Source organism: Rhinichthys klamathensis, unplaced genomic scaffold (genome assembly GCF_029890125.1).
Source record: "Rhinichthys klamathensis goyatoka isolate OS25496 unplaced genomic scaffold, OSU_Roscu_1.1 h1tg000133l_1, whole genome shotgun sequence".
Lineage (NCBI taxonomy): Eukaryota > Metazoa > Chordata > Actinopteri > Cypriniformes > Leuciscidae > Rhinichthys > Rhinichthys klamathensis.
In genome coordinates this window covers 4,256,935-4,401,113 of record NW_026606668.1, presented here as the reverse complement: position 1 = coordinate 4,401,113, position 144,179 = coordinate 4,256,935, and the positions used below count along the sequence as shown (strand labels likewise).

The following is a 144,179-nucleotide window of genomic DNA, read 5'->3' as shown; positions in this document are numbered from 1 at the left end:
GGTGACCATTCACTTTCATTGTATAGAAAAAAACTTTAAAACATTTTGTGATCAAAGGAATAAAAATGGTTTCAAAAGACATTTGCCCTGTTTACACGTGGTGTCAAGATACGTTTTGTACGGTGGCCGAGAGAGCTCAACGTGCTGCAACTGAAGAGAACACATGCAAATAGGAAAAAACGCGTGCAAATAGAAAAAAAACACATGCAAATAAAATAAAACGCATGCAAATAAAAAAAACACCCGCAAATTAAGAAAACATCTTCATCAGTTTCACAACACACGTGTGCTCCAAATACTCACAACACCACCAAATACAGAAACGCGCTGCAAATAACAGACCACAACGGAAATGTTTCAAGGGGAACCAAATAAGTGATGAACCCGGCTGGGACGTGCTGGCATAGATATCCATAAATCTATGCGTGCTGGTGCTTACAGCTTAAAATTAGGCCTATACTTTTTATTTATTTATTTATTTGTGCAAAACATACAGAGATTAAATTTTTTTATGATATACAACTTGTATACAATGTACAAAATGTATTAACAATATGTTCAATGTCATCAGAATACCAATGAGAAAAGAACAATGAGCTGGAAACTAAAATAAATAAATAAAAAAGATAAAGAAGAAAAACATGAAGGAAAGATATTTATCTGTACATCAGTTACACTGTACAAATTGTTTCATGTTATTACATTTTCATAAAGAAAAGTTTCGTAAGAAATGTTAGGTAATGTAGGGTCCAAAATTTTAAAGTTGAGACACAGATATATAACGCATATTTTAAAAGCTTTTTTGTAAACTAAAAATAAAAATGTATTTGCATCCGTTATGTTAACAGCATTATATTTCTGTCGTAAGACCAGCTGATGGACACCGTGCTGCGTTGTCATGGGAACATCCCAGGTGAAAATAATGAGGAAATTACGTTGTCTTTCGTTGCTCCTTCATCAAGTGCGTTCCACACGGCTGCCTAACAGCACACTAGAGCCCTGCTCACTCCAAAGTCCCACTTTAAGGGCTCTGCCGTCTGCCCTTCGAAGGGAGTAGGGCATAGGGAAGCTCACGAGCAATAAGCACGTCCCAGCCGGGTTCGTCACTTATTTGGTTCCCCTGGAAACATTTCCGTTGTGGTCTGTGTTATTTGCAGCGCATTTCTGTATTTGGTTGTGTTGTGAACTTTTGCAGCGCGTTTCTGTTTTTGGAGCACACGTGTGTTGTGAAACTGATGATGTTTTTTTTAATTTGGAGGTGTGTTTTTTTTCTATTTGCATGTGTTTGCTTCAGTTGCAGCGTGTTGAGCTGTCTCGGCCACCGTAGTTTTGGTTGATCAGATCACAAGTGGACGATGCTAAATACAGGTGTAAAACGGGGATAAAATGTTTTGAGCTTGTCCACTGTCGACCACTTCCAGGTAGTCGAAAATGCAATGCATTGCTTTCGTAGTGTAAACGCTCATGTGGTCGGATGTGTTCAAAGTAACAGCCACAAAAGACCACCTACTGTCCTAATGTGTAAACATCATGGGAAGTACGCTAGCTTGATGGGATTTACACTTTGCTGGCTGGAGACCAAAGTTTGGTTTGAAGACTAAAAATGTCCCAAGCACAATGTTCTCTCACCATTCCTGATTTCTAACACACACTCACAGCGATTGGCATGGTCTTGTGGCTATCAGAGCAGAAACGAAAGCTGCTGCTCTCCAAATGTTTTTCCGTCGTCTCTGGGCATTTTCATTTGTAAATTGTGTGAGGTTATTTTGTCCATTAGGTCGAAAGATCTGGAAAAAAAACATACATTTACCCGCCCACAGACCCTCCCCTCGAAGAAATCCGAACAGGAGTGGTTGAAAGTGGCCAAAAGAGACAGATTAAAATACCAGCTGTAAACGGGAATGTGTCTCCCTCGTCTACTTGTCATCCGATCGACCAAAACGCTTCTTAATACCAGGTGTAAACAGGGCCCTTGATAAATGATGAGAAAAGTTGTTGAACTGTCACTTTAACATTTGCTTTAAGTCCACACCTTTTTTTCATGTGTTTGTTGCAGGAAGTCTCTCCATAATGCAGATGTAGATGTATGCCAGTGACTATAAACTCTGTAGCTACATGTACATCTGATTTCATAACTGTTCATGTTTTCCAGGCTCAATACAATGTGACATTCACCAGTCAAACTAATGCTGACCAAGTGCTCAATCAGATTCTCAGCATTTTACCAGAGAAGAATGTGGACTTTGTTCAAAAAGGGTAAGTTCAGCTCTTACATCAAGTGTTTCCTAAAATGGCAATTCAAATTTGTTTTTCCTTTAAACCAGTGGCTTTTTAAAGCAAACTTCAGAATAAAATAAAAGTATTTAAATTAGGGATGGCCCGATACCATTTTTTTTCAAACCGATACGAGTACGAGTATTTACATTTGTGTACTTGCCGATACCGAGTACCGATACCGATATTTCTACCGCAAAAGTAATAGGCTCCCAGAAAAGAAGACGACTATTTTAGAACACAGGTCAGAAGACTGTTTTTATTTTCTTCTCTGCTTGTTTTAACAAGTCAAAAAAAAAAAAAATTTGTAAAATAATAAATGTATTAACACACAAACCACTGTTAATTTAACATAAAAGCAAGCAGGCTACTGCGTGCATGGGCACGACTGAATGCACGCAAAGTGCGCTCCCTTAATAAATCCTAAAAGCTGACAGTTCATCGCGATCTCACACATCTGTTATTATCAATGAAGCTGACTGCACAATCAATCTTTCATAATATCCACACTTTGTTTGTTATAATTAGAGGATTTGCCAGCATACAGAATTCAGCACTGAACAAAAAAGTCCGTTTTGAGCAGTGAGGGGAGTCTATCTTAAATGCTTCTGATTGGCCATTGCGTTCAAGAAATCAACACATGTCTGTGATTGGCTACATCGCTCAACGCTGTAACCATGTTATGAATAGAAACTCTGGCCTGTAAATCGTTTCTATTTTGTTGTAGTTGTTCTTGTTGCTTTTCTGCAAGAGATGAATAAAAATCTATTAGTTTTTATGTTTTATTCATAGATTTTTCTAGTTTGCGGGAGTCCCGCGAATCGTTTTATTCTCCCGCACCCGCACACACAGAGTGAGTGCATTACCGCCCGCGCGCGCGCTCGGCCATCAGATCTATGATGCGTCTTCAGATGTTTAATTAGATTGCTGGTGTTAAACGATGTACTTTCTTTCCCTCCTCTCGACACCTTAGCTGAACATAACTCACAGTCTGCCTTGCTGTTGCCATCATCCCTTATCTTGAAATGAGCCCTAACCGCCGACATTATAGGCTACTTTCCTATGCCTCAGTTCACCTCGACAAAGCTCTCGCGGCGGCCAGTTTCGTTTTGCAAAATGTACGTGGTATCGGTGCGTGGTATCGGCGAATTTTTATGAGTACGAGTATATGAGGACAGTATCGGCCCGATCCCCGATGCCAGTATCGGTATCGGGCCATCCCTAATTTAAATTAATAAATTGATATTATATTTAAAAAAATCTAATTCTAATCTAAACTAAAATGGTTAAAAAACAAACATGAAATCAACTAAAATCCAATTTATTTGATTTTCCCCTCAATAACTCTTATTTTAATTGATGAACATTATAGTTCTATAATACAGAACATAATTGCATGTTAAAATACAGAACATAATTGCATGTTAATTATATATATATCTATAACAAGTTTGTAAATGTGCAGCTTTGTCATAATTACAGCTAGGGATGTCAATTTTCACAAATTCCCATGAACGATCGTCGTTTAAATTAACGATCAATTAATCGATTAATCGTTAGCCTTAATACTGCAATATGCGTCTGCTGCAGTGGCATGTGTCCAACAGCATGACAGGGTATGCAAATGCTGCTGAAAAGGCTACCTCACCAAATGAATGAGAAGGGTTTTAATCTAAATAAAGGGCTAGTAGGATTGTAAAATGTTTCGATGTGATTGATAATTTAATTACATTACTTAGAAAATATAACGACTTAAAAAACGAGTCACCAACGCCGTCTCAGATGCGTGCTTGTCAGAATGTGTACGCTCTTCCTGGAACAACGCGCTGAAAACGCGATTATTTTATAATAGTTCAATAATATTTAAACTGTGTTCTCATGTTATGTGACAGTCCCAATTATAGTTATTATTAGCCGTGCATTGCTGAATGAACACTAGTAAACTGGAGCACTTTGCTACCGCGTTATTTAACTCAAAGAAATGCATCCTATATGAGATTAATCAGGTTCAAAATAAACATAATATTGCAAATTATATCTGCACAAAATGATGCGAATGCTCAAGTGAACTTGAACTAAGTTACAAGCCATACAGAATGACTCATGTTGTGGAGGCACTCTTCCTGGAGCAACGCGATGAAACACGGCAACTGAACCCAAATAAATTTACAATGTTTTATTACAATATTGTTCTCTTTATAATGTTATGTAATATGATATGACAGTCCCAATCAGTCGCTGAAGATGATCACCGCACGCTTTACTAATTCTTAACCAAATGCATCCTTTCAGCATTCTGTCGTGTTTCTAAATTGAATTACTTCTAAAATACACCACCACTTACAGTCTACCGCCAAAACTACTACTACGCTGCTACAACTACGTTTCTCCCGTAACTTCCGTGTCCTAAAATCCCACAATGCCTTGCGTTACTAGGATCAGCTGACGTCACGATCCTTTTCTCCATATAAGATTAATCCGATATAGATAGGCCTACACAAAATAAACACAATATTAAAACTTACATTTGCACAAAACAAAAGGCTGTGGAATTGCGAATGCACATGCAAACTTAGTCAAGATGAAGGTGTAAAATGGTCCCAAACATAACTCCGGCGCGCTCGCTTTACATGTTTCGCGGTTGAGCAGCATGCATGCACATTAACCTGCTTAATCGACGATCGATAAGTTTTATCGATTAAATGTATTATCGACAATTAATCGATCGTCGATTAATCGTTAACATCCCTAATTACAGCAGATATATTGTAGCGTATACGTAGGAGCGTCCTTCAGAAATTGTGTTGGACAACAGGAGGTCTTTGTGTCAAAAAGGTTGAGAACCGCTGCTCTAATTAACTTAGTATAGTTGTTATATGCTATCATGTCCTCTTTTTCTGTTAGGTTTACACTAAAGTGCCACACACAGTCAGACTTTGGGAAGGTGACCATGCAGTTCGAGCTGGAGGTTTGTATGCTGCAGAAGCCTGAGGTGGTCGGGATCCGTCGACAACGTCTCAAAGGTGACGCATGGGTGTATAAACACTTGGTAGAGGACATCCTGTCCTCCACTAACATCTGATGTCACTGTGACGTCACCTTGGGCCCACCCTGAGTTAAATCAGAGGATTTGGACAGAGTATTTTTGATGTACATTATAGATGACCCTCCAGTTGATGAACATGTCCATCATTTGTCATCATTTATGTGTGGGAGGCAGTGCAGTATTATTTGATGTTCTTCTCTTGACAGAAATGCAAAAAAAAGAAAAGTTGTCTCTTTATACATCCTTCTAATTTAGCAATAAGCAATACTCCATAAAGCATTATGGCAGCACATGTCTGTCTTGTCTTTTATTTGTTTGTGTTCGTCTCCATGATATAGTGTTAGTGTCATGTTTTATTTGTTTTAACATGTAAAGCTTCTAATCTATTTCCCCTTTCAAGATGTCTGTCATTTTGTTCATGTTTGCTTTGTAATAATGAAAATCTGACTTGTGATTGATTAAATAAATCTTTTTAATATCGGTTTCACTGTATCCGATGTATTTTAAATTATTTGTCATCAGACATTTTCTTCAGTTCAGCTTTATTAACATTTACAATATCCCAGCAGAAATTTTTAAAAAAAATCTATTTTCATCTTTAAGTGAAATGAAAAGTTTGTTGATATTCAAATTCATGCTAATAGTGTCTTGCAAAAGACATATTTTCCTAAACGAAAATATTTTGAACATTTTTTTTTTTAATTGATTGAGTTTACTACACTATAATATATTGACTGAAAGCGAAATGGAATATTTGTAGTTAAATGTAAAATGTATTTGCCATATTACAGTACTATTTATAAGAAGGCTGCTAAAAAGAACCTAAATCACACTAGACAAAAAAAACTACACTTCCCTTGCATATATGTAGCGACAGATCTTTTCTTCAGTATTGTGACTTACATGTACATGGATTGGATTATGAAAAGACTAAATATAGGGTGGGGGACTTTTTCTTTTATCCATCGGTTGTTGATCTGAATGAGAGCTTTCGGTGGATTGTATGAAAGGGGTGGGATTTAAGGGACTAAATGATTTAAGCAGTCTACATCATCAAAGAGAAGTCTGTTGTTTCACTAGAAGATAGGGTTGTTTTAATAAATTACAAGGTCAAAAAAATAAAACATGCATGGATGAATCGTTCTCAACAAGATCACTAACATGGACTTCGAAAATAGATGGGGTGAAGTTTCATTTTCTAACTTTAAAGTCAAGTTCAATTCCATGCTTATCTTATACCCAAGACATATTTACTCGACAAAATTAATATGTGAATAAGAAAAAAAAAACGGTCAATCAAACGGCTTGTTTAATATTAATTCAATAAAGCTGAATAGCTGAAACCCCTCCCATCATTTTATGTTATGTCTGTACAACCAATATGTCACATGCTGGTAAGATCATGTATTATCTTGCTTTAACTGTTCTATTATGATTGAAGTGGGAGCAACCTGTGTGTCAGTCCTACTGTGCATATCAGCATAACAATAGCTATTAGTGTGACAGATATGAGTGCTTACATAGTTAACATCAGATGAAGTGTGTGAGCTGCTGGGGAGGTGGATGGTTAATGGGGGGGTAAGGTGGTAATATGGGGATGAACTAACCCCCCCACTGATAATGACTCCTGCTGTGCATTTCATAGAGGCGGGGCAAGGGCCAGCTGCGGGAACAGACGCTCGCTGTCATCTCTCACATCTCCTTAAGCCGTCTCTTTCTGTTTTTCTGTTTCTCCTTACACTCTGCTCTTCCTCATATGAATGTTCTTTGGTAGCCTATACAGACAAAAATCTTTTTATTAATTACTTCATAACCCAAAGTAATCTTGGACTGTGTAGTGTCTTAAATAGGCTTAAAATGAGAAAAGGTGAATTTGATTTCATGTAAGTGTATGTACCCTAAAGTGTCTGCTAACACATGACCCCAGGTCTTTTCCTTCATTACTCTCACTTATACACCATTGAGGAGCTAAACGTAATGAGGTGAACATGTGTTTACCCCTTCCTCTGCTTGTCTTTGTGTGTTTTCTTGGGTCAACGAAGGCAGTGATGTTTCTCTTCATTACGAATCTGACAGATTCAGAAGGCGCCTGCACTGTGACGGCTCACTTTCCAATTACCTCCTTCAGTTTTAACGAATTTTGCTTTCCATTGATGGTGCCTGTTCATTAGGGGACTTCATATTCCAGAGATGTGGGTTTCCATCACACACACACACAGACCCAGAGCTAATGGGCATGTACAGTAGATGGCGGCGTGTGATGTCTCCAATGGGAAAAATGATTCGCTGTGTTGTTTTGTTAACGGACAACTGGTTCCAGTGGTTGAGGAACAAATGAAGAGTTTGATTCTCATGCCGAAATGTCTTTTCAGCCTGAGAAAACTATTGGCAAATATGCCAGCAGTGCAGGACAATGACATGATATTTGTACATGTAAAAAACTGCTGTTAGAGCAAGGTTTAAAATTATAGTTAAAGATACAAGACAGAATGACATCTTTACTGCTTTTTAAAGGGATGTCGAACCTTTTTTAGACATACAAAGACTACAGGTCAGCTTACTTGTACTAGAATTAAAAGGGTTATCATGAACATAACATTTATATCAAATGCAGTTTAATAATCTTTAGAGGAATTTTTTTACCCACTTAAGTTGGACTTCAGTACATCTAGTCAAGTCACCTTTATTTATATAACCTAGCGCTTTATACAATAGATTGTTTTAAAGCTTTACAGTGATAACAGGAAAATGATTCAATGATGCAAACAGCGTTCAATTCGGTTTTACAGCAGCTCTAAAAGAAAACAGCCATTGTTTAGCTGAAGTCAGTTCAGTATTTAATCTGTTCTGTAAAGATCATCAATTATTACATTAGTTAATTTAATATATAAAGCAGTTCTGCAGAAAACAGGGATGTTGACGTCCAGCTCAGTTCAGTTCTCATCCAATAGTGTCAGTGCAGTCAAATCAATTATATCGATATCTTTATATTTAATTTCATATTTACTTCTTGTCTTTGAAATATATTTACTGACAAGCATTTATGGTAATCTAAAATATACAGTAATGTCAGCTTGTATGTCATGTTGAAATATATTTGTAAATAATAATGATGTTGCAATTAGTATATTTAAAACATTAACTTTAAATGCAATATTTAGTAACATACTTTAGCTAAATTATAATTATACATACTTTACATGTGCTTTAATATGTTAGCCAACACATCAAGATAAGTGTAGCCTACTTTTAAAATTATGACAAGGGATTATTACAACAAAAATATTTTAAATGTAGGCTACTTGTAAGTGTGTTAATAAACAGTCATGAAATTCTGTGAAACCCAACAAGTAACTCAAACCATTTGAGGAAAACAATTGCCATAAACCATTTAATTACATTTAAATGAAACTATAGTAGGCCTATATTCCACTTAATACGTTGCGTAATTGAAAAGGTGCATTTTGTAACTTTTTATTTTTTGTTTAAAATGAACCAAATTTAAATTGTGAGTCAATGCATCATCACTCATTCTTCCAAAACATGTTTGGGCTTAGCCCAATTCACTGTGGTAAGCATATTGTGTTTATATTTTAGACCTGGGGATGTTTTCACTCGCTGCTGTTGTCATCATATCCATAAATAGAGAACCGTTGCTCCAGCCATAGATATCCATATGTATGTCTATGGCTCCAGCTACTTTGAGGCATGAATGGCAAATTCCAATCGGAAGTGAGCATGGTGCTATCACTGCGAAGGGCAGGGCCCTTGACGTGGGGACTTTGGAGGGAGCAGTGTCATAATAAAGCCATTTGGAACGCAATGCAGGCAAAGGGAGCAATGAAAGACCACATAATGCCATAGCTTCACATGGAAAGTTACCACAACAAAGCTAAGCAGGAATATCTTATTGTTGGTGTACATACAAATGAATGTAGGCCTACATAAGGAAGTAAAATATGCTGTGTGAGTGTGTGTTCCGATCTGTTCTTAAGTTAAGCATTAACACATTTCTTACCTATGAAACTTTTAAAAACTTAATATGAAATGCATGGCGAAAATGTGTGTAATAAATCACAACAAAACAACTTGAATTATTCTGTTTATAATACGTTATCTCCCGCCATATCTAGATTTAGATTTAAAATGAATGGACTTGTCACCCTGGGTCACATGACCATGAATTGCTTCCTTGAAGTGACCACCATCGCATGTTCCTTTCGCTAACGGACTTGTGAAGGGGCCCCCGGCCCATCCTGAAGGGATTCAGTTCACTTTTCGTTTGGAACTCCCCTACAAATGGTGTCATCTTCCCGAAGTGTCCTTCAAGGGTACAAAAACGACGTTTGACATTCGTCCATGGTGTGGAGTGGGAGTAGCATCTAGGTATGTCACGACCATAGACTGTAAAAAAATAGGTCACGAGTCGACGAGCAAGAAATGTTGACATAAAGCGCGCTAAATCTCCAAACCCGGGGAGTCACCCGTTAAAAAAAAACGCCGAACAGAGTAGGCCTATATTCCACTTATATTCCATATTCCACTTGTTGGCACGAAGAGAACACGACTGAGCTCATATTAAAACGACAATCAACATTGGGTTGGTTTTTCGGAGATGCCACCAGGATTTGAAATGTTGAAAAAGCAACACTTAGACGGTGTTTTTATTACTCCTCAACAGGTGAGCAAGATATTTTATGAAACATATAAATTGCCATATGTAGGCTAAGGGTCATATTCATCCGCACAGTCATTTGGTGTCGGAGCTGAAGCACAACCAAAACAATGTTCTTCCGCAAAATGCATGCAGTTTTGTTTTTAACCGCTAGAGTTAAACCATAGACATAATAAATACATGTCTATGAGTTAAACCGCTTTCGGCGGAAGTTCCCGGATTTTGGCGTGTTCGCACTGCAGGAACTAGGAACGAATTTAGTTCTAGGAACTCCTTTTGGAGGAACTAATTTAGCTCCTACTTCAGACTCAGACAGTAGGGTCTGTGACGTTTAGTGTACGCTGATTGGTTGAACGCACACAAAACACCGGCACCGGCCATTTTAAAAAAGGCTGTGTAAACCATGGTGTAAAACACCACTGATCTATATAATGACATTATATGGATCAGTGGTAAACACACAGATTATAGCCTATATTTACTCCAGAAACTAACTCTACGAACATGGAAAACAGTGATAGATGGGCCTCTTAACCTTTACGCTGAGGAGATAATCCAACGCAACTTTGAGGAGCAGTAATACGGCAATAACTTTCATTACTGTCTACTTTCTATGTATAACAGTTCTATCTAATGACGAATTAGACAGGACTGTGAAACAGATCGTAAACTAATGAACACGGAGAATGCGAGCACTGTGAGTGAGCTCAGGCTCTGGCGTTCTCAGCGCCGTTAAAATAAAAGTCACAACAACAAGCGCGGCTTACGTCACTTCAGAGTTACTACCACTACGGGCGGTGCGAATGCAACCAGGAAAACGTTCCTAGGAGAACTTTGCAGTGTGCACAGCCATTGCTTTTAAATAAAGCAAGTAAAAAAAAAAAAAACTAATTTCATTTGTAAATTGGACTCTGTTTTACTGTAGTGGTCTCTTGTCTAGGTACATTTAAGTTGCATTTCATTTTATTATTGTTATATTATCTGCAAGTTTTTTACAGTATTTTAAATAGAAGTGCACATTCAATATAATTAAGCACACATATTTTTCACAATACATTTATTCACAAATGATGTGAGAGTAATTACCGGGAAAGTGTGTCAAATGTTGTGCTGCTCCTGACAATACTGAGCATTTCAGGCTAACCTCCATCGAAACTAAAAACTCAACACTTCATGTTGTTCCGAAAACCAATATGACTTTCTTTCTTATGCACAACATAAATGGAGATCATTTAATGAATAGCTGGTTGGGTGAATGCAGTAAAATGACAAAACAGAGTATTAATTTTTAGAGTATTAAAGTAATTAATGACAGAAATTAAATTTTTGGGTGAACTATCCCTTTAATGCTAAATAAAACACCCAGTAATGTAAGCAATAATGTACATGCAGGTTGCACATTGTTTTCCAATTTACTTGAATGTTTTGGTAAAAAAAATAAAAAAAATATGTTGATGTGGTGGCCTCCTTACTTCTGGTGAAATGGGGGAAATGCTCTTATTAAATTGGTGCAATTAAAAAAAATTGGTGAACATTTCTGCCACCTACTGGACTGGAGTGTGAAGAACTGGTTATTATAGTGCTCTGTTCTGAAGAAAGAAAGTCATACAAGTTGGAACAACATGAGGGTGACTGAATGATGACTGAATATTCTATTTTAGGGTGAACTATCCCTTTAAGGGCTCCAGAACAGATCATTTCTGAAACTTCCAACAAGTTTTAACTAGGCTAGGCCTAGTCTTTTTACTTTGTATAAAAATGTGCCGAATATTTGTGAAAAGAGAAACGATCAACGTAAACCTGGTTGATGCCATGCAGAGAGAGAGAGAGTGTGTGTGTGTGTCAGTGTATCATAAAGATTTATTACATTGAAACTGCTCATTATCATGTAGACTGGACTTACTCAGTCATGCAGAGAATTAAAATCCCTAATTGTGCTGTCATCCTCTCTTTATCCTCTCTCTCTTTTTCTCTCCCTCCTTGTATCTGACCCCCTCCAACTCTCATTCTTACCCTCTCGTCCTGTCTGTTTCTCCTCTCTTCTGTGTCTGATCACTTTCTCTGGACTGTCTTTAAATTTAACTTCCACATCCATCTCCTCCATCTCTTCTTGGTCTGTTTTCTATTCCTCTCATCTTTCTCTCTCTCTCTTTTCACCTCCTCTCTATATCTGTATAATTCTCTCTATCCGTTGAATGACTTTTGTCTTACTTTTCACCTTCAGTATCTCAGCCATTTTCACTTTTTCATTATCGGTCTGGCCCTCTCCCTAATCTTCACTTTTCTCTCTCCATCTGTCCTTGTATACTATCCAGGTCTTTATCGCACTCTAACTGGATGTATTTGTTTAGTGGCTGCACTCCGAAGGTGATTAGAAGTTCTCACACATGCCCGTAAAATGTTCATTAGTTTAATGGAAAAACAATTTTACAGTAAAACCTATTTTTTATACACCAATATGCCATCCCATAATCCCTAGATTCTTTTTTCACCTTTATTTTTTCTGTGAATTTGTGGTATCCAGAGTTTTTTTTTTTTTTTTACCATTAATGTAACAACACTATTAATGGATTTTCCAAATGTATGCATCCCTGTGTTTTATAACAGGGGAATCTTTTTAAATCTGTTAAAATTAAGGACTTAACTTTCAATCCCCTCCAAGTCTTTGAGTAATTTTCTCTCAGTTTCCCTCCTCTCTCTCTCTCTCTCTCTCTCTCTCTCACGCACGTGCAACACACACACACACACACACACATACATACTTCCTGCTGTCTTCTTGTCAGTTACATTACAGCTTAAACCGACAAGGTTAAAGTCCTAAGACCTCTTTCAAGAGAGAGAGAGAGAGTGTGTGTGTGTGTGTGTTTGTGTGTGTGTGTGTGTGTGTGTGTGCGCGCGCCTTTGAGCTACAGACCACTAATACTCACATACACTCTCCACTTGTAAGCAGGAAACAAACACACCAAAACAACAAAAGCCCAGAGGAAATTGAGAAGCATTAAGGAAAAGCCCTCTATTCACTGCTGTACAAAATTCTCCCAGTGGGTCTTTCAGGTGGGTGTCTGATCTTCCTGTGTGTGTGTGTGGGCGGGTGGCCTGGTAAAACCTACATTATGGGGATAAAATGTCCCCACAAAGATGGCAGTATCCGAAATCCTTGTCCTTGTGGGGAGAATGTTTGGTCCCCATAAAGAAAACGGCTTATAAATCAAACTGTGATGTTGTTTGAAAATGAAAAAATGCAGAAAGTTTTCTGTGATGGGAAGGTTTAGGGATATGGTTAGTGTATGGGATTATATAGTTGGTACAGTATAAAAGTCAGTATGTCTATGGAAAGCCCCCATAAAACATGAAAACACAACGCGCGTGTGTGTGTGTGTGTGTGTGTGTGTGATTTAGCTATACTTTGGGGAAATTGTTCTCATAAGTTAGCTCTACTTGGCATAAACTCCCTCTTGGGACATTTAAAGGTAAAAGTAAAATGATTCCTAAATATAGTAAATGTTTTATTTAATTTTCTCAAGTTGCTAATAATGCAATATAATATATATATATATATATATATTACACACACACATATACTACTTAAACTTGAGAAAAAATAGAACGGTTTTACAATATGTATTTTTGAGACTGTCAAAGTTAAAGTTTTAGCTTAAAATGTTAATTTAATTATTTTTAAAGCAGTATTTTTTAACACATTTCCAGAATTTGATAGTTTAGTTCTTGTTTTATACTACCTTCTAAGGTCTGGTAACAATAATAAAATACTGATTATGACATTTTCAAATAAATTTAAATTTAAAAATATATATTTATTTATTTTTACAAATTTATAACTCCATCAATACACAAACAATGTGCAGAAAGATGCACTGTCAACTTAATGTGGTGATAATGATTTGATTTACCTTCAGTGCAGTGTACATAAACAATATAAACTCCCAAAATCTGATGGTCTTTTTGTGATCCCCCTCCTAAAATATGAAACGTTATATATTTTCATTGTCAAACAATGCACAAAGAAGTTTAAAACCCCTGCTGTAGTAACTGTAACTATAGTATTTTTTCAGAAACTGTGGTTACTGTTACATTGTTGTGTGGGATATTTTTTTGTCTGTACATGTGTGTTTAAATGAATTTAAACAATGAAAACTGACCAGCAGTCTAGTACAGTGTATGAAACACTATAAACCCTGTTTTGAAAGTGAGTATAGACTAAAATAATACAGTTCTTTCCTGAATAGCTTACTTGTTTTTGGGAATCTTTCTCTCTCTCGCAGTCTCGCTGTCACTCTTTCTTACTCTCACTCATCCCCTCTCTCTCTCCCTGTCTCTCTTCCTCTCTCTGTCTCTAATTGGGTCTAGGATGAGTTTCTTTAGACAGGTCCATTCATCATGGACGAGACCAGAAGGACAAACCCTCTGGGAGAGACGGAGAGAGAGAGAGCAAGGAGGGGGGTCAGACAGCTGGATGAGAGGGTATTTTGCCTGTCAGCTCACTTCTCTCCTCTTTTTTCCTCCTTTCTTTTTTCCAACTCGTCATGAGTGTCAGTTTTACAGGCGTAGGAAAAGACAAGGAAATTGTACAGCTCACTGGAGCATTGGTTAGACGATTAGATCAACATTTGTTTTAACCCTTTAATGCGCACACAAATGTTCACATACTTGAACTAAACTTTTACTCTGTTGTGCATTTAAGAAATGAGAATGGAGAAGTAGGTTAAAGAAGAGTGAACGGTTGTGTGTGTGAAAGCAGGACGATAGTAAGAACTCAATGGCTACTCATGTGAGTAATGTAGTATTAAATCACAGTGCACACTGTAAGACAGTCCGTGTCCCCTGACATCCTATCTGCAAATGACTGATGTTTGAAACAATCTACATTTTCCATGTCTTAGAGACACATGAAAAGTGCAGAAATGCTTGTGTTTTATATCTGTTTTATGCATGCTTTTGCATCATGTGATTCACTGTAAATGAAAATTGGGTTGATGTCAAAACCCAACGTTGGCCTGACGTCTGCTTCCAACACTGGACAGATGTTGAATTTTGGTTGAAAATTCAAATCAGGTTGATCTTAAAACCAAATGTTGGCATTTTCACAGACTGTGATGATGCATTTCCACAGTTATTAACATTGTAAATTAGCAATTTTTTATATATATATATTTTTTGAATTATGTACATTTATAATACTTTGCAATATATTGCCTTGCCATTATATTTCAGAAAACTAGTTAACGCTGCTGAGTGAGTGTTTCAAATATAACGGCTGAGGGAGTGACGGCGTATTTGACAACTTTTCTTTCTTCTGACTACCTTAATAAAGCGCTCGATATTTTTATCCTCTTTTTGAAAGTCATAGAAATTGTGGATTTTATCTTTTGCTATTGGATCAAATAGAAAATTCAGTTTGTTCCAACTCAGAGTTAATAAAAAGTTAATTGTGATTTTATTTCTCCCAATTGTGCCTTTATAGCACATAATTTATAGTATTGTGACTTTATTTCTTATTTATTTCTCTTAGAGGAATACCAGCGGTCTTCAAAACATCTTTTGTGTTCCGCAGAAAAAGGAAAGTCATACAGGTTTGGAACGACATGAGGGTGAGTAAATAATGACAGAATTTTCTTTTTTGGGTGAACTATCTCTTCAAATGAGGCTATATCTCACAATGTGACTTTATTTCTTATTTAAACCTTTATCTCATTTACTTTTTTATAGTTTTTTCTCTCTCTCTGAGGTAGAAATAGGCTTCCATAACTTCCATTGGGTTCATACATTTTCATCAACATTTGCTCCCTGGGATTTAAACCCACAACCTTGGTGTTGCAAACATGCTACATGCCCTCAACACAAATCCTTTGTAATTCACTAGAAAATGTCCTTCTCTTACAAATGCAGAACATATGAACAGACCTTGTGATAACAACTAACTTCTTTGAACATTTAAAAGTTTTAAATAAGAGCTAGTACTTCTCTAAACTTATGGTGGGGAGTTCACTTTCCTGAAAAGGACTGTTCACCTCTTGGCCTCCCTAAGGCCCACTCAAGACCATCATGTGTGAATGTGAGAGAAAAAAGAAACTGCGACTCTTAGTAATCAAGTTATTCAAGTTGCTTGTGTATGAGGGGAAGAGCACATGTGCGTCCTCGTGTAAGCATGTGTGTACGTCGATGTGTGTGCCTGCAAGTGTCTTCACCTGCACATCAGCTTTACACTCCTGTCTTAATAAGACTCTTGCAATTACCTTACCAGCACCCTCCATTTCCACTCACACACACGCAGAAGTAGCTGCTCTGTGAGTGACGTTAATTTGCATGGCTTCTTGGCCCTCTAATGGCTATCTCTCCCACTTGCGCTCTTCTCGCAGAGCAAGAGCAAATAAAATAGACAGGAAAAATAAAAATGTCATGATTATTTATTTAATCAGGCTTGAAGAAGCCAGTCTAATGAAGAGAAAGAAAATGTGTCCAACACGGATGATTCATTTTAGTTTGTAGACTAAAATTCAGTTCTGAATTATATTTATCTTCATATTGGTGTATGCACTCAATTATAGCTCCCTGTGTCTTATTAAGGCTAGTGTGGCTGTGGTGTGGATGTAATTAACAAATGTGGATATAACATTCACATGTTTTCCCCCTCCATATTTACTAAAGTATGCCGAGCACTTTAAATGCACGTCATTTGTGTAACTGTGATATAATTATCAACTGCATAATGAAAAGTTTTGGATGGCCAAGCGTCGTTCCAAAAGTCCTTGCATACAGTCCAACATCACTTGGACTTTTCACTGTTTGTGTTTGTGCAAATGACTGTCAGTTGGTGCATTTGGGGATCTTTCTGCATGTTACATCATTACACCAGTAGGTGGCAATGAGTGAGTCATTGAATAATTTACTCAACCACTTCACTCAAAACACAAGGCAATATCACACTCCTAATCATGCTGGTGGTCTAAATATTATCTTATAATTTTTGTCCATCCATTGAAAGTCCATGCAACCCAAAATTTTCAAGCACCAAAAAGTACATAAAGACATTTTATTCACATATAAACACTAATCAACGCATATACATAGAGCACATCAAATATGGTAAACAAGCTCAATCGTGTATGCTTGAGGCACTAGAACAAATCTCTTGCATTCCAGCTTATGTTTACTGTACTTGATGTGCTCCGCTATATAAAGCAATAGTGTATTTACGATCGAGTTTTGACCAAATTATGTTAATGTGATACTCACATTAATAAAATAGCTATCAAATGAATGTGCATAGCTCATTTGTGACTATTTTGGATTCTTAAATGGAATTTAATGAGGCCAGCACATCAGGATTCCATGTTGTCATGCTGGTCTTTTCATCAGGGATGTTCAGCTGGTGGTACTACATTGCTTAGTAATTATGCCCATTATATTTTAAGTAACCCCTGAGTAAATATCTGTAAGAAATCAGAAAAGGTGTATTGGCTTGGTTTTGAGAATCAATTTACGAGTTACGTATAAGGTTTTGTGGGACACAACTGCACATTTAGCTAAGTAACTTCTGGATGCTTTAATGAGCTTTAGAAAGGGCTGCTAGAGAGAATGATCCACTATCCAGAATATCCAGAGTCACAAAAGTACACACCTGAGGAACTCCTCTGCTTTGAAGTGCTCATTCATCGTGTTATCTGGCTGGGACTCAAGCTCTGCAGAAATCACAATTTGCCACTGTGCTTCTAATCTGGGAATGCACCCAAGCACCGAAATGCCAACCTGGCAAACTAGGTATTCGGGCAGTGACCCAAAACTGTTACTGAATGTGTGTGAGAGACATGGTAACCTGGCACGCGACCAAATCCCAGCTGGTGCTGAGTGTGTATCCAGCTGGGCTGAAGCTGTTTTTCATGTGTGTGTGGCGTGTTGTTGTTGTATTGCAGTTTGTGGTCCATTATCACCCCGTTAAGACCTCCTGTGGACCAGGCCACCAGCCAAAATTGAAGCGCTGGTAAGCTCCATTCGCACAAAGTGGGGAGGTTGTTTTTATGCAGCTCTATGAGGGAAGTAGATTCATTTCAACTTTTGTGTAGAAACACTGCAGTTGTTTTTCTTTAATTAGGTTTATGAAACCTGTATCATATAGTTCTACTTAGCCTATGTCTGTAGCAATATAATTTCATTGCTTGTTGAAAGAAAGAAGAACAATTGTAAATAGTTGCTAGAGTGCTTTTCTGTTTACCCATATATATATATACATTTTTTTTTTTTTGGCTAAAATTGTTCATTTCTACACACATCATTAAGAAGATATGCTTGCATCCTTGAAAATAAACTCCGTATTAATGGCATTGTATTATTCGCAAGTCATTCACTTTACCACCCCAATTCCATATCTTATATCTGATAAATTTCAACTTCCCTCTATGTGTGAACTACTACATAACTTGGGGAAAGACCCATATCATGAAAGCCAAGCTTTTTTGATTAATACTAATACAACCTGTGAACTTAAAAAATTACTTTTATTCTGATGAACCAATAAAATTATGGCCAATATTTACAAATAATTACTTCTTAGTTTCACATTACAATATACGTAAATTGATAATTCACAAACAACATTCACTCATATGCACATACACAGAGTAGCCTATGACCCTGTATCAGGGATTAGGAGGAATGCCAGACAATTGAATAACCCTGAACAACAGTAAAACAAACAAATAAAATCATAATAATACAAATAATAATATAACTATAACAATATAATTCCATTAGAAAATCAATATCAAATCACATTTATTTCCAGCTTGTGGACAGACTTTAATTAAATGAAGAAATAAGCTAAGTCATGAAGAACCAAAAAGATTGAAATCAAGTGGCATGATATCTTTGGCAAATTTTGTTCCGCAGTAAATACATTCAAATATTAAGACAACACACGACACGCAGAGAAAAACACCAAGAGTTTTTTACTACTAGAAAATTCAATAAAAAACATATACATTTCTTAAAGAAGTTCATTCATTTACTCATTGCAAATATCTGTTGCCTTCATCTTTCTGTCATGTTGTTTATTTCATAATTTGACATTTTTTGCACCAGAGAATACTTTTAAACCGGGCATCTCTAACTTTGGTGGATGCTACAGATATGTTATTGGTCTGAATTTTTTTTTCTTTCTTTTTCTTTTTCTTTTTCTTTTGAATTGAACTGATTGCTGTTATCAAATTCGTCAAAACGTTTCAAACTTTCTTAAAATCTTTTATCTTTACTTCAAAAACCGAGTAAAAAATACTTATGAACCCATTGGGAAAGAAACTATTAGCAAGTAATTACAGAAGGAGCTTCCGATTGTACACAGAAGGCCACAATAAGGTGATAACCAAGTCCTCTGTTTTGAAAAGTCTGCCTTTTTTTTTAATCAGGGAAACCTTTAATGTTGATCTGGACGTACCGCTTGTAGAATCAATTACCAAATATATTACAGTTTTAGGATTGTTAACCATTTTTGTTTATTTCAGAAATAGCTTTTGACTCCTGAACTGAGGAAAACTGGGAGACGCTAACTAATTGAGGGCTGTTCCCACAAGGCAGGTTCACTGGATGAATGTGTATCATTCCTGATGCTCAGCCTCTACTTTGGAAACATTTTCAATTTGGAATCATATTTAGACAGTAAACTACTTTGTTTTAAGGTATATTTGAAAGCCTGTTATATATTTAGCCACATTTTTGGGAATGAGAAAAATAAGACTACTTAAATGAACGTGCATGCCAATAATCTAAAACCAAGATAATTTATGAATGCTATTTATAACTTAAATGCATGTGATTAAACTGAAATGTGCAATGGGAAACCTGTAATACAAGGCTAAAATAAATTAACTGCTAATATTGTGAGGTGCTTTTGAAAGATATTGATAAGTTGGGATATTTCCTTGCCACCAAAATTACAATTACAATATAATCTTCTCAGAGAAAATGGGGGATTTTTTATAAAGGTGATCAACGGCTAACTTGTAGAATTTCTAATCCTGATGGCATTGGAGGAAGGGGTTAGGAAGATCTAATGAGATTAAAGGTGCACCGGAGAGGAAACGGGAGTAAAATGGGGGTGGGGTGCAAATAAGAAATTGAAATAAGAGGGGATGAGAAAAGAGAAAGAAGTGTTCTTCGATTTTGCTGGTGCAGCAGGTTTTGATCATGTCGATGGAGAGGTGTGGCGTGTTCGTGACCTGACGAAGGACAAAAGGACTGCATGTGTGTATTTAATTTTGTATCTCTCTACTTTAAGCCAACAGAAATACACATAGCCACTACATAAACAAAAATTGTCAGATAAATGGCACGGCAATCCCTTCATAATTAATCTAACATTCATTCTCAGTGCTTAAAGGGATAGTTCACCCTCACATCATTCTAAACCTGTATGCATATATTTCAAAAGATATTTTGAAAAATTCGTCAGTGTTTTTATTGTCCATACAATGAAAGTCAAAGTGGTCCAATGTTATCTTGGAACGACATGAGGGTGAGTAAATGATGACAGAAGTTTCATTTTTTTGTGAACTTTCACTTTAAGACAAAGGAATTCATGTTGCCATCAGGAGTCTCTTGTACACTCCTAGAAAAAAGGTTCAGTGGGGTTCTTTTATGCCAAAAAAGTTTTATATAAGGAGAAATGTCTTTAATGGTTGCATAATATTTTAATGTTTAACAGGTTATTTTTTAAAAAAATCTAGTGATAAAGGATGTTAATAAGCTGTTTAATTCATACAATTTATAAAAAAAAAATAAAAAAAAAAAAAAATCCATAAAATGATCCCATAATGGGAACCCCTAAAAGGTCATATATATGGTGTGCTTGATAGAACCCTTTAAAGTTCTATATAGAACCTTTTCTTCTAAGAGTGTACCCTGTTATATCATCCGAAAATAAAACAGCTTTTCGGTCTCAGAATATGTGGATTATGCTAATAATTTTGCTATTAGTTTACTAAAACATTTTAGTCTCATTTAATCTGTTTTTAGTGTAAATTACTTGTCAGCACAATATTGTATATAATAGAACAATGGTTTTTTAATGGATAATGATATCTTACTTGCTGTTAGAATATTTAATAGATCTTATGAGTATCATCTTTCCCTCTAGTTTGTTTGCTGGGTTTTAATTACTTTGTTAAATTGGCATGTAAAAAAAACGCTGTTAAAAATTGTGGGCAGTGGCATCGGTTGATTGATTGGTTGGTCAAGCTCTGATCTCATTATGTCATGCAGACAGCTTCGCAATTTAGTGACGTATGGTCATTCTTGGATGACTCAGTAGAAAAATAAAGGCACTGTCCTTGATTTCAGCTGGTGTACTTCAGGTTCATAATGCCTCAGACTAAAAGTTTAAAAGGTCAAAGTTCACCAGTAGTCATTAGTGGTGAACGGCATCAAGGGTTTCTTTAGAGTTGCATAACTTGCAACTTATGGTCTACAAACAAATCCTATTACTACTTTACAGTCCAGAGCAACAACATAAAAACAAAAACTATCAACTTCTATATATATATTCATAGGTTTGTCTTTTTTTTAATTATTATTATTTCACATCAAAATTTTGGTGCTTGCGACTCACTACTACAACTACAGTGTTCTCCTTTTTCGAAAGCTACTCAGCAATGCACAGTGTATTGAAGAAAAAAAAAAATAAAACAAGGAAATCAAGAACTGGGAACACTCATCACAGACAATAGCTAAATAAAGCACACTTTTTGTCTTTGCTCGTCTACTAGAATCTAAAGTTAGATATCAATATATTAGTCAATAATGATATCAAAAGCTCTTGTCATTGTAAATGATAGATGTACAGGATATCTCAGACAGACAAATAGGGATGAATGTACAGCATTAATGTTGCTACATAGAGAGTTTGGTAAGGCCTCCACCTTGGTCTCATGCATTGTCTTGGCGCAGTATGGATGAAGGGAATATTCAAAAACAAATGCACTCATAGAGCATGAACAAAAAAGGTCATTTCCGGATAACAGATTTGCCACTTTGTGCTTTTAAGAGTGTCTATTTGCACTACTAAAGAGTATCTTTGGGGAGGCTAAGGAGACGTTTTGAATGGACAGACAGTATGACATCACTTCCTGTAAGGGACATTAGCATCGGTGTTCCCCTTCTAAAATGTAGCGACTTCACAAAAGTTTGTCAGCACTTCAATACCAGCAAGCTGTTAATTACAACTGATTTACGTTTGGAATGAAACATCAGGGGTTTGAAAAGAGAACCAGCTACGTATTCCACGGCAACATCTTTAGCTAGCAGTAGCATTGTAGCATTTGTCTGCAGTAAACTTTTACACACAATTATATATATTACTCTCCATCATAAATAGCTATAAATCTTACCAATGTACAGTTGAATAAGGGTATTCTGTACATACGTAAATAGTATTTATCTACACTGAGGAAGGAGAGGAGTCTTTAAAATACAGTGCTCTCATTCATGACAACAGTGCTTTAATGCTGCTATTTTCCAACTTAATGACTGAAATCACAAAACAGTCCCATTTATATGCGTCGCGTCGCACTAATGCTAAACCTCCATCTTATTCAAGAAGTCCATTATGCTTGAATGGTACCTAGATTAGAACTTAGGGCTCAAATATTCTTGTGCTTACGCATCAGGGCTAATTTCAGAATCTTTCAGTAATCTCTCTCCTAACTCTACTGTAATTACACTCCTATTTCAAATGGAAGCATCCCATGATCAATGGTGAAATGGGTCTGTCCTTCACGCTGGCTAATTTTAAAGTAAATAATGCCAATATTCCGACCTGAGTTATCTGTCCAACTCCATTGAATCTCCGTTCACTTGATACTTAAGGTTCTCTCCAAAACAATTCATGGTTTTAGCGGACTAGTGAAACCGTCTAGTCAAGTTTAATAAGACAGATTACGATGCCACGTTCACACAGTTGATGAAATGACTCAAAAATGAACTCAAATCACATAGGTCATCTCAAGCTGCCACTAGTAGATTGTCTGGTACCAACTCCCAACACCTGATCATCTCTATAAGAACAGACTGCATAGAGATGCAAAGACGATAGGATAAGCAAGGCTTTAATGACAGAAGATAAATTAAAAGCAATAACAGATTTAGGGTACTATGTTTACACGACAACAATGTACTAAAAACGGAAGCGTTTTTATGCGTACAGGCAACAATGTTGTCAAAACAATCCCCGTTCACACGGATCCGCGAAAATTACTAAAAAGCTGTATTATGCAGTAACTACGCGTAAACACTACGCGCATAGTCTGAACATGTAATATGCATGCGCCTGACGTCACCATTTTCACAAATTCACGTTTTTGTAATTTACATGGAGACGATAACGGTATCGTTTTCAAAAGCTTGCGTTTTCAGGCCCCCAGAACGCTGTTGCCGTGTAAATGAATGGTCAAAATGCATTCAAATGTTTCCGTTTTTAGTTGAAAACGGTGTCATGTAAACAGCCCCTTAGTGTGAGGAGAGACCACAGGAATACAGGTGAATGGGTGTATACTTTCCACTAATGGACAGAAATTAGACACATCAGCTGAAGCTACTGATTGGACCATTGATTGTAATTGGCAGGAAAACATTGTCACCTCTTCTTTCTTTCTTTTTTTCTTTCTCCATTCTCCTTCCTGCTTCTCCTCCACTTCTTTTCTTCCATATGTAGGCAGTCTCATGTGGGCGTTATCAATCCAATCTCACTCCTCTTTTTTTGTTTTTGTTTCTCCCACTCCTTCACCATTCCTCTTCTCCTCTGCTCGGCTGGTCAGTGACGGTCATAGGGAGTGGCAGTTGCTGTTGCTGCCGTTCCTGGTCCCCGTGTGGCTGCGCTATAGTAGTATGGAGATCCTACAAGGGATATGAAAAACAACGGTCAGTCATCTGATATACAAAAGAACCCCCCCCCCCCCATCTAATAATTAAATTTAGTCCAGAAGTCCACCTCACTTTAGATATTTCTGTACACTACCAAAAGTTCCAAAGTTTTGGGTAGGTAAGATTTATAAATGTTTTTGAAAGTATCTTGTGCTCATTAAAGCTGCATTTGTTTGATGGAAAATACAGTAAAAAAATACAGTAATTTAAAATAGCTGTTTTCAATTTTAATTTATTTTAAAATGTGATGTATTCCCACGATGGCAAAGCTGAAGCAGCTATTACTCCAGTTTTCAGTGTCACACGATCCATCAGAAATCATTGTAATATGCTGATTCTTTACTCGAGGAACATTTCTTATTATTATCATTGATGAAAACAGCTTTTTCCAGGATTCTTTTATGAATGGAAAGAACAACATTTATTTGAACTAGAAATCTTTTGTAGCATTATACACATCTTTACTTTAACTTTTGATCAATTGAATGCATCTTTGCTGAATAAATAATAATACAAATAAAACATAATGGCCCCAATAAATAAAACAATTTAACTAAATTGTGTGGCGCTGCATTTATTTTTAACCATGCAATCCTGTTAAAATAATCTGAAATCAACGGCAGTTAAAGATTACATTAAAATAAATGCTAAATAAGAAGCAATGCATTCAATACAAAGAATATATGATTACAGGAAGATGGATTTACAGCCCAGCGTACTTTTGATTTATCAGTCCCCCACAGTCATGACACCCTTCCACTTATTTTAAATGACACCATCAGCATCAGCTCAGTTTCTGCTGGGAAAAGACCATTTCTGCTCTATAAGACACATGATCCTTCTTGATCAGTCTGTGTTGGCATTAAGTGCTGATGGACCCCTTAGATCCAGAAATGTCTTTAGTATCATATTTAGTTTTAGCAGGAATTATTTTTCTTTATTCCACACAGAGACAGCGGGCATGAGTGAAGGGTATAACAGAGTGCAGGGACAGCGACGCTGCTTAGTCTTTATTGCCGGAGGTAAAGAGTTTGAAATTGGGAGAAATATGTTGGAGAAATATGGCGGATGTGTGTGTTTGTCTTCCCTGGAAATGAAGATTATACGAGTGTGATTAAGTAGCTTTTGTGTTGTGGTTTGAGAGCGTGAGGTATATCACAATGTCATAGATACTATAGGGATATATTTCAAATATTGTTTTAAACTATATTCACAATTATTTTGCTGACAACAATATTATGCAACATTGTGATTATTGCAATGATTAACAGTACTTTTTTGTGCCCAGTAAGTTTAAGTAGACTAGTTTCACAATTCTTCCTTGTCTCACTACTAAGATGAGAGCATTAAAACAGAGATTTCAATAAAACGATATATCCCGGCCAGCCCTAAAAGACACTGAACTTTGCCTTGGAGCACTTCACACAAACACTGTCAAACTTCTGTCAAATCAGGGTCTCTTTCTTGACACACAAAGCAAAAAATCATGAAATCTCCAAGGAGCCCCTTGTCCATTGGGAACGTTAAGGTCAGCTCTGTGGCTCTCTCTTACACACATATTACTGTTTTTAAGCCTATGCTCCTTCACCTTGCTCTTGACAGATGTGTCAGTCTGAGGTTTTGCTGATCGGGGCAGGTTCTTCTAAAACACTTATTCTGTGCACCATACATACAAAAACACGTGACATACCCAGCAATGTTTTAAACATCACATCCCCCTCTGATGGCATGGGTGTTTTGGTACCTGTGGGTTGTGGGGTTTGGCCGGAGAATAGACCCGATGAAGCTGCTCTCTCCGAGCCCAGTAAAGAACCATACTCCTGCTGGAACACTGAGAAGAAAGTGCACACACATACAACAATAAGTTTATAGTTCACAGAAAATGCAGTTATTTTAGAAACATAACTATGAATGAATCCTTTATAAAGCACTCTTAAGCCAATGCATTTTATGTTCCATTTAAAAGAATAGTTCACCCAAAAATGAAAATTCTGTCTCCCACATGTCCATCCAAACTGGTATTTTGTTATTTATAGAATCTTTTCCATATACAACCACTGGGTCATGCTGTTTGGTGCTCAAGAAAAATCTCTTATTATTATCAATGTTGCAAACAGTTGCGCTACTTTTTTGTGAAAACCGTTATATATATATTATTTTTTTTTAACATTATACATGTCTTTACGGTCACTTTTTGTATCCTTGGTGAAAACAATATAATAAAAACAAAACAAGGCCTATTAGGGTTTTTTTTTTTTTTTTAAAAGAATAAAAAAAATCATACTGACCACAACATTTTAAATGGTAATGTATAAGTTATACATAACCTTTCTGTGTGGAACAGACTGAAGTTGTTAAATTTTCCGATAATCTTCCCTTTCACTGAAACCCTGAAATCGAATTCATGTCCATTGGTTCTAGCGTGAGTCCTATCTAGTGATGGCAGCAGTTCAAATATGCAGAATGGAGGATGAATTTGCAGATGAGGGCAAATTATTTGAATTGCATTCAAAGTTTAACTGTGAGATATAAAGTAGGAAGTGTTACATATAAAGTCTCATAGTGATATATAAAGTTGCAATTATGAGAAAGTCGTAATTTGAAATATAAAGTTATATTGGTAGATATAGTCACAATTATCTTTTAATTTATTTTCTTATTCTGAGGCAGAAACCGGCTTCCATATGATGGTGAGTTTCATTTTGGGTGAACTATTCCTTTAAAGCACATTCTTACAAAAGCATGGGCTGAGAAAGTTTGCTCCATCACTGTCCAGACGGTTGTGCTTTCAGCAGCTTTTACCTAGTAGACTGGGGTTTGCAAATCTCCAAGAATCATTGTATGTCGAATACTGCGGATGGGAGTATGGACTGCCAGAGAAATCTCCTCCTGAAATGTAAGTAAAAACAATAAAAATATTAGATATGCATGTAAAATTGTTCAGTCTGCAGCTTGAATTTACATCCTATACAGTGTATGTAGTGTGTAGGAGCCTAAAAGTTCCAATTGGCTAGGTGAAAGTGTCGATTTGTGACAGTTTTTCTCCTCCATTGCTTCAGTGTAGTTTTCCCTTTATCTCCATGTCTCTTTCTCTCCCTCTTTTCCCATCTCCCTCGTTCTCCCTTTCCCTGGGGAACACTTTCCCTTTGCTGGCTGTCACAAAATCAGAGGCCCCAACTCTCTCGCTCTCTCTTTCCCTCCATCTCTCGCTCTGTCGGTTCTGCCTGGCTGGTTTTGTGCCCCCCTCCCCTGTGTGTCAGCCCCCCTGCTGAAAGAGAGGAAGCAACAGAACGAAAGAGAAGGAGAGGAGAAATAAGCGATACACTCTGAGAGAAAGTGGAGGAAGAGGATCCAGCAGATATAGGGAGAGAAGAAAAGGCACTACTAATCCATTTTTCACAAAAAATGGCAGTGAAATATATAAATCTATCATATATGAGAGCTGTAAATAAGCATTTAAGCATTTAATTTTTTTTAGCTTGGGAGTTTTACCAATAATTATCATCTTTCTTTTTTTCAGATTATTTCATTTTAATGATATCAATGTACTCAAAATAACTGATTAAATACAACCTGTGCAAAAGGCTAACTGGGGTTTTTTAAGCAAGCTAACAAGACACTCTTAAAAATAAAGGTACTTATGGTTCCATGGAGAACCTTTAACATCCATGGGAACTTTTCAATGTAAAAAAGGTTCTTTAGGTTATGAAATGTTCTTCAAACTAAGAAGCAGGTAGAAATTAGCTTCCATTTGATGGAGAGTAAATAATGACATTTTCATTTTGTTTATTATAAATTTTAATTGAGTGAGCAAGTTTTCATAATTTCTATTTATTACAACTAACCACAACTAAAGTGAACTTTAAAAACTTTTTATTTAAAGCAACATCACAATTTATATTGTTTCTGTATTATATAAAAGAATAGGGATAGGCCTACGTGAACATGAAATTATTTATGAGAATGTTGCCTTCAAAGTAATTAAAATGTGACATCATAAAGACAGAAAAAAACACCACAATAGTTGAAGGTAAATGAAATGGGATTATCTAAAGTGCATGTCTGGAGCTTTGTTCCTACTCTTAACCTTCAGCATGCTCTTAGATGGGATCGTTGGCATGGTTACCTCTTCTCTGTCAACTCTGCGCTACAGCGTATACACCGTGTCAGGTTGTTTAGGGAAGATGCTCGTGAAAGCGAGGGGGATGACTTATGGACGGAGAAGAAAATAGGGATGGGGTCTCCCCAGCGAGAGAGATGGGTTGCAAGGTCATAAATGCTTGTCAGAAGTGGGGGAAACATGGGGGATTCAGTCGGAGGGAAATACGAGACAAGGTTACGGATCTTGCTCTGAAGAGAGGGGACCCGACAAGACCCTACGAGTCACTGTGGCAACCGGGGAGAGCTTCGACAGAGACACCCGTGTGACAGACTGGAGACACGACAACAGACATGTTGTTGTTTTGGCTTGGGTTTGTTTTGTTGTGTTCAGGGAGTTGATACAAGGGTTGGCGAACAATCCTTCATCGTAGACCTTTTGTTTTTTTATACCAGTCTATTTGTCTTTTTGCACAAGAGATTTTCCACTATATCTCTTGTTACCTTGCACTTGATATTGAAGCTAAACAAGCACACGTTACCTTCACTTTGATGAGACATTGAGAGAGAAAATGAATTACTGATTAGCTTTATTAGAACTGAAATCCCTTCTTGCAATTGTTTCCCACATCACAGTTACAATTTAGCTTGGTAAGTCACATTTGGGAAGAGAACAGTAGTTGATTAAACTTTTTCATTCTTTTACATAAGAAAAGCCTGTGTTTCTTGTTTTTCCTTTCAGTTTAGTCTTGTTAATTCCCTTGTTCGTTTCATTGGTTGCTAATTACTGTAGTTACAAGTCTCATTAGTTGCCTTGTGTATATACTCCCTGTTTGGTTCAGTTCTTTGTCGGTCATCGTCGGTTTAGGCTATGTCTACATTAATCGGGATACATTTGAAAACGGCGTTTTCATTTCAAAATGCTCTCTGTTCACACTAGCGTTTTCACGCATTTTATAAAAGTTTCTCATCCACACTGAAACAAAAATTCACCTTGCTGCGCATGAGTAAAACCTCTTAAAGCTCACTAAGATGATACAGATGGAACAGACTTAATAAAGTTCTCGTGCTATTCTTCTGGCAGGATCATTTTATTGAGCAAAACATCTCACCAGTCACCATTATGTTTGGTCTAAAACGCTACCGCTCTCATGTTTTGCCCCAGGACAGCAATTGTGAGTAAATTTTCTGTCATCTTTGCAGGACTGTGATATGAAGAGTGTACAAAGTAGCAAATCTTTAGCAACTGTGTGAAATTGAATTGCACATAACAGGCACGATAGAGGTATAAACATGCATATCCATCGGTTCAATATGCGTCACATGAACATGCGTAATCGTTTTCAAATACCTCCGTTTTCACAGTCCACAAAACAATGCAGAAACATTGTTTTCAAATTTATCCACTTGGGAAAGCTTAGGCTAGTTTTCGGAGGACAAAAACGCCATCTCAGTGTGGTCGGAAGGCCAAAACACAGAGAAAAAGATGTTTTTTTTCCAACAAAAACGTAGTGTGGACAAGGCCTTAGTATATTATATGTGTGTTTAAGTCGTTACTCTCCTGAGATTCTCCAGTGTGTTCTGTTAGCTTAACAAAGACTGTTTGTTAATTTACCCGAGTCATTCGTGTTGGATTGCCACACGGCTGTGACAGAATGACCGACCCTCAATACTGGTATTAAAATACGGATTCCCCATTGCAAAACGGTGGTTCTTTTGAAGGAGTTCGCAGAGGAGATCCTGGATTTGTACCATAAGGCATGGTGGGATGATGAGGCTCTGAAGTTCATAATTTGGAGTGGGTTGGATGACGTGGGTGTGTGGATCCTCCTTCACAGTGTAAGTTGTTGAAGACATCATCAACTTAGACTCCCAAGAGCCTGTACCATCGCCAGCAGCCATCTCCTGCCTGGTCCAGATAGGAAGCCTCATCTTCCCAGCCGGAGAGCCTTGGAACTCAAGGACGACCTTCTGCCCTGGACTCAGCGACAATGCTTGAACCCGCCATGGAACCGGAGCCCGAGCCAGTGCTCGCCATGGACCATGAGCTTGAGCCACCTACATCCATGGAGCCAGAGTCAGCCATCTTGTTCATTCCAAAGCCAGAGCTGGATGCAATGTCCATCTCGAGGCCGGAGCCCATCGACAGATCTACCCCAGAGTCAGCGGTGTTGAGACAATCCACACCTGAGCCAGTGGAGGAGCACTGGCTCATTGATTGCAATCCTCAGTCTGCTCCAAATAAACTGTTTGATGACCCGGTCCCACCCTGTAATCTCACCACCCCGGCTGGTGGTGAGATTACAGACCCAGCCTCGCAGACCCACGCCGCTGACTCCTTTCAGCTCTCCGGCTCCGCCTCGGGCCTCTTTACCACTAGCACGGCTCTGTGAGGTCTCCACCTCGGCCCGTCAGCACTTCGGCTCCGCCTTGGCTCTGTGCTCCCTCATCTCCGCCGTGGTCCGCAGTGTACAGTAGTGAATTTGCATTATTTGTAAGGATGGAAGTTATCTTAAAGATAGGGATGCACAGATTAATTCTAGCTAATATGATAAGGCAATATTATTTTTTACTACTTTTCTTTAAAAAAATAAAACTCTTAAACAAATTAAACAGTTTATGTTAGTATGTAAGTTAATTTCGATACCAATAACATTTATAAAGTAACATTACTAAAGGTTGCAGAACTTTTAGCAAGAAATGATCATCTATCATATTTTTTATGAAAAAAGCATACTCTAAAATGCTCTGATACTGTCACATGTGCACAACAACTATGTGCTCTTAAAGAAGGCACTCTTCAAGAGATAGTTCTTTTAACTCTTTCCCCGCCATTGACGGAAATTTACGCCTTTCCGTGTTTTCACTGTTATATGGTAGGGGGCGTTATTACGCTTCTTCTGAATCTCCTAATCAAAACACAGGCAAAGAAGAAGGAGATGGAAACGATATAATATGTAAGCATATGCTTATGTAAAATAACGCGATCATCAACATTAAACGGCATATAAATCAAAACTGCCTAATGTTACTGAATGAAATGTCGACCCAGGACACGCTATAGGACTGTGCAAGCTTTGGGGGTGTTGATGGACTCGATCTACTTCATCTATGTTTTGATCATCGGTCTGAATTCCATCCAAACATAATCTTTGACAAAAACTTTTCTTTTTCTTTTTTTTTTTGCTCAAAATGTTTTTTATTGAACTTACCCACATTCAAGAGTTGATAAAAAAGTAATGCAAGAAGCTAGAATAAAACAGTTTTTTTGTTTAAAAGCAGAGGGTATGTTCTTTCTTTTGATTTTGCATATTTAGATATTCATACAACAAAATATTCTGGGGGCCATGAAACTTTTGTGAAAATGACCAAAAATGCTGGTGGTGGCTGGCAAATTTTTTTTTCTTTTTTTTTCTTTTTTTTTTACGCTGGTGGCGAAATAATTAATAGGTTAAATTTAGCTATAAAACAATGTCCCTTTAAGATAAAAATGTTCAATATATTTAATTATTTCTACCTGTTTTAAAAACGATAATAATAATTTAGCAGCCAATACTGCAACTTTACTGCAATACTGCATCTGTCTGTGCATACGTCATCGAGGATGTTTCATTTCAGGAAAGTAGCCATTATAAAATTGATTGTCATTCCTAATGAGCCGCAAATTGCAGTAATTTATTTCGTACTTTAGAATGTAATGGTTATTTTTCTGAAATGAGGCAGCCTCAATGACGCATGCAAAAACTTGTGACCTCCAGAGGGTGCAGCCTTCAACAGGAGACACAACAACTGAAATACTGCAGGGTGTCAAGCAATTTCGACTACAATTCTCCTACTTTTTTTCAAGTCTCTAGTACTATTCAGCAATGACTAAACGATATATATAACATCAACCCAAAAATATGATTCAAAACTGTTAAATGTGTTCCAATGACAACACAAAAACCATTTACCTTTAACCATTAAAAAAAAGAAAAAAAGAAAAGAAGATTATTTTAATAAGAAATAGATCCGTATTTTTCAGTTAATTTCAAATTATATCGGATGAAGAAAACATTTGTTCAAGTTAGTATTATTTAAAGCCACATGCATCTATGTAAACGGTATTCAAAGCCATTTGTGTTTGTGAATATGAATATCCTATATATAGTGAGAAAATCCGTGTGTATTTCTGTGATTCTGAAGTGGCCTGTGGATTAAAAAAATAGCTAAAAGAAAGGAGGCCGAGGGAGTCTCCAGGAGAATGAATGAATTAGTCAAGGGTCAGCGATGATTCTCATTAAAAACAAATTACTGATGTTGAGAAGGGACAGCTGTGTGACTGGGGTCTAATAGTCCAGCCACTCCTGCTGAAGACTCAAAGCCAGTCCACCCGCCCCACACTCTGCCAACCACCCAACAACCCCCCCACCCTTCTCCATCCCATAACCCCCTGGGAGTGCTGTCAACCTGGCAGATGGGGGGAGACAGGAAGTGGCAAAGACAAGACCCCCTCCCACTGGGACCTCAACTGAAATAAAGCAGAGGTGAAAAGGGGGTATTGGGAGAGTGACTACAGCAGGAAGAGCGAGAGAGGGTGAGAGAGAAAGAATGAGGGTGGCACATGTATGAAAATTAGCCTATCTATTAGTTTTGTCATCAATCCCTTCTTCAGCAATATGCCTAAAGAAATCAATCCACTATGATGTGAAAAACTTCTCTGTCTGTACTCTACAATCAGAAGTTTGGAATAATTAAGATTTGTTAATGTTGTTAAGAGTCTCTTATGCTCTCCAAGGCTACATTTATTTGATCAAAATACAATAAAAAAGTATTATTGTGAAATATTATTACAATTTAAAAGAATTGTTTTCTATTTGAATATGTTTTGAAATGCATCATTACTTCAGTCTTCAGTGTCACATGATCCTTAAGAAATCATTCTAATATGCTGATTTGGTGCTCACAAAACATTTATTATTATTATCATTCAATAACTAACAGTTCAATAATTAACAAACTTAAGTTTTTGTTGCTTAATATATTTTTGTGGAAATCGTGATTTGCACTACCTTTCAAAAGTTTGCGGTAAGTAAAATTCAAATTTCATATAAATGCTGTTCTTTTCAATTTTCTTTCATCAAAAATTCCTAAAAAAATGTATCATGATTTCCACAAAAAACGATTAAACTGTTTTCAACATCGGCCATTTTCGTCATGATTAATAACTGAGTGCTGATCATTTCTGAGCACCAAATCAGCATTGATTTCTGAAGGATCATGTGACACTGAAGACTAGAGTAATGATGCTGAAAATTCACAGGAATAACTTGCATTTTAAAATATATTAAAATAGAAAACTGTTATTTAAAATTGTAATAATATTTCACAATAATACTGTTTTAAGCAAACCGTAAATAGTTTATGTGGTTAAAAATTGGTTGAGACTCACCAGGTACCATCCCTGTGAGGGAGGGTGTGGAGTAACTACCCTGCCCAGTTGGAGGAACATGAGGAGGGTAACCAGGGAGCGTGGTGCTGGCCAGGTCACGACCTGTAAAGATAGAAAAAAGAGCATTTCTAGCATGATTAGCATCAACTCCATAGGGAAGACTTTATTGATCTAACTTGTCAGTGAGTCATTCCAATCACCACAACCATTTATGAAGCAATTTCTCCTATAATTGTTCAGTTAACTAGTCTTTAACCTTTTTATCCGCTTGTTAGTTGTGACGCAAAGGAATACTTTTTCCGGGTCCAAGCCTCTACTCCGTTTCAAGTGAAAATACTATATCAACAGACATTTATTAGCACTATTCATTTATAGCACAGCTTTAAAAAAAAAAAAAAAAAAAAACGTGTACAGGCTCAAAATTTTACCAGCACACGTGAGTGTATATTAGCACTGTTTGTGAGCATTTGGCAACGAAACCGATGACGTGTGAGGTCAGACTTAACAAACAGATTCTGATAAATATCCTACAATGAGTTTCTATGTGGAATCAACATAAAATAAATGAAATATTTTTTTGTAAATAAATACATAAAACATTTGAAAACAACAAAGGTCTGTCTTCACGGAACAAAGGTATTCTTGTTTTGATTCTAGTGTTACCACTCAGCATGGTTGGTAATCAGACCAACAGTATGAGTATGATATTGCTTTTATGCAACAGTGCAAAAAACGTTAATACTGAAATACTTTGTTACTTTGTGCATTTTTGTTCCACAAATGAAAAATTTCCAAATGAAGCCTAAACCGAATTGACAGTTGTTAGTCTCTGACACAGTAATGATGTTCCTAAATGAATCTGGCTTTTTGAACGAATCTGTTGAATAAATTATATTTAATGGCTCACTCATAAAGACAGTGCACTTTTCGCCACAAATTGGCGTATTAATATAACCTGCAGAACACTCAGGTTGGACTGTTACATCAGCACTCTTTGGAGCATTTTTATAATTGTGCATACATTTACGACCATTTTTCTTATTAATAAAGTTTCAATTAAAGACTAGTGTAATTTAAAAGCTGATATAGAAAGCGTTCACATTTCAAAGCCAATGAAACTTGGATCTATGCTGTAGCTTATTAAATCTGATAAGTGACATCTCATGAGCTTGGTAAACTAGCAACATCCTGTATAACCATTCTGATTAATACAGCCATCTTACTTTATGTCATATCACAAATCTGCCTTTGCCCCAGTAATAGGGTCTCTGGTATAATTATGCACTGATGTATGACAGGGTCTGGTTGTCTCTACTGTTAGTGTAAAAAAATACATGTCCCGTGTCACCCTCAGGCCTGAGAGGAACTAAAGAGAGAATCACGTCAGTGAAATTGAAAGGTAAAAAATGAAGCTCTTTAGGCACAGGTAACTGACTCACATGTGGCAACAGTCAATACCCTATATAGACTTAGACTATTAACTCAATTGACTATTGAGTTAATTAAAAAACAAACAAGGATGTATTACTGAAAATATTAACAAGAGATTTAACTTGTCCATTTCACAATGATCACTGGGCAGTTTCTAAATTTAATTCTCTCTCTCTCTCTCTCTCTCTCTCTCTCTCTTTCTGTTGTATGGATGTATAACTGTATTAGGCTACATGACATGGCTGTCAGAGTGAATCATCTCTCAGTCTGCACATGGTGCTGATCTGTAGACTGCAGCCCATTCATCATAATAAACACCATCACCCTCAGTTCATCCATCCTCTTCAACACAGCCACCATTTAAGCCGCTGTAGGGCCTGTGAGGTGGAGGGAGGCGAGAACAGAGTCAGAGGAGGGAAACCGAATACTTTATCAGAGCTTAAAAAACATGATAGAGAAGATGAGAGAATGAATAAGAGAGATTGAGGCAAGGTGGAGAATAACTCAGGGATGGAGGAAAAGGAGCATTAGGATGGGAAGAGGTGAAAAGTGTGGACAGGGAAATATTTCAAATACCCATTTTTGCGCAACATGAGTGTGTGACCTTTGGATAAAATAAACTCATTGTTCAGTTACTGTTTCTATGTTTGCAGTTATAAAGCGAATGAAATGTGTTGAAAATGCCATTATCACAGTTCACATAACAGTCAAGAAAACACATAAATTTTTAAAATATATTAAAGGTGCTAAATGTAACTTTTCTTCTAAAATGAATCCTTTTTTATTGCCTGTGTGTGAAGGGGTTGTAATCACACATTACAATGATCCACTTGTCGGGTTCTGCTATTACCTCTGAAAGCCAGTATTCCTATTTCTATGTGAAGTCTCCGGGTCTGCGAAATTCATCGGATGTGACTCTCTCCTTTTATATACAGTCTATGCGACGGCACTGCAGCTGACGACATGGAGTCTGATAACACCAAACAACGACCTGCCTCCAGCACAACACACACTCCAACACAAACTCCACATAAATATAAAAAACAAAACAAAAATGTATCTGCTGAAGCTCGTCAGGCCAAACGTGAATCGGATCGACTTAGGATGAAAACACGGATCAACATCGGCAGAGCGTTTGAATTATGGAGAGACCTTCGCTATTTTTATTGTGATAAATTACAAGTTTTCAGATATGCTGAAATAATGGTAAACTGTAATGAAATAGCAAGGTAAACAACAACATACATGAGACTTGAAATGAATACAAAAGACTGTTCCAGGATAACAAAAAGTAGGTGCTTTAGGAGGATGTAACTTTTATTTTATGTACTAGATCTACTGTCTAACGTCACTCATCCCACTACTATCATATTGTTTATAATACACATTTCCAGACACGTTCAGTACAGTAATGTTACTTCCTACGATCTTACTGTTACACTGACATTGTTCAGTCTAGTTCACCGTTTTCGTTATCATATTATACATTCACCTATGTTGACATTACTGATTGTGAAAGATACACGAATAGTTAGTGAAATGCCTTATTATGCTAACACCACATGTCGGCTAAATGCAGTCAATGTAACGTTATCATGGTACGAGCATGGAGCATTAGTTCAACGTCAAGCTGATAAAAGTAGCCTATTATTGTAACGTTGCAGTGGGAGTTTACATGAGTTTCCAGCATGTTGTGTGATGCTTTCTCCGGTTTGTTGACAGTCTCAGTGTGGCCGGTACCATGAGTGCTCGCTCTTGTGTTCTAGCATGCGCAAGAGCACAAGCGCTCTTGTAAAAATTGGTTGCAATCTGAAACATCACCGATAGAGGCCGCTAAAAATACATATAGCACCTTTAAAAAAGACAATAGATAGTTCCGGTCCTCGAATCTGATTGCTCTGATTGAGTTCCAACAGCACTGAAATAACAGTTTTTCTGCATGTTAGTAGCTCTTTCTGCTGGTTACATCATTACGTCGGTGGGTGGATGCAAGTGACTGTCTTTATGAGTGAGTCTACTGATTGTTCAAAAGCGCTAATTAATTCAAGAATGACACAAGGGAACTGTCTTTATGAATAAGTCATTGAATCATTCACTCAACAGGGGCTGGATTCACAAAACATTTTTCAAATTCTTCTTAACAGCCATTTTCCTTATATTTTCTAACTTAAGAATAGTTATAAAATAATATTTTGTTTTCTCAAAAAACATTTCTTTTTCTGAAAGAAGACTCTTTAAATCAATTATTGTAAATAACCTCTTAAAGTTAGAATATTATTGTCTTAATTGCTTAAATGAAAGATGTTTACTGAATTTATTGGGCTGTTTCGAATATCAAGGATTTTTTTTAAATAACACATATAAGAGGTACATAACACCAAAGTTATTTTCTTGTTAAGATTAAAATAAAATCAGGAACATTCTGACAAACTTCGTAGAATTTCTTAACTTCTCTCTTAAAAAGATTTGCATGAATCCAGCCCGATTCGTTTACAAACGGGAACGAAAACGAAACACCACCTACTGTGTTGCTCAGAGTTGCACAGTGGTTAGTTCTTCTGCTTTAACGTCATTTGAAACTATTTTAATTTACCGAACCAAAATAGACAAAGTAACTTGCAATATTGTTTCTAAAATGCAAGTTGCTAAATATTAACTGTTGTATAAAAGCAATATCACACTCAAAAATTATCCTGTTTTTCTGAATATCATGCCTTCGGCTGAATTGCAGTGATATTGCTTATTAGGGGTGTAATGGTACACGTATTCTTACCGAACATTTTTGTTATGTTCGGGTCGTATGTGTATCGAACGAATACAGTGTGTACTAAACTGTAAATGTTTAAAATTCATGCAAGTATTTCCATTTCGCATAAAGGATTATCATGACAGCAAGCGAGTCTACTGTATGTTTAACTTCGCAGAAACTGACAGACTACCATGGATACTGACGGACTTTAAACTGACAGACTTTTTTATTAAAAGACATAGTTTGTACGGTAAACCACTGTTTAATAAAAATAAAAAATTCTCCCACTGTACTGAAAATATAACGAGCAGCAAAACTGTAAAAGTTTCTAACATTTAAAATGTATATGTGACCACTTGCCCCAGTGAAAATGTACCTTGCCCAGACCTTACACAGTTACAGAGAGTCACACTCTCTCTCTGTTCTGCTGGTTGCCATGTTAGGGAGTTGTCCATGTTAGGTGACAGGAAGACATTAGTGAAGACTGGATACTAATCCACTCTGGGTCAGTGGACAGGGCAACAGCGAGGGACAGAGAGAGAGATGGACTCTTCAGAGGTAGAACAGACAAGGCCTCGTCCTCTGAGAGACATTGTCAGAAGAGAGAAGAATGAAAGAGGGTAGACAGGAAAAAAATGTTCTTGTCCAAAAGAGATCAAATCTGGGTCTGGTGGGTAGTTCACATGCTGTGACACATTGAGCAGTGGTGCTAATGTGGTCAATGCTAGTTTGAGTCCGGCTTGTGTCACCCAGAAAAAAACAACAACCATTCATTCATGTCTAATTGTATTTGCATGACTGTATCATTTGTAAATTGATTGAAAAAAGGATAGTCATCATAAATGTAAAGTATAATTTCATTTGTGACCTGCCAATAGGGGGCGCCATTATGCAAACATGAGGAACTCAATCCAGTCTTTTCACATGGTCCATTATGAGACAAGCTCTGCTTGTAATCCATTCTGGCTCTCTGTCCTTCTACACACACGCTCATACACACACACACACCGTGTAGATGTACAGGTTTCGCTCTACCTTGTCAGATGGTGCACAAATCCCAATTCCATGATTCCCTCGTTAGGGCTCCTGTCCAAGCAGCTCTTAATTAGCGCTCCCTTACTCCCAAATGGAGTGAGCTAGTAAGGGAGAGGAGGAGATGTGTATATAGTAATTACAGGTCTCCATCCACTCCCTCTGTCCCTTAGGAAATAGAGTCTGAATCTGAATCACTGAGCACTGTTTAACAGGTCTGATAACACTCATCTCACCCCTGGGCTGCCCACAGCAAGCTGAACCACAATCAGGTGGTTCTACTTCATGTTTGACACAGCTATTATAACAGGAAAGCCTTGCGGATCTCAGATCAGCACTTCAGCTGTTAGCAGACTGGAAGGAATGTAGTACATATCTGGCTTTTATTTATTTCCCAGAGGTTGATTTTTATTTTACTTTTCTTTTTGCTATAAAAAAAGGTCGCATTAACACTGCTTTAGAGAAATGCCGTACCATACCTTTGACAAGTTCCTTTTATATATAGATTTTAATGTTGTACCCTTATCCTAGACTTCCAAACTTAAACTCAAACTCAAAAGTCAAATTATGCAAATTGTGTGAAAATATTATTTAATTGTGGAAATTGGTCTTAGAACGACAAAGGTGTTGGCCATTTAATTTTAAAATGCAAAAAAAAAAAGTAACTTCCATCACAGAAAGCTATTAATTTGCTCATAATTTGAGATGTGGTGAAAATGACACTATAGTGGGAATTTTCATTACTCAGTAAAAAAAGAAACAATTCTTCCATGATGCATGTAAGTATACTGGTGGATGTTATTGGACAAATCAAATAAATAAATAAATAAATAAATTAAATAAATAAACTAATCTCACTTGTTTAATTAATTGTTTAGTATAAAACATGTTTTGACTAATTTAAGCCTTACCTGTTTTGCTTGTTGTCTGCATTCAAATGGCATTTATTTTTATTTATCCTCTAAACACAGCTATAGATGTACATAAACATTAATTACTTGTAGTTACTACTACTAGTTATAGAAATGATCAAATGTGATGTATGCCCTTTCTGAAAGTGTAACTTCCCAGATTTTCAACCCGCTTTGTATTGTTACAATGTCGGTAGTATGTGTAAATGAACAATATTTACTTGTTTACTGGGAACCAAAAGTAAACATTTACTCTTTGAATTCTTGGACCTGGGAACAATACAAGTTGGCACCATTATTACTAAAAGTTTGCTAAGAAGTATTTCCTACTAAAGCAAGGTGGTATTTGACTATGGTAAGTGTATCCATAGCAGACTGGTGGGAGTGGCCTTGGATGGCAACATGCCCAGTGAATTATGAGCATTGTTTTTCTACCTATTTGAGCCTATTTTTCAGGTAGCACCGATTTCAAAAAAGTTTCCGCCTTTCTATTGTATACGCAGCCAAGTTTTATTGAAAGCCCATTTTGCCAGCAGTCAAGTAACCCAGCTGGCATTTCAACATTTATTCACATGTAAATCAACATCATGGATCAAGGTTGAACCACTGTTTGTTTCGATTTTACAAATCAAATTAACATATCGCGATGATGTTTCAACATTAGATGTTTCAACATTAGTTAGAGTTTTGCACATGTAGTTTCAGTTGTGCTCACTGTCATTTAGCAATCGGAAAAAAAAAAACTGTAAAGGTTGGTCACATGCTGCTGACCGGGATGGGTTGCTTTGATAAGCAAACATCTGGAAAGAAGACAGAAGTGAAAACGACATGTTTTTTTTTTTTACATAGTTTGCTTACCGGACACTAGTGGATACGATTGAGGTCCCGCAACAGTGGAACCCAACTCTGCTCCTGTCTGATTGGACAAGCTGTTCTTCATCTCATCCAATCCACCAGCCAGAGATGCCATAGCCGAGTAATCAGACGTCTATGGAAACAGATTTCATTAGATGGCTATAATGGAAGAAAATCAACTTCATGCAATTGCTTTGTATGTTAACCCTTATCTGTGTGCGTGTGTGTGTGTGTGTGTGTGTGTGTTCTGCTCGCTGTTTGCATGTGTATCCAAAATATGATTCACAATTTGTGAATGACACACAGGTACATAGTCAACACTAATGAGTAGAGGTGGCACAGATTCAGGTGATGTATGTGGCCGACCTCAGACTGACCCCGCTTGTGTGCTTTCATGACCAATTACTTACAATGATCTCTGTCCCACCCCACACCCACAGTGATTTATCTCCATTGGTGGTAATGGGGTTTGTCACTCAGGTGTGGATGTGGTTTGATGGCAGAGTTTGGGAAGTGGATGTCGCTTCTGTTTTAGTGCAGGAGGAGGTTATTAATAACCCTGATTAGGTGTGAATTAAACTTCAACAAAATCCTGATGATACACCTGCCCCTGCTGTTACCGTACAGTCTGTGCTCTTATACTAGGGTTTGGAAATAATCTTTTTCAGAACTGATTCCATTTGGGATAAAAAGACAAAATACTTGAACCACATAATTTGATTTCAAGGTTGTGGCTTTAAACACATTTAAAATTTGCAGTCTTTCTCTTCAGGAAAAAAGTCAAAGAGATTCTTCACTAAAACACAATTCTTTGCTTTCATCAATTGTGATGTAACAAATATTCCTGTTTTTCTTTTCAATATATAGTTAGCTCAGATTATTAGGGGGAGGGAGTTTCCTCTAAATGACCTAAGAGAATTGTTAATGGAACCATAATTCTTTACTAGAATTACAACCGAAAACCACAGCTGTTAAATTCCTATCTAATACACAGGGTAAGCAGGATGTTTGTTTGTGTTTGTGTATGAATGTATGTGTGTATCCCAGTGACCCCTTAAACACCTCAGTGCTCATCACCACGGCGAGGGCAGTAGACTGTGACCTTACCAATCACAGCTCACGCCGTCCACTTCCTCTCTCTCTCTCTCTCTCTCTCTCTCTCTCTCTCTCTCTCTCTCTCTCTCTCTCTCTCTCTCTCTCTCTCTCTCTCTCTCTCTCTCTCTCTCTCTCTCTCTCTCTCTTTCTCTCTTTTCATCCCTGACTCCTTCCCACTGTCTATTTCTCTCTGTTTCAGTCATTCAGTCTGAGATAGGCATTTCCTCTCTATTTATGCAGCTCGCACCCACCCCCTCATCATGTGTGTATGTAGATGGGAAGGTTAGCGCTAGTAATTGGGGATTATGAAGTTTGGCCCTACCTCTGACAGCAGCCTAGTGAAGATGGATGATTCTCATTTTAGCCTGTAAATGTTGTCAATTCTGAAGCTACGCAACCCATCAGCGACCATGATGCACACACACACACACATTTCACATATAGACGTGGCACACACACACCACAGCTGGGGCAAAGATTGGAGCGAGGCCAGACGTAGAGAGAGGATAAGGTTGGGAAAAAATGGCTGTTAACAAGGAATGGAGTTTGTAAAATAAATTGAGATGAAAAGAAGAAAAAAAGGGTAAAAGAGAAATACCAACAATTTTTTTTTTTTTTTTATTGATTTTGACTAAATAACAAGCACACAGCCTTTCTGAAACTTCCATTTTAACTGTATTCCTTGTTCTCACGATTTCTCTCTGGGGTCACAGTTTTCTCGGGGGTCGTTTTTGACACAGGCCCTCTGTAATGGCTCTCCTCTTCGCGCACATCAATAACAGATGAGGCCCCTAATCGCGCGACACCAAAATAATTTCACCCCAACCCGCAGCCACATTTACATAATAGTATTTCCTCTCAGATGCTCTTTCTCTCTTCCATTCCCTCTATCTCCCTTCCTCTATTTTTCCCTCAGCTTGTACGCATTGTCTCCTAGAAGTGCCTGTAAACTGCACTATGTGTGTGTGGGACTGAGACAGAGTGATGGGGGAGGTATTTAGCAGTGCATGCAGTATTAAATGAGCCTGACTGGCAGGGAGGCATTTATTGGTGAGCTCCTCTGGAGCAAAGAGTCGCGGCTCTCAGCATGTATAACACACACACACACACACGATTTTAAATGCTTTATTTGAGACAACGTTGTTTCCATACCTTTTTGGATAAATATTATATTTAAAGGCACAATTACTCCAAAAATGAAAATTCTGTCATCATTTACTCACCCTCATTCCAAACCTGTATGAATTTATTTCTTTTGAGAAACACAAAAGAAGATATTTTGAAGAACGTTTTAGCAGTTTTTGTCCATAAAATGAAAGTGGGGTCCAAAACTACATTGGACAACAGTGTATTGCACAGTATCTTCTTTTTTGTTTTGCAGAAGAAAGTAAGTCATACAGGTTTAAAAAGACTTGAGTAAATGACGACAGAAAGTTTATTTTTGGGTGAACCTTCCCTTGCCAGCGCTGTTATACAAATGTTATGCAAGTTATACAAACTGTTACTAAGTGTTGACGGTGTGTAATTTTAAGTAACAATTTTTACATGAGCACACTTAAGTTTTCTTTTTTTATTATTACAGTAGAAAGAGTATGGGAAATGATAGAGAGAATAGGATCAGGACACAGTGCAAACAAGACTCAAACTCATGTCCTCCAAATGAAGGGCTTTCGCGCCGAAGGAACCTTCTCATAGTTCCTAACTATTGGCGGAAGTGCCTGCTTTTTGGCGTGTTCACACCACAGGATCTGGGGACGATTTTAGTTCCAGGAACACCTTTTGGGGAACTAAATTAGCAATAGCTCCTACTTCAGAGTAGGGTCTAACCCACCACAGAAGGAACTACCTGTGACGTAAGTGTGCGCTGAATGGCCAAACACATGCGAAACACCAGCACCCGCCATTAAAAAAAAAAAAAAAGCTGTGTACACACACAGATCATAACCTATATATTTACTCCACAAACTAACTCTACGAACATGGAAAACGGCGATAGATGGACCTCTCAACCTTTACACTAAAAAGAAAATCCAACGCGACTTTTAGGGGACCAAGCAAAACATGATTATGTGTTTGTGCTCAGCTAGCAACATTGGGCATCAACCACACTGCAAACGCTAATACTTTTTCATATACTGTCTACTTTCTTTGTATAACACAATTCTATCTAATAACATATTAGACAGGACTGTTAAACAGATTGTAAACTAATGAAGATGGAGAATGGGAGCACTGTGAGCTCAGGCTCTGGCGTTCTCAGCGCCGTCAAAATAAAAGTCCTCTGCACTATCAAAATGAAAGTCACAACAACAAGCACGGCTTACGTCACTTCAGAGTTACTACTGGCGGTGCGAATGCAACCAGGAAAATGGTTCTAGGGGAACATTTAGTTCTCGGGGAACTACCTTGGTGGCTAGTGCCTAGAACTAAGTTTCTAGAACTACCTGGTGCGAAAGGCCCTATACACTCATGGCTCAGTAACTGCTATGGTGCACAGGACTGAGCACCTGCTTGTGACATGTGCAACACAGGTTCAACGTGCCTATGGCTAAATTTCTGCAAAATTATATCATTATATCACGACACTCTCAAAGTGAAATGTCCTATGAGTGGTGCTAAAAGCATGTTCAGTTTTATCGGTAACAGATGTGAACACATTTCTTTAGTTGTTAGTTTTGTTACTTGTTTTACATACTGTATCACAGCAGTTAGGAAATGAAATGTCCGGTGAGTGGCGCTAAAATATTAATGCTCGATTGCATTTGAAACTAACATGCCACCTACGCTAAACCCTACTCTATACCTAAACCGATAGCGTTAACAAAAATGTAAAATAAAAATGCATTTGCTGAAGCAACCATGCCAATTCAGCTTGCTTCTACAAGCTCTTTCATCATGACTTGTGTTACACAGGACACGAGTGCAATGCTGTACCAGGTGAGCTACCAAGCAAGTTTACTACATCAAAAAATCTATACATATGGAGCTGAATATGTGAGGCAAATGTATTAGTTTACAAATCATGCACTATGGGTAATTGTGTTTTGAGGTCATAACATAGTAATGTCATAACATAGTAAAGTAAGTTTTTATTAATTGATAATCTGCCCCTTGTAATCATAATTTTGCGAAAAGGAATAAAAGTTGTTGTTTTTTTACTGCCACTATGTTGATTTAAGATGGAAACTGCAGTAAATTGTATTTATAGTTACATTTTTGGAGTTTTGCAAAAATGGAGGCACATAACATTGGACATGTATGTATTGGTTTGAGTCTGACCTGCGTCATGTCCCATCCCCCATATATTATCCTTAATCTTGTACTTTTGCTATACTTTCATAATATAAAAGCAAAAGCCCCCAAAATGAAAATGCTTTGGCCTGCGAGTCAAACACAACTGCATGCATTTTTGCTCTGATCTCTTAATATTTTCTATTTACCTCTAAAGTTTGTTTTTATGAATGAATATTTTCCAGTGCCTTTATCTCTCTAGTCTCTTGGTCTAGCTGAGTAATTAGTTCAGTGTAAGGGTTGTTGGACTGTTGATGTATCTTTGGCATAATATAAAGAGAAGGAAAGAGGAAATTCAAATGAAAAGACTCTCACGAGCGTGCAGTTTTATATGCTCCCCCTTGAAGTGCAGGACACTAATTAATAGATCTGCCCATGCTTAATGGTCCTTCTAGCACCACAAACTGAGAGATGGAGAGAGGGTGCGGGAGGGGAGGATGAAAGATGAAAAAATACATTTCATCACTATAGATATAGCTTGAGGGTAAATTTATGGGTGGAGAGAAAAGAGAAACATTACGTTATGTTTACCATCACAGCAGATGCTTTCATACCACATCGACTTTACAAAGTATATAACAAGCAGATTGCTAAGGATATTAGATTCATATTAAAGGGGGGGTTGGGGTCATATCGTACATTTTTCCACTTTTAATTAATAATAGTAAAATTAAAAATAGTCAAGTATTTTGCTTCATATATTTTGCTGAAGAACTCATTCTAATTAAATAGGTATTTAATATTTTTTTATTTATTAATTTATTTACTTTTTCCTTGCTGTGTATATAAGACTTCTGTTTGATCCAAGGAGGTATATAATACATGGAGCTTTTTTATCTTGGTGTAACTTGCTCAGCCATCATATCATCCTCACCTGTCCACAGCACAGTCACACAGGATTTGTGAATGGACACTCACATATACAGATTTTTGAGCCAATCATCTGAGCCATAAATATCATGTGACCAATTACTAATTGGCAATAGGAATTATGCTGCCTTTACGTGGTATCGGAATTATTGTAAATATGAATTTCCTAGTCGGAAATTGGACATGAATGGACTCGCACGTCGTATAAACTTTGGCACAGTTGAGAACTATTGCTGTAGTGACTGTTAAGTTATATTCTTTTTTTTACACATCTACATTGCTTTATCTTGCCATTATTACAGTCATGTATATTTACATATATAAATAACCATTTGATGCATGTTGTATGCATTTTATACAGCAGAAACATTTATTTGATCTTAGAAACGCTCTTAGAAACTATTCCAACTTGCAGATTTTACATTAGATTGAAAGATTTTTCAGAAGCTTAGTGGTGGTGACGTTGAAGTCATGTGACCATGGTGTAGTTCATCAATAGACTAAATGTAGCTTTTTACCTCTGGCGATTGTATTAGGCTTCATAAAAACTTTGTTCATTTGCAAGGATTATATGAACGACCTGTGTAAGATGAACTTGTTGGTCACAAAGTTATTTTCTGCAATAATCCAAAAGCCAGTGGGAAAATCCTATTTGCTTTTTGTCGAAGGAAACAGAGTGATGCTATTTCCGGGTTGGTCTAAAAAATATATGTCATCCTGCAGAATGGATGGATGGGTGGATGGATGGATGAATATTACTACTTCTAAATGGCTGAAAGACAGACTGTGCCACCATGAGGTTTAGTTACAACATCTAAAAGAAAGGTTTAACATGTTGGATTTCTGACATCAGAAAGTTGCAGAAGTTTGGAATAAGACTAGTTTTTCCTTGAAGACTTGAAGTTTGAATTCTGAAAGTTGCAGTTCGTTTTCATAGTACTCTTATTTTAAGGGAAATTCAAATATCATGATTTGACTTAAAATCCGGTTGATTTTGGTCATATTAAATCAAATTCATTCATTTTGATGTCACTACATGAAGCACACTTTTACCTTATCTAAGAAAAATATGAATGGTGTAATCACACCATTGTTTTTATAATTGAGCCCTTATGTAACCGAATCAAAACAGCAGCTACAGGGGAAAGGACTAAATCAAGTCTCAAGTTCATTTCCTGCCTCTGGTAGACACAAACACACTTAACAGATTCGAGCTCTCTATCATTTCTCTCTCCTTCAGCAACATTTACAGGTTAGACTGTCAGCGGAGGGAAAACAACCTGCCAGTCAATCACCTAAGACCGCTTAGCATATACCTCTCTCTTACAATCTAATTTCTAAAAAAAGAGACAGCTCCAAATTCCCAGTTCTCAGTTTGTCTGATCGTTTGTGCCACAACAAACCTGACTCACACACACACACCCAGGGGATGTGGATTGACCCTAGGGTTAATGCCCTGCTCAGTAGCCTTTGACCCTGCCAGCCTCAGCGCTCAGTGGTGAAATGGACAGAGGAATTATGGGGTCTTTCAGACAAGTCTATAGAACTCTGACACTGGCCTTGTGTGTGTGTGCCTGAATGAATGTGGGGGTGATAGCATTTGACTTTTGAGTGACATCTTTGACTGACTATTCTTGTGGACAATTTTTAAGCAATGTGATCGTTTGTTTGTGCATGCAGCTGTACTTTTGCATCTTATCTGCTATGTGTTAGCATTTACACAAACCCAGCACTGACCAGAATGGAGACGACAGGCCCATATTGATCCAAAGGGATTCCCCTCTCCAAAAATGGTAAAAAAGTGTTTGTCTAAAACGCTGTGGCAGAAATATTCTATTCACAATTTGGCCAGTCCAGTGAAGTCACACTATTCTCAGATCATTTGCTTTAAACTGCAACTATTGTCATCATGTACCCTCCCTCATGTCGCTCTAAACTTAGGTCACTCTTTTCAGAATGTCAAAGCTGCTATTTTTCATTCAATGAATGTGCAGTAGCTATCCAGTTTATTTGCAATTAAACACTACCGGTCAAAAGAAAAAAATATTTTAAAGCTGCATTTATTTGACCAAATATACAGTAAAACCAGAAAAACACACAGATTTTTCAAATCTATTTGAATATACTTTTAAAATGTCATTTATTCCTGTAATGGCAAAGTTGAAAATTCAGCAGCCATTACTTCAGTCTTCAGTCACATGATCCTTCAGAAATTATTCTGATATTGCGATTTGGTGCTTGGGTGATGATTTATGTTATGTTTTATCTCAAATATGTGAGTGACCCAGGACTGCCACTAGTGCCTGTTTAAAAATGACGTGGACAGCAGTTAAAAAAAATAAGCCTAAAAGCTCACTATAATATACACTAAATAAAAACTGAACATTTATGACACCCTCATCTTACAGTATGAAATATTTTTTGATGATAATAATTGCAGAATGTATCTGATGTGTGGACATAGAAACATAATTCCATGTGTGTGAGTAACTTTTGCAAGCTAATAAACAAGTGTTTGCTACTTAACCCTAAACCTCTACACATTGCTGGGACTTAACCTCACCCTAAAACTCGATAGAGGACAGATCAGCACCAGCAGGGTCAAGGCCCCAGAATTAGTTTAAAGAGGTGAAAGGTCAGCATTAGCTTCAGTGTGCGGGCGCATAGGTCAACAGCAGGGTTGGGACAGGGTCAAGCAATATTGGCAGCCAGGCAAGGGCAAGCGTGAGTTTTCAGAGGAGGTGCACACAACCACCGTGGCAGGATACACGCCCCTACCCCCCAGCCCTTACCTGGGCGGGCTTGTAGCTGATGCTGTCAGGGACGGGGTAAATGTCGGGATAGGGCTGTCGATCAAAGACATGGTCCAATACCTCGAGCTGCTGCGGCGTAAAGAGCTCTCCTCGCATCTGCTTCCGCAGGAAGTCCCGCCCTGAATGGACGTGGCCATTCGCCAAAGGAGAATCCTGTAGAGCTGGAGAGAGATTCACACAGATTTCATGAAGTAGTAATAATATACAAAGTAAAATTTACAAAAGTAGGACATTTAAGAATAAGAGTGCATATTAAGCACAAGCCCGTGTTTTGGAAGTAATAATAATAATAAACCAACTTACAATAAGGTTCTATACATGAATTGACCATTATTTTGTTTATTGTTAATTCATAATGTTAACATATGGGTGCTTCAACTTCAGGCACTTTTATGTGCCAGGGTTTGATTTTTATTTAAACCAATAGATTTCAACTTTTCTTTAAGTTTAAAGGATCCTTTTATTATTTATTTTAGCTAATTTTCAAATGGCTTTTAAGTTTAGATTTTATTGTTGGAGTCTTGTCCCCAGCCTTTTAATAATATAATAAAAATTCAAATTCATCATAAAAAATATTATTACATTTTTAGAACTATGATAATCTAAACAAAAGTTGAATAATTTCTGTAAATATTTCAAATATTACAGCTGTCCATTAGTTTTGACGTCATTTCCACCACACCGAACAATTCTGCTCCTATAAAAAAAAATTAAAGTACTTGTATGCCAAGGAAACAACAGTCAATAAAAAATATGCTTGAGATGAAAAATGAGACGCCTAATAATGAAAGTAAGCACATACCTTGAGCAGAATATTTGGTTTCACTTTATTTTGATGGTCCCTTTAACACATTCTGTTGTCTATAAGTAACGTTACACCTATATGTCTACTAACTCTCATTAGAGTGTTAGTAGAGTATTAGTAGACTGGTAGGGTTAGAATAAGTTGGCATGTGCTTGCAAAGTTACTTACAGTCAGTAGAATGTCTTTTGATGGAGCATCATAAAGAGTTAGCAGATATTAAGCAGACAGCCTACTAATACTCTAATGAGAGTTAGCTGACATGTAGTTGCAAAGTTACTTTAGTCAACAGAATGTTTAAAAGGGACCATCAAAATAAAGTGTTACACAATATTTTTATTGACACCGTATCCAAGCAAAATGTCATTTTGTCAAATTATGCAAAAAGTGTGACAATATTATTTGATTTTGTGTAAATAGTTGAAACAATATTTTCCATAGGAGAAAGACAGTCATAAAGGTTTAGAATGGCATCAGGGTGAGTAAATGGGTGAACTATCCCTTTAACTGTTGACTTAAATAATGGTACCAAACTGTCTTACAAGTCAACCACTTTAATCTCATTTGTTTTAACATAATCGTGAGGATCTGAAACTCTATAGCTGCATCCTAAATTGTATAGGCTACTCTCTATGTAGTATGTACTACATGTACCTATATAAACTTACTTTTCAACCATTAAAAACTGTGCCTATACTACATTCGCCAATTGTCATGTTACCATTGTCATGTGACCTATGGCATAATTTGCTTTGCCATTCATGACTTCTCTCCCATGGCCTCATGGGATAGTAAAGTGTCCATTGGATGCACACATCAGAATCTCACCATAGTAAGTCATTCGGGTACTTTGCCCTACTATTTTATGATCACTGCGAATTTGGACATACTTCTCATTTCACTTCAGTTTTTTGCCTGCTATATAGTAGGGAAGGGGAGATACGGGGCCTGACTTATGTTCCTTATTACATGCTGGGGGGGAAATTATAATAGTGATTTATTTCTCTTTCTCATCATGATCATAAAGGTACTTGAACTTTTTTCAAAACCAACAGACAGAGACTCAAGCACACGTACAGGCACACAAACAGATTCCTGGACTTGCGTCCTCCTCTCTGAGCGAGTGTTAAGGCAGCGTGTGAGTCAGTTATTACTGGGCTGTTGAGTTTCTGAAGAGACAATTATAAGAGCTGAGAAAGCTACAGCCCTCAAATGATTACAAGGTGAGAAAAGAGAGAGAGAGAGAGGGGGATGAAAAAGAAGAATAGAAACGAAAATCCCTGATATAGAGCCAATTCATTTCTTCAAAATGCCTCTGAGAGGTTATTCTAGGGAGTTTGAGTCAGAGGCCAGAGCAATCCCCACAAAACGAGAAAGAGAGAGATGGAGGGATAGAAGGATAAAATTACAGGCAGACAAAGCCGCTATCCTAACATTCCTTTTTCCTCCTTCATTTGAACACAGAAATCGATCCATTTGAATGTGAATTCAGATCCAGTTTACTGCCGCCTGCGGTTATTTAAAAGAAAGATCTGCTAGTCACTGACTCGCTGATGGCGTGAAGGTCCCATGTGTCTCTAATACACCTCAACGCCAGGACTTACTTAAATGCTCTCTCTCTCTCTCTCACACACACACACAGAACGCACAGAGAGTGTATGATCTCCAGTGTTTTGACCCTCTTAATCCCAGCGGTCAGTGTGTCTGATAGAATTCAATTGATCAATCATGTCTGTGAGATGGCACCATTTCAGCAGGTTTATTGCTTTCCACTCTTCTCAAAGACTGTCCACTGACGGCACACACACACACACAAAAGATGGCTGAAAGGTTGGATCTTGGGTTTTTTAAAAAGGGCTGTTTGTAAACCGCAGCTCTCTGGCGTGTTTGTGTGCTTTGCTTATATTTGTGCACATGGTTGTTTATTTATGCATCAGTAGGGATTAAAACATCTGAGACCACTAGTGAAAATGCATTTATTTAGCATTCTAATTTCATACAACATTTGCCTTATTACAAATTGTACTATCAGATAAATATTGAATTTACATGAAATTCAGAATTTCTTTGTAATTGGGTTATCCCCTTTTCCTTCAGAGACAGCAGCACTCAGGCTTGCATAAATTCCACAAATCCACAAGTGATTAATTATATTATATATTATATTATATATTCTTCTTTTTTTTTCATCATAACTTTCTGTTGTGTTTCAAAATCCTAATCAAAACCCTTACAGGTTTCAATAAACCAAGTCTTAGATTTCAATCCCACTGAAACATCTATAAAGATGCAGTCATATTAGCGAAATTTCACAAAGCAAAAAAATGCCTATTGTCAAAAGTGTAGCGATGTATGAAGCACAGCTCACACAGAAGTCATATTCAAACCAAGCAGCTCTCTATTGGTCAACGTGGCCGACTTGAACCCATTACAAAATCTGTGTGGGGAAATCTTTTGCCCTCATGCGAAATCCCCAATCGCATGGATTCCTAATTGAAGTTACTGGATTTCACCAGCAAAAATGTGAAGAACAACAGCAAATGTGACTGCACCTTAGACGTAAGAACGTATGCCTATTGTTTCTTCCAGAGCTTCAGGCGTCCACAAACATATCTTAAAACATAGCCATTGAGTGTCAAAACATTGTTATGGACTTTTTTTTAGTTGTTATTATTACACAGATACGTGTTTATCTGTGACTGTTTGCGTGTATGTTATGCGTGTAACTCTTTCACAGTGTCAACCACCATGTGTGAAATGCAATTTCAGACACATCTGGAAGCCCACTCAGCCATATCAGAGCAAAAGAGAGACAGAAAGAAGAGAGGTCGCCAATATAGCTATTTTTCACCAAATTTAAACAAACACACCATCCCAGCATCACGGTTAACCAACCTTCCTCGTGTTAAGTTTCAAACCCCACAAACCCACACGCACACAAACAGTATCATTGGTCTTAGGTATTCAGATGTTCTCTGGCCTTTTGTCTTTCAGCCTCTGAACCTGCTATAGGGAACCACTCTCTGTAACCAGACACAATACAGCCCAGCTGCATTCAGGGTTAACCCCACTATTCACACACACACAGAAGGAGAACGGAGGAGAGGCATCTTCCTTGCTTCAAAAGCAGAGACAATAGCAACAATGAGATCACCGTTGTGCCCCCTCAGTCTTTTTCTGTCTTCCTCTCTCTTTCTCTCAGGGGTGAGGTTGAAGGTTTTTGGGGCAGAAAAAACTGTTTGGCTGATTTCTTATGCAATTGATACACTTTGTGTGTGTGTGTGTGTGTGTGTGTGTGTGTGTGTGTGTGTGTGTGTGTGTGTGTGTGTGTGTGTGTGTGTGTGTGTGTGTGTGTGTGTGTGTGTGTGTGTGTGTGTGTTCGTGTGTGTGTGTGTGTGTGTGTGTGTGTGTGTGTGTGTGTGTGTGTGTGTGTGTGTGTGTGTGTGTGTGCGCGTGTGCCAACCTTGACAGATCAAAGTATAAGTCTCTGAAAGGAGGATACCAACCTTTAACAAATCCCACTGTTATCATCTATCCCCTATCCTCCCTCTCTCTCTCTCTCTCTCTCTCTCTCACTCCCCCTCTCTTTCAGAATCCCCCCACCTTATTAAAAATTTCCCCTATCTTCCATTCAGAATATTCCACAGAATGAACGAGATAAAAATGACTGAAATGAAACTGGACAAGAAGTGAACATATTAAACGGCAGAGGAAATCAAGTCTGTCCTGATGATGTCCACTGCCGATGCAAACATCCCGGTTTGGTTTGTTAAATTGAACAGAATAACAACCATCAATTTGCATAATTTTTCTATTTTACTTTTTTTTTCCCCTTCACTTTTTGAAGTTTTTACATTAAAGGAAGGTTTCTTTATTGTTTCAGGGGGCAAAGAACATTGTCCGACCCCTCTGCCCCGTACCACAGGCCTCCTGTCTTTCTTTATTCTATTTCTCCTTTCCTCCACTCCTCCCCTCGTCCATTCCTCCTCCGTTCTTAGAGAATGGGCAGACACAATGCTTCTGTTCTAGAGGCCCCACGAGTCAAGTTCTCTCTTTCAGATCACTTCCCTTGGGTCAAAGGGCATCAGTGGGCTTTCCCCAAACACACACACACACACACACACACACACACACACTAAGCCATCCAAACCCTCTGCCACTTCCTTTCCTGCTTGTGTGCAGCTGGAAATCATAGTGTCTTGCTTCACTAAACATGTATTTTGTCTCCCTCTCCCTTTTTGAAAGCATTACCACTCAGCATAGAAATTCCTAGTATTACATAGATGCAATTTACCGAAGTGCATGAAAAACGTCTTTATTTAATTTCTCGCTTTTGCGGCCTGGGTATCGATAGAGATTTCCCAATTCATGTTTTTCTGAAAGTTGAATAAAAGAAAGAAAGAAAGAAATTTCCCAATTCAACACTGAAGCTCTAAGTTTGACTGAAATTCATTTGGGTATATTTCAGTTATAATGTCCGTTTTGCAAACATATATAAGAAATTATCTCTCTGCTAATGCTGTATATTATACAGGACAGTGATTCAGACTGATTGAAATGAGTAACTGGTCTTTTATTTAATTAAAACAACCGGCTAACAAAAGTCAATCATTTTCGGAATTGAGCTACTCTGGTTGCGCTGTGTTTTTGATTCACTAAAAAGAACTGGTTCATATGACTCATTCGTTTTAGGAATCGGTTTACACTTTTGAGTCATTTGTATGTAAGCATGTGCAAATTGGCCTGTTTGTTATACAGAGTTTTGGCGGTGTTTGTGTCTGTGTGAGAAATGTAGTCATTTGAAAAATGTAGTCATTGAATGCATTTTGTGCCAAACCAAATCCACAATTTAGCCCACATAGACTGCTGTTGTGCTGAGTTTGTGAAGAGGTTTGAAAAAGTGACCAAAATATTGAGAAATGGGTCCTATCTATTTGTAATAGAACTGAAAATCACAATCTGTAAATAGTCCATCCTACTCTTTCTCAATTTTACAAAATCATGACCACGCTCCTTAACATGTGTCTTATACTTCTTAAAATTTGCAAGCAGTGTAGGTTACTAGCTGCCAAAACTATCGCTCATGTTATAACAGACATAACAGACATTTATGCCTTTAGCAAACCCATGAGAACGTCCCTCGCAGCGAGCGTGCAGACATACTCACACACACACTGCAAAACATCACAGCACTGACCACCCGCAGTTTCACCACGTCAATTAAACACACAAATTCATTTAGTCGCCCCTCCCTCCCTGCTGGATGTGATGTGTTGCATTAATTAAAGTGGCAGACGTCAGCCTAATTGGAGCTTGGATGAACGTTGGTGTGTGTGTGTGTGTGTGTGTGTGTGTGTGTGTGTGTGTGTGTGTGTGTGTGTGTGTGTGTGTGTGTTCAGCTAAGCCAGTAGTCAGCTTACAAAGTTGCATTGCATCTATAGTTTATGCAGTTGCCTTATGCAGTTTATGCAATTTTAACTTGAGTATTATTGTATTATATATGTATATGTGTATGTATGTATATATATAGATATAGATATATCGTCTGTCAAAACATTTATTCTACATATTTACATATATATTATTGCTAAACTGCAAAATGAAAGTGTACTAAAATAGAAACGAATCTTCTATTGTTGATGTCTGGTATTTCATAAGTCATATCGTGTGTGAGAGTATGTGGGTGACATCTGGAGTTCCCTCATGTACTGCAGGGGTCTGCCAAGCAATGGCTTTTTAATAGACATGTGTGCAAACACACACATACACATGCACATCCACATGCACACACTGTGCCTCCCCTGGATAGAGATGTTTATCTAAGACGTGCCAGCGGTGTCCAATCCCCCACCTACTCTGATGCATCTGTCAATGTTCAGCAACTTCCATCTGTGCTCTGTGTGTGCTTGTGTGTGTGTGTGTGTGTGTGTGTGTGTGTGTGTGTGTGTGTGTGTGTGTGTGTGTGTGTGTGTGTGTGTGTGTGTGTGTGTGTGTGTGTGTGTGTGTGTGTGTGTTTATTAATATGACATTGTGCATAAGAAAGAAAGAAAGAAAGAAAGAAAGAATGAACGAACGAACGAACGAACGAAAGAAAGAAAGAAAGAAAGAAAGAAAGAAAGAAAGAAAGAAAGAAAGAAAGAAAGAAAGAAAGAAAGAAAGAAAGAAAGAAAGAAAGAAAGAAAGAAAGAAAGAAAGAAAGAAAGAAAGAAAGAAAGAAAGAAAGAAAGAAAGAAAGAATACATGGTGTAATTGAATTTTTGTTCTGTAATTGCTGGTATAAATAATGTCTCATTAGTGTCCTGCGTGAAATAAACTCCCTCAGTGCAACAGCATGAATAACACTTTAAGCTAAGTTTAGAGTAGATTTTCTGTTCCCGAAAACAAAGCGCACACATCGACTTACTTTCATCTCTCTTCCGCTTGCTTGCATCGGCAGGTGAGCTAATTCCCAGAATTCCACTGATAGAGTAGGAGGAGCCTGCAGTGTCACTGGTTACTGAGGATACCTGGGTCACTGCCACTGTAGAGGCTAGAAAGTTACAGAGAGGTTATGAAGACCACAAATGTCCCAAAACAAAGTGCTGCTCATTGCGCTGACAGGACATTCACATTGGAAAGAATATACTGTGATAAAGAAAAATCTTTCAAAAATCTAGTTTAAAATGATTACACATTGAATATTTGTACACATATAAATCATTATTTTCATTATACTAACAATTATTTTTTTATTAGCATTTTACAATTATAACCAAACTAATCTTGCTTTGTCATAAAAAAGTAAAATTAACTGACATTTGAAAGGATTTATTAAACTGCAGGTGTCCTCTATGTAATTTATTTTCTTTTTACTCTGTATCTTGGTTGTACCACATGAATTGTTTGGTTGCACAACATGACTTCAGACAAAAAGTTTTTCAAATATTAAAAACCTGAGTCCATTTCTTTTTTTATACAACATTCTTCAAAATATATTTCTTGTTTTCCACAGAAGAAAGAAATGCATACAGGTTTGGAACGACATGAGGGTGAATAAATAATGACAGTTTTTTTGGGTGAACTATTCCTTAAATAAAGCTTTCTTTTCAAGAATATTATTTGAATAATTGTTTTTTTCTTTGTTATAATAGCAGGACAGTACCTCTCTAACATTTTTACTTTATGCCCCAAAAATATATCCAAATTTTAAATTAAAATATATTATTAGTTCAAAAAGACAATTAGCATCATGTCATCAACCCTTATACATAAATCGCTCAGAATTTGTAATATGAACTATTATCCATTAATATGTTGTATTGAACTGGTGTAACCTGCAGTATCATCTTCCATTTTTAGGATTTCCAGGTAATGCATGGAATGGGAAAGTGTGTATCTGTGTAAATATCTCCGGACAGAATTGGGTTTTATGTGATTCTAGCCTCTGCCTAGTTAAAGCTTCCAGCCCAATGTTTTTTTTGTTGATGTGTGTAGTGTTTTTGAGTTTTGTTTTTCCTTTCGTGGTTCTTGGCCCAGCGTTTTCCCTGTTAAAGACCTTTCACCAAAAACCGCTGTCACTCTATTCTAGCAGTGTGCTGCCGCCCAAGGATAAGATGCTAACAAGCTAACAGCTTTTCGACATGTCTGGCTGTCTGTGAGGTCTTGGCAGTAAGGGACGAGGACACAAAGTCTTCTCTCTGTCAACCCTTCATTCTCTCTCTCTCTCTCTCCTCTTTATCTCACTTCCTGTCAGCTGACGTACAGCCTGAGTGACAGTACAGTGGCCCCAAGGGGACACTAAGGTGTAGAGATGAGGCTAATCCCACATCCCAACAGACTGTGCTAAAATGGAGAAGGTGGGAAAAAAGAAAAACAAATCGCTCGGAGAAAAGATAAACGCCTTTGCTCGCCCGCCGCTCTCGTTTGCTAACCAGGTGGAAAATGTAATGAATGCATATCCATCCATTTTTTACCCCTGATTTATCGTTTCAATTATCTGATTCTCTTATTCTTTTGCACTTTTTTTCCCCTCACGTCAAGGAATGGAAACCCGAAGCGTGCGCTTTATATTCAAAATCCCTAAATTTCAATTTTCCGCCTGAGTATGAGAACTATTTATCATCATAATCTGAAGGAGACAGAGAACTGGCAAGCGTTGTGCGTGTGAAATTAATTTAGATTAAGCGGAGGTGTGCGATTATGAAGATTACTGACAGTGAGACAAACACAGTTCAATAGTTTATTAACTGCCGACGGGAGTTTTCCTCTTTAACTGGTCTCAGACCATTTTTAGAGAATTCCCCTTTGGTTTTTGGAGGCGGCATTTTGAGTGTCAGGGATTCAAGGATGTAATCAAACGTTGAAGATTAAGTATATCTAAATGTAAATGTTTCAAAATCTCAAATCTCAGTCCCCCTCAATGCCTATGGCATTGGTATACGACACTGCCTAGATAAGTTTCATAGGGTGACTGACTGGTATGGTGAAACCTTCAGGGAATAAATGAAATTAAATAGAGAGTAAATTGATACGTTTGCTAATAGGTTGTTTGATTCTCAGATTTCTTCTCACATGATCTCACATGCATCTCCTTTCAACAATGTCTCAAATTGTGCTCAGATTTGCCAAGATAAGTCTGCTATGTAACAAATTTCACTTTATTTTACCATATTGTCTATGCTATCCAAATTCATTTTATTGCTTTCTAACTGCAAACTACTGTTCAAAGGTTTGGGGATTTTTAATGCTTAATTATTATGATCATTTATTTGATCAAAAGTACAGGAATATTGTGAAATATTATTACAATTTTAAAAAACTCTTTTCTATTTTAATATATTTTAAAATGTAATTTATTCCAGTGATGGTAAAGCTGAATTTTTTTAGCGGCCATTATTCCAGTCTTCAGTCACTTGATCCTTCAGAAATCATTCTAATAAAGTGTTGAAAATGTTGAAAACAGTTGCGCTGCTTAATTTTTTTTTTGCGGAAACTGTGATACTTTTTTTCACGGATTATTTTATAACATTTTAAATGCATTTACTGTCGCTTTTAATCAAGGTTTAATCAATCCCTGCAGAATAAAAGTATTAGTCAAAATTTTGAATCAAAATATGTTTCAATCCTACCAAGGACTAAAGTTATCCATTGTGAGGAATTTGAAATATGACAAAAGTAAATGTGACGTTGACTCTTACCTAAGTTATGGGCAGAGATAGCTCCTGATTGGCCAGGTGGTTGCTGGACTTTAGTGCGAATTATCCTGCGGCAAAGAGTAAACAGGAATTAGACATTATGGTGTGTTTGAGGTTTACCATGCAAGGTGCTATGTGTAGGGGTGTGTGGGTACTGTATATGCTTTAATATAAGTATGCAAGCACGTGATGTGTGTGTGTGTGTGTGTGTGTGTGTGTGTGTGTGAAGTGGCTCATGCAGGCTGACATGGCAGCAGAGTCTCACACTTCCTGCATGGCTGCTCAAGCAAAGCACCTTTCCCCTCTCCTCTGCCTCCCCCTCTCTCTCTCTCTCTCTTTCTCGTACTCTCTCTCTCTCTCTCTCTCTCTCTCTCTCTCTCTCTCTCTCAGAGAAAGATTGTCATTGTACACATGCTGTTGAACCAGTGAGCTGGACACTGCTCATGAATATGTGTCTTTTTACTTCACTAACTCAGTCAGTCCTGTTGTTTTTCTCTATCCTCCTCCATTCTTTCTATCTTTTCTCCATGCATTTCTCTATCCCTTTTCTAAAGTGATCAACTATTTCACAACAATGTAATGGTTTGTACACATACATCGGGGTCAGTAAGAAATTATTAAATGTTTTTGAAATAAGTCTTATGCTCAACAAGGCTGCATTTATTTGATCAAAAACACAGTAATATTGTAAACAATAACCAGTAATATTGTAAAATATTTTTACAATTTAAAATAATTGTTTTCTATTTGGTTATACTGTATTTTAAAATGTAATTTGTTCCTGTGATGCAAAGCTGAATGATCCCTCAGAAATCATTTTAATATGCTAAATTGGTGCTTTAAAGGTGCATTGCGCAAGTCTCTGAGTTTTTGCAGAACTATGCCCCCTCTGGCGACAAGCGAAACTGCAACCAGAGGTGTGCGCGCTCATGGACCACACGCACGCTTGCACGAGCACAAGCTGTTGTTCATAACCAAAGGAGCATCAGCCGCACAAATCTTTTGTTTACAGTCATAATGTCTTCAGAGGTAATAAAGTTATAAATCTGCAAGTCATTTTAAATATATGAAAGGAAAGGCATTTGAGTAAATTACACACTTATGTGTGAGGGGAAAACGGGGGTAGTAGAAAACTTCGGTTTTTGTTTCCATCTATCTCCATGTTGAACTGTTTTATGTGTTTATTGTATCCACTTATGATTGTATTATTATGGAAACACGTTCATGAACAATATAAGTTATTACTTTGTAAAAGCCAACTGAGGATCCCGTTTGAGCCCTAGAGCAGACCGGAGATCTCTCCATTTGTTGAAAGCCTTCCCGATGTTGACTCTCGTCTTATTCCGACGCCTGTCTGACTCCAATTTGGCCCTTTTGGTGGCACTAGACAAAAGTTTTCTTTTCTTTGTCTTACGTGGAGTTTGCGTTGGGGTTTGAAATGAACTACAAGCCAGTCTCTTAGAATCCATCTTCTACTTTTGTCAAAAGTTGACTAAAGTTTTTTCGCTCGAGTTGTCTTCGCTGATACGGAGAATGGCGGCGAATACACAAACCTGCCAGACATAGCCAGCTGAGCGTGAACGCGCATGACGTCACGCCCAGTCTCAAATTCCGTCCCGAATCCCTCTTATTTATTTTACTGTACAGGATTATAGAGGCAATCGCAGTGATCAGAGAGGGGCTCATTCAGCCCATCAGGCAATTGTTTAAGCATGTATGGGTTAGAAAAACGGGTATTTTTAACATGAAATGTTGCGCAATGCACCTTTAAGAAACATTTCTTATTATAATCCATGTTGAAAACAGTTGTGCTGCTTAATATTTTTGTGGAAACTGTGATCATTTTTTTTTCAGGGTTCTTTGATGAATATAAAGTTCAAAAGAACAGCATTTATTTGAAATAGAACATTTTTGTGACATTATAAATGGATTTACTGTTAATTTTGTTCAATTTAATGCATCCTTGCTCAATAAAAGTATTAATTTCCTCAAAAAAAGCTAATTTTACTGACCCCAAAGTTTTGAACAGTGATATATGTACACAAACATGCTTTATGCATGTTTGGAAAGTGAAGCAATGGCAAAAACAAATTCGGAAAAACACACTTTAAACAATTTCAACCCAATCAAATCTTAAAAGGTTCAATCTTAAGTCACTCCCTTATATTTTAAGGAAATCAAAGTTTGAAGAAATTCAAATTGACACTTAAACAGACATTTTTGTGTCAAGTTGAATGGATAATAATGAAAATATTTTAACAGTGCACACACACACACACCTGTTGATTGAGCTGACACTGGGCACGCTGTCATTATCACACACTCTCTCTGCCAGCAGTCTGTCTCGGATCTCCCAGGCAAACATGGTGGGGTTTTGGCGTTTGTAATCAGCGATTTTGTCGACGACTTTGGGTGTAGCAACCTTTGGTTTGGAGCCTCCGATCACCCCTGGTCTGATGCTGCCTGTCTCATAGTACCTGTGGAGCAAATAGATAGAGAGTTGTATTTCACCAGGCAAGATAAACAGAGAGTTAGAGCATATGCTAATCTGGCATTGTAGGTCTATAATGCCTTGCGGTCAGCGCACAGTAGGTTACTAGTAACACAGACACCAAGAACAACACCTTTCACAAACCTGAAATAAATGATCAATCTGTTCAGCCTATAAAAAATAAAGAAAATCTTATTTAAGCCATACACGCATGAATTCTGAAATACACCCTGGTCTAAATTCTGATTGGATGAGACACTTCAAAGCCATGCAGATAAATGCACACCTGTGTCCGCACATTCTATATTAATGCATCTATGGTAAGCGTAAACAGCCTATATTTAAAGGGATAGTTCACCCAAAAAAAATTAATTTTTTTAAACACAAATGAAGATCTTTTTGATGAAATCTATGAGCTTTCTGCCCCTCCATTGACAGCTAAGCAACTACCACTTTCCGCAAAGTTCATAAAGAGATCGTAAAAGTAATCCGTGTGAATTGAGCGGTTTAGTCCAAGAGCGGTTTAGAGTGGTTTCGTTTTCTGGAGAGATACGATCGGTTTATATGATGACCAGATTGAATTTAGGCTTTTATTGACATATATGACTAATATATGTCAATAAAAGTTTTGATATATTTAATATATGTTTTGATCATATTGATCAGCGGACATAAACAGAAGCTCAACTGAACCTGCTTGACGTGCGAGAACAAACCTCTTGCGGAAGCTCGAACCTGCTGCGTAACACACGAGAATCAACAACATTGGTTCTTGCACGTCAAGCGACCATGCTTGAGCTTCTGTTTACCACAACTGATGTGTGAGTTGATTCATGTTTATATGTAAATAAAACTAAAGCCTAAGGCCGTGTGTCCACCAAAGCGTTTTTAGTCAGCTGAAAACGCTTGACGCTCTGCTGAAAACGCCTAGCTGTGAGCGCATGAGAGCGTTTTGGAAGCGCAGCGTTTTTTCCGTTGAGACGTTTCGTTGCTATGATACAAAATATCCGCAGCACAGTTTACTTGTAACTGATTTCGCAGGTAATTTGTTTCATACTAAAAAAATATTTTTCATCCATTTTGTTCGGTTTGCTCTGCTGGTTGATGTCGTTGTACAGAAAGAATGTTGTGACAGTTGGTCGGTGTGATATTAGTCCCGCCCCTCCTCCACTGTGATTGGACGGTTGGTGAAAAGTGACAGTGATGAGCGCTGCGTTTTATCCAAAAGTTGAACATTTTTCAACTCTCGGCGACCAGAAAAACGCCGGGCGCTCAGCGCTTCAGCGTTAAATGCACGCTCAGCGCCTCGTTGCGCTCATGGCGTTTAAAAAACGCGGCGCTCCCATTGAAAACAATTGAAAACGTACGCCAGGCGCGAGTAAAAACGCTTTGGTGGACACACGGCCTTAGTGATCGAGTCTCATCAGAAATTTTGGACTAAACAGCTCAATTTTTATGGATTAGTTTTACGAACTCTTTAATAACTTTTTGAAGCATCAAAGTGGTAGTTGTGTAGACTGTCAACGGAGGGACAAAAAGCTCTCAGATTTCATTAAAAAAGATCTTCATTTGTGTTCCGAAGATGAACGAAAGTCTTACGGGTTTGGAACGACATGAGGTTGAGTAATTAATGACAGAATTTTAACTATCCCTTTAAGCAAATCATGGTGGAATAATCATTGGTTTAAATTAGTAATATTAAATTATTATATATTTTTAGTATGAATACATTTATTGAAAATATTAAAGTATATATTGAAAATGAGATCATTTGGTGAATAATCATTATTTAAATGATTCATATTAATGCATTATTATTATGATATTCTAATATGCTTAGGTTAACATTTCTTATTATTATAAATGCTGAAAACAGTTGCGATGCCTAATATTTTTGTGGGAACTACAGCAAAACAACAGCATTTATTTGAAATAAAAATATTTTGTAACATTGTAAATGATTTAACTCTCTTTTGGTCAATCCTTGCTCAATAAAAGTATTAATTTATTACAAATAAAAAAAAGTCTTATCTCAAACTTTTGAACTGTAGTGTATATTATGATATTAGTGATATATGATATTATTAATTATTTATTAATAATTATATTAAATGCATTTATTCATTGAAAATCTGATGATTAATATTAATAAATGAATGTGATCTTAGATTATTAACATTAATACAATTATTGAACATTGGTGTCTCATATATTGCTCTTTCTAGTGTTTTATGAAGCATCCAGCCCGGCTATGCTTTACAGTAATTTTACCACGGTAAAGGGGGTTTTAGGTGCTCTGCTTCGTCTTGCATGGCTAGATTTAGTTAATGCCCTACACACAAACATAAAGCATACAGCACAGCCATGAAAAGTTCACCAAAATTAGCGTGCAGAAAATTCCCTCATTACAAGAGAGCCGAGTTAGTCATACGCCTTATTTACTCAAACCTCACTTGCAGCCCACATATTAGTGTGTTTTCTGCCTGAGCAGTAAGAGGGAAGGAAGATATTACCACACACACGCACACACACACACAGAGAGAGAGCGCTGCAGTAACGGTTGAGTGAGTTGGACCGGGGCTGGGGGAAGAGGGCTGAGGCAAAGGAGAACAATGCGAAACACATTTTTTTGATATAGCTAAAGGCTCTAGCACTAATCCACACCTTTATCCATTCAAATTCTGTCCTCCCCCTTAACCCCTTCCTCCCTCTCCTTCTCTCTTTCCTCCTCTCTCTCTCCCTTTCTCTGTCCTTCCAGCCATCCCTCCCTCCTCGGGAGACGTATGGTGCCCAGTGTCATTTTGATGCAAATGTAAAATGTGATGAATCTTTTCTTTTTTGTCCCAGAAAGACAGAAAGAAAAGACGGCGCTTTGACTTTGGCTTCGGTGCGAGATTTCAGAATTACTGAATTTCAACGTGTCTCCTTTGAAAGGAAGCGCTGAGTCAGCCTCAAGTTGAACCAACGGCAGAGGGAATATCAGCCGTACGGCCGGCATTCATCAGTGTATGGATATTTCAGAAATTGATATTTATTATGGATAACGTGTAAGTTGACTTGATGAAAGAATGGAAGGAGGGTTGGAAAGCATTTAAAGGCAAGACTACAAACAGACACTGGCTCCACTGTTTGAATGCAATAGAGGACATTAAGCTGGTTTCCCAGGCAATGATTAAGCCTAGTTCTGGATAAAATAACACAGGCGATGGAGATTCTCCATTCAAAATCCTCTTCGGTCTGGGACTAGGCAAACTCTGTCTGTGGGAACTAATCCATATTATTCACCAATACATTGTTATATGATATAATCATATAATATCTCAAGAAACTGTCTTTATACTGACACAGAGCTCTATGGCATGTCTAGTCACATGGTCGCCTATAGTTGCATCCACTCTGTTATATAATATTGTACAGCTCAAATGCTAATATGTTTACAGTTTGAGAAATGAGTTTCATAAAGTGCTACATACTCTTATGCTCATCAAGGCTGCATTTATTTGATCAAAAATAGAGTAAAACAGTATAATAATAGATTCTTTTCCATTTTAATATATCTTGTTGATGCTCAAGAACCATTTCTTATTATTATCAATGTTGAAAACGGTTGTGCTGCTTAATATTTTTCTAGAAAGAGTGATTATTTCAAGATTGTTTGAGGAATAGACAGTTCAACAGAACAGCGTTTATGTGAAAGAAATATTTTGCATTATTATAAATGTCTTTACTGTCACAATTGATCAATCGAATGTGTCCTTGCTGAATAAAAGAATTAACTTCTTATAAAAACAAATCATACTGACCCCAAACTTTTTAATGGTAGCGAATTTGTCAATGTTTAAATGTGATTTAGAAACAGTGTGAATATATAGGACCAACAGAAATCACACACTGTGGTGCTATGATACTGAATGATGGCTATATGCATTTTTCTTTTATAAAATGTTACATGCAAAGTGCTATAAAAGAATCTCTAGGAAAATATGTATGTACCATGGTATTTTTGGTATTATTTTTCTAGTGATATGAGTTTATATATATATATACATGCTTCTGTTTGACATTTTCTTATGATAAGCAGAACTCACCTGCCCAGTATCTTGCTGACGCAGCCGTGGCTGACCCGGAGCTGGCGGGAGATGTCACATGGACGTACGCCCTGATGGGCCAACTCCACTATCCTCTGCCTCACCACGTCAGGCAAGGGCCGCCCGTTGACAAACACCCCGCCCAGCTGATTCACCCCTCCATGCCCTGCGGACACAGACAGCAATAAAAGGACACTGAGCAAATCACATCTTCCTTAAATACAGAAGCTGTCACATAGCAGGCAAAAGGTGTTGCTGTCCCACCCTGGTGTGTGCGCGCGTGTCTTTGACCTGAAGGTTACGATTCATTATGCAGTCTCTTCCTCTCCTCTTTATCATATCTGCCCCTGGTGGTCACCTAGAGAATTGCACATGACCTCCTCACTCAAGTTTGTTTTTGTATATTGTCTATAATTGTAGTGGAGTCTTTTTTTTTTGCACAGTGGGTGGTGGGCTGGACCTCCATGATGGGCTTAGACTTTTGGATACCAATTTTCTTTCATTCTTGTACTGTATATATATATATTCATTAGAATTCAGTATCTTATCATCATTTCAGTGCAGAAGTCTTTGTGGTAATCCAGCCAATCTGTCATATTAACATACTGATTGCTTCAGAAGGGGAACACACAAACACACATTTACACACACAAAGGGACTGGGGGATCTGTTAATCCAAGCTACAGGGTAATGGATCTTAAATACATCCGGGCAGGCAATATCAAAAAGACCTAACTGGCCTGTGTCCTCATAACTATATATAAGTTCAGCTAAAAGAAAATTAATACCCAGCTATGTGTCATTTTCATTCTCTCAAGGCAGCGAGCTGCTTTTTAATGAAGTTCCTTTACTGAGTGATTTGACCTCTGAGAGGTCTGCATAAGTCTGATTTCAGTTTCATTTGACCTCTTTTCTATTTCGTTTCTAGTTTGCTTCAGTTTCCTTATTATTTAAAAACTTACTGACAAAGTCATGTAGTCAACTAGCTCGGTTGATTTTAAAGATGTACATTAAAAATTAGGTGTGCAAACTTTTTTATGATCATGTATATATATTTTTTTTTTTTTAAACATGTTTTGCTTAATCCCCTGTTTTAATGTGATAAACAGCATCAAATCTGCGTCCTTCTACAAAAGAAACACACACAGTGAAATACATCAGACAAGCACATTTGAAAGTCGAGTATAAAATGATTCTTCCTGTGGAAGGCCTTAAGTTTTTAAATATGCATAACTTAGAGAGTTTTTAGATCAGTTTATGTTGAATTTCTAATACTTTAGTTAGAAAAGGTGGAAACTTTTTCAGCTGCAACCAGTCACCAGTTAAGCACTGATTTACAGTAGGCTATAGTTATGCCAATACATATTATTAATATATGCATTGAGCAAGCATGTGTTGAAGTGTGTATGAGATATGTGTTTGTTTGAATATAAGAGCGTAGAAATAAGGCTGCAGTAAGGATTAAACGAAACAAGCTATTCAGATGTGATCTGACCCAGACTTTTCTTCAGCAAATACTGCAGGCTTATAAATCGAAGTGTTCCTAGAGCTTTGATTGATTTCGAGGCAGGTTCCGTTTAGAAATGGCGAGAGCGGCTGAAAGACATTCATGCTCCCCCATCCAGAAAATAAACCCGATTAGAGACGCTGCTCCATTACGATCCGCTATCGGCCGCTTCGGTTAAACCAAACGCCAGCAAAGCGACGTGACATCAGGCGTGCATTAACAAACACACTCAAGAAGAGAAAAAAAAACGAAAGAAAGAAAGAAACAAGTAAGGGACTACCTTCATTCATGCAGGGTAAATGCATTGTTTTCGAGAATGAATGCATGCAGCATTTGGAAATAAAATCACAGATATATACATTTTAAAAATAAAAAAAGAATTTATCTAGTAGCCTATAGTAGAAAATACGTTTAAACAGGCTATAAAGTGCAGTAGCCAATAAGCGTTTAGGTTTCCTGCATTAAAAAAGTTTTAAAGAGATTTTTTTTATTTCTTCAAATGTTCATAAACTAGTCACTATGTACATCATATTATTAGTAACAGGTTGATTATTAATATTTTGTCATAGTTTACTCAAATTTATCACGTAGCATATCATAACCTAGTAATTAATGCCTCACTGCCTGATTAGCCTATTATTTTATTTTCTAATAAGGAATTTTTGCATAATTTACGTAAAATGTAAAATTGTAAAAAGAAAAGAATACTGTTTTTTTTATTTAAATAAGCGACACCAAACAACCAAGGGAAACTCAGAGCACAGAAACAAAACAAGATGACACTTCAGAAATTTCAGCAAAGAAATAAAAAATCTAAGCAAAAATCAATGCTTCACTCCTAAATAAGACTGAATTAGTCACTCTTTCGATGGACAATGAAAATGTATTCGAATTTAAAATAAGTATTTAATTCGTGTTTAAATAAAAACAGATAAAACACAGTTAGAAATATTTGGCAAAATTAATATACTATATGACTATGCATTCATCGCTCGTATCAATTTAGGGTAAAACTTTAACCAATTTATACGACCAACTACTAGTGGCCTAATAACAACTGTAACATAGCCTATCATTTACTGCACCAGGTGTTAAATATTGTAACTTGCATTGTACGAGAGTTCACACTTTTTATGACAATTTAAAACCTGCAAAGTCTTATGAATATACAAGAGAAAGATAAGTAGCCTATGAGTTTAAAATCCTAAAGTCTTCTTCCTGTCTCTGCAACGTCAGTGGAGTTTCTTTCCTAATAGTCTCCCAGGTTCTTGGCACAGTCCATTCTTAAGGCTTGCACCGTTTGACATTTTCGGTGTAATCGTTTTACCCCGCGGATTGTGTTGAGATATTGTAGCAGAGAGGAAACGTGATTCGTTCTAGCTTCTGAAATGTGTATACATCTAATCCACCGTTTCATTCACCGTGCCAATAGATGTCATTTCACATAGACGTGCGTGTGCGTGTAAGAGTGGGTGGGTGCGCGCATATTTGAGTTTTGCGGGTTTATTCATCGATGAGAGGGAGAGAAAGAAAGAAAGAATGAGCGAGCGAGCGAGCGAGGAACAGGAGGAGAGAGAGAGAGATCACAATTGCATTTTCAGGGTCCATAATATGTGATTGGCAGCTTGGTTTTTGGTAACAAAGACATTGCAATTTTCGGTTTTCAAAAAAATATTTTCTTACAAATTGAAGATATACGCTGATTTTACATAAATAACTAATAAATATTTAATGATTGTTAAAAAAAATAATAAAAATTATGTCTTGCACACTGAAAATCCTAATTCATAATGAAGTAAAATGTGTAGCAGACTATTCAAATGAAGCTGTTATTTGCGGCTTGTACGCTGACTGCGAATAAAAAATAAAGAGGAGGGAAAGAGAAAGGGGCCCTTAACGCTGGTATCTTGGGGGACCACCGGTGTCCGCCATGTCACGAATGAGTGACCACACATCTCTCCGCCACAGTGAGCAACTTCAGCTTTCGTTTTTTACCTCACAAGTGTCCTGTTTACAGCTACCCTCAAGCAATGTATTTAAAGGTTACGGAGCCTGTTTGCCATATCCTCAGCTGCGGTTCAAGTTCAGTTTGTGTCCACTGGCTGCTGGCCTTGGCCGCGATCTCTTCCCCCCTCTCTTTCCCCCTGGGATTGTCAAGCAGGCTAAAGCTCTAACAAAGCAATCCGGTTCTTAGAATGCCAAAACAATCGGACCAAACAGCAAAAAACGTCACATTTATTTAAGACAGTTGCCTTATTAAAGTTTATAATGCACATGCTTTGATTTCATTAGATGTAATCCGAGATCACTCTTAAAAATAAAGGTTTCAAAAGGTGGGAACCATTTTTGGTTCCCCAAAGAACCTTCAGGTCATCAGTTCTTCAAAGAACCATTTTTTTCTTACTGTGAAGAACCTTCAAAAAAATCTAAAGAACCTTTTCAAGAACGTTTTGTGGAATGGAAAGATTCCAAGGTTCTTCGTGGAACTAATGCCAATAAAGAACCGTTATTTTTAAGCCTATATTTTGTTATCCTATTTCTTTAATAAAAAATAAAAAAATAAATAAACTTTCTGGGAACTTTGAAAGAAATCAACCATTTGAAAGCAGTTAGTGAAAGACTACGGGGAACTTACTGTGCATCGCTGCGAACGGGTCGTGTTTGCAGTGGATTTCCATCGTTTAGCAGGACAGGCCTTCCGTTCAAAAGAAGCAAAAAGTCTTTAATGTCCAGTACTTTTTTCTTTTAAAGGTTTGTGCGTTTGTGGTCAGTCCGTTCTGCTCGGAAATGTCTCTTTTAAACGCAGTTTCAGCTGTTTAGAAGTCCAAAGAAACTTTGGTTGGAAAATAAACAATTGACCCTGAAGACCTAAGGCCTATATTCGGTCAAGAGTAAAAGTAGTTTTTGTGAATTGCGTGGAGGGAATAAAAAATGATAATTTCATAAATAATCATTTATCTTGTCCGTCATTAATCAGTCTACAAAAATAAGCAAAAAGGCGGTCCGGGCACAACCCTGCAGGGTCACACAACTGCTCCTGCGGCCCAACATCCAGAGTGAACTAACTCAGACATCTGTAGGGATTCATCAAAATGGCATATCAAGAAAAGTCCTGGCATGTGCCAATTTTAATATTAGTCCGAACAGTCTTCTTAAGCTTTAGATAAAAATGTAGAAGTCTCGTTTCCAAGCTCTATCTTGACATCCTCGCTCCACTGACCGTGACCCGTGAACTGTGACCGAGGTTCGCACTGTCAGAGCGCGTCCCTTCCAGGGATCTGTAAAATCCTGGTGAGGTTTCTGAGAAACCCAAACATTTACTTCATGTTTAACGGATCTTCACATAAACGCGATTTCCTTGCATCTTCTAATTGCTCAAATCGCGCCCTCAGACTCTCTCTTTTTTTTTTTTTTTAAAGAAAGAAAATATGCAGATTACTCCGACAGCACGAAGATCCCCAAACAATAGACATACGACCGTGGACATATGAAATTAAAAAGTACTTGGTGTGAACCCCGAATCAAAATGTTTGCCAAAGTTAAACAGAAAATGATAAATAGCCATTGCGCGAAGCATTTGAACTTGAAGGAAAAAAAATGTCCAAGAAATGTCGTGAAGAAGAAACAGGTTTTATCAAGTTTTGACCCGCGTAAAAATCCACGGAAAGTCTCAGTTGACTGGTACGGTAGTGTAGTTTTTCTCTCTCGTCGCAATTGATGTCCGCCGAACGGTGTTCTTCCAGTGTGAGAAGCAGTGGTCGAGCCTCCAGTCCTTACCGCGCAAACACTGCACGAGCGCACGGCGCGTTTCAGAACCTGCTCTCTTGTGGACAGCGCCAAAGCTACAGCGCTCTGAATCTACTACCGAGTCCGAGCGAGACTGTCAATCAAGAGAAGTCTACCTATCCGAGCACTGCACCTCTGCCGTCACAATCGCCCTGAGTCGCGCTCAGATAAAGACGACACCGATTGGCTAACACTGAACCAATATGAGAGTGGCGTGCTGTCCCAATTGTGCACCGTCAAATAGGGAGTCTTGAATCGAAGTTGGTTCTCTTCATGGCTTCGCTGATCCCATGTCTAATTTCAATTAAGGAAGGTGATAAAATTGAATTTTTTAAATATCCGTTTGCACTTTTTTTCAGTCATTCAATTAATAAATGGTTAATAATTGGGTATTGCGTCAGAATATGTTTTCAATTGTGAATAAGCTTTGTTAAATCATTGTAAAAAAAAAAATGCTTATGACAACTGACGTATTGCAGCATTTTACTGAGCTACACGTGCATATAAAAGATAATGATACATAAAAAATAAATGAAAATATTTTCTCACTGTTGTATTTACACATTATTAGAAATTATAAATGATGTCCCACTTGCACGTGCAGTTACGACTGCTGTTTGGTATCTTTGACAAAAGTTTTAATATTGTTATTTAAAAAAAAAGACTTTAAAGGTTTAACAATTCTGCATTCATAATGAAATCTATTCGTTTTTATTTATGAGGTTTCTTTGTGCTTCCAACAACAAAAATCTTCCTACATGTTTGACGGACACGAGCGCTGTTCCACACAGACTTTTGCTTTATGCTAAATCATTTTTCATTACCAGCCCTAACAACAGATTATTAAGCACTAGATATTAAGTCATGTTAAGTTTAGTTGACTTAGAAACTGTGGTGTGTTTTTAAATAATGATTATAATTGCCGTGGTGTCTAGCATCATGGTAATCAGTGCAATACACTTTTAATTATTTTTAAAAAAAGTTTTTTAAAAGAAACCAGTATGATTTCATTCATTCGTTCATTTCATTATTAGATCACACGAAAAAGGGACAAAATAGGCTACTTGAATTTAACTGATTCAGTTAGCCTATAATGAATTAACTTGGGAGTATTTTCAACACCTATTGATTTTTTATATATAATTACCGTTGTGTATATTTATTTATGTCCTTCATTAATTTATACACAAAAAAAAAGACAAAACATAAACAAGGCAAAACATAAAACGACCTAATAAATTTGTTACATCATGTTATTCAATGTGTTACATTCAGATGTTCCATTGCCTACCTATATATTTAAAGGAACACCCAAACCTTAACTCTTCTAAAACTCCATTTTAATGTTTTAATTGAGAACGCTTTGGGGCAAATTTCCGTGCTGCGACTACTCACATTGTTAATCTAGAGATCAAAGATACAATTATCTTATGTATTTGCCTGTGTGGTCAGAATAATGTAATCTTTAAGTCACTGTAATCCTAGGCTACATGCTCAAAATGCATGTGCTCAGTACACATATTCGCTATATTCTGTGAAGGAGAGATTCCTCCGTGGTGCGCCATAAGTGCCACGAGGGGGCGAACCTCTGGTCTCTTATGAAGAAGATCCATCGCGCGCAAACACACACACACACACACACACACACACACACACACACACACACACACACAGCGCGCGCGCACACACAGCAAATGCACACGCACACTTATAAACTTGTGAAATTATAGCAACTAGACGTTTTGCAATGTTAAAAAAGGCCTAAGCGCTATTTGCAGATATTTTGTATTCCGTTTTTAATCTCATTAGATGTTTAAATATTTGTGTCGCTGTTTTGTTTTGTTTTTGAGAGAAAAACGCAGCCCGCAAATAAACATTACCTATGCCTATTTTATAACTTTATGATGATTTTGAGATTTAATTTTTTCGCATAAATTATTTGAATTATTGTATGCTCCTTTTTGTCTCTCAATTTCCCCGTGTTTGACTGTGGCCCACGTGACTAAATGCTCTCATATTCTGTCTTTCTTGAGGAAATGCTTGCTTATAACAGTTGCCCAAATTTTCTGCTATAGCCTACTTCGCAAATTAAATATAAAAACAAGTCAAACTAAAACACAGCTAATTTGTAGCCTTTGCTTTTGGCTCTGTCTTGGAATTCTTTTTATAAAAGTTCTATCATGATTCAAACCATTTTTTTCCTAAATCATAAACATAAATCATTATTGAGATAGGCTAGTGTTTTTTGTTTTTTAAGACAAAATGATTTAGGATTCGGGTTATTAAAGAAATCACTTAAAAAAACAAATAGCCTAGGCTACATAATAGACAGTAAAAAAAAACACAAAAGACACACATAAAATAAAACAAAAATATAGAAGTGTTCAGAATTCGGTGGGCACAAATTTGAATAATAATTCTGAATAGTTCAGAGCCTATCAGAGTCAAAGCCAAAGACAATACTTCCAGTCCTCTCCAAGTTGTCAGTTAATGATTTACACCATTGACAGAAACTTGTATTCTGTTCGGTTTCGTTTAGATTAGCTGTTTAGTTTTATTCTAAATAATAATAACTTTTCAAGTTATTTCCCGGTCGCTATCATTGAGGAAAGGAAACCCTCAGAACATCAGGAGGATGACAATGCAAATGGCATTGCTTTTCGACGACTCCAAGTCTGCTTAGTTTAAGTTTTAAAGATAGGTATTTTGACACAAAAAAGTTGTTCATTTTTTGTGTCAAAATACCTATCTTTAAAACTTAAACTAGTCATAGCCTACTATAAAAATTGTATGCTCATAAAATCAAAAGACAAAAAAAAACAAAAAACACGACAACCAAATATAGGCCTACTGGGATGTCCGATGTCTCATAATAATATGATTTAGTCTTCAAGGAAATCTGGGCGTAGCCGTTTTGACGCAGGTGAGATGAACCACCTTAGCTCATTTAAACTGGTCTATTTAAGACAGAACTATTTAAGAACATTGTTTCTCGTTGTTATAAAAATTCCCTTTAGGCCTATATAGCCAATAACAAATTCTACATGTAAACAATCAATTTTGACTACTGCTACATCTGTGAATCTGTGAATCTGTGAAGCTCAACCTCACGTTGAGCCAAGTAAGCAGCAACAACACCGGCAGATTTAACGCAGAAATCTCAACTGCACGCGCCATTTCATTGGGAGTTTTAAATGTGACGCGTGAATGAGGGACGTTTATGAAAACACAAACATATTTCTTATTGAATCCAATGGGCTGAACAGTCATAATGTATGCTTCTGGATCAAAATGAAAACATCTGCAGGGACTCAAGCCTCAAAGTTTTTTTTTTTTTTTCATTGAAACAAACATCTTTCAAGAACCCCATTGTGTGCGTCACTGGTTCCTCATCCATTTTCGCTTATAGGCCTAGTTTTTAAATTTCCTGACGGTTTTGAATTTTGATTTTGTTCTTTGGACTGTAGGGCAGAAAAATAGGCCCAAACCCAGCACACTTCAAGCTCAAAACACATTGCTGTGTCAAAATCAAAGAGTCAGCAAAGGTGTGGCCAAAATAAGCGAATTTCTAGACCCATTACAACGTGTTGTTCTTGATTTTTTTTTCTTATGTTAAAAGTGTCAAAAGATGGACCACCAACATTCATCTCAATATAAGGATTAATCCCAAAAACAGTTTTGTAAAAGACATCTAGCCCATTTAGCAAGTGCACAAATGCTGTATTTGTAAAAAGTTTTGTAAAACAGAGACCTAGACTACTTTGAACAAACAATAGTTCAACTGAAATGGAGAAACAGACAAGGCCCTACCCGACCGTCCGATGCGCAGAGATGGACCCTTTTGGTCCAAGTCCATGCCGTGGCTAGAGGTTGGACAGAGGGATGAGCGGGGGGGGGGGATGAGAACAAAAAAAGTTCCCTCTCCTATATCCTCTGTTGCTGGTCTCTCTGCTCTTTTTTTTTTTTTTTTTTTTTTTGTAACAGTGGTTTTGACGAATGGTAGTTTGAAATGTGACTCTTCCGCTCCCTGTTGCGCCGTTGCAATTGTTCACTGGAGTGAGACTAAACGTTTTAGGTGGAAAAGAGACTCTGAAGGAAGCGTGAAACGATTATGGGGCAAAGTCAAGAAAGAGCCGCGCGCTCATGCCTTCTTTCTTCTCTCTCTCTCTCTCTCTCTCTCTCTCTCTCTCTCTCTCTCTCTCTCTCTCTCTCTCTCTCTCTCTCTCTCTCTCTCTCTCTCTCTCTCTCTCTCTCTCTTTCTTCCTCTCTCTCTCACTCACTCACTCACTCACTCACACACAACCGCTCCCCCTCTTCAGATAGACAGTGGCGTGGTTGTAGGCCCTAGATCTGATCATTTGTTGGTAATACTTTTCAAACTTAACTTTCGCTCCGTCGTTTAAAGGGATAGTTCACCCAAAAATGAACATTCTTATCATTTACTCACCCTCAAGTTGTTCCAAACCTGTATGCATTTCTTTGTTATGTGAAACATCAAAGAAGATATTTTAAAGAATGTCGGTAACCAAACAGTTGTCGGGCATCACTTCCATCGTATTTTTTTACCTCTATGGAAGTCCAGTCAATGGGGTCCATCAATGATTACCGACATTCTTCAAAATAATCCTTTTTATACAGGTTTTGAACAACTGGGCCTAAATGATGACAGAATTTTTCATTTTTGGCTAAACTATCCTAGTTCAATGCTAAAATAATCACATGTGCGTGAATCGTAACCGAACTAATTTTAGTTTACGGTAAGAAAGCCAAATAACAGTTACAATAATTTTCAATATTCAATTAATAATATATATATATATATATATATATATATATATATATATATATATATATATATATATATATATATTATTTATTTATAAAATCCAGTAGGCTATAACCTATTCATTAAGATAGCCTAAAATATGAACATAGCCTATAGCCTAGGCCTATATATTCTTTTTTTTTTTTTACATTAGGCTACTGCTATTTGAATGTACATTCACCAATGGTCTATAAAGCATTAATAATGGTGTAATGCTTCATAGGCAGGCCTAATAAGTGTTACCAAACAAATGTAGGCTATCTGCCAAAACAACAAAAATAAGTTTTAGTCGGTGAGGCCTTTTGGTTGCATTGACGTGACTTTTTAAAGCATAATTTGGTCAACCTAAGACTTCTGCTTTTTTTCCGTATAGCACCGACAATGCACGTGAACGCACGCGCTGGATGACGCCAGGCGATGATTCGAGGTCTCTAGGTTCATGGGCGACACAGACACAATTGAGCGCGGAACAATGCGATGGACGCGCCGTTCAGCTCTCTCTGACCTCTTCTCAGAAAACAACAAATGTAGCTCATTTAATCGCGCCCCATAAAGCCATGTTCCATTGATAGAGAGCTAAAGGCAGAATAATGAATGAAGCTTTAGACCTTATTAATTTAATTCAGTGTGGCCCGTGGCTTGTCTCAGATAATTTTGGCCCAGAGGTCAATTATTTAATAACAACATTTTTCGCGCATGACGGGAAAAGCCCGTATTCATTTGCCATAAATAAATAAAAGAATGATATTTTGAGGATAAAGCCCAGCATGCAGAGTTCGAACTGCCTTCTGTGAGTTGTGAAGCTCTGGCTGTTTCTGTGCAGGTGTCTGTTGTTGTCACGGTGACCTGAGGCGATGCAACCGCATCGCTACACACGACTCTCCGCTCGAAGATCAAAGGCCAAGCTTGTCCTACATCAACTTACATAAACGACCACTCTTTCTTCCCCTTCCTCCCTTCATATCGCCTCCTTTAACAGTAACACATGCATGAGACCACCGAATTTCCTTTTTTCATTCATCCATGATTTAATAATAGACTTTAAAATAGAATTTATTTCCTCAGTTTTGTATCCACGATGGTCAAACCACAGGCATAATTCTTAAGACATCAAGGACGATAAAATAGCTCTGGTATTTTTAACGGATTTATTAGTCGAATGACACCGTTTCCGCTTAATCTTAGCTAAAGTCCTGAAAAACGAAATAAAATCTATTGCCTATAGGCTACATAGGCAAACTGTAGGCTATGTAATTTTACATGTAAGCCTTTTATAATTACATAATTATTATCATTATTATTGCAACAACGATAGCCTAATAATTATTATTAATAAAATCATAAAAAGAATAATAGCCAGTTATTGTTCCCTGGTAAAGCTATACCACAAAAAGAAAAAGAAAAAAAGGCACGAAACGTTATAAAGATTCTCAAAAGTCTTATAGCATATTTTGACAGTAGCTATGAAGGCTGTCCCTTATAATTTACAATGGCTTTTAGAAACTATACCATGGTAAATTTGCAAGGCATAATTTATTAGCTAAATTGCTCTGTAACTAAAAAGTTCAAATATGCTTGGAAAAATATTTAGGCCTATGCAAATGTAAATAATAATAATAATTAAGTAATGCATTTTTTTATCAAAACAAAATTCTAAAGAGTTTTGTTGTCTGAAATTCTGACTGTTAATATTTCGATTGGCAGCATTGCACCGCTCATGAAGTGTTAACGTGATAGGATTACAAAATGTGGTGTTTCAGGCTCCTTCTTGGTTTAATTAATAAAGTAGGCTAATTAAAGCGCGGAGAGTTTTTGGTAAGGGGGATTTTGGTTGTTGCCCTGCTGGAAGCGGAAATAATCGCTTTTGACCGAGACGCGAGAGTCAAGGAGGACAATTAAAATAAAAAGTAAACAAATACACAGAGAAAATCAACAACATTAATGACGCCTCTGTTTTTATTCAACTCATTTGATCCGTGAATGGTGTTATAGCAGTCCAATAATCGAATGCTTTCACCGCAAGCACCCATAAAACAATCTACATAATCAAAAAGCGTCTTATCAGTAAACATTTAAAAACAAAAACAACAGAAGAAATTCTGACCGTCTGTCTCTGACCCTCAATGTTTATGCAGAAACACACTTTACGTGTTTCTTAATGGCTCGCTCTTTGTTTCCTCAAATACAATGATTTCAACACTGTCATCAAATAAATAAATAAAAAGTAGACTTAATAAAATATTTACAGAAATATTTTTAAATCTTTTTACGCAGTTTGAAGGGGATCCACCTAGCTAATACCTGTATTTCGTCAGACTATTCTAAGAAATTTTTGGTAAGCAATTAATTTACATATTAGGCCTACTTAATTGACATCTTATCTGTATCTTCCAAAAACCTGACATTTGGAATTTGCTTGGTTATAATAACTACCTAATAAAGAAAAGCTTTTGTTGCAGAGCTGTCAAATCTGTGAAACCATACTTTCCCACCTGGGCTTATTTAACAAATCAAAGGTGTTAACATGCATTTCCCCCAAAAGTATTGTTAGTTTGAAATGCAGAGAACATTGATGTGGTATCCTTTTTTATTGTCCTAGAGTATTATTATTAAACATGGGTAGCCTATGTGTTAATAACTTGTAAAGAAGTGATAGTCAGCAAGAGAAACAGAATTCTCATACTGAAAATCTGTTTAAAAGAAGTTTTTCTTATTCGGCAACATGCCATGTTTGGTGTTATGCCAAAATCTGTAAATGATCTAATTGAGTGATTTATTATCAAGATGGATTTTAAGTATATTAACCTGCCAACAACTGTGAAAATGTCTCCTGAAGTATGAACCCCAAGCCTCAGCAGGAAATAGTGCCAGTTGTAGACCTGTCAACACTTGGCACAACACCAGACCACACAAAGAGGACATGGGTTTCTTCACTCAATGTTTTGTTCCAGATCATGTGACGTGTAGCGACATGCTGGGGTCAAACTGTGCCTTGATATTCTAAGTGGACCCTCAAAAAGGAAAACAATCAAACAGGCGAATGACATCACCCTTTATAATAAATTGTCAGAATCAAAGGCTCTTGCCTGCACAAACAAAAGACAGACGGGGGGAGAGAGAGAGAGAGAGAGAGAGAGAGAGAGAGAGAGAGAGAGAGAGAGAGAGAGAGAGAGAGAGAGAGAGAGAGAGAGAGAGAGAGAGAGAGAGAGAGAGAGAGAGAGAGAGAGAGAGAGAGAGAGAGAGAGAGAGAGAGAGAGAGAGAGAGAGAGAGAGAGAACCTTATTTGGAAAAAACCTTATTTATTATTTACATTTGTTATTAACCCGTTATTTAGTGTACAATCTGGTACACTTTATGCATAACGTTCATATGATTGTTTTTATTAGGAATTCCCCATCTTTATAGCTTGGTTCCTACACAGCAATAAAGCTATTATGTTTGTATATAGCACCCAAATAGACTTATAACTTTCAATGCCATGATAATTGTATGCTCAAATATTGATCATAGCACAGTATGGGGCAATGTTACACTTGAATAACACACTGAAGGTGCAGACTGGAGACATCAGCGATATAAACGCAGGGGTAGGTGAAGGTGGCCATTTGGCTTCATTTCCCAAATGAAAATCTTTCTCATGCAGAACAGCCATGTGAAATCAGATATTGGAATGGGAAAGCCTGCATCCTCGCTTGTGACTCCATCTTCAACACCCGACTGGTTTGAATTTGTGCAGATTAACAGATGAACAAGCGCTTCCCTTTTCCTTTTAAAACAATAATAGTAATAACGATCAACAAATACGTCCAATATGGCAAGAGCAGCCAGGCATTCCGTTCTCCAGCTGCAATCCCTATTTCTACAGCTTTCTCCCAAAATATGGCATATGTGGTGGGCTTTTGGCTTCATTTAGGAAATGTAACCTTTTGAAGGAAAACAATCCACTGCTTTGATGGCCTTTTCTGACACTGACACGCATGGAGACGTCTTCAGAATCAGATGGCATTCACACCATGATTCCCACATCAGCGAGCTCTGTTCATGTCATAGGCTCTGGAGATGATAAAGGTATAGCCTGTGATTTCACAAAGAAAGAAAGAAAGAAAGAAAGAAAGAAAGAAAGAAAGAAAGAAAGAAAGAAAGAAAGAAAAGCAAGCAATCAAGAAAGAAGGAAAGAACAAAAATGTGTGATTTATATTCAGATATGTTTGTGACAGATATGCTGCCTGTTAAGATATGTAAATTCTGGACCTCAGAAGTGGCCAAACATAGCAACTGATAAAAGGACATTTTGCATGTTATTTCTATCACAGCAATAAAGATAGCAAGAAGTTCACATCTCAAGTAAAAAGCCAACATCTTGAAATGCAGCTTATGTGTTAACTGTTAGCTACAAATGAAATTGTCTTAAATATGTAGGCTAGGCTATAGGCCAACATGTTAACAATAAAAAAATAAAAAATAAAAAAATACATGGGCCTACATACAGATATAGCACATACACATACATGTGTTTTGTATTATTTTTTTTTTTTTTAGCCAAGTTATGAGGCAATGCTTTAGGCTATCACATGGTGTGTGTTATTTTTTATAGGCCTAGTTATTATTTTCTGCTTTCTGAATACCAATGGCAAATCAAACCTTAATAATAATAATTATTATTATCATTAGTCATTAACGGGAACCTCTTCACAACGACACTATATCTGAACAAGGTGTAAAAAAAAAAAACATTTCTTAGGCCTTCTTCAGTAGACATTTCAGGGTCCGATGTTTATGCCTGGCTTCCTTGTGTTTCTTGTAAGTACAAATTCCTACAAACAGAGCATTGACGTATGAACAGTTCAAAGATTTCGAAACCCTCTCCCATTCACACTATGAACAAGCATGGTAACAGTTAAAACAACCCCTAGACTCAGAGCCACACATGGGGAGCCACACTAACCTTCAGTGTGTGCGCTAAATGTAGCGCATTTTTTCCCAGGGATGAAGAATAGTTGGCCAACCATTAAATTTCCTGCGGAGTCCGGAAGTGAGTGTCACCGCGTTGCAAATCGGAACTTGTAAACAGGTCAGATTTTTCTTCAGCCTGGTAGAAAACTCTTTAAAACGTGTCATATTGTGTAGTTAAGGTTACAGATGTTTTTAAACACTGTCGTGCCCGTTTATTAGTAATACATCCACAGCCGACATCCATGTGTACGTGAACACACGTGGGTCTTGAGTAGCACTTAATAGCACTGAAGCTAACACATGTTCATCAAATATATGTTGCCTAATGTTGCATTCAATGATTTAAGGCTGTTAGATGGCAAGTTTTTTAATGTAGTCATTGCTTTTATACAGATATTTATTATTGTAAACCATTCATGTTTTTACTGAATTATTCAGGCTTCCAGTTAGCATAGTGTCCATAGCTTGTGTTCTGTGTTGTTGTTTATGCGTTAAATCTGCTGTGTTCGTGATGTTTGGAATCGTTTTTATGGATTTGACCAGAAATCTCTCTGTGACTTATGTGTGGCTGTCAAACAGGCTAAATTGAAACAAATCCACTCGTGCTTTTTGACAAGTGAGACATAGAGAGGATAACAAAACAGAATTGATTATGATGCATGGATCTGGCCTAATTGCTATTGTACAGAAGACAAAGCAGTAAACTGACAGTTTGATCAAAACTAAACAGTAGCTGTGCTTTATGTTTACGTCATTGCACTTTGTGTTATGGAAACAGATTGTCTTCTCATGGCTTTCACTTTGAATAATTTTTTTTTTTTTACTTAAGTGTCTATCTATCTGCAAAATTTACTCATTAAAAATCTAATATTTTTTCAAAATGTTAAAACCGTTAGCTTTATTTGTTGTGCTCTTAAAAGGGCTGAAGTGAAGTTCACAATTTAAGCACTGTTTTAGTGTACTAATGTATACAACAGCAATTGAGTAATTCTCAGTTGTCTCACACAGCATACATATTTTAATTTAAGTTTTATTAATCAGAATCATTGATGATATTATTCTTGTGAATTCAGTTATTTTAAATATGTCACAAAGGTATCTAGCAGGCTAAACTAAGAGAATGAGTTCTGATAGTAATAAAAGAATCAGCTAGAACATAAGGAAAATTATTATGATTTCATTTTCTGTTATTATTGCGAATTAAAAACCTTATAAATTAATCTAGTTTGTTTTGTAAAATAAAAATGTTTTTAAAAATAAAATAATGATATACAAATATTTATTTGTTTTTGTGGTGGGGCTTGTGCAGATATTGGCAGAATGATATACTGAATAAAGCAATCTTTATGGGCATTGAATGATGACTCATGATGATGTTTATGGCTGGGCTGTTCTCTGTTTAGGGATCACCTTGAGATGTTCTCAGGGTATCAGGAGCGGGAGGACTATGAGGACGAACTGTACCGGGATGAGGCGGACTCTGGTTTGTCTGACGCTGACAGCGAGCTGGAGTTCCGGCTCTATTCCCAGCTGCACTACAACGCTGAGATCCAGGAGGACCGCGAGGACTCGAGAGAGGTCCAGTCATCAGTACCACGGACTCAGCCACAGCAGAAGTCCTTGCCTCCTGCTCCACCTGTAGATGTTATTGTGATTGACTCCGGCCCAGATACCATCACAGTGTCAGACAACACAGAGGAAGATGACAGCGTTTGTGCAAACAAAGGTCAATCATCAAAATACTGGAAAAGGAAGTTGCATCCCAATAGCTTACTTTCACCCTGTCCACCACAAGTTCAAACAGGAAGGAGCTCTCCAGATGATATTGTGCTGTTGGATTCTGAATCCGACGAGAGCTCTTCTGAATCTATACCTCCTTTTGTGGAGGATCTGGATTCGGACTCAGACTCAGATGTACTGGAGAACTGGATGATTCTGGGTCAGGAGAAACAAGATGAAGATCAGAGCATCCAACTCAACATCTCCAAATTGGAAAATCCAGGTAAGGATTTTCACTCTAGTTTAAGACAAATACTAAAGCTGTTAAATAAGCTCACCTAAAATGCCCATGTGGTCTTTCACTATAAGAACAGAATGATCCATATTAAAGGCAGGGTAGGCAATTTGTTCCAGAAACATTTTTTGTTATGCTGGTTGAAAGTCTCTTCACATCCTGATAGCAATCACCAAGTTAAGTGGTCTAAATGCATTTATATATATCGTCTGTGGAAGGTGTAGGACCATAAAATGGTCATCCAATCATTGCATTCGGTCCGATACGTTGTCACAGCTGCCTGTCAACGTATGTATTTTCATTCCTCCACGCTCCCTGCTTGCGCAGACATCACACATCATCAGCGCATTTCATTCTGTCACCGAGCACTATGCCACCTTTTACAGTTCCTCCTGAACCAAAACAACAAGCTTATGCTGCATTCGCGCCATAGCTACTGTAATTTGGAAGAGATGGAAACCCCCCACGTTCTACATGAAGCGGTTCGTTTCTCAAATGTATGCGTTTCAATGGCAACACAACTCAATGCCAACTCAAATCTGCAGCAGGCATGTGGTACAAGTAAGTGCTCTGTAAGTTGTCTCTCGTGACGCTTTTGTTTGCTCCCTGCTGTACGTGTTCATGTGTTTTGAAGGAGGCGTGGCTTTGGAGACGCTCTGAAGGGAGGGTGGGATCTTATGCTCTCAAAGCTACCCTACCTTTAAGTTGTTTGTTTTAAATGTTTTGATGTAAAAATGTGAACAAACCCTTGTAGACTGCACTTTTAAAGGGATAGTTCACTCAAAAATCATGTCGTTCCAAACCTGTATGACTTTCTTTCTTTTGTGGAACACAAAATGTTTTGAGAAATGTTTTTTTGTAATCAAAACTGTTTAGTTACCAACATTCTTCAAAATATCTTTGTATTCCTGGGAAGAAATAAAATAATACACGTTTGGAAAACCGTGAGGGTAAATGATGACAGCATTTTCATTTTAAGTGAGTATTTTGTGTTATGTTTGCACTTTTCTTTTCCATGCAATGAATGCCTGACTATAAGTTTAAAAAATGACATAAAATTAGCCCATGTGACTCGTACGCATATGCCAAGCCGTCAAAGCCAATGGTGTAAGAAGACAACCCATGTTTGATCATTTTTTTATAAATGATTATTTTTAATTTATTAATTGAATACATTTCTTTTTTTCTTTTCCTGGGTAGTGCTTGTACAACATCTGAATCATATTTGCACAAAAACATGATATATGTTTGCCTTTAAGAATCTGCAGACTGTCTGTTAGTATGTTAGTTAGTCCGTGTGGATAGGCTCCCTAGAGGGTCAGCAGGCCAGAGCACTTGTGTTAATATAAGAAAAGCAAAAATTTGTGTTTATCCCCAAAGCACTCGGCTGTATGTGCATAATCAGTGAATCTGATGTCTCATCTTCATGTATTTATTATAAAGTTAGTTACCGTGTGCTGGTGTACCAATTGAACGACTAGGTGTGTGCGTGAGCACATGCATCCGGCTTTACGTGTGTAAAGTTAATTTGCATGCGTGTGAGAACATGCAGGAAAAGCAATGAGGGAATATTTCTGTGTATGTAGTGGAAAAAACAAACAAAACATAACAAACCTCCTGTCAGAGAGCGTGAGCGAGAGAGAGAGAGAGAGAGACTTTAATCATAGATGAATAAAAATGTCTTTGCAAATCTCTCCAGATCTACACATTAGGTTAACCTGCAGAGCTCAGCAAGGCAGCAAACCTCTCTCTCTGTTTCTTTCTTTCCTCTCTTCCCTTTTTTCCCCTCAGTCCTCCCTGAATGTGCTGTCCTCATTTCCATTCGTAGACTCCTTCCTGTTCCTATTATTCATTTTCTACTCTTTCTCTTTATCCTTCTCTCTTTCTTTTTTTATCTAGTTCTCCCCTTCAAATACAGAGGATTTCATTGTGCCTTTTCTCTCTCTTTCCCTCCCTCCATCCATCCATCCTTCCTTCTCTTGCTCTCTCTGGCTTATTTGAATGGTGACTGTGGAGGAGTCTGTGGGCTGGTATTTCTGCTCTGTCGGTCATGCCTCTCACACTCATGTGCAGAGGGGGCCTTCTCCTGCCCTGGCCTGCTTTTGTTACCCAGAGAGAGAGATTCAGTGGAGGATGAGAGAGAGAGAGGAGGGGTACAGAGGGATATACAGAGGGTGGAGGGAGGAATGGGGCAGCTCTCTGTCTCTCTTTTTCTCTTCTGTGTCTCTGATCTCTGGGGCTTGACCCTGCACTCCAGAACATGTGGGTCACACAAGGGAGGGGAGCTGGGAGGAAGTGGCTGAAGAGGTTGCAGTCTGCATGTGCACTTACACCTCTAAAAACCAGAGTTTTCCATTGCCAGTTTAACTGTGGTTGAGCGGGACAAAAGGATGCCCGGGTGAGGTGGGAGTGTAGGTGAGGGTTGAGACCACAATTTTTGATTGGACTTGAGAAACCGTAAAGCCTACCAAAACAGAGCCATCATCATTTTTTTCCCAGGACCCACAAATTCAATTGACAGCCTTGATATATATCATCCTGATATATTTATCATATGCACTACTGTTGACATTTTTAAAATGTTTTTGTCTCTTATGCTCACCAAGGCTGCATTTTTTGCAATCAAAATACTGTAAAAACAGTAATATTGTGAAATATTTTTACAATATACAATAACTGTTTTCTATTTTAATATATTATAGGATGTAATGAATTTTCAGCATCATTACTCCAGTCTTCAGTGTCACACGATCCTTCAGAAATCATTCTAATATGCGTATTTGGTGCTCAAGAAAGATTTTTTATTATCATCAATGTAGAAAACCGTTGTGCTGCTTAATATTTTTGTGGAAACCATGACATTTTTTATAAGATTCTTTGATGAATAGTTTAAAAGGACAAAATTTGAAATTGAAATCTGTTGTAGCAAGCATTATAAATGTTGAAAATAAGTATTAATTTCTCAAAACAAATTTCTTTTTTTACAGACCCCAAACTTTTGAACGATAGTGTATACCATATTCTAGAATAGTGTTCGACTGAAATTTCGGACAAGACATGTTTCTGTAGCTCAAACAGTAACTGGTAAATGTATACCTTGAATGCAATGTAAAAGTTGCTTTAAATCAAAACATCTGTCAAATGTATAAATGTAAATTGGATGAATTTTTTTGTTTTGTTTATTGGCATTGTCCTAGGACTGTACACACGTTGCCAGTTAACAGAAATGTTAGTTCCCCTTTGTGTCATTTTCAACATCTCAACTTAAATATTAAAATAAATACTTAAATAATAAATACTAAACATTTAATAATTAAATAAAAATTTGAAATCTCAAAATTCACATATTTGAGAGTGAATTTTGAGTAAATAGTTTTTTATTTATTTTTTTGTTTGATTTATGATTTGGTTGATATAAATGAAAAATGTAAAATAAATATATATTAAATGTATATATCAAATCTTTATTATTATATATAATATGTAGAACGTGAGCATAATATTAGCCATAAGCCATTGCAATACACAATCTACCACTTAGTCTAGAATATGAGGCCTAAAAGGCAGATGTGGTGTATGTATAGATGGAGTGAGCCTAGCTGTTTTGTTGGCATCAAAAATACCTCCAAAACACAGGATTGTGCATGTGCATAGGGGGAAGTAAACACATTTTGATTTGTTAACATGTCCTGTCCTGTCATGGCTATATGCACTCTCCATAGGGGACGCGGAATTTGTGTTTAGTGTGATTGTGTCTGTGATACACTAGTAAAAAGCTTTAGACAGCAGTGACTAATTTCATTTGAGCACACAGACTCACACTCACACACTCTCGCACAAATCCAATTCTCTTCAGTTGCAAGGTCTCAACTATGTGATGTGTCAGCCGAACAACATACAGTCGTATTGTGACACACACACACACCAAAATCCAATTCTCTACAGTTGTTAGTGTTGCTGTTACTATATGGGACACACACACACAGGTCGACAAAGGTTGATTTGAAGAATGGTACACATTTAGAGGACAAAAAACCTGAGAATGAGAATGTTTGTGTGCACACAAGTGTTTATCATCAATTGAAGTGAGATTTTAACAATATTTCAGCTCATCCATCTACAGTACTCTGTCAGGAGGACAGGTGGGTGGGTGGAAAAGCATAACGACGGCACGATGAGACAAAAACATCCCCAAAATCCCTCCCAAAATATCCCATTTGTCCTTACAGTCCAGCACACACAGGTTGCGTCTCTGAATCTATCTGACTTTAGGATGGAGGGGGGCCCTTGGACCCCACTCAAACGGAACAGACAAGAAATATGAGAGCCTCCAAAAAAAAGGAGGGGGAAACTCAGCAAAGGGGGGCTCTAAACTTGAATTCGAGTTGTTGAGCCTTCCTCAGTGGTCACACTTTCTTTTTCTTCCCCCTTTGTGCCTTTTTAATTTCCCTTTCCCCCTTTTTATCCTTTTTCCCCCAGTGTTTTTCCCTCCCCTTTTTGGTTCTGTCTGGTTTTTCACCCCGTGAACACCAAAGTTTGTCATTAGGTTGGACTAAAGCAGTGGCAGCAGATGGGCATTAGTTTAAGCTGAATGCATGGGTGTTTGAAAGAGAAGTGTCTTTGAGTGTGTTTGATATACTGCAGGGCATATGCAAAGGTAAGACATTAGCAATCCCTCTCGTTTTAGTTTCAAGGGTTCAGAAATGGCATTACAGCTTCTTTAGAGTTGTTCGTTGCTGTTTGTGTGAATCATTCTCTCTTACTCTGTCTATTGTGACTCGACTGCCATCTTCAAAGTGGTAAACGTGGCCCACCGTATCCTATTGGGTGTTGTTTTCTATTGCCGTCATCGCCTCGTTCTCTCTTGATCTCCCTCTTTTTTCTTATATTTCCCTCTCACTCTCTTTCATGAGGCCACACCCAGGCTTCCACGTATAACTGACAGGTGTCAATCACATTTGTTACCTTTCCCTTGAACTTTGACTTTTGCTATAATCTACATGTAAATGTTTATATAGGCACCATTGTGAAGCTTATCTTTAAATTAAGTCTTTTTATTTTAATGAATGAAACGAAATTGTTTTGGTAGCCATTTGGCAACCAAAGCTGCATTTATTTATTCAAAAATACAGAAAAACATTAATATCGTTTGAAATATTTTTACAATTTGAAATAAAATGTTGTTTATTTCTGTGATGCAAAGCTGAATTGTAATGAACCTTTAATGTCTCGTGAACCTTCATGAGATCATTCACAAAATCATTTTATGCAGATTTGCTGCTCAAGAAGCATTTCTTATTGTTATCAATGTTAAAACATTTGTGCTGCTTAATATTTTTGTGGAAATCATGTTTTTTTTCCAGGATTTTTTTCCATTTTTATTTTTCCATTCCATTTTTCCATCGATTAGAGTTTATTTGAAATGACAATGTAAAAATATTTCCTGTCAAAATTGATCAGTTTAATGCAAACATGGCTGTTAAAAATCATACAAAAAGAACTATATAAAAATGTGTGTGTCTATATATATATATATATATATATATATATATATATATATATGAAACAGATTTTTTTTTTAACAGCCAAGTCTTTATATTATTCCCATTGACAGATTAAAAGAGATTAATACAAATGTCAATAGACTTCTAGAACAAAGTTGCTTTATTGTGTGGTATGGATGAAAAAAACTGTACATTTTTGCATTTGCTTGCATTTTGTAACATTTCTTTTGGGATTTTGATGTTCACAATCAATCATGGATTTTGCATTCAATTTCAGTAAAATAAGTGCTCTTTAACTCAAGGTTTCGTTAGACTGTTTCCTTCTAAACACATAAGCAACCTTACAGTTTATATTTATGTTTTATGTGCTTGTTTTCACATTGAGCTATGTGTGTTGAGAAGGCCTTGAAGGTGAGGTGTAAGTGAATATGAATGTGGTTGTTTTGAATACGGAGTCAATAGAAGAGGAGAAGTGCATCATTATGGATGGGTTACAATGCTCTGGCTTGAGGCGGTGGCGGTCGGTCTGGAGAAATGAAACCGTATATGTTGTGTTGTAACTTCTGTTGCTGAGTGCTATAGAGAGTGAAGGTGTTTTATCTGCAGGATTTGTGAAGACTGTGCACTGCTGCGTGATTCTAGCAGCTGTGTGTGTGTGTGTGTGTGTGTGTGAGGCGTGGCAGCTGCGAGGTGATATGTGTCTGTAGGTCTGTGTGTGTGAGATTGGAGGGCTTTTTGGGTGTAAGTTTGTGTAATACAAATGCTGGTGATGCTGGTGTGTGTTATTGTGAGTTTGTGGACCCGGAAGTGTGTGTGTGTGTGTGTGTGTGTGGCAGGGATAGGCATCAACTCTTATCTGGGCACAGCAGTGCCACTTCAGCTGAAACACCACACCCATTTCTCCACACGGTTTGTTTGAACAGACGCCATGTCCTCGCACAAACACACAGATTCGCCATAAAATCACAGCTCGAGGCTTTGTTTTTTTCTACATTTTGAGATAAGATATTTATTGGTTGGATTTTATTGTAAGAATATTGAATAATTACTACGTAAATACCATTACGAAATATTATGAAATGGGCCTTATTGGCATTTATGAGAAACGTCTTAATGCTGTCAGATATTGATGCATTTGTATGAATTTTGATCATAAGGTTTTTATTTATTTGTATTGACATTGGTATTGAATTGCTTTTCGAAATGTTAAATATAATTTTCCCTATCGTTTCCTACTACATCAAGCCTTTCAACTTAGATGCACGAGATTATTTTTAAATGATTTTCACTGTATATTTGTACTGTAAGCATTATAATTGTTATTTTTACCTTATTGTGCATGTTTATCTAATTCTGTTTCCGAGCGCACACACACACAAACCAAAACAGCCAAAGTATCACTACAATCCATTGATTAGTGACTATAATTGGATTCACCTGTTTTCAAGGACAGTCTAACAAGCTCCCAGGGGTCCCATATTTATTATGAAGACTTTTTATTCAAACAGTATATATTTTCCTCTATTCAGATCTCAAAAGATATAGGTATCCATCTGTCATACTGTATGTAGTGCCTAAATTCACTTTTAATACTTTATTTTATAGGTGTATTTTATTTATTTATTTTTACAAACCCTATAATATTGTCAATGTATCAGTTGTCATCTTTAACATAAAAAAAAATTATTGGCTTATCTGTATCAAGGGAAATTTCAATATCACTACTTCCCTACGGTCAGATTTTGATCATTGCAAGCTGTTCATATTTTTTTCCACTTATTTTTTTATATAAAAAAAAAAAAAAATTGCATGCATTTAAGTGATTGCAAATGTTTCATATCTTATTTGAACCATTTTTGTCAGGTCCGTTCTCTTTATCAAAAAAAAGTAGGCAACACGACTCACTAAACTTTTGCGTTAAATCGAAAGAATCTCATCAAACTTTTCCAAGAGATTGTAATTTTCCATCGGCTCGACATCCGGCTTCTCTGAGAAAAGAGCATTTCCATCAGCTCTTTCTTCACGAATGGCCGGTGAACTACGCTATGAGTGTGGGCAGCGTAATCCTGTTTGAAAGGTCTGCGTGTGTTCCTGGTTGGACGTCTGGCGTTTTGGGTGGGCTCTGCATGGGACAGCAGGTATCCTTAATCATGTTACGGGGTGCGGGGTGTATTTTTGAGAAGGGGTTAGCTGGCAAGCTCCCATCCCAATTTCATACTAAATGGTCACACACCAGGTTTGATTAGAGAAGGCAAGGCCGAGGTACCCATTGTCATAGTTTCTGTCATTGGTGCAGTGCGGCAGGTCTGTGCATTTAAAGCCGCCGTAGTTTTTCTGTTGGAGGAATTATTCACTCCATTTTCTGCGAGTTTTACGTATGAAACGAATAAGTATTTTGACTATGGTAATCTGTGTGAATAGACTTCACTTTTTTTTCAGACTTTACTTTTTCCCACATTAGTCCAATACACTTAAAAAAATATATATACATACACTTTTATAAATGTAATACATGCATTACATTTATAACAAATGAGCTGTTTTTGTTATATGAAGATTTACCTAAATGCTTTCTCAATATGTTTATTAATATATTTTATAATAGTTAGGAGAATATTCTCCCAGAGCAGGTTAAATCTGAATGTCGTGTCTGTTCCTCTGTGATTATCTTCACCGCACATAGATATGCAGCGTTGTCCCGGAAAACCTCAAGTCCAACATCTGTGTTTGTTTTCGCAGGTGCTCATTTGGTTTGATGCGAACGTTTTTTTCAATATAGAATATTTGTGTGGGCTGTTTTCAGACAAAGTGTAGTGGAAAAAGTCCCCCCACCCACTAACTTCTGTTGATAATTCCACACACCAAATGTATTTGTTTTTCACAGAATTATTTAAATGTGATGACAAGATGGTGGTAAAAAAACCCAAGATGCCTATTTTGTTTTTCTTAAGAAGAGGAATTGAGACCACAGAAATGGTTTGGCTTTGTGTGTCCAGAGGTGAAGGGCATAAGAGCGGGTTTTGAAACCACTTCCATTGGCACTGAAACAATAACACACTGAAGACCCCAAAATACAGAAATGAGATGGGTCGTAGAATGAATATAAAGGATATTATTTATTCACATTCAGACAGAGTAATATTGTAATATATGTTAAACTTCATTTAAGTGTAATCCAAGCCAGAATATTATGGTTAGAAATTCCTGGCCTGTGGATATTATCGTATCCTCTTGTCTCTTATAGTCTGGGTTGATTATCATTCTGAGGTACTGGCCCTCATAAGTTGTGTGTCGGTGCGGGGGAAACTTCAATGAGGGGGGAAAGGTAATTGCAATTACCAATAAAATTCATTATAATTAAGTAGTCATTTAATATAAAATCAAATTATTGCCTCAGCAGCCGAGGACGGAGGCACCCCAGTGAGACCTGATTAATTTTTTCTTCTTCTCCCTTTCAGCACAACTGTAACTTTTAAATCACTCTGTCTCTTTGGGTGGGGTGTTTGGGTAAGGGGTATTTATTAAAACTGAGCCAATATGATGATTACCTGACTGTGTGGGTTATTTATGAGACTGTAGACTATCAGACTATAGATTATTAATATCAGAGTGAAGCGGGAATATTCTGCATCCGTTTTGAATCTTGTGGCCTCTTTAAGTTGGTCTTGTGGATGTATTTCAAAGGGTTAGGAATTAGAAAACTGATATTGTTATACAACAGCTTAGAGCATGGATCATTGTAATGTTTGAAAACAAAAAAATATGATTTGTCTTCTATACAGTCACTGCATTTATATAACTGCTATCAACCAATTCTCAAGAGAAATCAGATTTTATATGAAATATTAAGAAAGTACAGAAATATATAAGTAAAGTGTGTGTCCTAGGTTTGGAAGTTACATGTATTTACTATAGAAATAACAGAGATTTATGCATATTTACAAGCAACTAATACTAAACCTGTATAATATTACTCAGTACTTATGTGTGTAATTAAATTCTAACGAAGACACGTTAAAGTAAAATTAAATAGCTACCATGCTTATCTTTATGTACTAAAGATATTCATATTCAAATCGATGGCAACCTACCTATAAAAACTGGGTCAATTTTATCACAGTATTCTGTATTACTTTCCAAATGCATTATAGATGATTGACATTTACTTGTTCAGATGTAGTTCTTAAATATCTACCCCAAAAAATTTCTTGATTAAGTTCTGAAACTATGAAAAAGTATCATTGGAAAGTCATATTCAAGATATTTATATTTTACCTTTACAGACATATCACCCTATCTCATTTATTTCTCTTGCTTGTGACCGTACTGATCTCTCCACTCATGAGCTTTGAGGTGTTTGTGTGTGTATATATTTGTATGCCAGTCAGTCTGTGTCTCACTGTTAGTAATCTCTCAAGCCTTCTTAACTCCCTTAGGGACCTTCCGGAAAAACGCCACCTCACTATTATTAGGGTCTCTTTTGCATATTAAGGGAGTTGCTCTCAATCGTGTATGTGTGAGGAGAGAGTGAAAGTGCGCCAATGTGCAGCAAAAGTTTTCCTTTTTGTTGCGCCAACTGTTAAACCAAACTCGTGACATCAAAAACAACTTCATAACTGCTTTACTTCTCTATGGTAACGTTGGTGTGAGAAAGAACCTAAAACATCGTCAGTTATTAATGCTCCTTAATAAACCATATTTACCACAGTGCTTGCATTGTAACTATTTAGTTAACTTAGTATTTGTTCTAAGACTAGTAAGTTCAGGTAAATCCATAGCTTCATATTACCATTGTTATAACACAGTTTAACTTTGTTGTATTTAATTTTTTTTTATGAATAAATGATTTTATATATATATATATATATATTTTTTTTTTATTTTTTTTTTTTTTTATATTGGTCATTTATTAATGACACCTTTAAGATTGTTAAAATATTTTTTATCCTTTTAAAAATTTTTTTTTTTTAAATGTATTATTTATTCTTTAATCTTTTAATTTATTTGTATTTTATTATAGGGTATTAACACTACCTTAAGAAACCATATTTGCCATAATTCTTGCATTATAACTGGTATTTGTAATAAGCCTATAGTAAATTCATAATTTTGCTCCATATTACCATAATTACAATGGTTAATGTTATTTTTTAATGTTTTTATTTATTTATTTAGATTTTATTTACATTTTTAAAAAATAAACGGTTAAATGTGAGACCTTACATTTTTCACATTCTAGTCTCATTATTTTAATTTATTATCTACTTTTCTTGACTGAAGGTTGGTCATGGTTTGATATGCTTATAAGAATAACGTCTTTCTTATACAATTTTTTTGTTCTCTGTGAAATTATAGGATACTTACTTTACTGCTTTGTAGGTGACATTATGTTTTTGAACCACACAAATGCTTGTCTAATGTTTTTTAAGATGTTTTATTGTTATGTTATTCATTGAAGGCTTTGGAACCCTTCTGTCCTCATAGATTTCTGTATTTCATACTATGATATACAAACGTATCAAATAATCCTCCAACATGCAGAAATAATGAAACCCTGCTTTCATCCGTTGGGATTTTAAGCTTGAAAATTTCTAGTCATAACCCGTAATGACATGGAGATGTAAAGCTTTGAGTTTCATCTGCTATCTAATACAGCCCAAGCATACAGTTGGTTTAGCTGTGATAACTGACAGTGGAGCTGAGAACCTGGCAGTGTAGATTTTGGCTTCATTGGCGGAATGAGGCCGATATGTTCATGCGGAGACTGTCGGGAAGCCATTTCTCTTATATCATTCCACTTCTTCTCCCATTTACTGTCACTGCGATTGCTGCATACGCCAGACATATTGGTGGTTTATCTTTCCACTAACATCCAATAATGTTTTTGCTATAGCTATCATCCTCATTATCACATAAGCAGGGATTTTTATTATAATATTATATAGGATGAAGCCTAAACATTTCTTAGAGTAAATAATAGCTATACCAGCAGGAATGCTGTTGAAAAAATAACACTTTTTCAAAGCGGCATGTTGTTTGTATGGTTTACTTATTTTGCCATTTTTATGAAAGGACATTATGAAAGAAGAAGGGGGGAAATGTATTCTGCATCACCCGTGTGAGCATCGCAGCTCCATGTACGCTTATAGATATGCAATTTCTTTAGTCCTTTTATAAGTTCGATAGCCCCATGATAATTTAACAGATCTGGCAGATGTTAAAGTCGTCATGAAACTGAAATTGTCTTTTCTTCCCTATTGTGACACATATGTGATTGAACGACTTCTTAAACTTCTTAAATGGATTTTTGTCCATCGGGAATTGTTTGGATCATTCGATCATTGTCATTATTTGCTAATTTCTGGATTAGCTTTGTCTATTAGCTTTGAGGCCATAGAGTACGTTTAGCATGCTTTAGCATAACATTTAAAAGTTTTTGTGGAAAACAGACTAGAAATTGTGATGACTCATCCTGTGCACTACACATTTTATCCAATCAGTTGGTAAGGGATAATGTACATCCAGCTGGTTGTTATTGGGACCCCAAAGCGGAGGGGTCTTGCATCAGCCTGAAGGGGTTTATTCTGCGATAACAACCGGCTTGATGTACTTTTTTCCGCTTATTACACAGCTACTTGCCTACTTGCTACTACATAAGTAAATATTTACACATGAAATATTGATCTGAGTCTAAATATTCTATTAGCTCTTTAAACGCAAAGCTTCCGCAGAGAAAGCAGTTCCTAGCGCGGCAAGTTCAAACTAGACGGATATTTAAGAGATACGGTATCATACCAGTTATTACACGGCATTTCGCCACATAAATAATAATGGGGATAAGAGATATTGATCTGAGATGAAACTGTTTTAAAATCGTACCTGTTTGTTATCTTATAATCCAAAAGTGTACAAAACAATAGTCGCAAAATGGCAGCAGCTGCGTTTGAATGAAGCAAGAGAGAGCGAGTCCACGATACTGGATGACATAATTAAATAACTGTACACAAAATATTGATTTGACTGGGTTTTAATATTTTATTAGCTCAAGAAACGCAAAACTTCCAAGAAGAAAAAACGTTCCTAGCAAGCGTATAGCTCTGCTGACTTCAGTAACCTGTTATTTGTTTTCAGCGGATGTTATCGGGGAATAACATACCCCTGGATGGTGCGATTGACCTATCAGAATCAAGTATTCAACAGAGCCATTTAATAAAATGAAAATAATACCACCTGCCTCTAATTAGTAAGTAAGTCATGATTCATGGCTGTGACAGAACTAATTCCTATTGGCTATTAAAGCTGCAGTCCGTAGCTTTTTTTGGGTTAAAAATGATCCAAAATACATATATGAGAAAAAACATAAACAGCCAGTGTTCAAAACTCTCTGCTTGCCTTAGCTCAATTCAAAGCGGTAAGCTTGTAATAATGTTTTTAATCCAGTGGTACTGGTGGATTTCCGCGGGAGATTCGAGCATGTCTTTGCGTCATTACGTCACATCTGTACACATAAAGAAGGAGTTTCAGCTAGTAGGCTATATTGCAAGTGGAGATGTATAGCCTTTTCTCACAGCACTTGATATAATTAAACTTATCAATTTGATTGCGAATCCAGAAAGGTTCAAACGACGATCACCAGTGACAACTAGATATTCACCCACTGTAAAATGCAAAAGACTTCGTTCAGACTTCGGAGTGGCTACAGGAAAAAAAGAGACTGCAACCGGCCCATGCGAAAACAAGAATACATATCGGAAGGACATTACATGTAGTCACGCAATGCTTGCTTACGTTGTTAACATTAACAATTTGAGAACAAAGTATAATTTGCACGGTTTTGCGTGATATGATAACTTATAAGCGATTGTTAGATTTAATCAGCGCGATTTACTGCAATGTCAGAACCAGAACAAAAGTGGATGTTTCTTACTTGTTCAGATGACATTTTCCGGTGAAAATTCTTATGTTGGTCATACTTCCAAAAAGAATAATCTGTGATTCTGAATGCCAGTATCCACACCGGCGCGGCGACTGACAGCCTCACATTCTCCTCAAACAATGTGTCCATCCGCGCCGTGCCGTGTCAAACTACAAAGTTGATAATTCCGCGAATGACTGCAATTGCAGATTTCGAACAGAGATGGCGACAAAGAGGAAAAACGCCGGACTGCAGCTTTAACAAATGGGATGCACCCATTTTTATATACCACCCAAACTTTTACAAAAGAAAATACACCAACACAGAAAAGAAAAATATGCTTGAAAACCTGTGGTAATTAAAACTTTATCATATATTTTATAACTGAATTGCTCAGGAGTATCAACAGGAAATGTTTTGACATATTTTACCCAAAAGCTAAATATTAAAAGGATCGCTAATCCATAGATGAAAATTCTGTCAACATTTATTCCCCCTCACATAATTCCAAACCTGTACGCATGTCTTACGTTTTGGGCCCCATTGACTTTCACTGTATAAAAACTATACCTCTAATGGCTGTACATGAATTTCGCTGCTGTCAAAGTAACATTCCGATTCATAATAATGTCGCAGTGCCGAACGTCTTCGTTTAGGGTGTACCAAATGAGCACACAGTAATGCCCTGCGCCCTCCAGAGTGAGTAGGGCAAAGTGATGCTCACTTTTGAATAGATTTTGCTGTCTATCTGTCTATCTCCTTTCTCCCCTTGCACTCTTCCTCTCTCTCGTTTTCCTGAAGTGCGGTGATCAATAGTAATTGGGTTGCCGCTGCTGACCAGCTTAGTGGCCCGGTGGACCAGCAGGAGGAGAAATGGAGAGTGTTTACGAGGTACTGAGCGTGACTGACTTTCCTCCGCAAATCTCTCCATATTTATTCAGCATTAGGCCTAATCTAAAAATCTTTCTTTCTCAACCCCCTGTTTTATCTATATATTTTTATTTTCCGCTTCTTTCCCTCTCTGTCTCTGTCATGCACCAAAGCGAGAGAGAGAGAGAGAGGGGTCTAGAATGTAATCCTTTTTGAGGCTAAACCACCGGTACTCTTTGATGGCATATTTAATAGATTTTTCCCATAAAGGCTTTTCCTTAAGTGACTACATTCAAATAGAGAGGTATTAGTGATGGCATTAGGCAATCGTTAAGGTGTATTAAAGAAACCTCCTGTTGTTCATATAAATACGTTCAATTCAATTTGCAGATCCCTTTGGGTGTAATTGGATTTTCTGATGTATGGTGCAAGGGCACTTTAGGGTTATATATTCACTCTACTTGGTAAAGCTTCCTCCGTCAGTGACAAATTTTATAGTACTCACTTTGTAAACAAAAATGCACACAAACTCGTTCGTTTTTTGTTTGTTTGTTGAGTGAGATGCATGCTATTTGAAGAAATTAGCATTTGCAAATGGAAATGCCAGGCTTGCATGGTAGAATAGAACATAACATAAAAAAAATTAATAATAATCTATGATTGTGGTTTAAAAATCACCTGTTTTTAAGCTGCAATGCTTAAAAATAATCAAATGTTTAAAAAAAAATGCATAGTCTACTGTGAATTGAATAAACATTTATTCTTATTAAAGTTACAAAAGTGATTCAAGAGATTTTCTCTTTTTTTGTTGTTTGATTAACATGAATAACGGCAGGAGGTAAATTTGAAAGCTGTCACTTTAAGACCAACTGCACGGATCCATTATGCTCGTGCGTTTTCTTTCTCAACTCTTTACATTGACTTAAGACATAAATGACCGTGTTTACTTGCAAATACATGGTTACTTTGACACATAGGTATGTGTATTTAACTAATCAAGCACAATTAGGTGGCAAAAAGCACTCGTTTTAGTTCTCAGGCGCTCTGTTAGCAGCGGCTTCATGTACTGAAATGAGTTGTCTTAAAATCACCTGTTTTTAAACCACAATGCATAAAAACGCATGCAAACAATAAGCTTTTAGCAACATCACAAGAGAAAAAAATCAATGCATCGTGATACCTTCTCCAACAATTCTTTATCGCTTCGTTCTGAGAGTTTCATATTTGATTCTGAGCTTAGTTTTTAACTGCACATGCAACACCTGTATTCCGCTTGCATCCAATTCCTCACACACACATCACTCAAGCCTTCCATAAAATATTATTTCATAAAGTTCGGAAAGGTTGAAGCGAATTACAAGGACATTAGTGGGCTTAATTGCACAGGATATGCACAGTGAGAAACATGCGCTTTGCTTGATATGTTACGCTTTCAGTGTGCGGTCTCGCCCGCCAGTATTTTCCTTACAAATGCTCCACGAAGGCCTCATTTATGTCCTTTGGAATGCAGCTGGATTATATACACTCACCGGCCACTTTATTAGGTACCCCATGCTAGTAACGGGTTGGACCCCCTTTTGCCTTCAGAACTGCCTCAATTCTTCGTGGCATAGATTCAACAAGGTGCTGGAAGCATTCCTCAGGGAGTTTGGTCCATATTGACATGATGGCATCACACAGTTGCCGCAGATTTGTCGGCTGCACATCCATGATGCGAATCTCCCGTTCCACCACATCCCAAAGATGCTCTATTGGGTTGAGATCTGGTGACTGTGGAGGCCATTTTAGTACAGTGAACTCATTGTCATGTTCAAGAAACCAATTTGAAATGATTAGAGCTTTGTGACATGGTGGAAGTAGCCATCAGAGGATGGGTACATGGTGGCCATAAAGGGATGGACATGGTCAGAAACAATGCTCAGGTAGGCCGTGGCATTTAAACGATGCCCAATTGGCACTAAGGGGCCTAAAGTGTGCCAGGAAAACATCCCCCACACCATTACACCACCACCACCAGCCTGCACAGTGGTAACAAGGCATGATGGTTCCATGTTCTCATTCTGTTTACGCCAAATTCTGACTCTAACATCTGAATGTCTCAACAGAAATCGAGACTCATCAGACCAGGCAACATTTTTCCAGTCTTCAACTGTTCAATTTTGGTGAGCTCTTGCAAATTGTAGCCTCTTTTTCCTATTTGTAGTGGAGATGAGTGGTACCCGGTGGAGTCTTCTGCTGTTGTAGCCCATCCGCCTCAAGGTTGTGCGTGTTGTGGCTTCACAAATGCTTTGCTGCATACCTCGGTTGTAACGAGTGGTTATTTCAGTCACTGTTGCCCTTCTATCAGCTCGAACCAGTCTGGCCATTCTCCTCTGACCTCTGGCATCAACAAGGCATTTCCGCCCACAGAACTGCCGCTCACTGGATGTTTTTTCTTTTTCGGACCATTCTCTGTAAACCCTAGAGATGGTTGTGCGTGAAAATCCCAGTAGATTAGCAGTTTCTGAAATACTCAGACCAGCCCTTCTGGCACCAACAATCATGCCACGTTCAAAGTCACTCAAATCAACTTTCTTCCCCATACTGATGCTTGGTTTGAACTGCAGGAGATTGTCTTGACCATGTCTACATGCCTAAATGCACTGAGTTGCCGCCATGTGATTGGCTGCTTAGAAATTAAGTGTAAACGAGCAGTTGGACAGGTGTACCTAATAAAGTGGCCGGTGAGTGTATATTAAAATATGAAACTCAACGACAGAAGGCTGCTTTCAATTTCAAATGCTCACATGAGGTTTTTGAAGAGCTTATGCTTGCGGCTGTTTGCAGCTCTGTCAGTGGTTAAATGTACTTGCGCCTCAAAATGCTTTTATGATGCGAAATGTCTTAAGGAATTAAACAGACAGGACAAAAACATCTTATATTTCAAAAGAGATCTGTGCATTAGTGTGAATGCAGCTAATTAGATCTCCCGCTGTCTATGATGTCATCAGTAATAATCAAACAACAGTTAAGCTGAGAGAAAAACCACTCACAGCTCTTGAATGGAAAATGTTCCGATACTGTTAAATACTGAAAGCACTCTTTGTTTATTGCTTGTAATATGTTTCTTTGTTCCTCTTTTTTTATTTACTACTTGGTTTTATGTGTTGAAGCTATATTAGTTTATATATTTTAAATTCTTAACATACAATTGTTTTAATATTTTTTTTTTTCAATTTGTAATTATATTTAAAAGTACTTATAATTACATATAATAATAAAAAAAGATTTTTAAGTCTGTAAAAAGTAAATCAAGAATCGTTTTAGAATCGGATATTGACTCCCAGATTCATAATTGGATTCGGATCTGCCGTTTTCTTACACTGTCAATTTTAAATGTTAAATGTCGCTCTCAGCAGCATGGAAGGCGTCTGGATGTTCAACAGTATATAACTGCAAATTTCCAACTTCTTTTTACTTGTAAGCAAAGAACATAAAAGTACTTGGCCGTGAGTATATCAGGGCATTGAATCACGTGTAGTCTCTTGTACGTTACATGTGCATGAGTGTGAGCATGAGCAAGAAGTTGCTGGCTACAGTTCACATAACGCTAATAACAAGGTTTTGGGAATTCTACATATACATTTTCATCTCATATACAGAAACTCAAAGGTCTTCGCTACAACCTGCCAAAATAAAAGTGTGGTTTTACTTGAAGAAATTATGACAGAAATACATTAGTAAGGTCGGTTTACCAAGGTCGGTTTACTTGGCGCCATGACCAAGTATTGCGATGTTTGGCTTTAGCATTGGAAGGCAAGCGTAGTATGACCAATAAGTTGCCGCCTGTTCTAGCAAAACATTGCACGCAGAAGACAATATTCCTCCGCCCAGGCGAGCAACCACCAAGAAAAGGTGCTAACACCAATTCTCGCCCAGGACTACTGGAAGCTGCTAGGGACTGGAAGATGCTGGCTGATCTTGATCAACGGCTTATTTTTCCACCTGAGATTGCCACCACTAACCTACGACCAGATATTGTTTTGTGGTCTGGATCAGCACGCATTGTTCAACTGATAGAGTTAACAGTGCCATGGGAGGATGCGGTAGATGAGGCATATGAGAGGAAGAAACTGCGGTATGCTCATCTGGCCACTGAAGCAGAACAGCGAGGATGGAGAGTCCATGTTTATCCAGTGGAAGTGGGTTGTCGAGGTTTTGTGGCACACTCTACAACCCCGGTTCCTCAGAGACGTCGGATTCAGCGGCCAAGAGTTGCGTCGCACAGTAAAGAACTTATCTGAAGCAGCAGAAAGGAGCAGCAACTGGCTGTGGTTGAGACGGAAAGATTCTAGCTGGCTGTGTACAGGCCGCCACGCTACGGTTTCGTAGAATTCTTGAAAACTTGAAGAGTCTGTTGGTTTATTTGTATAGGTTGTATAGTATTTACAGTTATTACGTTCCTGTGTATATTGCGTGAATGACGGGTGGTTGGGCAGATATTGTGTTTTGCGGTAGGTGGTATGCCATACGGAACCGTTGCCAATGAAACTGCATATTAACGCACCAGTGGGGCTCGACAGCCTTAGTCAAACGGGTTGGCGCGTATGGTTGGGTTGCGGAGAGATTGTGAGATTGTGGTAAGGTCTCAGCAGCAGGAGGGATGTAGAGGTCAGTAAGCTGGGCTGAGTTGAGTGGGGGAGGGGGGTACTCTGGGACACCAGAATCCCTGTCGAGCCCTCTTGAGGTGTCGTGGGCTAGTCGACGAAACACTGAGGACGGAAGGTGCCCACTTGAAGACCCTAGAGATGTCCCCTACTCGGCTCAATCCAGACGGTTGTCGTGCTGGTCCACTAGGGAGACCACACTGTAGTTGCAGCCGTCGTGTGTGCTGACGCGCCAAGTACACTGCAGCCGTTAAAGGGATACTCCACTTTTTTTGGAAATAGGCTCATTTTACAACTCCCCCAGAGTTAAACTGTTGAGTTTTACCGTTTTTGAATCCATTCAGCCGATCTCTGGTTCTGGCGGTACCACTTTTAGCATAGCTTAGCATACATCATTGAAGTGGACAAGACCATTAGCATTTCTAAAAAAAAATGACCAAAGAGTTTCGATATTTTTCCTATTTAAAACTTGACTCTTCTGTAGTTACATCGTGCACTAAGACCAACGGAAAATGTAAAGTTGCGATTTTCTAGGCTGATATGGCTAGGAACTATACTCTCATTCCTGCGTAATAATCAAGAAACTTTACTGCCGTACCATGAGAGCAGCAGGCGTAATGATATGACGCAGCGCCTGAAAATAGTTCCGTTGTGTTGACGGAAGGTAGCCTATTTTCAGGCGCTGCGTCATATCATTACGCCTGCTGCTCTCATGGTACGTACGGCAGTAAAGTTTCTTGATTATTACGCAGGAATGAGAGTATAGTTCCTAGCCATATCAGCCTAGAAAATCGCAAGGAATAGCACACAATCAAGATTTTTTTTTCCTGCCACATAAATCTTATGCGTAATTTAAAAGTTTATTTCAGCCCCAAAACTCTCCTGCAAGACACCCAACATTGAACCAATAGGGCAGTGGTTCGGGTAAACGTCGAACAAAACAAAAAAGTAAAAATTAAAAATGATTTATTGGAAAGGAGTTGGATGTTTTTCATTTGATTACGAGTTTTATGCATTTATTAGATTTCCACAGTTTTTGATGATCAATTTGTATTCAATCTTAACACACTTGTAGTTTGGTTTGCTTGGTTCCTTTTTTCCTGACCAAAATCAACAACAACAGTTAGTCCTGGTCCGAGTAGTGTTCAGATTGGCATTTTTATCACCGAACAAAAGGGAGACCGAACTTAAAGCCATATAGGTTCACAACCTGATTGGTCGGATTTTATGACTATTTTGAGACGGAACTTACCGAACATCCAAAACAATGCTGTGTGCTGGGATAAATGTGCTCGTTGTATGTGCGTAGCCTGCATATGATGGTATTTTGACCAGCTGAGAACTTGTGAAGAGCTTCAAAATGTGTAAAGGAGTCAAAACCGAGGCAGGAAACCTTGTGCACCAGGGTTCGGATGGCAGCGTTCACACTTATTCAAATGAACCGCACTAACAGAGCAATCGAACCAGGGCTCGTTTTAATCGAACCAAACATGCCAAGTGTGAACACACCCTTAGTGAGGTTCATTTGAATAAGTGTGCCATCCGAACCCTGGTGCGCACCAAACAAGTGGACCAAGACCACTGAAAAGATGGATCTCGGTCCACATCCAAATTAACTCTTGTGCGGTTCGAATGATATACGAACGCAACACGAACCAAATACATGTAATCAAACCAAAAACAGGAAGGTGAGACCCTAAAAAGGACAGAATCCTCATGCATATCTTTTTTTCTCATCATAGTACTAGTCATGATGTTCATGTTGCCCATCAGAGTTCGGTACAGGCGTCCGTCAGAACCGCGTCTCCTCGCAGCAGATTGTTTGTGTGTGTGATGGAGGGATTCCTGCCGTTGTTTTGACTCCTTTACACATTGTACAAGCTCTTCACGAGTTCTCAGCTGGTCAAAATACCATCATATGCAGGCTACGCACATACAACGAGCGCATTTATCCCGGCCAGCACACAGCATTGTTTTGGATGTTCGGTAAGTTCCGTCTCAAAATAGGCATAAAAGCCGACCAATCAGGTTGTGATTGTGAATGTATCCCTATGCCTTTAGGTTCGGTGATAAAAATGCAAATCTGACCACTAATTGGACCGAATTAGAAGTGTGAACACAAATATATAAAAATGAAAACTAAACCTGTGAAAAACATTTTATAGGGCCTATTATTGTTATCAAATTTTAATAAATTGTTAAAATGTTTATGAATTAAATTTATTATACATGCTTTTTGATGATTAAAATTCAATTAAATCCTTAAAATGGATTCCAGAAAAAAATCAATTTCATAGGGCCCTAGGTATTTAAAGGGGCAATTTTCTATTCTATACCCCGTTAAGAAGCTGTAGTAAACATTTAAATGAATTCAAGATTCATTTGAGTATTTGATGGATGACCCACTGTATATTAAATGTTAAAGTTCAAAAAATGCCCTAAAATGTTTTATTATCTGAGGCCCCTCACTGTAGGCTTCATCACCTTTTTATATTCAGAAACTTCATAATTCAAAGACTTGGGTAGAGTTTCCATTGGGTCTGAATAGAGGAGCGAGAACAGGATGCTATGTCAGGTAAGGTCTAAGGACTTGACCCAGTCTATCGTTATCATATTAAATAAACACACATTCAAATGAGCTTGTCAGTTGGGTTCTCTTTTGGATGTTATTACCTGTCAAAGGCTGAGAAAAACAAAGTCAGATGGAGGGATGACTAGAGTGAGAGATGGATGGGTGGAGAGATAAATGGTTTCTGAGGAGTAAATCCAGCCCTGTCTGTCATCTTATGCAAACCATTCTATCCTTTCAATTTAAATATGCATTAATCATCACTGTAAATTGATGTATATACTGTGAAATTTAACTGAACATTTAATAATGCTAAATAAAAACAACTTCAAGCAAAAGCCTCTTGTTAATCTGCATAGTCGGACTGTAACGGAGCAGACTATTCCAGCAGAAATGGGCTAACCAACAGAATGAATAAACAAGAGCTCGGAATAGCAAGGGAAGACCCGATAAATGAGAATTACGAGCGGGAGAATGAGCAAGAAGGAAAGGGAGGAATGCCCTGGGGAAGAGAGTGAGGTGAAGATGGACAGGCAAACCCTCTCGTTACACCTTCTCTCTCTTTCTCTGTCGCTTCCTTTGGCCCCCCCCTTTACCCCTCTTTCACCCAGCCTTAGCCCCACCATCTGTCTTTCCCCTTCCCTTCACCTCTGCGCCTGACATCTCTCAGCCCTTCTTTTAATCTTTTTGTTTGATGGAATTTAATGTGATTGTTTAAAAATTTGACATATCGTCTCCATCTGCGTTTATTAGTAACGCTAAGCTATAGTAATGAAACTGAAATCACCCTTTAGAGAATTTGCCTTGGTTTTATTACAGTAACACTAAATAATGGTATTTCGACAGAAATGTTCACACTAATTCATACTAAATATGTTAGGGAACTGAAAGAATCTACTTTGTTTTGACAGTTTAACCCACTATTTCTCATAATAAAAACAGTATTGTTTTTAAGATAATATTTACATATTTGATCAATTTAATGTTCTGCAGTCAATTCACAGAAAATACCAAAAATCAAATAATTACAGTAATAAACAAATAAACAAGAGTATGTTGACAATCACGCACCTACAGTGCAAGTCTAAGGGGCAAACAATGTTTCTCCATAGACTTTGATTGTAAGTGGATTTTGTCAACACTTTGTTTTGTATGGTTAAGTTAGTTTAACCCTTTCGAGTTGAATTTGTCATGTTTTTTTTTCATTTTTTTTATTTAATAAATACACATGTGGCTATTATGGTCTTACTACAAATAAATTGTGGATACTATTCTGGAATTATGGCACAGATTTTTAAGGGGAGTAGCTCGCCATATTGTTTTATCATCTCTTAGTTTAATTCAGTTCCTCCATAGACTAGTCATCTGCTCTGTAGCTTTGTAGGAAACTAAATGTAATTTTTCCTATTTTTGCTTCCTGTTTACCAACAAGGGATTTTGATTTTTTTTTTTATTGAAGTATTCCTTGATGCTCTGTATGTGGAAATGCCACATTTGTAGTGTTTGTTTCAATGCAACGGTTACTTTTACACGTGCTGCCTGCTGTCAATTTGCTGTAACTGAACCCCACCCAAACTCATATTTTATTCCAGGTTGTCCGAGCTGAACAGTGCAGTCCTCCCATACACTCCTATCCCCCCCCCCACCCCCCCACCCCCACACACCCCTTGGACTTTTCCCCGGGTCTCTTTGGGGAACAGTAGAAATAATTCCTATTGTCTTTCATTATAATTCCAGACTGAGAGATATCGTTTTTAATAATGGCAGCTTTATGTTTCCTAATCTAATTTGTGTAGCTATATTTAATGTCTCTGTGTGTGTGTGTCTTTGGTTCCCACCTGTTTTATATCCATCCTATATTGTTTCCACCTTTCCTGAAGTCCAATGGTGGCTACAGGCAAAAAAAAAAAAAAAAAAACCAAATTAGAATCTTAAAGCGCTATTATTTAATTACCCCAATGGCTATGGATTTGCTGTGTGTGTGTGTGTGTGACTGAAGAGGGCGATAGAAAGGGCAGGATTATTCTGCTTTTTCAATTTACAGAAGCCCCACTGCCCACACACCCCCTAACACCCCAGACCCATAACATACACACAAACACCACACACACACACACACACACACACACACACACACACACACACACACACACACACACACTTCATCAGCACCCCCACCCAACCGCTGGAAGATAAAACAGCATTATGGTAAATTCCACTTAATGACAAATTTTTAATTTGCTGAACACGGCTGTCTCCCGCATCCCTTGTGTGTGTCTGTGTGTGCGCGTTCACGTTTTAGTGAGTGAGTGAATGAAAGGGAGGCCTAATTACAGTGTGGGTTGGATGGGAGGAAGAAAAGCCCTCCTCTCCTTCTATCACAGCGATAAGGGAAAGGGAATGTAGCCGATTAATGATGGTGTTTATCTCTTTTCATATAATAACAATCATGAAAAGTCGATCTGCCCCTCAGCTTGATAGAAAAACACTCCCAGAGGAGAATTTTCATCAGAATGAAATTGAAGTCGCAAGCTAGTGGTTTTATTAAGTATTTCATTCTTCCTTCTCGTGTGTTTGTGCGTATGTGGATTCGAAAGGAAAACTAAAGGTTTGGAATATTAAGTCAGCTCGTTGTATTTGTGATAGGCATGTTTCCAGGGTCAATATCAATTAAAAACGTTCTTTAAAACACACTGCAAGCTGTGGAGACTCTACAGGGAGAGTCTTTTGGATATAGGATACATACAGAACATATAGTGGTGCACTGGAATTTAAAGGCTGATACTGGTATTTTGAGAAGCTAGCCAAATTAGCCAATATTTTAAAGCTTAAGTCAGCTGGTTGTGATCTTTTACAAACATCAAACCATTTGCTCCAGGAAAATGCACCACACTGTAAAATTACATACAATTTACATTTGAATATATAGAACATTGTGACACTAGAAAACAAGTAATGACAAGTTCAGCATCTCACACACTTTCAAAAATGAGTGATACATCCAATACTAGCTCCAAAACGGCTGTAGTGGCAAATCAGTAGTATTTATAACTTGTTTGCCCTCTTTAGGATTTTATTCAGGTTTGAGTAACATGAGACATTCCCTAATAACTAAGCATAGTGTCTCAGTCCTGTTATCATTTGTATGGCAGGGCAAGCTGTAGACATATTTCTCTGGTGGGCTTTTAAAGCAGGTTTGTCACAGACTAGCGCTGTGACGAGTGACTGAGCGAGACTGAGAGCGTTGTGCGCACAAGCTGTTTCTATCAGTGCGAGTGCAGTCTGACTGCCAGTGCACGTTACGTCAAGTATTTGTAATTTGCATCATTATTTGTTGTTAAATTCATTTTTACATGTCTTTTATTGGATTCAGACTAATGATTTAATCTTGAAAATGGATGTTAAATTAAGAGTTCATACACATTTAATATACCGATATATAAAACTGGTAGTAAAATTCTTGTAGTTGTTTAGAGTGCATAACAATTCTGTGCATTATGTCTTGTCTATTGTTTATTTATTTGGATCCCCCTTTAGCTATGTCCAAGAGCACCGCTAGTCTTCCTGGGGTCCACACAACACTTAAAAACATACATTATTTATTATCACACACAAAAACATAAAAAATACTCTCAATAACAAACCAGGGTCCAAAAACAACACACTTAGCATATATTCAACATTACAACCAATGTACAAAAATAAAATAAAACAGAAACAAAACAAATGTGTTACCAACACCAAGTCTAACACTTATAACGCATCCAACTAACTTCTATGCATAACCTCCTATAAATATGATAATCCAAGGTGTGCCTTTACCTGCCTTTTAAAATAAGTCTAATAAAGTTTGTGGTGATTTTGTGTAATATTTAGAAGCTTGATAACCTCTGGTAACTGTAAACTTTTGTTTGCATGATCATGACGAATAGCTTCCTTTTTTTTTTCAATTTAATCTGTTCCTGATCAAAAGTGTTATACAGTTTACAGTTACTAGAGGCTATCAAGCTTCTAAATATTGCAGAAAATCACCACAAACCTTATTATACTTATTATACCACATTAACTTATTAAACTTACTCTAATGATTTTAATTATAAAAAAAAAAAAAAAAAAAAACACAAAATTCAGAAGTTTCTGAAGCTGATATCTTTGTGTTAGGAATAGACCAAAACAGGGGAAAACTTTTTTATTCACAGAAAATATTGTGTTATTAATAACGTGAATGAGATTTGAGAGCTATGATGTGGAATAGAGTTTGGCAAGCCTCTGGTCACTGTTCTAAAAAGAGCAGCTTCAGCATTCTTCAGAATTTTTCCTTTTATGTTCCATGGAGGATTGGGAAGTCATACGAGTTTGGAACGACACGAGGGTGAGTAAATAATGGCAGAATTAAATTTGGTGAACTGGATGAACTGTATTTTTTATTTTTTTTTATGGTTGAAGGCTTTGTTTTGTTTTTTCATTAATTTGACATCAGATTACCAAGTACAAAGAGTCGTGTTGAGTGTGTGCGTGTGCTTTTCTCAATCCCATGTGACTCTCTTACCTTATCTCCTGTCACTTACCCGTCTGCCACTCTGATTGGAGCGTATGGTTGCCGTGTGGTTGCCATGCTGTTGCCATACCGCGCCCCGCTGGGCAGTAATTGGGCCCCCTCTGGGTTGCAAGAGGCAACGGCACGTTGACAGACAGGTTTGGCCACCTGCCCCACCTCCCCCTTTAAATGAGAAGTCAGGAATGCCAGGAGCGTGGCAGCACATACTGTGTGCCATGCCGAATGGTGGGTAGGGGCACCGATTTGGCCACATGCCCCAGTGTCACTTTGTACCTGCAGAGTTGGTGTAATATGAGCTGATAGTCAGATTGTTTGGCAGACTTGGGGGTATCTTTACTGTACATCTTCATTATCATGCGTTTGCCTGGCTGTCCAAATGAGGACTTCCATTGTTTTCACTTTTGTCCTAATCGGTTGAAATCGTGGTTTGGTGGGGCCACAGGGGATGTCCATGGGCCCTCAGGGCCTCTGGTGCCAGGCCTGACTGTTCGTAGTGATGGTTTGTCTGGAAAACTAAAAACAAACCGTATAGTTTTATGATCTTTTAAAGATCTGTATGAGGAATTTGTATGGAGGTTTTTCAAAAATGCTGAAGATCTAAGCAAACGCAAACCCAAATTTATATATAATGAAGTTGTAAAATCTTGTATCAACCTTCTTCTGCCAATTCTGTCATTATTCATAGTTTTTTATCTATTAATCCTTCCACAAAATGATTTAAAATAAAAGTGGTTATATAGACTTATTCCAACATATTCCAAGTCATCATGGGTGAAAAATGATTTAAAGTTGTATTACAGTTGTACTGGTGACATTACAGCCTTTCGTCACTCTTGTCAACATGCCTCTCTCTGTAGACGTGCTCTCGGCAGATCCTCGTGCAGTGCCAATTGTGTGATTCTCATAAGCAGTTCAAACACTATAAACACCTTTTATACAGACCTCTCATTAGCCAGCTATACATACGCGTAAATCTGCGTTATTCTGAGAAACCTCGCAGCTGAAGCTATAACACAGCTTGTCTCTCTTTCACTGTATATGATGAAATTAAATTATTTATAAATTTTATTGTATACTTTTATATGGAAAAATATAATTATAGTCGTGTTAAGATGAAATATAACTTCTTAACACGGTTATAAGGCAGCACAAAGAAAGTGATTTTTGCGTACGTGTGGTTTCAGTTGTTTCTACATTTTCCGTACATTTAGAATAAATTTTAGTTAGAAAGTTTTTAGTGAATCATGATTTGTTCGTGAAAACGTTCATATGCAGATTTCACGCACAAATTTGTGCGTAGTGCGTACGCATGCATGAGACCCAATGTTTTCATAGTGTGAAGATTTACATAATATGAAAAAAATTTTCCACTATAAAGATATGTAATATCTTTACCCAATGTAAAGCTTCTTTGCAGAACCAAAAGGAGTTCCTAGAACTAAAATCGTTCCTAGTTCAAAAAGCGGGTACTTCCGCCAATAGTTCTAGGCAGGGCTCCAGACTAACTTTTCCACTGGTTGCACTGGTGCTACCAACTTTCTCAGTTGGTCGCACCAGCATATGATTTGGTCGCACCTTTTTTTTTTTTTTTTTGCTACATGCCATGGGATTAATCAATGCATGCTGATGAATAGTGGTTTTAATGGACCAAGGCTAGCAAAGGCTTTCTGGGTTGCAGCAGAAATACCTGTAATATATTAATTATCATTGCCAAATTTCAGGATTTTCATGGATTTTGGACAGTAATTTTAATGTGTAATTTTAAGCATTTAACATTTGAATTATATACAATCTATCTATTTACATTTGAATCATATTCTATCTATCTATCTATCTATCTATCTATCTATCTATCTATCTATCTATCTATCTATCTATCTATCTATCTATCTATCTATCTATCTATCTATCTATCTATCTATCTATCTATCTATCTATCTATCTATCTATCTATCTATCTATCTATCTATCCCTATCTATCTTTTAAAAATCATTAAACATTCAAATGTATGCATTACATTTTAAAAGATTAGAGTATTATAATAAACTGATACAGATTTTAGTAACATTATAGTTGTAACAAAAAGCAGAAATCTCACACTCCTTACCTTCTGCATTTTATAATAATTTCCTTTTCCTCTGTCGAGTGATCATGAGAGTAATCGCTCGACAGAGGAAAATATAACCGCTGAAAAGACGTAGGAGGAGGGGGCTCTGTGTTTCGTGAGACCATTTTTATCATTTTTATATGCCTTAATTCGTGAATTCGTAATTGGAGCGTTTCACCATCAGTGTGCAATGCGCGTGACGTCTACGTACGTTCAATAAATAAACTGCACGTGTCTAGCGGAAGAACATTGTAGACGGAACTTCTCTCCGTTAATGTCTATGGCGAGTCACGCAGGCACTGGGCTACTCCGCAATTGAGCCGACCCCGGGATAAAATAGTCCGAATATAAACACTTATTATAGGCGTACCGTAGTGATTCAGAATAAGTCAAAAACACGATTTGGAAAATGGATTCATGATGTAGCCTACTCGTTCATTTTGAACATAAGTGACGGACTGCAGCAGCTGATACAACGGCGTTCTGTTGCTCAAGCGTCCACTCGCACAAATGCGACCACATAACATTTTAACTCGCACATTCTCAAAAAATGGTCGCATATGCGACCAATTTGGTCGCAGTCTGGAACCCTGGTTCTAGGAACTATGAAAAGGTTCCTCTGGTGCGAAAGCCCCTATTGATGCCAAAAAAGTCAGCTTGATCACAATAGCCGCTTTCCGACCAAGTAGTTACAGGAACTTAGTTATAGGAACTGTCCACTTCTAAACAGTTCTAAGAACTACTCTCCCCCAAACTCGGTTTTGCTGTTTGCGTTCGCACTGGCCAAGTGGCCATAGGAACTGGTAGGAGGGGTAAGGGAGTGACGCAAGCACGGCGGCGGCCCCACATACAACAACAACAAACCAGCATGAGGAGGCTATCGGAATGTTCCTGTTCTGCCTTGCCGGGACCTTAATAACGGAGTACGAACGGCGGCGTTTAATGCTTGAGTTCTGTACAGAGAAACACAAAAGGCGAAGGCTCCAGCGTAATATAATCTTAAGTGATATGATGGAAGACGATAGAAGAGCAGAGCGCAGGAGGCAAACAAAACGACGGGTAAGTTTAGCAAGCATTAGCAATTAGCTGGTTGAATGTGTTTGTCTTAAGTTATGAGTTAGCATAGCCTACATAGGTGACAGACAGTGAAGAAAATGTGTTGACAGCATAGACTGTAAAAGGTTGACAGTGGGCGTGACTTATAAGTTAAACCAATCAACGTAGACTTAAAGAAAGGGAACTAAAAAAGTCCTCGCTCTAGACTAGGTACTGAAAGAGTTATAGGAACTACGGTCTGAGGAACTAAAAAATCCCCAACTTAGTCCGGTCGGAACACGCGAAAAAAAGGGTTATAGGAACGTTAGGTTCTAGGAACTGCAAAAGTCCCTCCGGTCGGAAAGCGGCTTATGAAAGGTTCTTCTATGGCAAGGGTTGCGTAATGATTCTTAAAGGGGTCATCTAATACCATTTTTGTACAAGTTAATATGAATGTTTAGGGTCTAAATGAAAACTTTGTAATATACTTTTATTAAAAATTCTCATTAGTATTTTAAGAAAACACTAATTTTACCTGGTCAAAAACAGCTCTGTTTTCAGCACGCCGTTTCAGTGCATATGCCTTTAAATGATAATGAGCTTCGCTCACCCCGCCCCTCTGTTCTGTGGGGCGTTTAGACACAACGCACGCGGAGTGTTGCCTTGACAACAGTTGAGGGTATATTTTGGAGAGAGAATGGCAGCTGGAGTCTCTGAGGACACATATGTGCAACCGTATCAGTTTGAACCGGAGTCGGACCGGAACAAGATGACGGCCGCAAAGAAGTTCGACAATTAAAGGGACACTCCACCCATTTGGATTAAGCTTTCCATTGTTAGAAACCCAGTCATACTATTGAATGGTCGTGCAACACTCATTTTCCCTGGGACGAGAGAAATCCGCTATTTACCTTTTTCACTTCCTCCTACAATGACGCAAAATCGTCATTTTACGTCATTGTAGGAGGAAGTGTAAGAGGGGGGGATTTCTGTAAAGACTACAAGCACTAGTTCCCACCCTTTCAAACCCGCCCATAGGGGGTTGGACCTAATGCGCTAACAGAGCTATCACAGATCAGTGGGTGGGACTTCACTTGTAGATACTGAAATCAATATCAGCCATCTTGTTTATAAGCTAAGCTAACAAGCGCTGTGGAGATAGGAAGTTATGACAATGACGGAAGAAACTAAACATGATATGGAAGTAGAGGATTTTGAAATTCTGCTGCTCGAATCCGCTGTTCGTGGCTATAGTATCTTTACGAGCCGCAATATAGTGAAGAGCAGCTGAGGCTGATGGAGGAACAGGAGGCGGACGAGGAGCCCGGACTGGCTCGAGCTGGGCGGACTGCTGGTGCCTGTGCTCTCGCTGTGCGCTACGGACACAGATAGAGTCCGTCTGCTGCAGAGAATTTCAACGATAGCAATTTCTCCTGGACGAAATCTCTGAATCAGACGAGCACACAGACGTTTGTGTTGTGATGTGAACCATCCTAGTGTCGCACCGCATATGTTCTGACTGAACATCCAGGTATCATGCAATAATTCACCATATAGAAAGAAATACAAATGAGGAGTAATTCGCTAATGAGTTTGCCAATGTAACGTTAACGGGGTTCGTTGTTGTGGGAAGGAGGAGGCGGGAACCGGCGAACATTTAAACATTTTAATAGTAAAATAAACAAATACAATACAAAAGTATAAGCCAGCTGGCCACACACAACAGAAACAAAACATAAAATCAGGCCTGTTCCTTTTGTGCTTCCGCTCCTCCGTGAGAGATATGAGGCCGCTGCGTCTCACAGGTGTCATTCATTATCAATCGCGCCGTCCTCTCACGTCCCTCGTCCTGCTCGCCACAGCCAACTAACTAGACATTTTGTGTGAAATTAATTTCAAACTCTTTTGGCAGCTAGCCTTGTAGACGGAAGAGTGATTTCTCTGTTGCGCTGTTCTGGATTAGTGGGAGTGGCTTGTGGAGCTGTGCAATGTGGTGCATTGTGGGAGTTGTTGTCTTACATACAAATGCGCCCTAAAGTTATTTTCTGTCTTTTCTCGGTCAAGAGGGCACCAAATTCAAAATTTCTTTTACATTTCGACTACATATATAACCCACTTTCAATAAAGATTAATGTTGAAATGGGTGGAGTGACCCTTTAAGGCTCGAACAGGACGTTTCTGAATGGTTGGTTAACGTAATGTCACTTTGATCTATTTTTGTATGTACTGGCAGGGTAGAGTAGTGAGATACGAACACTATGCGTTTACTGATGTATACGTTAGTTCATTGACAGATTGAGGTTACAACTAATGGTCATGAAAAACTTTTTTCCGCGATTTGCAAAGATTAAAATAAAGGTTAATAAAACTTTACACTTACTTCTTCTGGAGGTGCAGAGGGAACACAAATAAGTTAGTTGGTACCGATTCTTTTTTCAGGAGCAGCTTCTTAGCAAAACCAGCTCATACTGACCCTCGTTTATAAAGCAGTCTGGTGAGAAATGATTCGCGCAAATATGAAAGCATTGACGTTGATCGTGGGGAATATTCCCTTCCAAAACAAAACTCAGCCACTGCGTCTTCAGCGGTTCGGATTTAGGAACATCAAAATGACTGCTGTGTTCGTTATTACACCCAAGAACAGAACACCACAATCGCTTAGACGCCATTCTGCTCCAGCGTATCAACAATGACGGACTATGATGACTGACAGCTCGCTCAGTAGACGGGCTTTGGTGCGGGTCTGTGTTGAAACGCTGCTGTCAATCAACAATCGTGGGAGGGGCGTCCGACCGTGTGACGTCACACGGTCGAACGGCTCGATTTGAGACGGGGGAAAACATATAAGGAGATTAAAACAAAACACTGGATGGATTTTTATCATTATATGATGGTTGTGTACAGGCACTGCCAACACATTTCAGTACAATCAACTTGTAAAAGTGTATGTACCATTATATGACCCCTTTAAATATATTCTACTTTTGTGTTTCTCTAATAAAATCGCTGCGTGAAAGTTTGAAATGACATGAGAGTGAGTAAATGACAGAATTCAGATTTGGGTGAGCTATTCCTTTTAAAAACAATGATGGCAGCAACAGACACTGCAATGAAACTGGTTGTGTGTTCATATTCAGGTGGTTGTGGGTGCTAAAGTTGTGTGTATGTGTGCAATAGAGATATCAGTGTAATCCATGTTGCAGGGCTCCACAGCAGTGCTGCAAACATGAAGACTGAGCATGAAATGAAATGAAATGTGCCACTGTAATCCATAATCGACCTGTACATGATGTATTGACCGAGAGGGAGATCTCTCTCTCTATCTCTCTCATTTCATCTCTGTCTCAACATGTCTGTCTCTTTCTGCTTGATTTCATGTCCTGGTCCTCTCTTCCAACATGGTCTGTTTGTGATCCAACCGGATGCTTGAATTAAGCCGAGTGTGAAACGCTAGCGAGTATGTTTGTAAGCACGCGTATCTCCAGTCTCTTGTAGTGAGGTACCCTTGTGTGTGTATTTTGTCTTTGAAGTGTGGCGTTGTTACACACTGTTTGGTTTTCACACTCACATTCACCACTGCTCACCTAACACACTGTGGTCTGTTCACAGACCATGATGCATTTCACTGCACCACTCATTTGAATTCTGCCTTCCGTCTCCTCTGTCAAGTAGAGTTTAATTGCCCGTGTGGATGTAAATCAGGCATTTCTGGTACAAAGGCAACGTTGTTGAATAAAGAGAGCCATGATAGAGGATGGAGTTGTGGCTTAGGGGTTGGTGCTTGTGTGGGTTATGAGTGTTTGAATCCAGCTCGCAACATTTCTTATTCTCATTCCCCCATTCATTTCCTGTTCTCTCTCTACTATCATTTCCATAAAAATGGCAAAAAAAGGCCATAAAAATAATGAAGAGAGTGAAAGGGCTGCGCAGAAGGTATGAAAGCATTTTGGAGGGATGGACTCCGACAGGAAATGAGAATGAGCAAGGAGATTATTTAGCTGATGAAGGAAGTGGAGGAACAGGAGAATGGCAGGCCAGGAAGAGAGAAAGACATGCCTTTGGTCAAGCAGCCGCGAACGCTGTGTGTGTGTGTGTGTGTGTGTGTGTGTTTCTGTTTGATCACTCTTTGATTGGATTAAGGTCTGCTCCAGGCAGGGTGAATAGGGACGTAATGCATTTGCTCCGTGGTCCATGTCAAGTATTTGTCAGGGGGTCTGTGAGGGCCACTGACCCCCCATGTCTGCCCTTCTGTGGGGCATCTACCTTTCTCTCTATCGCCGGTCTCGCGTAGCCAGACCTTTGACTAAATGGCAAAAGGTCTGGTCCACACTGCTGCTTATTCTGGCCAAGAAACGCCCACTTAGACAGAGAGAGAAAGCAACCAGCCACAGTTCGTTTTGCGTGCCATTTAGAGGCGGGTTTATCTGAAATAGTGTGGGAAAAAAGTCACTTAAAAAATGCTGTGGTAGTCTTTAAGAAGGGTTATATGGAAAAGACAAAAAAAAAAGCAGAAATGTGACTATGCATAGATTTAATTTAGTATTAATTAAATACAGACCATACGTGCTGTTACATTTCTGGGCAGGAATTTCGCATGAGCCAAAAGATTTCCCCGCACAAATTTCACTCCAGGTTCAAGTCGGTCACGTGGATTTGCTTTGGGGCCCAACATAAAGTTGCTTGGTGAGTTCTGTGAAAGCTGTGCTTCATATATCGCTTCACTATTGACAAGAGACAATGGACTCCTTTTGATTTTGGGAATCACTGATTTAGTCAATACAAGGCTAAACAAGGATTTTTATTTTCAATTATTTTTTGGCTGCTCCGGACAGGCCAGTAGATCAGGTTTTTTTCTGCCCTGCCCAACATTTTGACTGGTCCCACCACAAAAATTGAGGCAGCAACATTTTCTATTTTATATTATATAGTTATATTTTATTTATTAGCTGGAAATTATACTAAACTTGCTCTGAAGGCTATGAATTCATACAGACAAAAAATGATTGCATAGTTTGTAAAGTATTATTGATTTGTGTCATACTTATACTATTGCCAGTCACTTTCAGGATTTTGATAAAACCTCATCTACAATGTTGTTCAAAAGTTTGGGGTTTGGTATTGTTATTTTATGTTTTTGTAAGAAGTCTCGTGCTCACCAAGGCTGTATTTATTGGATCAAAAATACAGTAAAAACAATAATAAAATATGTAAAATGTAATCTATTTTAAAATGTAATTTATTCCTGTCACTCTAAGCTGAATTTTCAGCATCATCACTCCAGTCTTCAATGTCATATGATCCTTCAGAAATAATTCTAATATGCTGATTTGGAGATCAAAAAAATTATTTCATTCATTCATGTTGAAAACAGTTCTGCCTAATATTTTTTACTTTATATATACTTTCAGGATTGGTTGAAAGCATTTTTTTTTTTTAAATGGGTATTTTTGGTAACAATGTAACAGTCTTTACTGTCACTATTGATCAAATTAATGCATTCTTGTTGAATAAAAGAATGAACCATTTGAACAGTAGTGCATGTTAGCCAAATAGGTCAAGTGATAGTTCTGTGAGCTGTGCCAAAACACTAACACTGATCCTGTGCCATCAGACCATCTATATTGTTTAGCCCTGCAGTAAGAACCAAATGTAGGCCTGAACATGAGCAACTTCTCCCTTCCCTCTCTCCTTCACTTAAACGTACACCCTCACACACAAAGGTACATGGGGTCGCCCACACTCGGGCTCCATTGTTATGTATGGCTGTGTTAATCTGACTGCTGGCCTCTCTTCCGCTCTCTTTGTCCCCTCCACCAGCCCAGTGGCAGAAGTCAACAGCACCGCACAAAGGGCCTGCATCCCCCAAAACTGGTTAACGGTGGGGCCTGCTTGAGGCTTTGATCAGCTTTTTCAGGGTTCAGTCCCATGTTCCCCCTCCCTGTGCTGGAGAAGGCTGAATGGTTACACTTGAGGGAGGTTGTTAAGGGAGACGAGTGCGGAGAGAGGTGCTCAGGATTGATACTTGTGTCACTGGTTCAGTAGGGGATGCTATGTGCTGCCTATACAAACATTGGAGGGTTTTTTTTAGATTCTTTTCTGTCGTTTTGTGATAAGACAACAGATCTATCCAAATAACTGTAGAAAATAACAAGTAGTTATTTAGCTAACATGATTTACAGTACACTTACAGGTACAGTCCACCTGCATGTAACCCAAGGTTTAAGCCAGCATGAAATCAAAATTGACCTCCTTTACTTACTTAAAGGATTAGTTCACCCAAAAATTCTGTCATCAGTTACTCACCCTCATGTCGTTCCAAACCCATAAGACTTAAATTCATCTTCAAAACACAAAGAAAAATATTTTTAATGGACCATATTTCTGTCCATTGCCCCAAAACCTTCATGTTTCAATAAGTTCATAAAGACATGGTAAAAGTAATCCACATGGATCGAGCAGTTTAATCCAAGTCTTCTGAAGAGACACGATTGCATTATATGATGAACCTGTTTAATTTAAGCTTTTATTCATGTATAAACATTGACTAACGCACATGCATAGTGCACAAATATGGCAAGAGAGAAGTTCAAAAGATGTCTTAATGGAAGGACAGATCTGTCAGGTTTGATTAAAAATGTCTTTTATTCGAAAAAATAGTGAAAGCACAGTGTTGCACAAACATTTTCTGCTATGGCTTTTTTGGAACTATTTTCGATGATGAAAGAGCAAAAACGGACAATATTGTGTCTAAAATGTAATTCACTCAGTTTTGACGTCTTGTTTGTTGAACTGTTGTATAAAATCAATATCATATTCAGGAAAATGGATCTCTTGCGCGTGTGATGTCACTGTATATTAACTATATCAATGTTATCATCAATATAAAAAACTCATACAGGGATATTTTTTGCCCACATAACTTGAATTATTGGGGCATTCTAACAGAGAATATTTTTGGACTCTCAAGACGTGTTTCTGTTTGCTTTTTGCAAAGTGAGTGACATACTTGAAAATGTCACCTCGTGTTTAATTAAAACAACAATTACGATGTTATCGTAGACGATAAATATTGCACACCCCTACCTTCAGCTTCCATATTTGGGTCAAAAAGATGCTGGCAGTGTTTCCACTATTGATTGCAAACTGACATCAAGGTCTAACTCCATTATGGTATTGAACACCCATTTTTTTAATGATCCAATCAGTTCCGATCAGCCAAAGTCCCACCTTACTTTTTTGTTCTCATTGAATATTCTGCTTCATTTGGAAATATATCTCATTACAAGTGCCTTGCTCAATGGTGGTAGCCTCAAATTCCTTCAATGCATAGTGCATGCAAATATAGCAAGCTCTAAGCAACAAAGTAGACCGAATTGGATACCAATAGTCAGAAGTCTGACTGTGTAAGCCTACAATGGTGGTATTTCACACATCACCCTATAGAAGTCTATATCATTTCTAGATAAAATGATCTGTTAGCATTCTTATTCATCTCAAATGCACTTCCCACAAGACACTCTAGAAGTATGCAATTTAAAAAATTGCCATATTTGCTGGCACATGGGTGCTCAGATCTACTACCAAGCTAAATGCCATGTGGCTCTAAAGCAGGGGTGTCCAATCCAGCTCCTGGAGGGCCACTGTCCTGCAAAGTTTAGCTCCAGCCCAGATTAAACACACCTGAACCAGCCAATCAAGGTCTACCGTCTTACTAAGCATACTAGAAAATTCCAGGAAGGTGTGTTGAGGCAAGGACAGTGGTCCTTCAAGAGTTCGAACACCCCTGCCTAAGCCACAGGAAAGTGACGTGACAGAGTTTGAATCTACAACCTGCCCAAATCTTTAAATGATACGGCACTTTCATGTCATTAATTTATGATGAATCATAATCCTCTGTGTTTCTGCACACATTTAATGAATGTTATAAGAAATTGCAATAAACCACTGCAAAAGATTTTTTTTTTTTTTAGTTTTTGAAGATTATTGGAATACGTTTTACAAGAAAAAGAAAGGATTTCACGTTTTCTACTTTGTAATTTCACGTTTCATTCAATGTGTTACTTACAACTTCTTTGTTATTATTTGTGAAAGTTTTATTTTTTATAAATTAATACTTTTATTCAGCGAGACATTAAATGCATTAACAGTGACAGACATTTAAAATGATACAAAAAAAATTCTGAAAACAAAAATATCACGATTTCCACACAAATATTAGGCAGCACATCTGTTTTCAACATTTATAATATGAGTATCAAATCAGCATATTAGAATGATTTCTGAAGGCTCATTTGTTACTGACGCCTGGAGTAATGATGTTGTAAATTTTGCTTTGCCATCACAGGAATACATAACATTGTAAATGATATTCAAATAGAAAACTATTATTATTTTAAATGTTTTTACTGTATTTTGATCAAATTAATGCTGCCTTGGTGAGCATAAGAGACTTCTGTCACAAACATGAAACAAATCTTCATCCACAACATCATGAATGGTAGTTAGTTTATGTTCACTATGGTATTCTTTGTGGCTTTATGTTTGCTTTAGAACTGGCTCAATGAATTTTCCTATGAGGATCCCATTAACAAGTTTTAGTAGCCGTTTAGTTCAGGACTGTGATTCAGCTGTGAGAGGAAACACTCCGAGAGTCCCTGACAGTTTGTGTTTTGAGATACGCCTTCACATGGCCTGTTCCCTACACACAGAGTACTCTTCAAGTCAGAATAGTATCTCAGTCTCTTTCTGTCTAATGGGAGCTTGTGTTCATGGTTAATTAGTTTCTCCTACACATCCGTTTTGTTCTCCGTGGACCCAACGATGGTGGCCGGGCGCACGCCAGCTTTCTTCTCTCTCAGACTATTAGTCAGCTGGAATTCATTAAAACACACACACACTGATGAAGTTGCACCCTGCGCGCACACCTCTTATTTTTATTTGTTGGTTCTATGTTAATTAGCATACCTATGAGACGTACAAGTAGCATCTGTCGCTATTCCGGTATTCCCCCCTCCCTTGCTCTACTTTTCATCCCTCCATCTCGGTCTCGCTGTATGGTAAGTGAAAGGTTTTTTGTGATGTTGATTATGGCTTACTCTCTAGCGCCCTCCCTGGTGGTGGTGTAGAATGTGTGTAGATGCCAATTGGAGAAACTCCCCACACTATTTTATGTATAAAGCCGATTTGATGTAAAAACTAGGTGGATTTATGAAAATATTTCCTAATATTCATATGAGAAGCACATTATAGTATCTTTGATGTGTGTGTTTGTCATTGTGAATAGGCCTGGCAGGATTACCATAGTGAGGTCCTCCTTTCTCTGGCTTTGTGTGATTGCTGGGCCGTGACTGACGAGGCATTTCCCCCACGTAGACACACGGAGGTGTGTGTGTGTGTGTGTGTGTGCGTCTGAGAGAGAGACAGAAGGGGGGCATCAGGATTAAAGGAAATGTTTCCTGTTTATTGTACTTGGGGTCCTCAGGGATGTTTTGGGGGCATTGTTGCGACGTGTTGTGCGCGTAGATTTAAAAAGCACACACACAAGTTAATGAACGTAAGAGGATTATTTTCATAACCATTTTTATTAGTTTGAATATATGTGCCTCTGAATGTATATTTTTGTCTGTGAAAATTTGGAATTTTGTTTCATGAATCAGTTTCATTTTTCAGTACAGTTAATGTGACATGCTAAACTAGCATCAGTTTTTGTACCATCAATAGTTTAATGGCCCTTGTCAGCTCTGGTCACTTCCCAGAGATTTGTTTTGTTTAGTTTCATTACTTTGTACTCTACTATGGAGTTTTCAGTTGTTGTTTTTTTTTTGGTGACTTTATGCATCTATGTACAGGTTTGGCTATGCTTGTGAGGGCCAAATGTCCTTGTTTATAGTGAAATATTATGACAACTGACTAGTGAGGGTTATGTTTAGGGGTTGGATTAGGCCACAGAAAATATCATTAACCTGATATAACATCAATGGTGAAACAAACGTGTGTGTGTGTGCGTGTGTCATTTTTAAAGCTGTGTGTGTTGACGTGCAGCTGTGTATTGCTGTAGTAACTGTCTCTCTGTCTCTTGAGAATGATCTTAAAAAAAGGTCAAATTAGGGGAGTGGGCCTCTTGTACTATAGACACACACACATAATCGCATACAATCTCTTATTGAAGTTTTATTTAATTCCATGTTAATGGTTTGAGTTTGTTTTTCTCATGTACTGATCTCTTTTTTTCGTAGAACATGGAAATGATGGCGGGAATATACAAACCTGGACTGTATCAGAAAAGGATAAATGGGTAATGTTACATTTTTGTCAAATCTGAGATATTACTGGTATTTTATAACATACTTTTTACAGTTACTTTAAAAAAAAACGAAAATAATTGTTATTTTTCAGGATTGTCTTTGATAGGAGGTGATTACCATTTTGTGTGTGTGTGTGTGTGTAGGCTCAGATCCATAATAAAGGGGTTGGCCCGAGGCGTGTTTCAAACCGCTTCTCAAACCGTTACTACACTGAAAAATCCATCACGTGTCACAACTGCAGAAAGACTGGCCATCTCTCCAAAAACTGCCCCACACCAAAGGTACATCATTATCCACCCTTCACTCTGACTATACTACAGTCAGCTGCCCCACAGCAAAGGTCCACATTTTCTCATTTCCACTCAAAGAATGTGCTGAGACATATAGTACCGGATTAGCCAAGAAACTGTCAGCTATAGAGTTTAGCCACTGTCTCAAAATGCTGCGATTGACCAATCAGAATCAAGTTTTTCGGATTTCAGACAGTTGGATATGATGTAACACTTTATAGGTCACGATAAACTCTAGGATGAAAAGACATTTCAGGTCAAGGTTTTTGTGTGACATGTTAAACATTCACATATTTTGACAATATGTAGAATTGTTTATTAACTGGATTGTCAAAAATAGAAATACAATTTTAAGATATATTTAAATTGAAAATAGGTATTTTAAATTGTATTATTTCATAATGTCACTGTTTGACTGTATTATTTTATCAAATAAATGCATATCATGCACAAGAATAGTATGTTACCATATGTCTATGCTATAAAAAATATGCTATAAAATGCTACAAAAATTATGAAGATAAAAGTATATGATTAACTCTTATAAACTACAACAAGTTGTGAGTTTGAAAAGTATTCTTTTCGATTCATTTAAAATATGAGGAAAAATATGTTATTTTTTATACTATTTTTTTTGTATATTTATACTATTTTATTTATTTGTGTGACCATTAATACAATTTAATGTTTTGCACAAAATAGCTGTGGAAACAGCTAGGTGTTAAAAAAAAGAAGGTGTTTAGTGTAGTTAGTTTATTATTATTACACATGTTTAATGAGATAATTCTTTCAAAAAAAAAGTTTTCTAGTTTTAATATATTACGAACATAATCTTGTATCAACTTAATAGTGTTTTGTAATTTAGGCTCGTGTCACTAAGTATAAGAGTTGTTCTTATTGTGTGTGTTTATGAGCAGAAGATGCCATGCTGCTCATTATGTGGGCTTCAGGGACACTTACTGAGGACCTGTCCGAACCGTCACTGTTATAACTGCTCGCTGCCCGGCCACACCTATGATAACTGTCTGGAGAAAGCTCGCTGGCACAAATGCTGCCACCGCTGTGGCATGACCGGGCACTTCATTGACGTGAGTAGTTCTATGTGGGTGTGTTTGTTTCGGAGTGTATTGTGTTTTACTTGTGTGTGTGTGTGTGTGTGTGTGTGTGTGTGAGAGAGAGAGTGAGTCTATCTCTTGGGCCATTCTTTCTCTCATTAAGACAGACGCTTCACAGGCTGTGAGTGGGACACACGCTCCACTCGTCACCCCCAACAACAACCCCACCGAGAGAGATAGAAATGGGGGAGGAAGAGATACAAGTGACTTTTAGAAACAGCAGGAGAGATGAAAGAGAAAAAGATATAGCTTGTTAAAACAAAGACTGGAATCATATTTTATAACTAGGGATGGGTCAGGGTCATTGCAATTAGTGCAGTGGACTAGTTTTTTCTTGCATGCATATTGCGTTTGCTTGTTTTTTTTTTCAGCATCTCACAACATGCGCGTTGAATTTTTACGAACCCCCTGTATTCTCTTCCTTTTTTCTTTTTTTTTTTACACAAGAACATTCACTCAACATAAAAGCTTGTTAAGTTTGTTCATCTTCTGTTGTCTTGTGGTTTGGAAACAGTTTTAATATAATTTTGGCATAGTTTTAATTGAAACGGAATTGGCCCCATTCATGCATAACATGACAAACAAACACATTTGTGATTTGGGTGCAGTTAAACAATCCTGCTGCAAGATATTCTGCAGCATTCTATTAGTCAAAGTAAGAAGTTGTTCTGATTATCTAAACTCCGTAAGTTCTCACATCACATGATCACAATCATAATGCCCAATCATCCCTTTAAGACTTCTAGTTGTTGACTAATCTAGAACAGATAGTAAATATGGAATACAGAGCTTAGTTGATCTTACTGGTTAACTGAACAAACAATTCTTCAGCCGCCAGCACAACATGACTTTTAATTATGCTTATAATCTATAATTACACCAGTCCCAAAAACTGCTATGTAGCATTTGTTAATGAACTCTGAGAGTTGAAAAATATCAGCCGGTCCATTTACTTTCTGGTTTTGGGCTTGCTGTAACATACCTCTCTACATAATGAAGACCACCGTTTTTGATATTTACATATTTATTACATGTTTGGGATATGTAAATTTCGACACCGTCTGAACCCAGATTGTTTGCAAGATTTGTATTCAAAACAATATACACATTTTAGTTTTATGACTATGTAAGATTGATATTGTCATTATAAAGGCCTTTTCTAAAGTAGACACTTTTTTTGGAATTTCAATGTTTATGTCCCTATTCCTTTATTACTCAAACATGTTTTTGTTTATTTTAAAGTTGTTATTTTTTGTTAACTTTTTTTCACCCTTTTCTCATGTTTGGTGATTTGTAATGCTTCTTGAAAATAAAATGACTGATCACTCTGATAACATGTTCCCTTGCAAACACTATCTGTGCTTAATTTGCCATAGTTTGGCACAAATCTCATTTGGATGTGAAAATATGAACTTGCTTCATATTCGACTATACCCCTAGATTTGTGTCTATAAAAATGTAATTTTATCAAAGCTCTGGAAAATCCCAATTGTCATGGTTTTAGAAGACTAATAAGCAATGGGCCATCGCTTTGGTTGCCCTCAAACAAGTCTAAAACAACAGTAGAACTCATCATCATTATGAAAATGTGTTTTTAATAGCTTTATTGCTGTATAATCTTGTCACAGTGAGCGAGGGAAAGGAAAGCAGATTCTTAAAGATTTCGAACGTTTCCTTCAATACCCTCAGCAGGGTAACCCTCCAGCCTCTGCCCGGCTCTCAGGTGGGGTTAAATGAAAAGCTAACTGTATAAATGAGTCTGGCTGCTGTGCCCTCGGCACTTTCAATTTTCACAGAAATGTAGGAAGCTCGCAGGGCAAATGCGCTAACCACCCTCGCTCAGTGTCTGTTAAGACGACTTGAGCTGTCAACACCGCACCTCTTTCTTCTCCTACTATTATCCTTTCCTTTTCAATTTCTTTTCCTTTTTTCCGGTTCCATTTTCTTTTTCCTTTCTCCTGTTCTATTGTCTTTTTCCACTTCCTTTTTCCTGGTCTATTTTTTCTGTTTTCCTGTTCCATTTTGTTTTTTTCTTTATCCTGTTCCATTATCCTTTTCCCTGTTCTTTTTCATTTTCTCTTTTCCATTTCCTTTTCATCTTTCCTTTTCATTCTTCTTTTCCACCTTCTCTTCTCTTCTCTTCTCTCATTGTCTTGCCTTTTCTTTCATTTTCCCATCTGCTTTCATGTCCACATCTTTTCATCTCTCATCTTCTCTTGTTTTGCTGCATTTCCTTTCATCTTTATCATCAGCACTATCAATCCTTCCATAAACGTCATCCAGTTCATGAATAGTTTCCTAATAGGCCCTAAAAGTTTTCACTCATTTAGCTTCTGCAGTACATTTAATCCAAAGATGACGAAACAAAGCTCGGAAATGTAGAGCAGAACAAAAACGAACAGAAACAGAGATTAAAAGATGGATTTCTGAAACACCCCATGGATTTTGTGTCATAAACATCTGTGTGATTATTTTTTATTTGTGTTTCTGAACCTACGGACTGTCATTTTATGTAAACATTGTTTTCACACTGACTTTTTCTGTTCTCAACAGGCCTGCCCAGAAATCTGGAGACAGTACCACCTTACGGTAAGATTTGTTTCTATGTCTCTCATATAAAATGTGAAGACGACTTGTGTGAACACCTTGAATGCATACAGTATCTGCCTCAGGGAATTCCAGGTGACTGACTGTGTTAAGCGTCTGAATTAAGAAAATGACTGGAGTCCTTTGTGACATAAGTAAAGTCGAAGCATATTTGTTGTGTGCAATAAAACCTCACATGTATATAAACACTATAAGTCCTGATTGTGGCTTGCAGAGAAAAGACTCCCGCTGGTTTTGTCTTTGTGTGAATGTGTATAAATGGTGGACTCCTGATGTTGTGTCTAAGCGGAGGAGAGATCAGCTTTCATTCACCACAAAGGGCTGCTTTAATAACTAGCTTTGTGTTAAAGTGTATAAAGTTACTTAATACACTGAATTTTTAAAATGCAATTTAATATTTGAATGTGACTTTGAGACTCCTTAAAATGACACGATTGTTTTACACTAGTTTTATTGAGTCGCTGTGTGCATTTCTCAGTATTTGCATCTCTGTGTATGCGTTTTGTCACAGAACAATCTGAAAGTGGTTAATTGGCAAACTCAGTGAGCATTTTCTCCCCAAAGATCCACCAGGGTGAGAAGGCATGTGACAGTCACACACACAGCTAAACGTCAAGGGGCGCGCTGGAACATCTGCACACGCACACACATCCGCGCAGACTCCTGGAATATAGACCTCAGCCTAAGAGAAAAGAGCAGGTTGTTTGTCAATTAAAAGACGTGATAAAGCATGAAATGGGCTGCCAGCATCGCGCTGCGCCGAGCAGTCACTCGACCCGTCACACACACACACAGTCTAATTAGCTAGCCTGCCTAATGAAAAGGCCAGATCGTTAGCGCTAGCCTGGTGCGCTGGGTGGCAGAGTGGAGAGAGAAAAAAAAGAAAGGTGGGATGAAAAGAAAATGTTGCCTCTAGGGCTGTTAAGGCGCTGTGTGGAGGGTTAAAAGTCTTAAAAATCGTCCTCACTTTCACCGTTTCTCAGCTTTATGGTTTTGTTCCTCGGTGTTGACAAAAAAAAAGTGTTTCCTGAGATTGTACTGATTGAGCTCGGAGCACAAAGGAAACTGATATTATTGTCACTCCTTGAAAAGCATATCATAGTGTCCGACTGTTGTTTCTGCCAAAGTACCATTATTACAGTTATTGTTTCTACAATTAATGTCAGTGGTTAAGTAACATTTAAAATAAAATATATTTCAGGAATGAAGTAAAATAATTTCCTATCATAAACCCCGAATCCACAATTGTCTCATTTGAAATTAGCTTCCGCTTGTTTACGAAATATATGTGTGTGTGTGTCTGCATATGTGTGCATTTATATAGAATACATGTATATGACAGGCTGAATTTTCATATTCCCGCTGGAATATACAGTATAATAATTATTTATATATATATTACATTGTTTTTATTAGAATTTTTATTTAGTTCATCATTTTTATATTATATTGTATTCAGTCTATTTCATGTTAATAACATAATACATTATTTTTATAATAAATAATGTATAATATTTAATAATAAACATTTTAATATTCAGCCTATGTCATGTTTAAAATGATCTTTTAATAGGCTTATTCTTGGTAATTTTAATGCATTTTAATGTCGTATTAAGTATTCATTTGCCCTTCGTAAGATTAATTAAGATACTTTTATACTGTGTTGGTACGATTTTGATACACTATCTATTGTCAAATTAAAAATCAGATAAGAAACAGCAAATAAACAAATAAAAACAAAGACAGACAGAAATAAAAGAAAGTGTTGTTTTACACAGTTTGAAGGAGATCGTTTATGCTTCAGTAGTATAATTGAAATAATTATTGAATTTCAGTGGAAACTATTTATTTACAACAAAATGTTAGTTCTGTTTAGGCCAAAAGGCCCTTTGCTGTCACTGTGAATTGCTGTTTGCGTGGACGACATGTGGACTGTTGTCCGAGTCTGAAGGCTTTATAGTGGTGTAAAATAGCGTGAGATGGTTTCCTTCAGGTCCACTTCTGCTGGGCTGAGTCCATCTGCTGGTGCATTACTTTCATCCTCTGGGTCCTGCCCTGGTTCTGTTTGTGTGTGTAGGTACTTAAATTGAGTCACCCTCAACAGACGGTCTTTAAGGCCTTTAAACTATCCTGGAGTCTAGAGGGCTCAAAGTTAAATACAGTACAGATACCCCCGTGTGTGTGTGTGTGTGCGCGCGTGTGTGTGTGTGTGCGCGCGCTTGTGTGTGTGTGTGTGTGTGTCGTGCTTTGGGAGCTCTGGCCTGTCGCCCTATGCTAGGCCCAGTCAGGTGTGAAAAGGCATTCTGTCAGACCAGTCCCTTTGTACTGGGTCTGTTTATACTGTGTGTGTGTGTGTGTGTGTGTGTGTGTGTGTGTGTGTGTGTGTGTGTGTGTGTGTGTGTGTGTGTGTGTGTGTGTGTGTGTGTGTGTGTGTGTGTGTGTGTGTGTGTGTGTGTGTGTGTGTGTGTGTGTGTGTGTGTGTGTGTGGATGAGGCCTGCACCTGTCTTCACTAACAAACAACCACTCAACTCCACTAAGTTTGCCACAAAACCCAAAGGAGACAGGCAGAGAGAAGTGCGAGTGTTCACAGAAGCTATGCAAAGAGTGAAAGTTTTACCAAGCAAATGTGGCATCTGGGACAAATATGCTGTTTGGTGAGATGATACTGTATTTCCATTCACTCTTTTATTCAACCTTTTTCAAACTTTATGGCATTATTATTATTTAATACGGTCACAGACTGTTTTACATTTGTAAGGACATCATTTTCCCCTCAAATCAAATAAAATTTCCTTCATTCTCTTTAAAATACCGTTTTAAGCATGATCTGTACACACACGCACAACTAGACACATTTTTCGTGACGTCTAGGAGATGTATTTAGCAGCGCACAACATAGCTTTTTATTACGGGTCTGAAGGGGGTACGGATTCCAGACCTTTTAAGAGGATATTGGTGAGCAATTACCATTTTTAAAACTCCTTTTTAAAATCCCCCATTTCCACAAACTGATCAGCCTAGTAATCCTTTACACTGTAATGAAATTTAATTGAACCATTAGTATAAGTGAAATGTATTAGGAACATGGTTTTTGCATTCAAAGTTAACGATTTGCGCCATGCAACTCATTCTTTTAAAGAGAAAGTCAACGACAATTAATAAAGAAAAGGTTTTGCTGTCATCAGAGATGATATGAACATTTTCGGGATTTTATCCAGTAATTCTGACACCACACGACCGAGCCAGAAATGGTCTGAAAACCTTATAACGAACATTTAATATTTCGTATTCACTATAAAAGGGTATTGTGCCGATAGATTGCACATTTAGTTGCACCTTATGCCATCAGGAGATAAAAAGGGTTAGAATCAGCCTGTTCAAATGTTTAAACAGGAAGCAAATACTGTATATAGTTTGTAAATGTCTACATAGATGTATATGTGTTGGTGTGATAGACATACAGCACCATCTACTGATATAGATGAGGCACTACAGCAGTGGGACATTGTTCTGGGCTTTTGTGCATGATTTTGTGTGATCTAGCTGTATTTCAAGGACAAATAATGGCTGTAATATGTCCCCAGAAGATATTTTTTATTTATTAATATGGTATGATATGCTTTCAAACTTATCAAAGAGATTTTTGCCTGGTATAAAATGGGCGAAACAAATAAACTTACTTTGAAGGAGGGCTAACTCTAAGTCATATCTAGGGATCACAATATCATAAACGCTTATAAGTGTCCCCACTGATTGCCAGGTAAACATATATGAATGTGTGTGTGTGACATTTGTGTAAATTGTGTGACGACTTCTCTCCTATGGTGAAGAGGAACACTGTCCATGAGACACAGAGAAGGATCTGACACAGTTTATTTAGAGTATTTGTATCGATTCGACTCCCAAGGGAACAGCTCAGTGGAAATGTCAAAGCACAGCGCTCAGATAAAGCAGTTCTTTCTCATGTTGATGTTGTGCTGCTGAGCTTTTTAAGAGTCTATGATTCCTGTGGAACCGTCTGCAAAAAGCACGAGTTCAGGGTAAGAACGGTTTAAATCAATTGAGGAATTAATATGGATGAATATGTGCTTGTGAGCTTGAATTAAGGATTTAGTGTGCGGTCTGTACGATTCTTTTGTTTTTGCAAGAAGTCTCTTATATGCTCACGAAGGCTGCATTTATTTGATAAAAAATACTGTTAAACAATAATATGGTGAAATATTATAATATAACTGTTTTCTATTTGAATATATTTTACAATGTTATGTATTACTATGATGGCAAAGCTGAATTTTCTGCAGTCTTCAGTGTCGCATGATCCTTTAGAAATCATTCTAATACGCAGATTTGCTGCTGGTGAAACATTTCCTATTGTTATCAAAGTTGAAAACAGTTGAGCTGCATAATACTTTAGTGGAAACGTAAATCTTTTTTTGAATGATTTTTTGACGAATAGAAAGTTCAAAAGACCTTTGCTGTCTTTACGGTCTCTTTTTGGTCAGTTTAATGCATCATTTCTGAATAAAAGTATGAATGTGTCTATGTGTGAATTGTAATCCAGCGAGATATAACATTTGCTGATTAGTTTTATTCATTAATAGTCTCCCTTTTAATCTAGCTCTTTCATATTATTATTATTTTTGTATATTGCTTTTCTGTTGATGATGGACTGACCATTGTGATTCATAAGTGTCATTATGCTATGTTGTGTGGTGTCGCCACCTGGGGGAGAAACGTCAAAATGCTGCACTAGACATTTGTTTTGTAGCAGTATTGTGCTGTTTTCACTTTGTCATATCATTCATTCATCTCTTTTTTGTCTTCTTCCTTGTTCTTCTGACTCATGAGAACTCAGATAAGCTAAAGACATGGCATGGGCTTTCTTTATACAGTAATTATTTAATTCCAGCTGTCAAAAGAAGAGCTTTTTTGCCTTTTATCAAATGGGAAAGTGAAAACGCAACTGGTAATATTGGGGAAAAGAGGAGTGTGGGAATGGGAAAAAGGCAAGAAGATTCGAAATCGGTTCTCTCCCACATTCTACAACACCACTGATTGTCTATGGTTATGGTATTTTAATGACATTTATATGACAATGTCATGATGTAGAAATCTTAATTTAAGCTAAATATAATGTCGTCTTTCTTTTGACTTTTTGGAGTGAATTCTGAAATATGAATTAGAATTTTTTCCTTGAGCAGTTTGAATTTTTTTGATTCATCATGATATTATGACCTTTTTTAGACGCAAACTCCTCAATCATACACATACACAGTGCTTACGCTCCCGTTTACTTTCTTTTTTCCCCCTTCTGTCTCTCTCTTAAACTCTCAAACCCACACACAGTCTCTCACTCCTCCGCTGGTTTGGACGATGGCTTCTGGTTATCAGTTGGAAGGCAGGCATAGAGTGTGTGTGTGTGTGTGGCATTGCATGACAGGCCAGGGGTCGATAGCATTACAAGGCGTGTGTGTATGGCCGCACATCCGTGTAAGTGTGTGTGTGCCTCTTGGCTGCCAGTTTCCTGTGTCTGCATTTGAATTACAAAAGCAAGAGGAGCTGGCATGAAAATAGAAAAATGTTTATCTGTTAGCCTCTCTCGCCTCTACGTATACACACACTTCTTACTGAACACAGAGAGACGGGAGAGTAAACGGTCTGCAGCTGAGACCAGAAATGGGTCAGAGTGTCCGTCATAGCATTTCTTTGCATCTTTTCATTTATGGAATATTTTGGCGTGAAACAAACATGAAAAAGAGGATGTTGACAGGTGGGTCGACATAGCATTTGTACACAGGGGTTTAAGTGTCCAGATAAACCTACATACGGTTAATGTAAATAGCCGAAACAATTAGAATTGTTCAGTTTAAATGTATTAGAAATGGAAGATTGTTTTGATCTGTTTGTAAATCACATGGCAGGAAGGCAGTGTACCTGCATGGAAAAGACTGAGCTACTGCAGCCCTGTCATGTCAATCATCACTTGTTTACTGTCCGCTGTGCAGAAGAATCAACAATCAACATTTGAGCTTGATACATCGATACCTGTTATTGTGGTTCTGTGTATATACATTTAGGTCACCTCTATGCCATATTAAAATATTATGCCAGTGGATATGTTCATGCAATGACAAGACCTGACATATAAGCTATTGCAAGTGGTATATTCCAGGTTATACTCGGGATGTTATACATGTGCCATATTGGACATTATTTAATATATTTTTTTGGTCAATATTGGATAGTGGGTATTTAAATATGCATACTCATTTCCACTATTATTACATTTAGATTTTAGATTATCTTTGCTAACACTCACTTAAACTATAAAGTTTTAAAAACTCTAACTTCACTGTTAAATGTAAACTTTAGCAAATCTCTAAATATCCAATTTTCAACCTGTAGCCTAAGTTATGTTGTAATGCCCAATTTTACTTTTAGCATTTGAAACGATTGATACAAAACCTGTATAGGATTTTAATATCAGCCATTTATCGGTTATTGGTCCACAGATGATCATAATTATTGGCTTGTTGGTATCGACCAGCATTTTTTATATCAGTGCATCCCTAATTATTACACTTAATTTTTTCCTAAAACACAATAGATTTAGATGTGAATGGGAATTCGGGAGGTTCTGGATCCTCTTCTTCCAGCAAATTGAGCCCTGATCTGCTTCCATTTAACTTCCTCTCTCACTATTTCTCTCACACACAAGAGGCATAGGTAATTTGTGGTTTCTTAAAGGGATAGTTCACCCAAAAATGAAAATTCTGTCCAAACGCGTAAGACTTTTGTTCATCTTTGGAACACAAATGAAGACTTTTCTAATGAAATCTGAGAGCTTCCTGTACCTCCATTGACAGTCTACGCAACTACCACTTTCAAACCCCAGAAAGATAAATTCTAAATTTACCGAAATTTATTCGAAAGGTAATTTTTAAATTCTAGGTAAATGTGTTTATTGTGTATCTTTTTTCCCATATTTTCGTGTGTTTGTGTTTTATGTGTATGCTTGTTTGCTGCAAACCAAATTGCCTTCGGGAAATGATTAAAGATGAACTGAACTGAACTGAAGGTAGACATCATTAAAGTAATTCATGTGACTCCAGTGGTTTAACCTTAATGTTATGAAGCGATGCGAGTGCTTTATTTGCGGAAAAACAACATAATTTACGATTTTATTTACAAAATATTAATCTCCAAAGCGCATTCACAAGAGCACAAGGACGTATGCATGTTTTGTTGACTCGATAGCAGACGCTGTTGCATGAACACGCGTTGGAGATTTAATATTTAGTAAATAAAATGGTAAATTGTTTGGTAGCACTTTATTTTAAGGTGATGTACTTAATAGTAATAACAGTAAATGCATACCGGTAATTACAAGTAGCTAACCCTAACCGTAACTCTATAGTAAGTGCATGTAGTAGTTAATTAATCACTCAGTACTTATTTGAGCAATTACAGTGTAACTACGTCACCTTAAAATATAGTGTGACCTTGTTTTTCTGTGCAAACAAAGCACTCGCGTCGCTTCATAAAATTGAGGTTAAACCACTGGAGTCATTTGGATTACTTTAATGATGTCTTTAGACTCTTTACTACCTTTTTGGGGCTTGAAAGTGGTAGTTGCGTAGGCTGTCAATGGAGGGACAGAAAGCTCTCAGATTTCATTAGAAAGATCTTCATTTGTGTTCCGAAGATGAACAAAAGTCATACAGGTTTGGAACAACATGAGGGTGAGTAATTAAAAACAGTTTTGGGTGAACTATCCCTTTAAGTTTCTTAATTCGTACTCTTCATTAGTCATGTCTAATGAGTGTTGTTTTTTTGTGGAATGTCATATTTTGAATGCATTTCTGGAATGAAAATGGTGAATATCTTCTCATGATTTCTATTTACCCTCATCCCTTTCCTGTCCTACTGGGGGGGCTCTCTAGATTTTTCTATTACGTATGCAAAATGCACCCCAAATCTCCCACCTCTCCCTAATCCACCAAGCACACAAAGACTGTTTACACTGTGTGTGCATGTTTGAATTGTGATTACACTGGAAACAGTTTAAATTTGATGTGGGTTTAAGGATTAAGGTTGTGTCCGCCTGTAGCCAAGGTGTGAGGTACTGTTGCCAGGATGTGCAATGTGTGTGTGTGTAAATGTGTGTTTTATTTGCTTAAACATGTGATTGTGTGGGCACAAGGACCGTTTTCTTTGAGGAGGCAAGGGAGGCGGTGCCTCTTAAAAACATTGGATGAGAAAATAATCAACAGTGCAAGAAATAATATGAAATATGAGAAGAAATATTGTGCAAAGCACACATCTTTGTAACACTGTCCAACAGCAACACCAGCAAATGAGCTTTCGGAGAGAGGCAGCGTCTCTTTGGCCTCTCTTGAGCATTATGTTCTCATACTAGAAGCCCTGAAGCATGAGGGGAGAAACAGACAAAAAGTAATGTGAGGGAAGGCAGTACCTTCATTGGTACTTCACTATGATTGGCTTACTGAGAGCACAAGTATATCTCTGAGACATCTATTTGATGTTGGCATTTACATCTGCAAGATGTATTTTTTTAGAGTGTTTGCTCATCTGCAATACATCTCTAGGACGTTTCCTGTTAGATATCATATAGACATTTAATAAGATGTTTAAGATTTACAATGTATGTAAAACTGCTTTTTCTAATGCCGGGGACATACTTAACGACAGCTGAAACATTCTAAGACTGAACTGAACACACTTACAGACTGTTTCCAACGACTGGAGCAGATTTTAAACACCGACTGAACGCGACTCGGTGCGTTTGGGCATGATCAGTCGTAAGTATCAAATTACAGTCACAATCGGCCGTCCAGTCGTTAAGTGTGTCCCCGGCTTAAGACGTTTATCAGATGTTTTTACACAGCAGATGCTTTCCAGATTAACAGATCTTTAGCAGACATCTTACAGACGTACCTGACCTATCATGATTGCAACCAGCCCGTAAATCAGCCTGAATTGGTCAAACTTTTGTAGTTGGTTTTAATAAATATAGTGTTTGTTGCTTGTTGATAGTGTAAGGCCTTGTCCACATTAATACGTTTTCGTTAGAAAACGCATCTTTTTCTCTCCACTTTGGCCTTCCGTCTACAATGAGACGGCGTTTTTATTAACGAAAACCGCTTTTTGAAAACGCTCTCCAAAGTGGATAAATTTGAAAACGCCGTTTTTACATTCTAGTGTGGATTGTGAAAAACAGAGGTATTTGAAAATGATGCATGTTTGGTCATGTGACGTATATTGAACCAATAGATATGTTTATACCGCCAGTTATGTGCTATTCACTTTCACACAGTTGCTAAAGATATGCTACTTTGCACACACTTCATATCACAGTCCTGCAAAGATGACAGAACAATTTACTCTCAACTGCTCGCATGTTTTGCTGCAGGACAGCACTTGCGTTTTAGACCAAACATATAATGGTGAGTGAGTGCAATGACGCATCAGTGAATGGTGAGATATTTTGCTCAATAAAATGATCCTGCCAGATGAATTGCCTGATAACTTGATTATGTCTTGTTCTGTCTGTATCATCTCAGTGAGCGTTTATGAGGTTTTACGCATGCGCAGAAAGGTGAGTTTAGCGGTTTTTTTGACATTTCAGTGTGGACGAGAAACTTTTGGAAAACACTAGTGTGGACGGAGAGCATTTTGAAACAAAACACCATTTTCAAATGTATCCGGATATAGCCTAAAATAAAGGCTGTTCAATTAACCCAGAAACATTGTAAACAAATCAAACAAAGTCAGAACATGAATTTATATAACATTAAATGCTCTTCCTTGACCAAAATAATCAGTTTGACTTGAATCTAATTTAATTAGGCTTATACACAAAAGGAGAACATTTTAACCAGATAAAATACATAAAATAATATATATATTTTTTAAATCTTAAAACTTTGTGTATTTTCAGCTCTAATTTTCATTGTGGTAATGGTTTTTCTCCATTTTTCATTGCTTTCACTAGAAATCTTTTAGCAAATTGACAAGTGCAAATATTCCATGCACAATGTAAAAACAAAACAAAAAAAAAACATTGGTGGTCAGACATTTACCATAAAAAATACAGAGACAATGTATATTTTACAATTTATAACCGTATATTTCATTAAGTTATATAATGTTAATATAGCAAAATCTGCCCTTTACCTCAAAATGCGCTAATAACCACCAAAATAATACAGATGGCACAATAGAAAGCCACATGATAAATCAGAGTTCATAGTGTTATGGGTCACACAAAGACCAAAACTCCATGACAGTTACACACACGAGACTAAAATAATGCTATAAATATAAACTAAATGTAAACAGAAATTGTAACACCCTAATGTACATAACTGATAACAAGTATAAGAAACAAAACCATTTAAATAATATTTGTGTCACATAGGGATTTTTTTATACAGTTTTTTACCGTACATTATATGGTAATATGGTACTTGCAATAAATACAATAAAATGACATATAATGTGATGGTAAACATTTAAAATTTTTCATCATATATGGTCAGGCAACCAATGAAACTTTTTTACTGTAGCATTTTTTTTTTAATTTGACAAACATTTTTACAGTATAGTTTTTCAATAAACATAAAGTCATAAAAGCTGCATACTTTTTACTAATGAAATATATCATGTCACACTGTAGGATGCAACTTGTCACTGCTTGAAATTTTATGTTAACTCACCAAATAGTACAGTAGTAGTGAGGGATGTTGTAAGATATATTTTGAAGCTACAAACACGATTCACTTTAAAATAGCATAAACCAAAAATCTATGGGTGAAAAAAATGCTATTTCAGGTGAAAAGAAAAAAATTGCTACATTTTATTGTCACGACTTAGGTTAACGTTTCTTTTCTTCTTCTTTTTTTAACTGAAAAATGTGGTACAGATATTCGGGTCTATGAATTCAGTTTTGCACAAGGTTGTGTGTGTGTGTGTATATATGTGTGAGAATATGCTCTGTGACTCTTGGCCCTGAAACACAAACATATCAGAGGCCACCCTCTGCCCCGATAATCCTTTCAGATAGAGGTGATACACACACACTAAAGAGAGGTAATTAATAGTGCCACAGAGCAGCTCTTATGCACAGAAAATCGGATGAAGGAGGGGTCGCCCTGTCGTCTTTTTCTCTTTTTTTCCCCCTGTCAGTCTTCCTCCCTTTTCCGGCACATTCGAGCACGAGCGTGATAACAGAAGCTCAAGGTCAGGGGAGGGGGGCACAGCGTAGGTGTGACGGTGGGGAGAGTCTTCCTAAACACCAATTTGCATGAGATATCAGCAAGAATGAAAAAATGTAGAGAAAGAAAAATAAATGGATAGTGAAGGTACAGTATAGAGGAACAGAGAGAGAAAGAGGTTGAAGGACAAAGAGATGAAAGAACAACATAAATATTAGAAGGTAGTGAGTAAGAAGGAGCATAAGAAACACTGGTGGAGAAAGGGAAGTTTAAAAGCAGGAATGTGGAAAACTGGTTAAATGGAAGATAATGAATTTTCCAAGTCTACAGGGAAAAAAAGAGAAACCCCCAAATAATCCGAAAACTCAAAAGAAATGTACGTCTTTCTTTTGAGTTGTCCTCACTGGTTGCACATGACAACAAAGAAACCAGTATAGTCCAGTTTGTGAACAAATGACTTGTATGAGATGATTCTTTTTTAATGAATCAGTTATAAAGATGTTGCATCTAATGAGAGATCTATTTGAACCCGTCTAGCGACTCATTCACTGACTCAGTGACTAGTTGATCCTGACTCGCTGGACCACAAGTCTTTGATTTTGCCATGCTGATGCTTAACTCAAAAATGTAAAGAAGTGCTTAAGACTTCTAACATTTAAATCTAATTATTGTCTATTTCTAATTATTGGTTGTTCATATGGGAGCAAGTAGAAAAGAGATACACTACTGTTCAAAAGTCTGGGGTTGGTAAGATTTTTTTTAAATGTATATAATATTATAGAATAATTTTTTAAAGAAATGTCTTGCGCTCACCCATTTAATTGATATTTTTTTTAAAAAATTATTATTACAATTTATTAAATATATTAAAACTGTTTTCTATTTTAATATATTTTGAAGTGTAATTTATTCCTGTGATCTTCATGATCCTTTAGAAATCATTCTAGTATGCTGATTTGGTGCTCGAGAAACATTTCTTAACATTGTCAATGTTGAAAACTATTATGCTGCTTAATATTTTAGTGAAAACCATGATATATTTTTCACTTTAAAATAGTATAACCAAAAATCTGAGGGGAAATCTTTTTTTTTTCATGTTTTGATATATTTTGTTCTGTAGAAGGTTCAAATAAACTGCATTTATTTTAAATAGAAACGTTTTGTAGCATTATGAATGTTTTTACTGTCACTTTTCATCAATTTAACAATCATCTTAATAAAAGTATTACTTTTGAAAAAAAAAAATCATACTGACCTCAAACTTTTGAACTGTATATGTAGTCTACATTCAGACATTTCTTTCTGAGTTTTTTTTTTGGTGGTGTTCTCCTCAGGGTTACATTTTTCAAAAAGAAAAAGGTATGTATCCAAATAATGGTATTTTTATATAGAAAGGGCTAATAATGAATTAAGGAACTGCTTTGTGGAATCGAAATTAAAATTAAAACCAATAAATTTCGATTCCCATCGTAAGTTGGTGGTTTCTAGGATGTTCTGGGTGGATGCTTATTGGCCCAGGTCAAAAGAAGTCTCCGGGTTTCTCGTTGATCCCCCCCTTAATTTTAGCATCCAGCAGGCAATCCATCACTATGAAAAGAAATTGCATATCTCTCTTCAAATGAAGCCAAATGAATTGTGGTGTCATTTATGTCCATAGCACATACAGTACAGCACGAGTTACACTGAAGTATAATACTTACAGAAAAGGGTTTTACCAAAACTCTATATATGAGCAATAGTGATGCTTGATTAGCAAATATCACTAATAAAGGCCAGTGGAAGGCAAACCGTGCCGTGAGTTCGGGGGGTTAGAGAGAGTGAGTGAGTGAGTGAGCGATGGAGAGAGAGAAGGGTGGGTGTCTGGGGGGTAACCGGTGGTGTCTTTGTGATGGAGATGGAGCAGTCTCCAGCGCTGAGCTGATAATGACCAACGGTTCTAATAGCATTCACCCCTCCACCCTTTAACCACTCAAGCGGAAAACGGACAGAAAGGAAGAGAGAGAGAGTGTGTGGAACGGAGGAAGATATGTTTAAAATATGACGTAGTGGGACCGCGTGTGTCCTGGCTTATTGAAAATGCGTGTATATGAGTGTGTGTAGGTCTCGACGCCCCCTTGAGGAGACATTAAAAGACAATATGTGTGTAGTTTTCGGGCACGACGCACACACACGCGCACAAACATGCTCGCACCAGTCAGCTTACCCTCTTTATCGTGCTGTATTTACGGAGGGCGATGGAGCGTGAAACGCCTTTGGGCTCCCCGGGACCAGATGGAGAAACACACACACATACACACTCCAAAGGCGGCCTTATCACCAGCGCATTACTGGGATTTGTTGATACCCTCGGTAATCACTCCCTTATATCACCTCAAAGAAAAGAAAAATATACAGATTATATGAATGTCTGTGAGAAAGAGTGGGAGGAGGAGACAGAGTGGATGATTGGAGAAAGAGAGAGTGAATGGGGGTCATCATTCACTAGCGAGATGGGAAATGTAAGTGAGGTTTATAATAACAGAACAGAGTGAAAGGAATTGAGTGAAGTAGAGTAATATAACGCAGGTAGTCGGCTACCGCTGACATACACACGCTCACAAAGGGCACAGCTGAGAGGCCGAGGTGCATTCACACACTTGACATGAGTGAAGTTGTATTCTTGTGTGTGTTTAGTGAGTGTTCTGGTAGTGGTTGTGCCCAAATTCATGTCACCCTAATTGGAGGTTTCTTAACCTGACTGCTTGTTAGCTTGTCACACAGTAGATGCTCTTGTTACAAAGGGTTTGTTATGAGCATAGTAGCCTGCTACAAAACGTTCGCAGAATGTCAGAGCTGCTCTTTTCCACACTATGAAAGCATAAAGTGACCAGGGATTGGACAAAAGTGAACTATAATGTATATTAGCAAAATTGTCTGTTTGACTCGTTCATTGTTGGGCGGAAAAGCAGAGATGGTTTTGCAACACAAGAGTAAATAATGACAGAATGTTTATTTTTCTGTTAATTATCCCTTTACATCAGTGGTTCTCAACCAGGGGGTCTCGGCAAACTTTCAAGAGGGCCTCAAGATGACTTAAAATGATTTAAAATAAGTTTAATTGCAAAATAAGCTAAAACAACAAAAACAGTTTTTCATTTTTCTTTGAAGAACCAGGGTTCCCACTGCGATGAAGCCTATATTAAAAGTGTGATTTCTAGACCAGGAAAAGTCAAGTAAATTAATAAAATATAATGTGAATGAGTTTTTTTTAATAATGAACATAGATTTTTCTAGTAATGCCAAGCTTGAAATTGTGAGAATACATAAATGAGGTCAAATTGTTGAGGAAATGTTGTGGAAAATGGGCGGCCTTGGAGTCAAGAAGGATGAGAACCACTATTTGAAATGGTACAATACTGAGTGTGAATGAAGGAACTGCTTCACTGTTTTTCTTTTGACAGACTGTAAATACAAGAGAGTACTTCGGTGCACTTTGTCAGTCGAGGCAGTCAAACTCTCTTTTAAAGATTTCGGCAGTGTCATTATTTTGGTAATTTGGTAATCATTCTCCCTTTGCTCTGTTTTGTTTCTCTGTAGACCACTTTGGGACCTCTCAACAAGTCCAGTGATCCAGAGGCCTGCAGGAAACCTGCCTACTGTTATAACTGCTCTAAGAGAGGACACTTTGGGCATGTAAGTGGATTGGCCTCCCTCATCCATGGGCATCACATGAGTGTGCTAATGTTGTGATGTTACTTTTGCTTTCTGCAATGGATGATAACTACAACAACTCCTCAGCAAAACTTATACAACATTTCCACATACAAACTAAATGAAAACCCCTGCTTGACACCTGTGCCGGCCCCTCATCATTTCAAACTGCTCTGTTTGTCATACTTAATCCAATTGACACATTTTTCCAAATATATGATTTACAAAACATACACTGCTGATTTTTTTTTTTGAATTCTTGCAATCTGATTTTTCACAAATCTTACTGTGTACAAATCTTTTTGGCATTATTTTATCTACATATACAACATGCTAATGCTCTGCCAACAATATTAAAACTAAAGTATACAGTGTGTGCATAGTTATTATAAAAGTTTTTTCCTAAGCACATTTTAATAATTCCAAACCACATCAATCTTAATAATATAAATTGCACAATTAAGCCATGACCAAAGGACAATAAATGTTTATTGGAGCAGCAGCGTCATCCAAAAGACAGGTTGAGAAGAAAAGATATTAACTGTAAAAGACTTTAAGAATTAAGGTGAAACCATCAGGAACCCTTTAGTCTTCTAGAACTGCATCCTGTAAAGGAAAACCTGCTTAAAAACAATGCATATGTGAATGTAAGGCGTTTTTCCACCTCCAGCCCTTGTTAACATTTATATGTAACTTATAAATGATTATATACAAAACTAGAAGTACTTATTAAGATTGATGGGGTTCGGAATTGGTAAAATGTGCTTGGAAAAATATATATCAACTTGCATAATTGTATTCACTACCTTTCAAAAGTTTGATATATAAAGATATAGCCATAAAGATATAGCCTACATTTATTTAGCAAGAGTGCATTAAATTGATAAAGTGACAGTAAAGACTTTTACATTGTTACAAAAAAGAATTTCAAAACAATACTGTTCTTTTGAACATTGATCATCAAAGGATCTTGAAATTCTTTATTAGCTTCCACAAAAATATTAACCAGCATAACCATTTTTAACATTGATAATACAAATATATTTTTAAGCATCAAATCAGCATATTGGAATGATTTCTGAAGGATCATGTGACACTGAAAACTGGAGAATTGATGCTGAAAATTCAGCTTTGCAATCAGAGAAATAAATGACATTTTAAAATATAATCAAATAGAAAAAAGTTAAAGTAATGAATAATATGAGGTGTTAAAGTGTGTTTTCTCTGCAGGAATGCTCTCAGAGGAGAATGTATAACGGGACGTATCCCACCCTGCCCTTGATTACTTATTACGACACAACAAAGGACATCAATTGCCGGCAGAACAGACTAAAAAAGAAGGCCAGAGGTTTGTTGGAATCTTTCTGATAAGTTGAATTGATAGACACTGATCAACCTAAAGATATAAGAACATGCGTTTCTCTTCCAGATCTTAAGGATGCCGGATTGATTTCCACTGATGGAGGCGGTTTTACATCTACCCCTCAACCGCCCAGGAAGAAACAAAAAAACAGCCACAAACAGTCTCCGTACCCACACAACACTCACACGAACAACCAGCACACACCGAAGAGACGCATCGCACACACGCCCAAACATCATCAACAAGCGCACCAACACTTGAGTGTCAAGCAGAACTCACAAACACCAGGGAGCCACGGCAAAGGCAAGTTTACACCACAACAGCAAAGCCAGAAGGAAGCCAAAAAGAAGAACAAGAAAAAATCTTCAGTTTTAGATGAAGATGCAGACTTTCCTAGAGGTGGCAAAAAGGGCCCTCACTTGACAGGGTTTTTTTCGTCTCCTCGGAAAGCCAATATGAAGCTGAAAAAGGCCTTTGGAATAGAAAAGAACAATAAAAAGAAAACGGAAACAAAAACGAAAAAGAAGGAGAGGAAATTGAAAAAGAGACAGAAAAAAGCAGCAAACGATTCTTCCGTGTATCCATCTGATGAAAACCTTTTTCAGATTAAACAAAGAAAGGTTAAAAAATGTTCCTGAAAATGCCAGAGTATGTGAATCGGACTTCAGATGATTCTATCACCAATACTGGCTTTTTCAGGACGGCTGGTTGCTTTTGGTACGTCGTCTTCCATCCACGTTTTCATGTACAGTATTAGAGCTTTTTTAGGATTGTTCTTGGAAAACGAATCAATGCAAATCAGACCCTCTTGCCCAAATACAATTAAAGTGCTGTTGAATATTGTGAATGTAAAATGGATCACATCTCATTTTAGAGGTTAAATAAATAGGAAAACAAATGAAAATTGAAATTGCAAATTCACTGTCAGTGTTTGGTGCGTTTCACTTTCACAGAATTGTAAAAGAACTATTAATTGCTTGGCTGCATTACACAATGTTTTTCATGTACTAAACTGGCATAAAAATTAAAAAGTGCTTAGTTTCGATAGGTTTAGCAAACTTCCGTTTTTTTAGTGATAGGTGTCCTGCTTCTACATGATGAGTTCTCTTATTTTATGTACATGCAGAGTTCTGTAACATCATAATTAAATTAAATTAAAGTCTGTTTGTTTTGATATCCTGTTTGAGATCTTTTGTATTAACATCTATTTTAAAGGTGCGATGATAGGTGAAATGCTAATTTTAGCCTGCTAGCATTGTAAGCATTACGATCCTGCAAATCGCCGTCCAAAGCTACGCCTCCTCCAAAACACATGAACACACACTGACCAGAACCGAGACGACCAGAGACAACATTATTGGATTACGTCATGTGTCATTCACCGGTGAGAAAACCGGCGAGAGAAAGCCTGCCTTCTCTCGCTGTCTACACAGCGCACGTGAACGTTGATGTATGATGTCTGCGTGAACAAGCTGCGCAGTGGTATGCAAACATGTTGACTGACAGGGAACACTTGCTTTCATTTCATTCGGACCGAATGCAATGATTGAACGAACATTTTATGGTCCTACGCCTTCCACAAACGATAAATATTTATAAAAAAAAAAAGATGCCCGCCAATGGGTTTCGGATTTCGCCTCCGGCGCACATAAATTTCGCTAATGACGGTAGAGATACACTTTTGCGACACGACAGTCGCGTGGTGTTGCGACGCCTCCCCACATTTGTACTTTGATGGGCGTTCCTCAAGTTTACCGCTATGGGCGTGGTTTTGAGCCAGCGGCCAGTCTAGAACAGAGGACCTGCGAGAGACTTCCCCCCGTCTCCATATGCTCTACTTCTATTGGATAGACGCGGCGCGTTCAACGGAATTAATTTGCATAAAGATGGGCATCGGCCAACTTTTGACGCGCATCATTTTTCCAAATGAAGCGCCGCCTTCCCGGGATGCTTTACGGGCACGTTAAAGTTGCGTGACGTCACCCATAGGAATAAAGCGGCGCGCGGCGCCACAGAAGTATCGCACGGACAAGTGGTTCCGCACCCAAAGTTTTGTTGTTTACACGCATCAATTTCGCTCTTGACGCGCGAATGGATTCAAAGTATTCAAGCGTAATAACTAGACGCGGTAGGCGCGAATTTGACGCGCTATTCGCGTCTGGTGTGAACGTAGCATTAGGCGTGTTAAGACCTTTATTTTGAAATAGTGATGAACATGAACGAATGATAGA

The 144,179-nt window shown here is 37.5% G+C and overlaps 3 protein-coding genes across 5 annotated transcripts in view; 2 read left to right on the top strand and 1 right to left on the bottom strand.

The window, feature by feature from the left end:
• The window catches only part of melk (maternal embryonic leucine zipper kinase), a 17,298-nt gene extending 11,508 nt beyond the window's left edge, over positions 1–5,790 (top strand). The window contains exons 17-18 of the mRNA XM_056256929.1: positions 2,153–2,256; positions 5,179–5,790. Coding sequence (XP_056112904.1) covers positions 2,153–2,256; positions 5,179–5,356 — 282 coding nt within the window. The 3' untranslated portion in view covers positions 5,357–5,790. The remainder of the gene's footprint in view (positions 1–2,152; positions 2,257–5,178) is intronic.
• A 17,516-nt stretch (positions 5,791–23,306) lies between these two features.
• On the bottom strand, positions 23,307–74,496 carry pax5 (paired box 5). 3 transcript variants are annotated; one of them, XM_056256926.1, is made up of 11 exons: positions 74,155–74,496; positions 65,052–65,217; positions 60,752–60,949; positions 58,476–58,540; positions 55,703–55,828; positions 48,477–48,658; positions 40,432–40,561; positions 33,451–33,552; positions 26,724–26,810; positions 25,666–25,752; positions 23,307–23,894 (listed from the first exon to the last, which is right to left on the bottom strand). In XM_056256926.1, exons 1-11 carry the CDS (start codon positions 74,198–74,200, stop codon positions 23,812–23,814), a joined length of 1,272 nt encoding a protein of 423 aa, XP_056112901.1. In that variant the 5' UTR covers positions 74,201–74,496; the 3' UTR covers positions 23,307–23,811. The 3 variants fall into 3 exon arrangements, with proteins under 3 accessions (XP_056112901.1, XP_056112903.1, XP_056112902.1); XM_056256928.1 differs by having other exon boundaries at positions 48,558–48,658; XM_056256927.1 differs by lacking the exon at positions 74,155–74,496 and adding an exon at positions 69,194–69,951.
• Positions 74,497–80,150: 5,654 nt separating this feature from the next.
• zcchc7 (zinc finger, CCHC domain containing 7) lies at positions 80,151–143,122 on the top strand. The gene is made up of 9 exons (XM_056256925.1): positions 80,151–80,240; positions 81,526–82,124; positions 121,577–121,635; positions 121,789–121,926; positions 122,853–123,023; positions 125,604–125,639; positions 140,472–140,567; positions 141,816–141,933; positions 142,015–143,122. The coding sequence occupies exons 2-9, from the start codon at positions 81,539–81,541 to the stop codon at positions 142,584–142,586; spliced, it is 1,776 nt and encodes a 591-aa protein (XP_056112900.1). The 5' UTR covers positions 80,151–80,240; positions 81,526–81,538; the 3' UTR covers positions 142,587–143,122.
• Positions 143,123–144,179: the final 1,057 nt, after the last annotated feature.

Coding starts and splice junctions, on each gene's coding strand:
- pax5 (XM_056256926.1), bottom strand. CDS start 74,200: ATGGACTTGGACCAAAAGGGTCCATCTCTGCGCATCGGACGGTCGG. Junction 60,950..65,051: donor GTCAGCAAGATACTGGGCAG/GTGAGTTCTGCT, acceptor TTTGCTCCACAG/GTACTATGAGACAGGCAGCA. Junction 48,659..55,702: donor CAAGCGGAAGAGAGATGAAA/GTAAGTCGATGT, acceptor ATCTCTCTCCAG/CTCTACAGGATTCTCCTTTG.
- zcchc7 (XM_056256925.1), top strand. CDS start 81,539: ATGTTCTCAGGGTATCAGGAGCGGGAGGACTATGAGGACGAACTGTAC. Junction 82,125..121,576: donor CTCCAAATTGGAAAATCCAG/GTAAGGATTTTC, acceptor TTTTTTTCGTAG/AACATGGAAATGATGGCGGG. Junction 121,636..121,788: donor TATCAGAAAAGGATAAATGG/GTAATGTTACAT, acceptor GTGTGTGTGTAG/GCTCAGATCCATAATAAAGG.